Raw genomic sequence first — 143,090 nt, forward strand, 5'->3', positions numbered from 1 at the left:
CTGTTTCCTCCACAAAGAGCAGAAAGACTGTAAAGTCTGCTTTTTGTGTCCCTCCATCTAATAATCCATCTTTTCTATAAATACCAGCATGTGCTGGCAGGAAGAAGGATTACACTATTGAGACGGGTTTGGTTTCACCCCTGCCTTTGGTTTCTGAGGTCTTCAAAACTAAACTTTTGTCAGATGCAACATTTGTCCGGGTGCTTGAATTGGAAGAGGGAGAAGTCTTCAGAGCAGAAGGGAAACGTCTGTGGTGTAAACACATCTAAACCATACCTTCTTTTTTGTCATCAATCAGAATTAATGAATGTCTAGCCCAGCACACATAAACTCAGCCCCATAACACATAAATAAAAAGACCATGCTATTTAACTAATAATATGGATAATTTTATTCAAAGTGAAGCACAGATGAGAAAACAGGGTCAACCAGTCCCTGGCGCAATTGGACTTAAAGGCCTCGCTCAGGGCTCCGAAGGCGACATCACAATGCTGCGCACAGGATTTGAACTGGCAGCCTTCTTGCCTTCTTGTCACAGGCACAGAGCCCCTGACCCTCAGAGTCACACAGAACCTCATTAACATACAGAGCAGGGATTTGGAATTTAGCAAAACCTTTAAAAAAATCAGTTTTTTTATATGCATCTAAAAAAATATTCCTAATGCAATTATTTGATATTTGCAGCTTGTCTGCCTTTACAGGTGATATATTAAATTTTTCCCCATGTTCTTGTCACTGCTATGTGAACAGAGAAGATCGATAGCATTTTCATTGGTGTTTTAAGCGTAAAATGTATAAGCCATCTTTTACTGGGTGAGGTGATGCGGCGTGATGGGAGTCAGTGTGCAGTGGCGAGCCTTGGCTGGCGGGCGATGACAGACGCACAGCCGCCCTGCTGCGCCTTTACCTTCCTGCTGCGCTGCGGCCCACCCAGCTTCACACGCAGCTTCACACCCAGCTTCACACGCAGCTTCACACACAGCTTCGTCACGCTCTAGGCAAGCACTGTGCTCCAGGTAGACAAGTAGGCGGAACATACCCAGTTCGTGAGTCAAACAAAAATGACGACGGTTAATTTATGTTTTACGTCATCTGCTTCCCTCCTCCCACAGGAAATGTTCCTAGCTAATAATGGACTGTGACAATGATGCTGCTCCTTTGGAAGATATTTTCTCGATGCCTGTTTGATTGTTTTTTTTTATAGGCACTTTATATTAGTCAGCAATATCTCTCTCCTCAGATGAGCTCAGCGTCTGGGCATTTTCTATTTTCATTAGTGCACAAGACCGATGCATTGTTTCACAAAAAAGAAGCACACAGGCGCTGAAATGTTATATTTTAAGCAGAAAGCACAATCCTTGTGACTTGCTTTGTTTGGTTTATTTGTTTTAGTAAAAAAAATGAAAAAAACTGAATAAAAAATACAGGAGAGCAGCCAAACGTGACGTATATTAATTAATAAAACATTCATCTTAACCACCAACGGCCATCTCTTCCAGAGACTTATAAAATAAGCCGCCTCCACCCACCCGATCGCCCACAATGTCGTTTGTCAGTATCAAGGTTGTTTGTTTTGTACGGTTTCCTACCTTGTTTCTACCTGTCGACTTTCTATACGGTTATTTCTGTATGGTGTCACGTCCGTGGATGCATGAGATGCTTTAGGTGGCGCCACCTACAGTTCCCATACTGTCCTGTAAAGAAAATGTCTAAATGTCTGAGGAACTTTTTATTTCTTTCTAAAGTGATGTTTTCCCCATGGCCAATGGAAAATTAAATAAAGGATTCAAATGATTCTTTGTGGCTGTTTTTTTGTTTCTTTGTGTTTCCTGGGGCATCTATCTGATAGCACACAGCTGCAGCTGTCCAAACAGCCAGGAATGCCAGACCACAGAGGCACATATTCCGGCCGTTTTGCACAACCAACTCGGTTATCAGATGCAAACAGATTTCTAACCTCCATGAAAGCTGACATTCTGATGTCAAGACTCAATACTGCACTTTTCAAATTGCCAAAAATACACGCCTGTCCCTGCTACGAAATAGTTAATATATGTTGTTACTGTCACCTTCTTGGGTTAAGCCCATCTGACCTTTGGGTCATTGCTGTAATTGTACAAGATCTGCATGAGGCAGTGTAATATCTTTTCTGTTCTCTGCTGACTTTATAGCGGGCGAAGAAGCTCACTTGCAAATGGTGGCGACGCACACAGGGCTGCTCAGTTCCACAGTCTATCTCAAGCTCAGGACGTAAGGCAGGGTACAGGCTGGCGGGAAGCCAGCCCACCACACGACATTCACATAAACACGAACTCAAGGCCACACACAAAGAGCGATTTGCAGCAGAGACGGGAGCAATAATGACTCCAAAGTCACATTGCCTCACATAATCCCACGTGCTCAGCTATCTACTGCCTTATTCCACTGCTCTCTTCCATTCTTATTTGGTTAGACCAACCAAAGGTGACAGTTTAATACTGTCAGTGTCTCAGCCCTCAAGGTTTAAGGCACTGTGCTGTATGTTACATGTCAGCTAAGTGCAATGCTTCTTTGACTCATTGGCCACTATCATCATGGGTGTGTGTATATATATATATATATATATATATATATATATATATATATATATATATATATATATATATATATATATATATATATATATATATATATATATAAATGGATGGACAGGTCCTTTGAAACTCTGGACTTCAATTCCTCACACCAGCAGGGATGGATCAAGCTACTGAGAGGCGTAAGATCTACTGACACACTTCCGAATAGTTGATGCTCCCTCACAGCCCGCAACTGGAAGCACCTACAGCGTTTTTATGGACAGAGGAGACAGACAAGGACAGACAAATTCAAAATATATTTTTATAAATGATGTCAGCAGGAACAAACTATGTGAATATGCCAAATTATATAGCTCCCCATCAAACCAGAATCCAAACCTGGTAAGACATCCGTCAGTCCAGCGGCGCCACCTAGTGTCGAACTCCAACACCAACTCAAGAAATTTTCGTAACCTACCATTACATATAAATGATTTGGACTGTTTTATGTTCAACAGGGAAATGCTTTAGGTTAATATTTATATGAAAGAGTGTTCTGTAGCCATCCAATGGCCAGAGCCTGTCATAGGCATGATCATGTCAAAGGCAAAAGCTGGCACACTTCAGAAATTTAAGTGTGTGCTTATGATACAATTTAAATGTCCAATATTCTGTACGTGATACATAAATGAGCTGACTTTACATGACTTTTCTGCTCTCAGCAAGGTTTTAATGATTCATTGCTGCCTTCCAGCCCAAAAATGTCCCATTCGAGGTCTTGGCGACTCATCCTGTGCGTAGCCTGCAGATAATCTATGATCGTCTTACTGCTTAAATTATACGTTTAATGACACAGTGCGAAGTAGGTGGCCCTGCTGTGGGTCCAAACTCCACACTGAGAGTGCGCGTTTTTGGCCAAATCGACATCTCTAAGTGTTGCTGCCTTGTGACAGACTGTCATCCTCTGCCTTGTACTTCCTGTGATATTATCCAGATTCAGAAAATACAAACTGCTGTACTTATGAAAAGTACCACTAATCAGTTATTAAACCAGCGATCAGAATAATCTGTATTACTTAAATGATGCCTTTGGTTCAACATAATAATGATGACTGAAAGGAGGTGATGTTTAATGTGATTTCAATCATCTGATTTATTGAATCAATTAAGGTTAATTAATTAAGGTCTCATTTGGAATAATAGCCTTTACATGCAGTGTACAACCAGCACAGGGACTGAGATGCACTGCAATTAAAAACACCACTGGCTATTAAAAAAAGTTTCCCAGTTTACTGGGAATTAGTCCAAACCAGATCTTACCAAAAAAAAAACACAGCTATTTTTAAACCAGACCTATTGATTTGACTCATTCAGTAAAGTAAATATTCATTTGAATAAAGAATATTTTGTTGAAAAATCTGCCTGAGAATTACAGTTATCTATATTTTAGTGCTGAGCTTTTACTTCTATAACTATATGTTACTTCTGTAAAATTGTGACTAAAGGTCACTAAAACACCTAAAAATATTTTGGAAAAAAACATCTAGCCATTGGGTAATTATGTAAGAATCCAGCTGGGGCTTAATCCCTTCATGCTGCACTGCAGGGAACCGGCAAGTAAAGCAGCATTCACTTTTTTCATACCTCTGTCATCTTGTTTTCCTGTTTATTTTCAGTCTTAAACAGGAAGTTTCATAATTTAGGAGAAAGCTGTGCTATGGAGTTTCCACTTTGGCTACTTCTTTAGAGACTCAAACTAAGCAATAAGTTATGAACGTAAGACATATTATATTGTCTTTGATATTGAAATGATCATGAACGAGAGAGGGAAGGTGTCTCACAGCAGGGTAAGTGATGGGCAGGGGGGGCAGCAGTGATGGGGCCGGGGCCAGATGCCCCTCCACCCAGCCTCCAATGCTACTGGGGATGAGCTATAGATATCCTGAGAAAACAGAGAGAACCCCGACATGGAGACACTGTAAGTCATAAAAACCCCATCAAACTGCTTTACGGTAAGTTCTGGAAGAGTACTGCTACAACCCCGGCCATCATCAACCCTGGTCATCGTCTAGAAATGTTTTTAGAAATGGATTTGTTGATACTGGTGGAAAATACACCACTCGAGAATCTCCCATCCATCGAACATTCATCGTCACTCACATCCGGTTCTGCAAAACATTCAGTGACCTCTTGTACCCTATGGATGAAAACATTGTTATTCCAGAAGATTCAACAGCATTCAAGAAGGAAATGCTTCCTCTGAGCGTATCTGATCATTCTGAATTATTTGTATTCATCTTGTGCTTTCAGTGATTTGAGTGGACGTGGGTCATGTGAGAAAAATGTATCATTACCCTGAACCAAAACAAAGGCCACTGGTGGCGCCATATTATATTCAGGGGAGGGGCATGGGGGGGAGGACAACAGCAAAATGAGGGAGGGGGTGTCCTAAGAGGATTGTTTCTGCTAAGAGCACAAAACAAAAACAAACAAAAAAAAACACCATATTTTCTTAAACCACACAACAATTATTATGATTTGCATATATTCATGTAACTTTGGGAACTGGTAAAATTATATTTATTTTAAATATTTTTATGGGCACACTACCCCCCCCAGGCTCCCCATTGGCTCCATCACTAACAAATCCCCCAGTATCCACCAATATCACAAATGAGCACATGAGTCTATAAGCTTCATATAATATCTTTAACACCTACAAGGGTGTCGACTGTCATATCAATAAATTAGTGTCAGCATGGAAATAGAAAATATACATTTTACTTTATTGTTTTATTGTAGATGAGGTGGACAAAACAGGATCTGTCCAGATGTAATGGAAAAGTGCCTATATTGAATGAGAGGCTATAAATAATACATACAGTAAAGGTCATACACTGGATGTCTGCAAATTAAACCTATGACCCAAAAAGGACCACCAGTAAAACTGACAGCTCGACAGCCCTTAATATATATGCATGTACATGTATTGCAATGAAAGACCAATATAGCCATTTAGTTGAAAACAAAGAGGTGGTGATATAGTGGCGTTACAATCCATCGTTTACTTCATATCTGATACAGGCCAAATCAGTGGCAGAAACAGGGGTCTATATCATTAAGCCGGATTCCATGCTTACCCAGATAACTCTGAGGATAGGTTGTGGTAACAGGTGTTGTACTTTAAACTGCCCCCCTGCCACGGATTGCCCACTCTGACCTCATAGTTACAGTGAATAGTGAAAATTTGCTGACTTCTGATGACTTTTGGCATTTGGTTCGATGTCAGATCTTTTCCAGGTGTGACGGTGCAGAGGTTGAAGCTAATTGCCACATAGGCGTGAAAAGAAGACAGAATAGGGAAAATATTGAAGCAGAATGACATCAGCAAAGCATCAAACATGATGGATGGATGGATGGATGAATGGATGGATGGATGGATAACTTTCTTAATCCCCAGAGGAAAATTAAGTTGTCATAGCAGCCAGGTACATCTAAAGGTACATTATTCAAGTAAATTAATCGCTTCTCCTGACCGAAGGCGATTGTATTTGCACAAATGAGTGTTGTTGAAAAGAAAAGCATCACTGTTGCGTTTGAATTAAAATATTGCAATGGTGACATTTGTAACGTTTTACAGGAAGTTATTAATCTTAAAGCTTGATTATAACATACCATAACAAACAATTAATGTGAGTTTTTCTTAGTCGGCTTAAAGCAAGAAAAATGAAGTTACAACGAGCAATGGCATCTGATGCCAGTTGGAAGTGAAATGTCTTCTTTAAAAGGAGCGATTACATGAGGGGGGGGGCAAGCCAGGGCAGAGGGGCAGTGTAGAGCACAGGACTTGCTTTTCATTAGCACAACACTGGTTCGTCTCTTAGCGGGACACGTCACCATGGTAGTTCATGCTACTGAGCAAAACTGCTCCAAAGCAAGACCTGTATCACAAAGCTAGTTCAACAAAGTCATGCTTCGAAGATAAGTTCCAGCTTTACTCAACCAAATGTATACAGTCCAATATTAACGGTATCAAGAAGCTGAATAGCAGACTATCTATGGCCTTGTCCACACGACAAAGGCACACAATGTGACATTATAATCCAAAAACTCGATTTTCTCTGTATACTGAAAATGGAGTTTCTTAAAATCTTCACCCTGGATAGGATTTTACAAAAGCTCTGTTATCAGTGACGTTAAACACCATTTGCGTGTGGAGGAAGCTACGTTTTTAAAAATACCCATGTATGTGTGAACAAGGCCTATGTCAAGTGAGGTTTTCTTATTGAAACCCAGATTACTTCCTGAGTGCATGCACATAAAAGCCTGATGTGTGGAACGTTCAGCCGACCGCATGAGCATGGATCGCAGCAGGGCCACAATGCGGCGGAACAGAAAATTCTTAAGGTACAATATGAAGAATTCAATAGAACAGCGATGGTGAAGAGCAACACCGTGGCTACCATCAAAGCTAGAAAGGCACGCTGCAGCAGATCACTGACAGTGATAATGCATGCATACAGTATGACTGTCGTTAAGATAATTGTCTTAAGCCAAGTACATACTTGATGCTTTCCGCATATGCTTTCGTACACTTCACATCACATCCATATCACAGCATGGAAAGTACCCTATGGATGAACAGTCGTTCAGGCGGCTGGTTATGTTCATACTGTGGATGCAGATGGTTGCAGTCGGCACAAGCCTACTGCAACAATATTCCTCCAGATAAGCAGAAACCAGATGATGTCACCAAGTCTGAATGAAGTTTATGCAAAAGCAGGATGAGATACAGTTTATAACTGGAAGTTTCCAGTCTTCTCGGGTTTTTAAAACAAAAACGTAACTTTTTGTAAAACTAGTTGGACAATGAATATGTTTAATATTTGCCTCTGCTGGATCACGTTTCTCATTGACAGTATTATTTGATTCTTGTGATAAAACATTGTAGTATGGATGGGCCTCTATGAATAGACCTGCATGTCATTTGGGCTGTGTAATGCCCCAAGTACTTTTCAGAGAACAATGGCGGTTGTACTGCATGGACTACAATGGGAAACATTCTTGATATACCTTATGACAAAATAGTTCAAGGAAGAGGGATTTATGAAAGCCTTACTCGTCTGGAAGATGTCCTACAACATCTGAGTGTCTTCAGATTGATATTTAAACCATCTAAATGCCATCTTCTTAAAGAACAAGTCCTGTATCTTGGGCACCTTGTTAGCGGTGCAGGAATCAGCCCAAATCCAACCCTCATCAGTGATAGAACTGGCAACCTCCAAGCTCCAAACAGGAGCTCCAGACCTTTCTTGGACTGTGTAATTACTATCACAAATCTGTGCCAGATTTTGCAGAATTAGCTAGCCTCCTGGTTTCCCTACTGAAAAAAAACGACTTGCATTTTGTGGGTGAAAGACCAGCAACGTGCCTTTTCCCATCGCAAGGATAAACTTGTTTGTGCCCCAGTCCTTGCATATCCATTAGTTAAAGGTCAATACATTCTGGACACGGATACCTCGAATCACAGCATTGGAGCTGTATTATCCCAAAGAAGTGATCACGTATGATAGCAGCCACCTCACACTAACCCAGAAGAGGTACTATGTTACAAGATGTGAGTTCTTAGCCATTGTGCAGTACACTCAGCAGTTCCATCACTATCTTCTAGGCTAAAAGTTCCTTCTACACACAGACCACCGCAACAGTCTCACTTGGTTGTTTTGATTCAAACACCCTAAAGGACAGCTGGCTTGCTGGCTGGAGAAGCTAAGCCAGTATGACGTTGAAATCAAGCACAGACCAGGGAAATGATACTAATGCACAGTTAAGGTGGGATGAAGAAAACTGGGACAAATGCAACTGCTACCAGCAGGGAAAGAATTGACATACGTACCATGTTGAGGCTGGAGCTATTGCAGAAGGTCCATGATCCGTGGGAAAGATTGGAAGAAGATGTTGTGCCCCTGGCAGTAAGGTATATTAAAATGGGAGAAGGTGCATGTACCACACATGGGCAGGGATGAGCAGAAGACCAGCCAGGACATTCACAAGAGATCCCATCTGTAAACTAGTTAGAGCCATTCAGCAGTGAACAGTTAATACAGGAGAAGACATCAGATCCTGTCTTGTCAATTCTACACAGATGGACAGAAGCTGGGTCCCTTCCCACTAAGGAACGGGTGGCATTGGAGAGCCCAGCTGTGAGAATATATTGGCTGCGTTGGCCCCAAATAGAATTACGTGCAGGAGTGTTATACTTCCACTGGGAGAGACCTGGAGGTTTCGGCTCCTTGATCTGGGACAAGTGAAGTCGATCTAGAGGTGCGCCTACAAAAATTAGTGTATGACTTTGTGGCCCATTTTGGTGAAGCTCCCTCTTCAAGAATGTGTGCCAGCTCTTGCATGTCTCAAAAACATGAACGACCCCCTACCATCCTGCATCCAATGGTCAGGTTGAATGGTTCAACCATACACTGCTCCAGATGATTAGAAGTTATGTGGACTAGAGTCAGACAAACTGGGATGAACATTTACCTCTTCTGACGGCATTCTACTGGAGCTTGCCAAACATGCAGCAACTGGGTACACAATCAACAAGCTAATGCTTGGCAGAGAGGTGTATCAACCGCATGATATATAGACTAGTGTTGCTGAACTACAATCTAAACGCAAGGAAGTTTCAGAGTTTCTCCATGATCTGGAGGAGGGAATGAGGAAGGCCGACAACACTGCTAGGGAGCACCTATGAGCAACACAGCACAGGCAAAAGAAGCTGTATGATGTGAGGCCCCAGGAGAGAACTTTCAATATAGGAGACCTTGTCTATGTAAGGGATACCAACAAGCAGGAGGGGCAGAGTCCGAAGTTACAGTCACTCTGGAAAGGACCATGCGTAGTCTCTGCATGCTTTGTTCCAGTACCATATGAAGTCCAGAGATGTGACAGAGAAGAATTTTGCATCATGATCGCCTCAAGCTATACGAGATTGAGTTAATACCGAAATGAATCAGACGTCAAAGAAACCAGGTCCTACAACACCGTACATCTTCTTCAAAACAGCTTGGGACTCATCAACAAGTGGAACGCTCACAGGCCAGCAGTGACATGGTAGTTGGACAGAGGCAGCAGATGAGTCAAGCTGAATTGCAAGGAAAGAATTTGAAGAATGTGAAACACGGATAGACAGGGAACAGAGGACATGTACCTGGGATTGATGAAGACGAGGACAGTACTACAAGAGTGAGAAATGAAACACTGAGAACATGAAGAGGGTGGGAAGTTCACAAACCAACAAGATACAACAATTAGTAGTCAGAAATATGCACTGTGTATGGTTAAATTACTTCTAGAGTTTGAGAAAAACCTTATGAACCTTTAAATGGCATTGTTAGTAAATCTTTGACTATTATTTTGATAAATGTTTTGCTACTTGTACTGAAGGGATTCTGTAGTCATGTGGGGAGTAGTGTAGTATGGATGGGGTTGAGTTGCACTTTAAGTTTCTTCTTTACCCTTTTACCCCTCCTATATTCTATATGTGTATTAGTTAGTAACAAAGTATTAGTTGTCAGTGGGACTGCTTTTCTCATGAGTGATGATTGTTCTGACTTCCTGTATTATTCTGAAGAACCGCAGTAAACAAAGATTCCGGCATCTTGTCGTGTTATTTATTAAACCCATGCATGCGAACCCGATGATCAACTAACATGACAATATGATTTTGGGTAGAAATCATTAATAACTACGTTACTGTATAAGTGGAATATACGGAGCCCCTAACAGGTCAGGATGGCAAAATATTTTTTTTTATAGTTTTGCGATCCCACTACAGTTGTCTGCTTGTTATTTGCTGCAACGTGATGGGAAGGATCAATCTAAGTGATACACAGTAAAGTTATTATTAGTAACAGAAAACTATCGGAGGTGGCATGGTGGTGCAGTGGTTAGCACTGTTGCCTCACACTGCTGGGACCCGGGTTCGAGTCTCCGCCTGGGTTACATTTGTGTGGAGCTTGCATGTTCTCCCCATATCATCATGGGGTTTCCTCCGGGTACTCTGGTTTCCCCCCACAGTCCAAAAACATGCTGAGGCTAATTGGACTTGCTAAATTGCCCGTAGGTGTGCATGTGTGAGTGTACCCTGCGATGGGCTGGCCCCCCATCCTGGGTTGTTCCCTGCCTCGTGCCCATTGCTTCTGGGATAGGCTTCCGGGATACACAGTAGGATAAGTGGTTTGGAAAATGGAGGGATGGATGGAAAACTATTGTGAGGGAACATGAAAGTATATAAAAATATTTTAAACATTTCTCAACCTGACTTCTTCGGGGCTCTGTAGTAATATATCATTAATCTTGAAGAAATATAGATGTGAAAAGGTTTCCAGAGCTGCCATCTACTGGATATACCTAGTCAATTATCTTGCTCATGCGCAGTCGACCTGCAAGGTTTCCCCATGACATAAAAATTTAGACTACGCGCTCACCGACCGCTGCCGTCCCCTGATGACGATTTTTACGTCCTCTCGTCCGCAACTGAAAGCGCACGCAGTGAAGTGAGTTGCTATAATTCCAAACCGTGTGCTTTGTGGTTTTCGTAATTTTTCTTAGTCTTTTATGTATATTTATAGCCCCATTTTAAATATTCAGTGTTAAGTAAACTTATTAACCTTCAAAACCAGTTAATTTTACTTTATCCATCACATACATACACGCGCACAGACACACACACAAATATAGCGTTAGTATGTAGCCCGAAAAGGCGACGAAAGTGCTGACATATTTTAAGAGAGAGAGAGAGAGAGAGAGATCCATATTAATTAATTACGTGTGGAAAGGGGAGAATAAAATGACTAAATACTATAAAACTAATTGAGATTAGCATGTTCAGTAACAGTGTTCACCACCTGATTTTCAGATTATGTATTTCTTTATTACTTTATTAGTAATTGCATTGTGTCCATCCACCACCATTTGCTAAGAGCAAATATTAATTACAATTCCCCCGCAAAGAAATTTTACCTGCAATTTCAAAGCATAATTATGCACTACGTTTCCCATGATGCAGTTCCTCTAAAATACATGCGCAGAAATCTTGACTAACCATATAAATCGTAGTCGCCTGCGCTCGCCCCTTCTTTTCTCTTCGTCGGTCATTGTATGCTGGGTTGAGTATGGTGAGTACGCGTACTTGGTTTTTTTTGTTTGCTTTTAATAAACATATCCAGTTTTAGTTGCATAGAATCTAGCACGCTATTTCCCTTATTTAGATGTTAAGAGGATTTAGTTTTAACTTAGAAATGTGGAAATGGAAATCGGTGCTTTTTTATTCAAACAAGGAGCCTGACCACGTGTTGGATCCATGCGACCCCCCCCCCCCCCAAAAAAAATTAATAAATGTGCATTTCACGGAACGTTTTTATCTGGTTTTAGGGAAGTTTTTTCATCTGTGCGTTATACTGTTTCGTTCCTTCCGTACATGTTATTTTCTATATGCAGATCATATGGATACCTATGTAAATATAACACGATGTTCCAAATTTCTTCGTTAGGGATGCTTAAAGAGCTGCGCTATTAAAAGGACCAGAAGAACTGAAGATTTCTTGAATTTTAAGGTGAGTCTGCAATATTGTCAGTAATCCTGATTTTTATTGCTATCTATGATGACTGAATTTTTTCCCCGGCAGATCGTCCCTGGTGACTTTTTATAAATTAAGCCAATTTTGTCTGATAAGATGGCAAAACTTGAACAAGAACTGTTACCACATCTTGTCTCTCTGTCTAAGACTGCTGTGCTGTTTTACAGAAATGCCAGGTAGATGACATATTGGAGAGTTTGGCATTAAGTCTGACAGATTACTACAAAACAGTGCAATGGCTTTTCAGGTAAGTGTAATCCTGAATGGAAGATATAAGAACCACATGACTAACTGGTGTTGATGATGACTGATTTTTTCCCCGGCAGATCGACCCTGTTGACTGCCTGTGTATTTTAAGCCAAACTTCTCTGATTCACCAGCTTAAATTACAAATGGTGACTCCTAGTAGATTGCAGAAATAAGTAGTATGTCCTCCTACAGGGGTGGTGAATAGCTTGGCCAAAGCAGATGGGTGACCCATGAAAGCAGAGAGTTAAGTAAGTATGGAGAGAGTTTGCAAAACTGTTGCCGGTGGGTGGGAATTCTACATGAATGTGGACTGTGAAGTTCGAAAGTGTCTAGAATGCATCGAATACAACTTTGATCAGCTGGCTGGAGTGAGATTTTCAATTGAAGACAAATCTGCACACACATGCCCTCACTTTTACATGTGCATAAGTTTAATTACCTTGTATATAGTCTGCAGAGTTTTTAAACTACCCCAAAGCTCGTTAAAAGTATCCATGTTGGTATTTAAAGTGGGTGCTAGCAGCTCGATCATACGCAGTGTGTCCAGAGCTGTATGTACATCACTGCGCGGCCATACATCTGTAGTGCAGCAGGCATTTGTCTACGGAGGCACGAGGTGCACGGTGACGTCAAACGCGTCGTTCACGTGGACGTGTTCACTAGTACGCTTGTGGAGATGTATGGACCAGCCTTATCCCACACCTCCCCAGAAATGTTGCGGCGACACAGTGGCATAACCCTTACTCCTAAGCAAATGTTTTGTTTCCAGCTGGGGGGGGTGTGCTGCAAGTTGTTTAGCATCTTGCTAGCCTGCCGTTTTTCCCGTGGTAGCACTTCAGGCTAGGACTGCATGATATTGGCAAATTTGATATCGTGATATTTAGCTTTTTTTGAAAGATATCGTGGCATTTATACAGCAAGAGTTGAAAGTAGATTTCTCGATTCTCAATTTATCGGATTCCATGGCATCTTAATGTCAGCCGACCATGGACAAGGGTGAGATCAGAACAGAAGTTCACACTCCTGTGCCTAAACAGTGGTCACTGCTTTTACGACGCACTGTTTCTAAAACAATACTATTTATGCCAGTTTTATTTGAAATATGATGGTTGAGTTATTTCATTAAAGTTGTATTTCCATTGTATGAAGGAAGGGTTAATACTCAATTGTTGTACAAACCTACCAGTCTGGCAACGTCTTTGCTTTTGAAGGTATTAGAGACTGCAGTATTTGGGATAAGTTTTCCTGTTCCTCTTCATCTTTTGGTGTTGATGATGACTGACTTTTTTCCCCAGCAGATCGACCCTGTTGACTGCCAGTATTTTTAAGCCAAATCTGTCTGATTCACCAAAAGTGGAATTGAATGCCCAACACCCCTTTTATTTCTTGAAAGACTAATACACATTATGTTGTAGGGAGCTGTTATGCTGATCTAAAGAGAATGGAGTGCTGAGACCACACGTGAGTAGGATGAGTTTAATGCCAAAGCAAATGTATAAGAAATAAATTATTTGCCATGAATTAAGTGTATGATATTGAATGAAATGTGTGACCATGCCCCAGTCAGTGAAAGTGTGTTCCCTACCACAAGACCTCAGAGGGTTAAAGTGTGTGTGTGTGTGTGTGTGTGTGTGTGTGTATGTATATATGTATGTGTATGTATATATGTATATATATATATATATGTGTATATATATATATATATATATATATATATATATATATATATATCTTCACTTGATACATTTGTGTTCATTACCATTTTTGTTTGAGACAACTAGCCAACTCTTCCATATAGTGTTTGCAAAGCTTTAAGGCTACAATGTAATGTGATGTAAACATAGGGCAAAAGCCCATTACTATGAGCCAAAGTTCAGTATGTCTTGATATAATTTTTATTTTTAAACTATTGGTCTGTTATCAGGTCAGTAAGGTTAAGCTGCTGCTTGGTGTGTGTGTGGCATTGTGATGTGTACAGCTTCTGCTGTTTTCCTAGTCATTAAGTTATACCTGATAACTCCCCCGCCCCCCCAATAGTACATAACTAATACACAGCCAAATATATTAGAATCACATATGACATGCAGTATTTGTGATGTTTAATAAAGGAGTTTATTTTGAAGTTCATGGTGTTTGTGTGTGCTTTGTGCTTACGGCGTTGGGCACGAGTGAAGCAGGAAACACAGCTGGATGATCCTGCAACGTTATTTTTAGAGATTTGGGCTCTGATATGACTTTGGGCAGAGCGACTACTTTACCTCCCACATTGCCCTTGCCTAAAATGAACGTGACTTCACGATTTCAATCGAACTGCAACTTGCACACAACTAGAGAAGTCGCCGGTTCTTAAATATACATGATGGAAGGGAACCTTTGGTGCCTAAATTAATCCCCCGTACCAAGGCATCACTACTGCAGTAAGTTCCTTCTGAGAACAGCAAAACTCCCTCTGCTATGAAAGACCAGGGCACTGATATGTGACCCAGCTCATGGCAGTAAAAACATTCTCTGGAACCTTCTGCTCATTTAAATAACCATCCAGTCCAGCAGGCAATTTTTAAACTCCTCCAACAGTATTACCTCCTTGAGCTGATCAAAGTCAGAGATACCACTTGCGGCACTTGTGAGAGGACTTGCACAACAGTCTCACAAGTGAATTCTAAATGAGTGAAAAGCAGATTTATGAAGCTCACGAAAGGCCTCGGGCACCAGTTCATATGCTCTTAACACAGTGGCTTTCACAGCGTCATACTCCATGCTCTGTTCAAGGGACAAAGTGGAGCTGATGGCATCACGGTCCCTGTGAGATCTGTGCCCTGGTGAGGCATCACCGGTTTCCACCGCTGCAGGTGTCGGGGATGACCCGGATGCATTGTGGGAACCCCACGGTTCGGGTAGGAGCCCCAAGCAGAATTAGACTGTAGAACATCAAACTCCTAATGAATCAATAGCGTGTCTTTGAGGGGACTGATGCCGCGTTACCAATCACATGATTCTCTGAGAATGATACAAGCCTTCGATCAGGGCTTTATCTGAAACTGGCCTTCATATTTGATACATAGTTGGGATTGCAAAAGCCAATGCTCCAATTATCAAGAAACGCTGTAGTATTTTTAGTATTTTTGTGGCTTGGCTCTTGAATGACCTCCTCAGTGTGGCCTTGTCTGAGTGGGGAAAAGGGAAAGCATTTTGTAAATGCTAAAATCACACTCCACTGAAAGGCTACCAGCTATCACTGTGCCTCAGCAGCTATTAATCGCCATGGAGTTTGCCACGCTGCTATTGGACTAACAGCATACGGTGCATTCAGAAAGTATTCAGACATCCACATTTTATGTTGCAGCCTGACACTATGATCATTTACCTAGATTTTTACCTAAGCAATGTACCTTCAATGCAACAAAATGACAATGTGAAAACAGAAGTTTATTTTGGTTATTTTTAGTTGTTTTGCAAACTTATTCAAATAAAAAAAAAAACAACCATCGTAGTAACATAAATATCGTATTCAGACCCTTTCCTATCACATTTTACATTTATTTCGGGTGCATCCAAGTTTTGCATCATGGGGGGCATTTGCCTCAATTCTAAGCATCATGTCCAATCACCCGTGTAGCTCCATCCCACTGGCGAAGCTGAACTTGAAGACCTATGAAGAGTCTGTTTCTCAAACTACACACTCTAATATATTTATCTTCTCCCTCAGTTGTGCACCAGGGCCTCCCTCTCCTCGTTCTATTGTGGTTAGAGCCAGCTTGCACTGCTCTGTGACTAGTAAACAGCATTGTACAAGATCTCCAGTTTCCTGGCAATTTTCTTGCACGGAATTGCCTTCATTTCTCAGAACAAGAATAGACTGATGAGTTTCAGAAGAAAGTTCTTTGATTTTCACCATTTTGAACTTGTAATCAAACCCACAATTGCTGATGCTCCAGATCCTCAGGTAGTCCAAAGAAGACCGGTTTCATTGCTTCTTTAATCAGCAAAACAATTTTCATCTGTGCTGACATAATTGCAAAAGGGTTTCTAATGATCAGTTAACCTTTTAAAATGATAGCCTTGTGTTCCAGTGGAATGTTGGTTAATTGTTGCTGATATTGGGCCTCTGTACACCTATGTAGATATTCCGTTAAAAACAGCTATGATTTATAACATTGATAATGTCTACACAGTATTTCTGATCAATCCGATGTTATTTTGATGGTCAAAAAAAACTAAAAGAAATTTTAAGTGACCCCAAACTTTTTCAACGGTAGTGTATGCACTAAAACATAAAATTTATGTGAAGCAATGAGAAATGATGTTTTGCTGTGCAGAAGTAACATTACGGTGTGGGGATTATACTAGCTGTTGTACAAATGTTAATTGTCATTTGGAATTTAAAAAATAATAATAGAGTGGTTTAAATTTTTTCCCCAGCTGTATGCCAATGTGATGTTTGTGTTTTATTTTTAATAAATTTGAAAAAATGCCTAAAATCCTGTTTTTGCTTCGTCACTATTGACTGCTTCAGCCATTTACGATTCTCTACTGCTTTCTGCCTTTATTTCTCAGCTCTATTGAATATCTGAGCATGGTGATGGAAATGCACAGACACACACCTGACACAGGGAAATCTTCTCCATCCCATAGACAGTCTGCCAGGGGTGGCTTTGTCATACTGGGGGGGGGGGGGGATTTCCCAGACTGTGCCCAGGAAGTATGTAATATATTGAGGCCAGGCCCAGTTTGATAACAGGGTGCAAAGTAAATCTATTTTAGTATTTGGTCCACTAGATGTATTTTTCCCTGTAATACCTTACTGTGCAATATTTGCATCTTGAATAAACTGAGACACTTTGTATGTTTGTTCATTCTACTTCCAGTTTAAATGTATGCTTATGCAGTTACCAATTCTTACTGGCTAAAGTCGCATCTTCTCCATAAGTTGAACTGGGAAGGAGAATAGTGCCTATTTGAGTAGGTTACAGTAATCCATTTAAGGATAAATAAAGGCCAGAGACTGTTCACCAGTGACGTTTAAATGACACATTTAGATCCAGCCATTTGCCAAACTTTATGTAGGTTCCTGCACGTTCTCCCATTTCTCCTGCGTCCTCCATGTCCCCCCCAGCAGAGACTGGTGCTCTGGCTGCCCACCCACAATTCCTGGCAGCCTTGACTTTAGAATTTGATTTGAGCTGAACCAGTCATCAGGGAAGTGTGCCTGCATGTCAAAAACACAGAACAAGATGAGCAGGGTGTGTGTTTGCATTTGTGCCTGTCACTGATATATTGGTGGTAGCGGGTGGCATGAGGGCTGAGATGAGCTTGCTGGTCATGGAAGCAAGAGCGGGAACGCAACATGGCAAAATGTAGTCTAGAACGTAAATTTATTTTCAAAATGTTCGTACCAGTCAAACAACAAAACATTCCCACAAAGGAAAATATACAAACAAGACATAGTAACTCAGGTTACAAACATTAATTAAAATGACTGCTTTTGAGCATTTGCTCCCTCGAGGGTGAACACGCATGTAGCTTATTAAACGTTCTGTGGGTTCTGTGCCTGTCGGATGTTCAGTGTGTCTCTCAGCATCAGGTCTCGGAGTCGCCAGAGGGCATCTGCCATGGTTGTGTGGGCACCCTTGCTCTTCAGCCAATGGGATGGCAGCCGGCTCTCCTGCTCTTTGGTCAGACGGACGTCTTTCCTGCGCGCTAGAGATACATCCATAAACGGCAGGAAGATTATTAACAGTTTTGGAAAGAAGCCGCTCCCAAGGTGAAAACAGCTAAAAATCATACAGAAAAAATGAAGACAGACCAATGTAATAGTGTTTGTAACTTCTCCCATATGCTGCACAAAACAACTCCAATTCCTTGGTAACACAAAATAAATAAATAGTGCAACTGTCTATTTAACTCCTTTAATGCCAGAAGATCTCACCTGACAGAGCCTGGTCCCACCTGCTGACAGAGGGTGACTCTGCATGGAGACCCTCAATATACTTCAGGTAGGCGTCGGAATGCAGGAGGCACTGGGACCTGGGAGGTGGACTCACAAACATGGGCGTGGAAGGCTGCAGCAGGGCAGGCTGGCACATCTGGCCCTGTGTCGGATAAGGGGGAGGGGCCTGTTGACCTTGCCCTAGGACGCTCATCTGGGAAGATAAGCACAGATATCACAATCATTCATTAGGCACTTTCTTTAAGTGTTAGCATCTTATAAACACTTTTGTATAATGTATAATGGTCGGCCTAACATACAGGACATACGAGTAGATACCTTAAGCCACAAGGACCCCAGCCATCCCAACCACATTGCTGTTTTCATTGCTGTCCTCAGGGAAACAGTATCAGAGCATTGGCTCATGGACAAACAGGGTCTGTAACAGCGTCTCCTTTCAGGCACTAAGGCTACGCAATGGCTGATCAGGCAATTGGTATGAACACTGCACATTTTTTGCATTTCTATTTTTTCATATTTTAATCTTCCTTAACCTTATTTAATACTCATTTCATTGCCTGTATCTAATGCTGTCCGGTGTACCGTTGCATTTGATTAATAAACAGATTTTTTTGCCTTCAGAACTGCCTTAATTCTTTGTGACACAGATGCTTGAAACATTCCTCAGAGATGCTGTGCCATGTTCACATGACAGCATCACGCAGTTGCTGCAGATTTGTCGGCTGCATTTCCTGATGCAAATTCCCGTTCCACCACATCCTATAGGTGCTGTACTGTACTGACATCTGGCGACTGCACAGGCCATTTGATTACAGTGAACCCATTGTCATGTTCAAGAATCCAGATGGACTGAGCGTTGTGACATGGCGCGTGATCCTGCTGGAAGTAGCCATTAGAATCTGGGTCCACTGTGGTCAGAAAGGACCTAGTCTGCAGCAATACTCAGGTAGGCTGTGGCACATACACGATCCTCACCTGGTACGAAGTATACCAAGAAAATATCGCACACACCACTACACCACCAGCAGCCTGAATTGTTCATAGAAGGCAGGTTGGATACATTCTTTCATATCATTTATGCCAAATTCTGACTATAACATCTCAACGTCTCGGCTAAAAACGAGCCTCATTTGAACTGGCAATGTTTTTCCAGTCTTGTATTGTCCAATTTGGGTGAGCCTGGGCCCATTGTAACCCCAGTTTCCTGTTCTTAGCTGACAAGAATGATACCTGGTGTGGTCTTATGCTGCTATAGCCCATCTTTCAAGGTTTTATATGGTGTGCATTCAGACATTCTCATCTGCATACCTTGGTTGTAACAAATGGTTACTTGAGTTATTGTTGTCTTTCTATCAGCTTGAAGCAGCCTAGCCATTCTTTTTTGTTCTCTGCCTTAAATATGGGTGTACTAACATTAGGCAATCCATACTGTAACTGAACATGTTTGACCCCCAAAGTCTAGTTTGTTTGACTAGTGTGATCACTCTATACCTGCTTGAAGGGGCCGAACTGGGGTACGGTTCAATTGGACTTGGGCATGGTAAGCATGTAGTGTGATCGGTAACCATGCCCAAGCACGGAACACAGACATGTCAAATGATGCGACTGGCACACACATGCGCATATACAGACTACAGATGAACTGGACCCAGAAGGAACAGATCAGGAAGGCTGTACAGGTCAGGTAGGGAGAAATATTTAACAAACGTGGCAAAAAAGTGATTGCTTTGGTCTATGGCAGAGGTGCAGTGTTTGCTGGAAATTTAGGCTGGTGAGAGTATCCAGAAACAACTGGATGCAACATACAAGTAGCCAGAGATATCTGGTAAAATGCAGGACTCTCTCAGCATGATTAAATGAAAATAAGTGCGTTGCATACTCAGTAAATCTATGAGTGTCGTGCGTCATCGTACCCAAAACAACTCCAAATAAGCCACAAAATAAGAACATTAATAATGAATTTCATACTGCTGCACGATAGCACTTTTCTTTCTATGTTTTCTTAAACACAAAAGATGACAAAAGCATGCTCAGAAAGCAGCCCAGAATGTTAAATGCAATGTGTGCACAGGCCAGCGAGGAAGTGGTGAGGGGGCAACCGTGCTTGGGCACAGTACAGGACAACCGGGCCAGGTGTGAGTATGTCCCAAGGCATTTCTACCCAGAGAACCACTACTCACCGGATGTTTGATTCTAGTGTTTGATGTGAACATTAACTGAAGCTCCCCACCTGTATCTGCATGATTTCATACATTGTCCTGCTGACATATGATTAGGTGATTATCAGAGGTGGATAGTTCAGGTCCAGGTAGTAAAAATCCAGTCCAAGATTTTGTTTCAACCAAGCAGTTCAGTACTCTCTGATGGTGACTCTTTATACTCAACTGGTTGGTTGAAACAAAATCTTGGGCTGGATTTTTACTTTCCGGACTTTAACCATCCACCTCAGCTGATTATATATTTGCTTCAACGACCAACTGAACAGGTGTACCTAATAAAGTGGCCAGTGAGTGTATTTCACAATGAAATCATTGAAGCATCCCACAACCCTAAAAGGAAAAACTGAAAATAGATTTTTAAGCTAAATTAATAATAGAAAACACCTAAAGAAAACCTACATAACATTTGACCAAAACTCATTCAGAGCTTGCAGTCATGTGAAAAACATAGGACACCACATTCAGTATTTAGTTCTTTATTAAGAAATATCAACATATCAATATTATATTTTCTTTCAGATAATATCTGTAGATAAAGGTAATGTAATTAATCACCTATGCAAAAACAAGAAACAAATTCAATTATTTACCAGACAAAATAAATTATGATGCCAATTTCCACTGAGGAAAAAAAGTTAGGACACCCTCACATCCATTACCATTTAAAATGCATAGAATTAGATTCTGGTTCACCACATCAGGTGAAAACGATTAGAACATTGTTACAGAGCTTTTTGGTGGAGCCGGTCTTATTTAAACCACAGACATTTAGTCTGGTTTGCTCTTGATTGTTGAAGTGAGTGGTATCACCATGGTCAGATCCAAATAGCTCTCTGAGGCCTTCAGAAAGAAGATCGTAGATGCATATGAGTCTGGGAAATTTATAAGTAGAGAACATTTAAAATTTAAAACTGTCAACATGGCCCGGTCAAGCCATCTTAGCAAGTTCAGCCCGAGAGCAGACTGCAAGATGCTTAAAGAAGTCTCCAAAAATCCTAAAATGTCATCATGGGAAATACAAGAAGCTCTTCAGGGCAAGATTGAAGTTGACCAGAGACCACCTAGACGAAGACCAGGACTTTCGGAACAATGTGCTTTGGACGGATCGATCTAAAATTGAGTTATTTGGACACAATAACAGAGAACATACTTGGTGTAAACCAAAGACAGATTTTGAGCAAAAGAACCTCACACCAGCTGTGAAGCATGGTGTGGAAATGTCATGGTTTGGGGCTGCTTTGCTGCAGCATGTCCTGACCAGCTCACCATCATGTGATCCACTATGAATTCTTCATCGTATCAGAGAGTGCTTGAGGACAATGTGAGATCATCTGTCCACAAATTGAAGCAGAAGTGGGGGTGGACCATGCAACATGACAACGACCCAAAACATTCCAGGAAATCTACCAAGAAAAGGCTTAGAAGAAAGTAATGGAGAGTTCTGGAACAGCCAAGTCAAAGCCTGGATCTGAATCCTATTGAGATGCTGTGGGTTTAATTAAAACGAAGTGCATGTGAGATACCTTTCAAGCATCTCACAGCTTAAGGACTTCTGCACTGGAGAGTGGGGAAAACTTCCTGCCAGTGATGTCAGAGATTGATAGGTGGTATCGGAAACGTCTTATTGATGTTATTTCATGCCATGGGGGGACATACTAGCTAGTAGGGCATAGGGTGTCCTTTTCCCTCAGTAGGAACTGGCATCTTAGTTAATTTCTTTTGTTAAATAAGTGAATTTGCTTCTTGTTTTTGCATAGGTAATGCAATTACAACATCTTTATCTACAAATATAATTTGAAACAAGATTTAATATTGATATGTTGATATTTAATAAATATTTAATAGGTGTCCTAATTTTTTCACATGACTGTAGATACGTTTTCTACTTCATGGGTACTTAAAGAGGCCAAACTCTATATTCTTGAAGTCCCACAAAAGTCCCTAAAAGGAAAGGGCTGCCTCACACAGAGGACGAACCACCAGAGTCATACCTGATTTCCGTAAGCACTCCCAGCGCCCGGGGATCCTGCTAGGGTGTTCACACCCTGCCCCATAACACCTAGGAAAAGGATATTAGCAGTTCACAGAAGCATTGGCCAACTGTGCTTCTACAAGGGCACTCTAAAATTAAGCTCATCCCCATGAGTTCAATCTCCATGGTCACAGCTGGCCGAAAACCAAGCATGACATTTTATGATAAAGTTCATTTTTGGAATTATCTAAATTTTACAAAAGTGAAGATCAAACAACAGTGACGATCGAAACAACAGCTGACGATAATCTAATTGTCATTATGCAAACATGATGAGTATCTGCTTTAACACTGTGAAGAAAACTTCACAACAACCACAGTGTGAACGTTACTGAAGGTAAGTCCTTCTGGTGCTTACTGGTCATTGCCCACTGAATCCTGAACGGTGGAAACCGGTTATTGTATGCTAATATTGTTAGGTAAGAATACATTCCCATGCGATTCAGATCAGAATCTGGATTGTTGGTCAGAGAATCCGAATTAAGGGTTTGGCTGAATGAACCGCTAGGTTAGCTGGCAAAGTGACTCCACGATGTCCTTGGCGAGCACCTCGGCCTGTCGTACAGGTAGCCCCTCCGCGGGAAGCGACTGCACGAGTATGAGACACGGTGGCTGCAGAGGTGCGCTTACCCAGGTACGGCATGCCAGGGAAGGCCAGCATGCGTGATGGACAGTGCTGGGCTACGGCAGGCAACCCCGTGTGATGTGTCCACATGCTGCCCATTCCGTCTACAGGGCCCTCAAAGGGCAGCATAGGCAGACCACATGTACCAAGCATGTCTTAGAGGGGTGGGAGGAAGTGACAACAGAACAGATGCATGCATCAATCCCATGCAACTAGTCATGCACTAGCGTTCATTATCAAACAGTACAACTTCTTAGATGAAGGAGAGGACATAACATGAAGATGGTGACTGTTAGTGGTATAAACTATATAAAATGACATCATGCTCATGCAATCAGTGCTTTAACTGAAGTACTATGTCTCACATGCTTAACAAAACAAAAACATTCAAAACATGCCATCTACGCATGGATCTGGAATCTTCTTTGTAAAGTGAACTTTACAATACATGGAGTGGATATCCCAAAGACTTAATCAATTAAATGCGCAAGTAAGAATAATAATGATGGGGGGAGTTGAAAGACATGAATCGTTGAGCAGTTCTGCTTCCGATTCCCGCGCCATTGTCACCCGCAAAGAGCCGCTGTGTCCGTGAGGGGTTACCTGACACAGGCGTCATGTGCTGGTTAAGCACCCCCATTGGGGTCGGGGGGGGCACCACTCCCACGAGGGCCCCTACTGGGGTACCTGCTCTCGGGGCAGCACCCTGCTGCTGCTGGATCAGCCGCTCCTGCTGCTCCACCACTTTGGCCGCCCGCTCTGAGGGGAACAGCAAGACGCACCACCGTATGATTGGGCTGTAATCGGCATCTGACTGACCTGAAATGGCCAGCAGAGCAGCTTCCCGCATAAACTCTACAGTGTACAAATTAAGAGTAAAGAGCGGCCGACACTGGAGATTAAGTAAAAATGTCGGACGTGAGCTGCCTTCCATTTCCCGACTCATGTGGTGGGATTAGCTGTTTCACATTCATTGGATCTGAACTATGCTACTACAAGAGCTGGAATATATGATCATTTACTGTAGCTGGAATCATTTGGTAGATCACTGAAAAAATCCATTTGAGGATTTCACACTGATATTAGCTCATAGGAGTTGCGCTGTATTTTTACTGAAATATGCTGATATATGTAAATCTGAGCAGTCTCTTAATGAATGAAATTAACATTTTCTGGAGGAAGAGATAAGTAAAAATCAGCTTGAAAGTCACTCCACTGTCAACCACTAACATTAAAGTAGTCTTTCACAAGTGTAAGATGTAGCTAATGGGTCTTTTCCTTGCCTTCATACTCCGCTTTCTTGTTAGCCTCCAAATTCCTCCACTCAGTGCCCACGAGACGGCTGAGCTCCCCGAAGGAGAAGTCAGGGTGCCGGGCCTTGATGACGGCTCGCATCTCGCTGCTGAACAGGATGTAACCGCTCATGTTGATCTTCCTCTTTGAGCCCTCTTTTTTGCATAGGCCTTTCATCAGTTTTGGCGTTGACTATGGTTGAGGAACATGGGGAGGATTATACTCACTTAGCATGTAGCATTATGGGTCTACACAAGGGCGTCAGAAGCATTTTGAATGTGGGGGGGGACACACTGACATAAAACTAATATTTTATGTTAAATGTTTAGGGGTCCAAATGAATAATTATGATATGTGAGGGGGACACGTCCCCCTCAGATTTAATGGCGGAGACGCCCATGGGTCTATTTTGCAACACTTGGGTTCGCTTGCCTGCGTAGGTGTGTAAGGCATCATGTCCAGGTCGCCTGCTAGAGACGTCTGTAGCTGTGGCATTACTTGAGCGTCTACCAACTCTCCATCCTCATCTCCAAGGTCATCCAGCTCCTCATCGGTCATGTCGGCAAACTTGGCCTCTAGTTCCTGGATCTTCCTGTCCAACAGTGGAGATGGTTCCTTCTGGGGCACAATAAGCTTCCTGACAGGAAAGGAATATGCAACAAAATAAAATCAAATGCAGCTCTTGTTGAACTGCAGTTGTCATGGGCAGCCTGGAGCTTGTTTCAGCATCTTCTACATCCTGCATGTCACATGTACACGTATTAGCTGGCTTATTTTGAAAGCTCCTGATGGACACAGAAAATCAGTGTTTAACAAGGGTAACAAGCCAATGACAACCAATAGCAAAAATTGACATAAATATCTTAATTGTCTTGACAATGTTTCTCTTAAGCTTAGGACAGCTGTAAGTAACTGGTGTTGATATTAAAAATTACTGCAATATTACATCCATTTCATTTTGTGGAATTTTCTTTCTTGACAAGACTTAAAATGAGCATTTATTCCTTATTGTCTAAATTACAGGACTAGTTTGACTAACAAGTACAAATCACAAGCTTCTCTTGACCTGAAGTAGTAGATCTCATCATCAACCACTTTGGCTGATAGAGAAAAGCGCTTCAGGCCCTTAAATTTCTTCATCTGCTTCTCGCTCTCAATATAGCGGCTCTCGCAGAGCAGCACGTCGTCCTCGGGGATCTCCGTCGGTCGACAAGAGAGGTACTCCTTGAAAGAGGACACTGCACACTTCCCTGTGGGCAGACCATGTCAGACAGTGGGGGTACATCATCACTGAAAACGTTTATGATATTAAACCCTGATATGATTCTTTCAAATCTGGTCACTATCAGAGGAAAAGAGGACAGAATGGATACTCTTAGTCATATCATTGCCGGTTTTATTCTGGAATAAAAACAGTGATATTAGATCCTCTTTGAAAAAATACATGCAAAGATTTTCTCCTGTTGACATTTGTAAGGTTGAAAACATCTGATCAACGGTAACATAAGGATCATTGAAACTGAGTGGAGACTGAAAAGTGCCACTCATAAGTATGTAGGATTGACTACCTATAATGCAGGTCATGGGACAGGACTCCTCCATGTTGCTCAGGAACACCTCCTTCTTGTAGAACATCTTTGTCGGCTCATGTTCGGTCTCCTCTGGATAAATGAAGATCGGCCCAAAGAAATATGCAGCACCATCACGCACCCACATCTTCTCGATCCTGCCAGGAGCAAGATTCACGACTAAGCAGTTCAGCAAACCAACACAACTGCGCCATAATATAGCCAAACGCTTAAAACATCTTCAGAAATGAACCATATATTTAGTCAATTAGCATGAGGCATAATACGAATAGCTTGCTACAAATTGCTAAACAAAACGGAACTTTTTATATTACAAAATTTTAATAGGAATTCTATATTTAGAAAGGGTTAGGATTATTTATGCACAACATACCGTCCTACTCTGTGCCGCACAAGGCCATGTGATCGTATGTAGACATAGTCGCCTATTTTCAGCCAAACGTCATTGTAGCGAAGCTGCTCGTAGTACTGACATCCTGGCTCTCCATTGCTCACATCCAATGGCACATCCTCTCTCTCCTGGAAACCACAACGCATGCATTTAAAGTATATTTTCTTCTTGACTAAAAGCGTGCATAATATGGTCTTCCTGTAACGACCCTTACCCATTAGTTTTGGGTCGAAGGATTGTCTGAATTCTCACCTTATCAATGACGGCACTGACACCTGCTCCTCTGGCTTCATCGGCCATCTCTGCTGATTTCTCCTGCTCATTGTTCCGGGCATTGGCAAACATGGATGCAACTCTCACCACAGGTAATGGCACATCGCGCGGGGCCAACCTGACAGAGCTCGGTGGCATCGTCCACATCTTAATCTTCTTGAAGGACTTTGTCTTGGCTGAGTAACGTGACTCGCAAACGAAGACATCATCCGCCTTGAAGCCCTCTGGATGAAGCTTGAAGTACTCCTGCAGACAGCCCCACTTCCATTACTGACTAAACTCAGCTACAGATCACCCATAAACCCACAGTTGAGCCTCCTGTGAAGCTGTAACTCATAAAGTTCACCCACCCCAAACAAAGAGGAACACACACCCATCCTTCCATTGAATCTAACCAACACCAGTAGACACTGCTAGGCTTTACCTTCACAAACATGACCACACATTTGCCCAGAATTTTGCTGACAGGAACTTTACTGTAGTAATCACTCTTGAACACTTCCTTCTCCAGGAACTTGCGTGTGGCTAGATGGAAGGTTTCATTTGGCCTGTAGAACCAGCAGCCATAGAGCCACTTTTCACCTGGAATAAGTAGAAAATACCTACAATTCATCACACTGAATAAAACTTCCTGGATGAGAAGAACATTTACTAATGTCAAGAGGAAAACCGGTTCTAAAGGTGAGAACTCAAGTGTGTGACTGCAGCCAGAACATTTTCAGAATGTTTCAGTGACCGACTGGAGGCAGCACTTACCAGCATCGTCCTGCCAGAGACGCTCGATGCAGACGATGTGTGGCTGCAGGTTGGGCTCCGCTGGCTGCACGTAGACGTGGTCCCCTATGCGATAAGTGCTGTCCTCAAAGCTGCAGTCCTGGCTGAAGGTGCGCCGGAGCCCTGGAGTCAAGTCTTCGCCTTTCTCAGCCTCTGTGGGTTACCGTTAATCAGGTTACATTAACATGGGCTATCTGTTCAACATGGAGCTAGCTTAAGTACTGTGATGGGATGAACCTCTTTTCTCCTCCTCTCTCTTCAGCTTGTCTTCCTCGATCTCTTTGGGCAGCTTCTCCTTCTTCTCCCTCTCCACGTCGCCATGGAGGTGCTTTGCGGTATAGCTGAGTGCTGGTGTGAGCAGGATCTCCCCATTCTTGCAGAGCTTGTCCCGCATGTGGATGAAGAAACTCTGCAGCTCCACAGCATCCTCGAAGATCTCAGAGTCCGTCCTACGGAGGAATGGCCACAGAGTGTTTCATGAATGTTCCGTCAGACCAGTCTAATTCCTATGCCATTTTCAGCTTCTCGTCTATGTACACCACAAGCAACATCTAAGTATGGCACTTACCTTTTAACTATTAACAGAATCTCCCAGAAACAAATTTAAAACCTTAAAATAAAAAAAAGAGGATTACAATTGTCTTCAATTGAAGAAGGTATTTATCTAACCTGTGAAGTCGTCTTGCTTTCTCTAGCATCTCAAACATCTGTTCTTGGAAGACGTCTAGTCTCTTATATCTCCCGTGGTCCATGTTGTTCCTAATGATCTCAAAGCTGAGAAGTGGCTTGTTGGGATCGGCTGGATCTCTAGCGGGGATCTCTGCCAAAGAGTCACTGTAGCAGCGACCTTCATCATCCTGGTGACCCAGGACAGAGACAAAGAGGGTGCGGATGAGCTCCTGGATCAGTAGCGAAACGTTAGGGACGTGGGCATCTTCTCCACCCTCCAAGGACTGCCGGGCCTCCAGTATGACCTTGTGCAGGACCAGGGCATCCTTGTAGATAAGCGACTCTGGCTCGTTGTACGTGCAGGCATTGTTGAACATGAGCACAAAGTCCTCAACCAGGGAGTCCACGTCCAGGTACTTGTTAGCCATCACATGGTTCCAGAGTTTCTCCATATCCATGGGCTTCTTGATGGTGATATAGTAGTCGGGGAGTTCGGTGCGAGATGGCAGGCGTTGGAAGATGGCGCTAAGACGACGACCTCGTTTGTCTGTGTAGTTCTTCACGGTTTCATAGAGCTCATTCAGTTTCTGCTGTAGAGGCGTCAGGTACTTAGATTTCTTTGGAGAAATACCACTCTTCCCTGGAAGCACAGAGTTGAACATGACTATCATTGCTTGGAATATAACAAGATCATTCTTGCAGCACTTGTACCTTGTATTGGCAGCTTTGGATTGGGAAATGATTACATTTTTTATACATTTTCTTATAAATGTTCCAACATCCCTCGGACAGACAGCAGCTAAAGAGATTTTTACTGATGGGCACATACTTATTTTCAGTTTGGGAGAGGCCATGTCATCATCATCAGGCATGGGGCCTAGCTCCTTCCTCTTGTCCTTCATTATCTTCTCCAGAATGTTGGCGTCATTGTAAACCTACCAAGCAATAATGAATGTTCTTTACTAATGCAAAAATGATTGGTTGACATTAGGGATATTTTTACCTTGGGTCTGAAACAGGTTTTCTGAATAAGGCTGTTTTTGTAAATCATACTTCGTCATATTCACATTACACCATTACAACCACTACATTTATTCATTTATTTATTGTAAATTATTTAGGCAGCTTTTGCTTTCACACATTTGCTACACTTATTATTCCTACTGTTCCCTTATTAGCAAACAATTCCTGATCCTTTGGTTCGTAAAAAGACACTTTGATATTGATCTGACATGGCAGGTGCACAATGTATCAAGCCCGACGTCTTCGCCCCGAGACCCACCTGAGAACCTTCTTCGTTGTAGTGACGTGCATTACGGAACATGAGCCTCATGTCTTCCACAAGCGACTCCTCGCTTAAATACTTGTCAGAGCGGATGTTGTGCTCGATGGTCTTGAGGTCCATGGGCTCCAGAATGATCTTATAGTAGTCGGGGTAGTCCTTCTTGGAGGGCTTGACCATGAAGAGACTGCAGAGCCGACGGCCCGTGCCTTGCTCGCGGGCGTCTGCCACTGCGCGGTAGATCGCCTTCATCCAGCTCTTCTTCGTGTTCTTCTTGTGGCTGTTAGTCACAGGAGTCAAGGTGGTGGCACTTTTCATCTCATCTCTCTTCACACACACGTCTGGCCTAAAGTACTGCTAACCATAACCCTAACTCATTCACGCCACAACCACCTAAGAAGACTACACCAGTAATGGCTAAAAAGACATTCTGACAGCAGATGAAAGTCACAGATTTTCCTTGGTTCTCCATCTTATATTAATCTTGTGGATGTCAGATTTTGTCAGTTGGTTGCAAGCATGCACAATTATGCACATGCACACATGCGTACATGCAAACACAAACGCACACGCACACACACACACACGCACACGCACACGCACACACACACACACACACACACACACACACACACACACACACAATCAGTACCTCTTCCTCTTGCCGCTGCCAGTGTCTGACATGGAGGACACCACACACTCTTGGTCTTCCTCTTCTCTTTTCAACAGTTCCTTCCTCTTCAGCTAAAAGACAGCAAGACTAAGATGCACACACATTGCTTTCCATAATTAATAAGGCTCTCTCGCCTTCTCTAGCTCTCATGTGGCCAAGGGAAGGAAAGCAACTGTCCATTAAAAAATGTTAACATTAGACATATGCGAATTAACACAGTCCTTTTTGAAAGCAAAAGACTCATGTAGGGCACAGAAACGCACAAACCCAAAAATATTAATAAGCACATAAATATTAATCAGCTTCACACAATAGATGCTCTCTCTGCTACACAGATAGATAGATAGGTTGGTTCATCGGTTGGTTGGTCCGTCTGTCGGTCCTTCGTTCTGTCTGTTTGTCGGTCCAACCATTGGTCCGTCAGTCGGTCAGTGTGTCCGTCTGTCCTCTAACCACTTATCCTGGTCAGGGTTGCAGGGGGACCTGGAGCCTATATTAGGGACCACAGGGCATCCTAGACAGGATACCATTACAGAGAGCTATGGCAAATTAATAGTTAACAGGTTGAAGACAGAAGCAGTACCTTACCTGAGCAGTCAGGAAGACCGTGCTTGAACAATAACACTTCCACTATTAGCATTCGGCAATTCGACACTATTAATTATATTTACATTCTGCCGATCTTAAAGACATTAAAGGGGATGTTTAAATGCATGGCTCCAATAAACTTTATAGTCTGTTAACAAATGACATATAATGACCACATGTTCTCGAAAACAGTGGAAAAAACATCAACAGCCTCATATATCCATAGACTACACAAATGCACAGAGAGACACAAATACCTCCTGCAAAGGTCAGAACATACAGGATGGGAGAGTGACCCTCAGTGACTGGAGAACCATGTCATCAGTGTTTAAGTGTTAAGCAGACCCTTGAACATCCTCTAAAATTTAGACCCATGCTGGAAATTGCATAAGCATGAACAAAAAAAAATACTCCCGTGAGAGACTGACAAAGATTAGGAAGCATCACAATTGGGTTTAAGGCCCAAATTTACCAAGAATCTTGTGACGAAACCAACCTGAAGGATCTGCTGCAGCTTTATGACCCGCTTGTAAATGGGCGAATGTGGCAGGTTGTACTGCTTGGCATTCTCAAACATCAGAGTGAGGTCTGCACCTATCTGCTCCACATTCTCATACTCGTTGTTCATCATTTTGGTCCTGCAGATGACATCAGAACAGAAGTTCACTGTCATATTCACATTTATGGGGGTGCTTATAAATAAAATACTTAAACTCTCAGTGGGATAACAACAGGGTCCTGCCCTACTAAGGCAAAACCCCATAACTGCATATATGATCAAAGTAACTGAGTTATGACTGAAATCAAGGCCCTTGGGCTCAGTTTTGATAAAATATCTTAGTTCAACTGTGTGCAGATCTGAAGGAGACAGAGAGTGTGAAAATGGCAGTAACTTCCAAAGCTACGCTAAAACCAAGACAAGACGGCCTTTTTTCTCAGCTTCGGAGTCAGCAAAGAGATCACAGTGTTTGCCTTTGTAGAGCAGTATACAGGAACATTGCTTCCACCAGCAGAATCATTTCATCTTGGAAACTCCACACAACGACACCTCAGTTTCACTTACGGCCAATAACCGCAAATGTCATAGTTGAATTTTGCTCAAGGTGACCTACCGGATCTGCTGGAAGGAGATGGGTTGCTTGATTTGGTGGAAGTAGTCAGGGTACTCTTTCCGAGAGGGTAACTGCAGGAAGGGCTCAGCGATCAGTTGGCCCTGGCTGTTCCTGCCAGTGCGCACGGCCTCATACAGCTGGAAGATGGGGCTGCTCACGTCCAGACTGGAGCTCATGCTCTCTGCCTCAGACTCCCCCTCATCGTAGCGAACAGCCCCTGGAGAAGTCGCAAGTCAAAAGGTGAGCCATCTACCCTCTAGACCCTGGTCCTCACCCATATGTTCCATGGTTTTCTATACTGGCACACAAAGGCCAATGGCAAAAAAAAAAACACACACACACACACGGCAAGGACATACCGGCAAGCAGGGCGTCCTCATCGCTCTCGGAGCCGTACTGCAAGGCCATGGTGATTGCAGAGAGACGGTCACCCTGGACAGACCTCCGATTCCTCATGCAGAGAAACCCCACCGTCATCCATGTGAGACATTTTAAACCGAAATCTCCACAAAGCCATACCTCACATTTCAGATCAACAAGTCAATACAATAATGAGTCTCCATACCTGATGCGGAGACTGGATTTAGTGGGCTCAGCGTGTTCGATTTCCATTTTTCTCTGTGTGAAAATCTTCTTGATGGTGTTTGCATCCTTTAAATGAATGTAACAAATTACTTGTAAGTTTTAAAACTGCTGAACAAATAAAAATAAACTGATAGTAATGAAAGAGTGGTGACGTGTGTGCCTGTAATACCTTAAAAACCTGCGAGCCTGGCTCATTGTAGGTCTTGGCATTTTTCACTAGCAGATCTATGTCCTTTGCCATAGAACTGACACCTTTGTAGTAGCCCATCTAGGTCAAAAAAATTAAAAATCAAAGTCCCCAATTTATGTGTTTTACTTAGAAATAAAATTGTAATGCATGTAAAAAAAAAAAACAAATGGAATAGATCAGATAAGATATAGTTTATTAATCTCGGAGGGAAATCTATTCATCCTATAACAATGTGAATCATAAACAATTAATTTATAGTCAGCATGATGTTAGAACACACCTGTATCCTCTGCCCGATGGTTCTCAGATCGATTGGCTCCTTAATTACAGAATAATAGTCTGGGTATTGCTGAAACAAAAACATTCAGAATCTGACCACTGCTAACACTGAAAATCTTATTGAACAAGCAAGACAGACATGCTGCATTTGAGTTTACCACTTTTGAAGGGAGTTTCTGGAAGAGCTCGCTGATCAGGTGCCCTGATGGTTCGGCGAAGGTCATCACTGCCTCCAAAAGCTGTTCAAGGACTTCCTTCAGACAGCCGGTCGGAGTCTGATTTGGATATACACAGGCAGAGAGGCCCTCCTCTCTCTTAGACAGAACTTTCCAGATTCATTACAAGCAACATGCAGCAGGTCGCACTGCATTTCCTTCTACAATAACGTTATGGTACTAACTTGTAATATATCACACATTAAGAAAATAAGGATAAAATACTTCTTGATATCATCTAGATTTTCAAAGGTCTCAAAGGAATTTGCCTGTGGAGAAAAGCTCTTCCGTAAAGAGCTCTCCTGTAAATGTTTCACATAAAGAATCGTCACTAAAGCACCTGACCTCTTCTTCAGTAGAGGTCCCAGCATTTTCCTGGATATCCTCCCCTTCATCATCATCATCTTCATAACCACCTCGCTGCACAAATTCATTCTTTGTGCGCAAGTACAAGTTCCACAGCTTGTAGGCAGCCTTGAGTTCTGGGCTATCAGCCTACAGAGAAAAGGACACCCGAAATACCACGTGTGACCCTCCCCGTTTGGTCAAAAAACAACAATGGCTTTGCTGACCATTCAAGTGAATGTGATACATGCCTTGTAATAAGCCTTGGCGTTGTTGAATAAGAGCTGAAAATCACTGGTGAGCTGTTCAACGTCATCATACTCCTCCATCTTCAGCTTCTGCTGGATCTTCATCATGTCTATAGGCTGAGTCACAACTTCATAGTATTCCGGCTGGTTCCTTTGCACAAAAAAATAAGCAGGGGAACATCACTTCTTGCAAATTCATAACTACATTCTCTAGGCATGCATTGTTATACACCTGATGTTTCAAATACAGGTAAATGCAGAATTCCTACCTTCTCTTAGGCACTCTGATGAAGAGCTCGCAGAGCAATCTCCCATGGTCATCCTTGTAATCCCGGACGGTATTATACAGCTCATGACACACGGCAATCTGGGAACACGGATGTACCATGTCAGCCAGCTAACAACAGGTAACGAGTAAGAGAAATTAACATGACTGAACCTCCCTTGAGAGTATTTCTGTTTTCCGCGGTCTGCTCCTTTGTCAATCAAAGCAAACATGAGGATACAGCAGGAAAAAAATGACTCAAACAGACATTAGGCAGGGATTCTGCTGAAAGCATCACGTAAAACAGAGATTTCAGGTTCCAAGCTCTAAGTTAAACGCACAAAGAAGTGTGGGCGGCTTCACCTCCACATGGTGAGTGGGCCATAAAGAGCTGTCTTTCAGTCTTAAACTTTGTTAGTACAATGCAACTCTTCAGTCATGTGTTTATATAGACACAAAGATGTACAAGGTTTTCAAAGTAGCAAAAAAAAAAAAAACACAATCACAATTCCCTTGTATTCAAGAATAAAGCCAATAATTCATATTTATTGTGATTGATATGAAGGTACCTTAGTAAAATGCAGTTTTTTTTCCAAAAAAATTATTTTATGGCCATTTTTTTCTTAAAAACATTGTTATGTATCCATGCTCCGACTAGGAGAAACAGAACTGCACAGAAAAAAATGACAATTTTATTTTAAATGCAACAAATTTCATGTGTCACCGGTACACCTCAAAATCTGTCGAAGATCTTTAACAAAATGTTTCTGTACATATTGCAAAAATCTATGAAAATCTTTCACTTCATCCCTTGAGATGTGTTTTTGTCTGAGCGAGGTGGTTATGAGGTGGTTTGGTATTTTAATATGAAATACTGGTGTTGTACTGAATGACGGATATTGTTGCCCTGAATAACACACATCACTTCAGTCTAGAAAATATCAATTAGCAATTAAATTATTATTATTTTTTGTAGGTATTTTAAGGCATAAAACTGTGTAAAGAAAAAAAAAAAAACGATATTTGAATTATGCTGACTTCCTGAAGAAATGACTCACTAAATGACAGAACATAGGCTTTATTGTGGAACATAGTTAAACCGACATGAGGTACAATTTCATCCACATAATATTAAATCAGCATTCATTATCATAATCTGTGAATTTTCCTTTTAAGTGGTTTCACTGACAAGGAGAGGCATTCTTCTGTTGCTGTACCTGCATGTTTGGTTCTGAAACTCCTCTACTGGAGCATCGCACATGCAGGAAATGCATACTCGGTAGCAGAAGCAGGATACTTCCTGATGGTAGATTTTTCCATGTGCCTCTGAGATGATCTGGGGGATTTTTAAGGCTCCTTTGACAGCTGGCAAGTAATTTGGAACTGCTTCATCAAATTGATTAATCTCACCCTCAGCAATCCAGAAGTACTTTATGCTTGACTGTGTTTTGTCTGTGGTATAGAGCTCTCGATGGCACTCTGCTCAGACGGTAAAAATTCTTCTTCTATATTGCGGGACGGAACACAATTTCTTCTTGAGATCACAGACAATGGAAGTCAGTAACTCAGAAACGCTTGAGGTTTTCGGCAGCCCACTTTGGTTCAGTCTATCAACTAGGAGTTTCACATTCACATGATGAAGACACGGACAGGTGCTGTGGTAATGGGCCTTTGGCGCTGCAAAATGAAATGACCACAATCGCAAAAATTGTCTGTATGACAGCAATCCCAACCACCTCTGAATTGTATTCTACGTGGAGTTGTTGAAGAGATTTCATGAGTGTGCACTTCTTAAATTTCTTTTTTGGGTGACTGTCACTTCCCTGAAAGAAGGTGGCTAGTGTCATCTCTACCGAGAAACGTAATGACCCGTGTTTTCCTCACCAAAGACATTTTTGTGGCCCTGGTGGCCTGTTTTCTTTTTCAAATTTTGATTGTGTTTTAATTAGTTTGACCTTTGCATTTGTTGTTTTTTTGTTCTACAGTACAACCTCGTTAGAATGGACTCGCTTATAATGGAATATCATCTATAACGGACGAGGTCCACTGGTCCCAGCCTTGCACCTTTACGAACATGCAGAAAAGGCATCGGATATAGCGGACTTTGCGTATAATGGAATTTCGCTTATAACGGACAAACAGTTTGGTCCCCAGGGCTGCTATATGTTCTTGCAATTACTGACACAATGATGCCATTGGTATTCATTTATATTTTAAGTAAGAATTTTTATACGTCTGTCATTGCAATTTTAATCAGGACAGTTACACTGAATGACATTTTGACACTTAAGAGCTCAATAACTCCTTAATTTGATCATTTGCAACAGAAATATTTCTGAGTCAAAAAAAAGATTAAATTGAGTGATTTAATGTTATACATACATACATACTTATACACAAACACACACACATCACATGTTCAACATTTAAAATTTTTCTTATATTTTAGACTCTTCAAAGCAGCTCCCTTTTTGCTTCAATGACAGCATTGCAGGCTCTTAGCATTAGAAGGTGGTGATCAGTGGTCATTGTTGACACACCACAGCACACAACAATGAAATGTGTCCTCTGCATTTAACCCATAAGTGACATCGTGACATAGCAGGGGGCAGATAATTCAGCGCCCCGGGGAGCAGTGCCTTGCTCAGGGTATCTCAGTGGTGCCTTGCTGGTTAGCGATTCGAACCAGCAATCTTTCAATTACAAGTGCACTTCCCTTAACCATTAAGACACCACTGCCCCATTAAGATACCACTGCTCTTAACATGCTATGAAACCAGCTTCCAGATGTAACCACCTGGAATGTTTCTCCAACAGTCCTGAAGGAGTTTCCACAAGTGCTGAGAACAAGCTGGCTACCTTACTCTTAATCTTCGATCCAACTCATCCCAAACCAGCTGTATATGATTTAAGTTGGGGAGTGTGGGGGCCAGGTCATCTGTTGCAGCACACCATCTCTTTCCCTGTTCACAAGATAGTACTTACTATATAGCTTCAAAGTTCCCTTAAGGTCATTATATTATCTATATTATGTTGTTGAAAAACCAATGGGCTCACCACCTGTAGGAGGGGCCAAAGGGGTCGGGTGCAGTGTGAGTTGGGCAGTGGCCGAAGGCGGGACCTTGGCGGTCTGATCCTCGGCTGCAGAAGCTAGCTCTAGGGACATGGAATGTGACCTCTCTGGTGGGGAAGGAGCCTGAGCTTGTGTGCGCGGCTGTGAGGTTCCGACTAGATGTAGTCGGGCTCACCTCGACACACAGCTTGGGCTCTGGAACCAGTCTCCTCGAAGGGAGTTGGACCCTCTTCCACTCTGGAGTTGCTCACGGGGAGAGGCACCGAGAGGCGCCTGTACATTGGGGTTTACCGCGGTGGACGAAAGGGTAGCCTCCCTTCGCCTTCGGGTGGGGGGATGGGTTCCTTACTGTTGTTTGTGCTTATGCACCAAACAGCAGTTCAGAATACCCAGCCTTTTTGGAGTCCTTGGAAGGGGTGTTGGAGAGTGCTCCTCCCGAGGACTCTCTTGTTCTACTGGGGGACTTCAATGCTCACGTGGGCAATGACAGTGAGTCCTGGAGGGGCGTGATTGGGAGGAACGCCCCCCCCGATCTGAACCCGAGTGGTGTTTTGTTATTGGACTTCTGTGCTCGTCACGGATTGTCCATAATGAACACCATGTTCAAGCATAAGGGTGTCCATATGTGCACTTGGCACCAGGACACCCTAGGCCGCAGTTCGATGATCGACTTTGTGGTCGTGTCATAGGACTTGCGGCCGCATGTATTGGACACTCAGGTAAGAAGAGGGGCGGAGCTGTCAACTGATCACCACCTGGTGGTGGGTTGGCTCCGCTGGTGGGGGAGGAAGCCAGTCAGACCTGGTAGACCCAAGCATATAGTGAGGGTCTGCTGGGAATGCCTGGCGGAATCCCCTGTCAGGAGGAGCTTCAACTCCAACCTCCGGCAGAACTTCGCCCATGTCCCGGGGGAGGCGGGGGACATTGAGTCCGAATGGGTCATGTTCCGTGCCTCCATTGTTGAGGCGGCTGACCGGAGCTGTGGCCGTAAGGTGGCCGGTGCCTGTCGCGGCGGCAATCCCCGAACCCGCTGGTGGACACCGGCGGTGAAGGATGCTGTCAAGCTGAAGGAGTCCTATGGGGCCTTTTTGGCCTGTGGGACTCCGAAGGCAGCTGATAGGTACCGGCAGGCTAAGCGGAACGCGGCTTCGGTGGTCGCTGAGGCAAAAACTCGGGTATGGGAGGAGTTTGGCGAGGCTATGGAGAACGACTTCCGGACGGCTTCGAGGAGATTCTGGTCCACCATCCGGCGTCTCAGGGCGGGAAAGCAGTGCAGCATCAGCACTGTTTATAGTGGGGATGGTGCGCTGCTGACTTCAGCTCGGGACGTTGTGGGTCGGTGGAAGGAATACTTCGAAGACCTCCTCAATCCCACCGACACGCCTTCCAATGAGGAAGCTGAGTCTGAGGACTTGGGGACGGACTCACCTATCTCTGGGACAGAGGTTGCTGAGGTGGTTAAAAAGCTGCTCGGTGGCCGGGCCCCGGGGGTGGATGAGATCCGCCCGGAGTTCCTCAAGGCTCTGGATGTTGTGGGGCTGTCTTGGTTGACATGCATCTGCAGCATCGGGTGGACAGTGGGGGCGGTGCCTCTGGATTGGCAGACCGGGGTGGTGGTCCCCCTCTTCAAGAAGGGGGACCGGAGGGTGTGTTCCAACTATAGGGGGATCACACTACTCAGCCTCCCTGGTAAGGTCTATTCGGGGGTGCTGGAGAGGAGGGTCCGTCGGATAGTCGAACCTCGGATTCAGGAGGAGGAGTGTGGTTTTCGCCCTGGCTGTGGAACAGAGGACCAGCTCTATACTCTCGGCAGGGTCCTGGAGGGTGCGTGGGAGTTTGCCCAACCAGTTTACATGTGTTTTGTGGACTTGGAGAAGGCATTCGACCACGTCCCTCGGGGAGTCCTGTGGGGAGTGCTCCGGGAGTATGGGGTGCCGGGCTGCCTTATAAGGGCTGTTTGGTCCTAGTACGACTGGTGCCAGAGCTTGGTTCGCATTGTCGGCAGTAAGTCGGACACATTCCCGGTGAGGGTTGGACTCCGCCAGGGCTGCCCTTTGTCACCAATTCTGTTCATAACTTATGGACAGAATTTCTAGGCGCAGCCAGGGCGTTGAGGGTGTCCAGTTTGGTGACCTCAGGATTAGGTCTCTGCTTTTTGCAGATGATGTGGTTCTGTTGGCCTCATCAGACCGTGACCTTCGGCTCTCACTGGAGCAGTTCGCAGCCGAGTGTGAAGCGGCTGGGATGAAAATCGGCACCTCCAAATCCAAGACAATGGTCCTCAGCCAGAAAAGGGTGGAGTGCTCTCTCCGGGTTGGGGATCCTTCCCCAAGTGGAGGAGTTTAAGTATCTCGGGGTCTTGTTCACAAGTGAGGGAAGGATGGAGCGGGAGATCGATAGGCGGATCGGTGCGGCATCAGCAGTGATGCGGGCGCTGCATCGGTCTGTTATAGTGAAGAAAGAGCTGAGCCAAAAGGCAAAGCTCTCGATTTACCAGTCAAACTACGTTCCTACCCTCACCTATGGTCATGAGCTATGGGTAGTGACCGAAAGAACGACATCGCGAGTGCAAGCGACCGAAATGAGTTTTCTCCGCAGGGTGGCTGGGCTCTCCCTTAGAGATAGGGTAAGGAACTCAGTCATTCGGGAGGGACTCAGAGTAGAGCCGCTGCTCCTTCGCATTGAGAGGAGCCAGATGAGGTGGCTCGGGCATCTGATTAGGATGCCTCCTGGACGCCTCCCTGGTGAGGTGTTCCGAGCATGTCCCACTGGGAGAAGGCCCCGGGGAAGACCCAGGACACGCTGGAGGGACTATGTCTCTCGGCTGGCCTGGGAACGCCTTGGAATTCCCCCGGAGGAGCTAGATGAAGTGACCGGGGAGAGGGAAGTCTGGGTTTCCCTGCTGAGACTGCTGCCCCCGCAACCCGACCTCGGATTCAGTGGAAGATAATGGATGGATGGATGTTGTTGAAAAACAATTTTCAGTAAGTGCATCCGGACTTTTGACTGGTACTGTATATATAAACTGTTATACAAGTCTGTTTGTCTTACGGTCTATCATTCTGGACTAGTAGGCTGGTACAACAGCATAAGGTGGAATCTGTTAAAATTTCCATACTATCTGTTTATTGTGGTTGGAATCCAGATATGTATAAATCACATAAAGTATATGTCAGTTGTGAGAGATAATCAGGAAATACAAGAATAGTAGTTAATACTAAGATTGCTCAAATATTGCTCAAATAAAAGCCAGTCTTCAGCTGTAATTAAAATAAGGGTCATTTTTCTGAAAAGGTTTTTGAAAATGTGGGAAATTATCTGCATATTAAACAAAATATATCAAAAGGGTAATCAAAGATAAATATGGGTCCTCCACAAGTGTAATCATTCTGAAACAGCCATTGTATTAGAAATCATTAACCCAAATGGAAACAAGGCTGACACGGGAGACCAATAGGAGGGCTGAAGGAGAGACCAGCCTCACAGTTGACTCAAGTCTAATCTAAAGGGTGGACTGGTTTTGCTGCTTGTCAAGGAAAAATTAAGGTATCATCCTGTATCTTCTCATCCTGGTAACCATTCTGGCCCATATGAGAAAATGAAAATTTCCCCCTTTCTATCTTACTTAAATCAATGAACAAGACACAGCTAGTTCTACTTGCTGCTCTCACCGTTTCCACGCAAGGACTGAACAAGACTTGTAATTGCACTTACCGGATCTACAGTGGGGATGCTAGAAGCTCTCCGCTTTTTCCGGTGGCTTCCTGGTGTTGAGGAGGACGTCTGTCCATCATCAAAGTCCCCCCCACTCACACTACTGGAGGGGGAAGTCGCCCTCCTCCTCTTGGAGCCCATAGGAATGGCACCTTTAAGCGGATATCGAGTATTAAGTCAGAATCTGCAATGATTTTAACGCAGACGCTAAACAATGTGAAGTGTGACTATATGCTGATGTTTTCAATCCAAATCCTAACCTGTTATACTTGTCTAGCCACACGCGTATCCATAACGCATAGCATGCAAAATTGCGAACTAACAGACAACCAGACCCTACTCCATCCAACCTTCCATCAGTCTTAAAATTGCTTGAAATCCCACCCAATACCTCAAAACTGTTCCAAGCTGAGCTTCAGACAAAGGTTACCCGCCATCGAGCTACCATTTGACAGCAGTACATAGAAAACCATAGAAATCCTCTTTGGTACCTAAATACATTCCTATGTTTCTCTGTATATTTCCATACAAGACTGGACTACGGAAATCAGCAAAATACTATTGGAATATTGTCGTAATGGTCATTAAACCAACAATAAACATACTTGAAAACCCATGTTAACTGTCAGACAATCGGTGACAAAAGCAGCTAGACTAGAAACGGTGATAAAACTGTCAGCTGTCAATGAAGCTAGCGAACTGTTTATCGACAAATTTGGTGAAAATAACTGCACTGATAGTTTAAATAATTTCGGGAAAGTTAAAAATCCATTGCCAAATGAATGACAAACAACAAAGAGGATGCAATTTGCATGAGATCCTAAACATCGTTCCGCCGAATCAGTGTTACTCATTAGCATTTCAGCCAAAACAGGCCACCCCATTTATTCCCCACTCTTACCTGCTATCCACTTAAGTCTCGATATAAACTTAGATTGATTTGATGGGTTCAAAAATGAATCACTGCCAAAAACTTATTTCTAAAAATTAACCATTTCTATGCTGGGGCGGAACCGGAACTCCCATGCTAATTCCACAAAGGGGGCGGGTATACTAGCGGAAGTTCTTATCCTCTATTGGCTGAAATATTCCAGATCAATGACGCTTGTATGACGCTACCTGCCGCTTGCCGCGGAAGCGCTTCGTTCCTTGTGCTGGACGCGGAGGCGATCAACCCCGACAGCATGGAATGTCCAGAAAAAAAGGTGTTTTTACTGAGAACAACGTAGTGAGGTTAATAATTTGTGCAAGATGATAGATGTTTGTGATGTGGTCCGTTTTAAGTGCATTGTGTCTAAGAAAGTACTGTAAACATCTTAACCGGTTATACCAATGAATTATAATTAGTTATAAATAAATGACCAATGGATATATATTCGTGCTAATTGTTGGTTGGGTCATTGGGTATTTAATTACAATATTAAAACGAATTGTTTGATGCACGACTGACACGATATCTTGAGTAGGCCGGCATGATCCTGATTTGGTGCAGTATATGCTTGTACAGCAAACTACGATTTTTGTTAACTGAAAAGCAATTTAATTAGAAGGTAAGCTATTTCGGTAAGATATTACCAATTTGGTTTGATCAGATAGTCTTAGGGGTGTCTGAAGATGATCTGCCCCGTTTTTTAACTCGATTTGGGCAAAACTGTGATCTTGCCTGTCTTTGTACTACGATAATATCTAATTCCGAACTTGTTTTAATAGTTATACAGAGCTGCAGTTATTGGATGATAGACTAGTGTAGACCTTTTAACTACTGCATTCTCTGCATGGCGCTTTGCTATGTCTGTATTCGGCAGCTCCTACTTTAAGCATAAGCTTAGTAGTCTGCGTTAAATATGTCCATGTGTAAAATGTCATTCTATATTTTAAACGTTAAATTGATTTTTTAAGTAGTTCAGGAAGCTGCGTATACAATTGATTTTATGCAATGTTTGTTTTCTGTTTTTCTTTGATCTGCCTGGACCCATGGAATTGTTCAAGAGCACATGAAACATAAGCAATTGAAACCTTGCTGGAATGGTAAGATGGCGTCCTCTCTTGGGAGGTGGGATGCTGTGGGGAGTCTGTGTGCTGACTGAGAAATGAGGAAATCACATGTCTTGAATTCCAGTGAAGACTCTAATCCAACTCTGATCTCAATGAAGTGCCAGACTAACAGTGGTGCTCAGGTTTACATTAAATGTAGGATACTCACAGCACCACAGTGTAAATTAATGTGGCTATAGCTCTTCATTTGTTGTTGTTGGAAGGGAGCCTGTTCATTTTAAAACGTGTAATTGCTTTTTTTTTTTTTTTTAACCAGGAACAACATGAGGAACAGAACCACTTCACCCAATCAATGGATTTTCAGTCTTAAGCAAAGTTTTTATTATTGCAAAAAGGGTCACTTAAAAAGAATTCTGTACAAACATGCTAAGCATGTACCAAGACACAAAATGTTTGTCTGTATAAAAAGAATTTCATGCTGAAAGATTTCAAACTTTCTACTTCAAACGCAGATTCCCTTAAGGCAAATGTAGGCTGACATCTCGTCCTTTCAGCTTACACTGGTACTTGATGTCCCTGAGGAAACTCTAAGAAACAAGACTGCATGAGGTCATGGAGCTACTTCTCTAAGGTTTTTCACTAAAGATGTTAAAATCCCCTAATTATCCTAACTAAACACAGTGTGCACATCAACAGTGTAAGGACCTGCCACAGACGTCAAGAGTTTGATTAAAAAAAAAACTTTAATAATATTGCCAATATGATGGGTACTTGCTGTATTTTGTCCATACATACATTAATACTCAAAGTATCAAATTGAATATTTCCCTGAAGATCCACAACACCATCGGGGGAAATTTCCCAAGTGGTAAAAAATCCTGGCATCTTAGAACATAACTCATCCATCAGCAGCTACCACAACATGATTTGAAATCCTTAAGAACAGTGAGTTAGTGTGCTAAGAATCTTTTGTGCAGAAGAAAGTGAGAGGTGTAGCTAAACGGAAAAGTCATTAAGCAAAAATGACATCTTGATATGCCACATGAATATTACAGGGGTGTAAGGAATGAAATCTTCCCGAACTCTTCGCGAACCACAGTGGAAACTTGTCACGCTTGTGCTTGTTGGTTGCCCTTAATACTAAAACCTACACCACATATGTAGCAAACATGGTGGCCGTCCTGTACAAGAACGTTCCAATGGTTTCTTATGTAGTACGTTTTCCTGAGACATCAAAACAGTTCTAGGAGAAGAGAGAAACGCAGGCTTGGTCCATATAGGTGCAGCTGATTTACTTATCCTCCACATGCCTTCGAACGGGGTGAAATTTGCCTGTTGGATCTGGCACGTACCACTTGTCCCAGATGTCAGTGAAAGATGCTCTCCCCCATGGTTTATAGTGCCCATTCCAGTGTAAGAGCTTGGCTGCTTTCACAAACTGGAGAGAATAGCGATTTGCGGCACCAGTAGTTCCTGAGAAGACAGATTGGTAGGTGAACAAATGTGATGAAGGACAGATTGACTGAATGACAAGTGGCTAATCTGTCAAGATTAGGGATGTACCAAGGTGTCGAACGTGCCACATGGGGTCGATACTGGAGTGGCGTTTGTAAAAGACAATCAGCAGAGGGGGTGTGGTCACACTGTCTGCCAGAGTCCTGCTGTAGAGGTCCTCTCTGCAAATGGTACAAAACAAGCAACACCACACTTAAGCTCACTCTTCAGGGTATTAAAAATATACTTCATAAACATTCATATTCTAGACCTTCCAGATCTGTTACCTCCTCTTCGAAGCTCATCAGAACTAGTTCACTTAAGATGACTACGACAAGGGGACCAAACGCCGGTAGGGCAACATTCACTCACTCCACATTCCTTTTCATCCACATTTCCAGCTGGCCTGTGATGTTCTGCAGCCTCCACTCTGTGAGGTTGGCAACAAAGACGCCGGGATTGAACGAGCATGTGTTGGCCCGCATCCCAAGCTTTCTGATTGTGTCTTTCTTGAAGTCCAGGAAGCCAATGTAGTTGATCTATGTGGAAGGGCAGAAATCAAATCTACCAAAGGCTACAAACTCTTCTCACCCATAAACTCTTGTATGCAACATCAGAATGCTGATAATCGGATTCAGTTTCTTCCCCCCATCTGTGGCATGATGAATGTCTCTGCTGGACGACTGCAGTATTTCTGCACTTTGTGTGAATGGAAATGTGTCATTTATGTTCCTGATGGTCATGGGATTACAGCATGCCTGTTTGCCAATTTATCATGTACTGTTCCGTGCACTGAGTTAGGCTGAATGAGTATTTCAATGCACTTTCTGCAAATAAAACATGCTGAATCTACTTGATACATGGGGGGAAACATACCAAATCAATTTTAATTAAAAATGTAGGTGGTGGCAGGGTTGTGTTTGTCGTAATATTTCAAAATTTGTGAGGCAAGAATAATGTCTAAAATGTGTCATTCATGAGAAAATTACATAGCTAAGAATGCAGTAGTTTTAATAAAATCTTACTATTAAATACTAAAACTACAGTACAGTGGCTAAAAAGGTATGAATATTAATGATTCTTAAGTAAAGTAGGGTTTTATTGTCACAACAACCATATTCAGTGCACCAGATGAGATAATGTTGCCTGGACTGCTGCTACATATGTACGTAATGCGCACAGGTAAGACAGCACAAGTGTATAAAAGAAGCAAGGAAAGACATCCTTAACACACAACGTAAACTAAATTTCACAATTCCTAAAACCAAGTCTAAAAAAACAGCACTTCTAACGAGGTATCTTGGGAACTGTAATTCACCTGGGTCCCTGCCCCACGAACAATTCCTTTTGAAGAAGCGGAATCGCAGTCATCTGAGAACGCAGCTGCATGTCCTGCCCTGAGATGAGTGTCAAACAGCTCCTGGATGTCGCCTGAAGCAGTGTTCAATGCCAAGCACTATTAGTTTCAACTGAATAAATAATCCACGGAAGAAATTGTACACATAAGTTCTTGTGCAGTTACAGTGTTAAATTCCTTGTATTAATACCTGAAGGTGGAGGCTGAGTGTTCCTTTGCATTTAACCTGAACTGGTGCAGCAGAATCATCCAGCTCTTCATATTTACAAAACCTTACACTGTCTGGAATCCAGAGCTTTAATTACAGTACTAAATACATGCTCATGTATTAAATACCAATGTCCATATTCCGCTTATACTCTTGCATGCTAGTACCTTGTACAATGACATCGTCGTCCAAATAGATCGCTTTTTCTGCATGAGGCAAGAACGTGGCCACATAAAAACGCGCAAAGGCCAACTGCAAAATAACGAAAGATGTTAGACTTTTTATATACATTTTTTTTTTCTTCAGTAGACTACAGGACACGTTCTTACCGGCTTCACTGCCTCGACTTTATGTGGATCACTGGATATTTTTCCGTGTAGGATATGTGGTTCAAACGGGATAATTCTGTACTTGATTTCATTCAAGCTGGTTTGGCTTATCCAGGTTCTGCAAACGAAAAAATATATACCGCCATAAAACAGAATAAAGGTGATTTTGTTTTAAAAACTGATTAATAACTCCCACTTACTTTAAGTGATCCACGGTGTCATTTGTTGTTACAATGTAGAAAACAACATTAGCTTTACTGTTGTGGTACACACTGTTTATAGCAGCCACCAAAGCACCAAGTCTGTCTTCGACAGCCGTAATAAGCACTGGGACTTCAACCCCGCTCCGTGCAGCTTTCTGCTTCAGATGTGGCAATACATCATGCACTGTGTCTTGGGAACAAAAGAATTTTATTAAGCGTTTCTGGAGATGTACTGTCCGTATTGCATGCATTTAATAATTCATATTGCAAAAGAGTTACCCGAGACATCAGTTCTTGCAAAGTCATTCAGATTTAGTAGATTCCGATGCACAACAATTAGAAATACAATTCCGATCAGCACCACGATGATTGCATTTACTGCAGGAAAAAATACAATATAATGTGCAAATGACAAGGGGTGATCTTACAAATCAAAGCAATGCCATGCATGATTTCAGTACAAACACGACCAATGTCAGTTTAAGAAAACAGTTTTTAAAGCAGACTGACCTTTTCGCGCTGACATCTCGCTACATCTGAGAAATAAACCTGTAACATAAAACCACACATACGACACCAACTCATAAGAATTATTGCAAGAGATAAACTACTATTCAAAAACAAATAAAAAATGACTTCACATTAAATTCACGAAGTTTGGAATTAATATATAATTTATCACAATCTATGAAGAACAGCTCGACACCATCCTCAGGCAATTTTACATAGCATAAGCTGAAACACAGCCATGTGAATTTACAAGAAAGCTCTATATTTTAATTTTTCCAGAATGTCATATTGTAAAAAAAAAACGGTCAAAAACACTCACTTACTCATAATACTCCCGATAACTTCACTTCTAAGCCAAAACGCCAACTCGACATACACAGCTTCTTGCAGTAAGTTAACAGTGCAGTTAAAATAGGTGTCTTAAAATCTGCCTGTTTTTTAACGCTACGAAAATCCAACATATATATAGCACTTTCAGTTGCGTATTAATAACATAAATATTATGCCGCATTTGTGTTAAATCTGTTTCTCTATACATTTCCTATATGTTTTTCCCTATTAATTTCAACACATTAAAAAGACTACAAACGGGGCCTTTTCATATTACGTAAGTGACCGGGGCCTTCAGAAAGGTTTAGCTACGTCTCCTTATTAGTCCGGAAGGTTCATTCACTAGATCTCAAGCTAAGTACTTTATATAAACGTGTGACTTGTTTTTCTTTTTCGTTAGATTTGTTAAGATGCAGGCAATCTTCAGTTCAATTCCGACGCACATGGTGAGTCTTATATGTACAATACAATAGGCATCAGTAAGTTGAAATATACGTATGCGTCCTATAACCGACCTTTTAGCGGCCATGACATATTTGCAAATGTTTCATGTATACATTCAATCTGTGTTGTTTTGCTTAATTTATACTTCTGTCTTTAGATAAACTGGGATACTATCCATGGCATGCAGTGTTGTCTGTCCTTGCAGATCTGCCATGCTTCGCAACAGCTTCCTATTTTGTGCTTGCCTGTTTTTCATACTTGCCGTGTGTTCAGTTAAACCGACCAGCTTTCCTTTTAGGATTATAGAGGACAAAAGTTAGCGGAACAGATTTTCCAAGGAATCATACTGGTGTCTGCAGTAAGTTTTTCGTTTTTTTTCTCTCATTCAAGTATAATAATTATGCCTGTTAGCCAATCTCTTGACATTTTATTTGGTTTCAGGTAATCGGTTTTATATATGGCCTGATCATTGAACAGTTCGGCTGGACGGTTTATATTGTACTGGGTGGTTTCGCCATTTCTTGTTTGGTGAGTGATTTTGCGTAGATAGTGCATCTAACAGACATGTAGTACGTTGTTCGATGTAGCTAGATCGTATAAAGTTTATTATATTATTTTTTAAATGATTAAATATGATTGGTTCTAGCTCACTTTGCCCCCCTGGCCCATGTACCGGAGAAACCCTTTGGCCTGGCAGCCTGTGTTGGCAGAGTCGCAGGGAGACGCGCGAGAGAAGCCCCAAGAAACCCTGAAGAAGCCGAGAAAGCACAAGTAACCAGTCACTGTCTGCATGTGAACCTTATCAATTGACATCGGTTGCCCTTTTTGTTATGTTGCTGAAATTTAGATCACTGACTGTACTTTAAATATGCCCTTGAGTTTAATAAATGTTTCTAAAAAAAATGTGTTTGTGTCATTTGCTTTTTCAATGTTATTGAGTCTATTATAAATTACAACTAAAGCGGGACAAGTAGATTACTTGCTGTAGCAATATTTGGTAGTACTGTATTTTTTTTCTCCTTGCACTAATTGTAACGTATTGTATTTTGAAAACGGGGGTGGCATGATGGTGCAGTGGTTAGCACTGTTGCCTCACACCTCTGGGACCCGGGTTCGAGTGTCTGCCTGGGTTACATTTGTGTGGAGTTTGCATGTTCCCCCCATGTCGTCGTGGGGTTTCCTCTGGGTACTCCGGTTTCCCCCCACAGTTCAAAAACATGCTGACGTTAATTGGAGTTGCTAAATTGCCCGTAGGTGTGCATGTGTGAGTGCATGGTGTGTGTGTGTGTGCCTTGCGATGGGCTGGCCCCCCATCCTGGGTTGTTCCCTGCCTTGTGCCCATTCCGGGATAGGCTCCGGACCCCCCGTGACCCAGTAGGATAAGCGGTTTGGAAGATGGATGGATGGATGTATTTGAAAACCAATTATGGATTTTCTTGATAACAAAAATGCACATGAAGAATCTGTTTCAAAAACTAAATCTATAACAATACCCTGAGCATATTGTATTGTTTTTTGTTGCCAATCAGTTTGATGACAAAAAAACAATAAGGTGACAATTTGTTTGCACACTAAGCAGAGCATATTAAGACTTACAAAACCCTTTAAAGCCACAACTGTTAATGTTAAAACTCAATGCAAGAAGGAGGTGTGAATGATAACAGAAGTATCAGAATCGTGAATGTGTAGGTATACCACAGGAGCCTTTTATTGTGACCTGTTGCATCTGCAAAATAAGGCCTTATGAAGCACCCTTTGCTGTGCATTGCTGCATCCAAAACATGAGACTGCCTGTAATCGAAAGGATATGTCACGACATCATGATCAGAGAGGATTAACAACTGTATGCAGAGTATGAGGTCTAAAGTGGCAAACAACTGGGGAGATACTGAAAATGTTTGGAAATGGGTAGTTAGTTATATTTCAAGATTTAGCTTTAGTTTAACAACTAAGGAGTCACACTGCCACCTCAAGCAGAAATCTAGCAACTTACAAAATATCACAACTTTCTTAGTTTTGTATTTTATGTACACAAAAAAATGTACTTTGTGTACACTATTCAGGCTCCCTGTTTTGGTTTGCTGCTGTTATCTCGGCTCAGACACAATGTGGGGATCAGATAACCATTTGATAGTTCAATCTCTTTTTTCCTGATTGCTGATACCTGAAACTTTAATTCCTTTTCACAGAAACATAGAGGTATCATCTTACCTGCTCCTTTTCACCCTTACCAACTTATAAATACTGCTGTGCTATGGATAATTTGTTCCCTGTCTGAGAATAGTAGCATTTATATTTATTTAGCGGATGCATTATTCCGGAGTAATTTCCAAGCAAGGCAGGCAGTAGATTACCAGCATACACGCTTGTTGTACAAGTACCATTTTTAAGATTTTGGTGAAAAGTGCTAAACACCCCATGATGCCAAGGGCTGTTGACTTTTGCTTTATCTTCCCTCCAGTTATTTGGTTAGAGGTTTTATGATGGCTTATATAAATTTAAACTTGAATATACGATAATTTAATAGAGTGAATTAATATGAATTGTATCAATGCTTGTAAATGCTTGTTTTGCAACAAATGGTGTTTGCAAAGTAAATAAAATGATCTTATATATAAATTACATGGGCAAATGTACTGGGACACACCTCTCAATCATTCCATTCAGGTGTTTCATCCAGACACATTGCCACAGGTGTATAAAATCAAGCACCTAGCCATGCAGTTGGGTGAAATAATGCGTCATTCTGAAGAGCTCCATGAATTCAAGTGTGATGCTGTCATAGGGTGCCACCTTTGCAATAAGTCTGTTTCTGAAATTTCTTCTTTGTTAGATATCCTACAGTAAAGTGTAAATGGTATTATTTCAAAGTGGAAGCATTTAGGAACAGCAGAAACTCAACCACGAAGTGGTGGAACAATTCAAGTAACAGGGTGGGGTTGTGAAGAGCTGAGCATAAAAGGCGCAAGTGCTCTGCTGACTCAGTAACTTCACAGATCTAAGCTTCCTCTGGCATTAACCCCAGAACCAAAACTGTGCCAGGAGCTTCATGGAATGGGCTTCCATGGCCGAGCAGCTGCAAGTAGGCTTCACATCACCAAGCGCAATGTCAAGCATCAGATGCAGTGGTGTGAAGCATGCTATCACTGGACTCTTGGGCAGTGGAAACGTGTTCTGTGGAGTGACAAATCACACTTCTCTGTCTGGTACTCTGATGGATGAGTCTGGGTTTGGCAGATGCCAAGAGAATATTACCTGCCTCACTGCATTGTGCCAACTGTATAGTTTGGTGGAGGAGGGATAATGGTAGTGAAGAGATGTCTTATTGCTTTTTGGCAGTCCGTTGCTTCTAACTTTGTAGGAACAGTTTGGGGAAATTTCCTTTCCTGTTCACTGATTACACACTCCAAGGTCCATAAAGATATGGTTGGGTGAGTTTGGTGTGAAAGAACTTGACTGTCTCACATAGAGTCCTTTGCTGCTACCATCCAGTAACTTAAATACTGTATCCACACTGTTACCACCGTTAACTGGCACTGTATGTTGTCTTGTCAGTCTGCACTGTTATGCTGTCCTGTCTGCACTTATGATGTCGCTCTGTCTTTGTCCTGCTCTGTGTTGCACCATGGTCCTGGAGGAACGTCATCTCATTTCTCTATATACTGTGTGTATGGTTGAAATGACAATAAAACCTAGTGACTTGACTAGAGCTCTGACCTCAACCCCATTAGACACTTCTGAGATGAACTAGAATGGAGATTGCGATCCAGGCCTTTACGTCCAACATCAGTGCCTAATCTCAGAAATTGAATGTTGTAAAAGTTCCTGTATGTGAAATATATATGGGAATACAATAAAACTTGCTTTCTGTTTATTATTTTGCATCAAATATTGCATAGCATACAGTAACAAAACATGCAGTACCTACTGTGTTCAAGAAGACAGGACGAATGTGACAGAGTTCCACATCGATCTGCATATCTCCACATGTCAAACATGTCAAATCCATCAAAGTATTGTTTAAATGTATGTAAAACCATAAGATGAGAGTTTAATCATAAACTGTTAAGACTGGCATCTGTAAATTAAGGACATGCATAATTGCATCGTTACTGTGCCACCAGATGGCGCAAATTGATAAAATAAAGATAAAATGGGGAAGACGGAATTACAATTATTTTCGAAAATTCAACAATAATGAGCGACATTTTCAAAATTTCATTGTGTCATAGACAAATTTAGGGGATGGCCGAAAAGGTGGCATTATACTGACATCTTCAGATATGAAGTGGCAGTTGGTTATAGCGGAAGTCAAGCTGAAGATACGAAATGTTAAATGGCCTTACTATGAACCCAACAAATCATTACAGTGTCGTTATATAATGTATTTTCATTGAAAAAAATGCATGATGAATCTGATCGTTAATGCGAAACAGGTAAATGTCTATTTAATTCGTCAATTTAAATAATTTGGCCACCGACATCTATGTTTGAGTAATTTTGTATTTTTCTGCGATTTTAACATACTTTCTAGTCGTTTAGATCAATTTGAAATGTTACGTCCACTATACTCTAATTGTCTATAAATTCTATAGCCTTGTAAGGGATAAATAACAGCACTTCTAAGGTAGAGCGCCTCCAGAAACAGGAGCCTATCACGAACTAAGCCCTGGTCACTGGAGAACAGCGAAGAGGAGGCTGATTGGTTCAGAGCGGTCTAGACCACGCCTTTGGGCCCTGCCTCCGTCGCTGGTGGTGGTGACGTCAAGAGAATGCTGCTGGACAGGCGAAGGGTCTGACTGGCTTTTTTTGCGATCGAAAATCCTGACAGCGGCGGTGTTTTGGTGGGGAAACGCGGCGATTTCCAGGCTACTGAAATTTCAGGTAGGGTTGAATTTTAGAAATTTGCGTCGGTGCAACATCGTACTCTGCGATTACGTCTCTGTCCATTGTGTGAACGTGGAGATAAAAATGTATGTGTAATTACAGTATATATCATTTTTATCCAGGAATATGCGTGCTAGCTGGAATTGCAGAAATATATATTTATGTACAGTTATGAAAAATTCGGCTTTTTGTATTATTATTTAAAGTGAAGATGTATGCACAGACGAAACAGTTTGCAGGCAAGCGTTTTGTTATATTATGTTAAGGCAGCCCTGCGGCTAGCGAGCTAATCAACTATCAAAACGTACAGGCGAAGATGATCAAGTTCCATGAAATGCACCTAAAGAGATACACAACATTTAATATAAATTATAACGCCTTACATTTCATTACATAGATACAACTGACCGTCAGAATGACATTTGTTAGCGGCTTGACATTTCCGAATAGCTGATATCATTAACAAGATTGTTAATTGTTAAACGATCTTTATTGCTTGTTACTGTCCTAGGTATAACGTGAAAATAAAATATAGACCTGCCTTCCAAGTTGATTTAGACTCGGGGAAAATTTGCGAAGGGTGCTTAAAGTATTTGATACTCTTATTAGAGCCTTGCAAATGAAGTACTAGATGGCAAAATCTGAATCTTGACGCCTTGAATGAATGAAAGCCATTAATGAGATACATTTTATGGTCCTTTGACTTCGACATTTTACACGCCTTTCCTACCGGACCTGGCATAGCTGCCTAACAGATAAACGAAGAGTCAAGAGTGTTTAATCTATACTGCAGTATCAGTAATCCGGCATTATGCAGACACACACATATTTGTGGTGTATAATATGTTCTCGTAAGAACATGTAAAAAGGTTGTGAAAGCATGTCAGATTTAAAAAGACATTAAAGTCCAATAAAAAGCCATGCACTGCTTTCTTAAATACAATATCGACATGTAAACCATGAATGGAAAGAGGGAAAGAGCGAAATCGTACATGCTTAGAGCCTCGCTCCATGCTGCTATGCTGAAAATGACGCTGCTTATCAATTAATAAAAACGGATTTGCTTAATGTCGCCGGCAACTGGGCGGGTGGTTTAGATCAAGCTTTTTTTTTTTTTATCATAGCACCAGTCAAACGGCTTGACAGCAGAAATTAAGCTGCTCCTGGTAGGCAGATATGGTGGGTCCTCATGTAGTGGATGCCGTTTGAGGAAGCGAATATCCGTACTTTATTATTGCAGACCAGAAACGATCTTTCTTTCGTGGGCAAATGAGTGTCACAACGCAGCTAGGCATACCCAGAAACAGAATACATGGAATCCCTGTAAATGTGTTTATATGTTTGTTTATTTATTTACTAACTGATATACTAACAAAATTTCACCTAATAGGGATGACAGGACTCCAAATGACTACAGGTACCGTCACTGTGACGTTTTTCATAGGTGCATAGCTATACATATTGCTATGTTTAATTTTCATAATGTCAGTTGCTGATGGAAATTATAACGGCCAGTGAGATTTAGAATTTCCTCGACAAACCTTAAATTAAAAATATTACTTGATTCCTTTTCAGAAACAAATGGATGGTCTTCCTGGTATGTGATTTATCTTAATGCACATCTGTTGTTTTTTATTGGGTTAATTCAGGAATTCAGTTTTGGCGAAGTCCCAACACAGAATATGATGATAAGAGGGTGCACGGATCCTACACACTTGTGTTGGATAGATGCTGGTTTTTATTGTTGGAATTTTTTTCTATGAACTAGTTTGTCAGAAACCAGAACTTGGCTTTGGGAGTGTCGCAACGGGCCACCGACCACTAGGCTATCTGCAGTGTGTTGGCCTCTTGTGTGACGTGCTCCGCAGTGCCCCCACCCTGCGCTGTTGGAGAACCTCGCTGGTTATGACATTTCATATACATGTCCAGGACACGTCTAACAGGGTATCGAGATGGAAGGTGTCCCTGTAAGATCCAACTGAAACAGTTCAGTGCCATCTTGGTTTGGGCTGTGTTTTATTACTTGTACAGAGGATGGGACCTGCCCACTTATTGACGGCCTGTTTACGGAGGGCCTTGAAATCCAGATTCCCCACCCCCCTGTGTGTGTGTGGTGGTGGCGGGGGGGGGGGTTGCGATGCCGAAATCGGAACTGAGCCGCACACTGAAACGCTCGCTATGGGCCGTCTCCGTGCGTCACAACCTCTCACAGCAACAGAACGCGATTGCTGGCTGTGATGTCACAGTGTCTCTGTCTCTTCTGTCCACCGTGCAGCAATGGGAAATCAGTGAGTACAATCGTTTTAAAACGTTTTATTTTTAATATTTGCCTGGCAGGTAAATGTTGCATGAAGACATACCCATATGTGTATAAACACATGCTTTAGTTAAGCTTGATGTATGTTTATTTCCTTATTTCTCTCTTTAACATGAGATATTCAGAAAAAAATGTACACAGAACTCAACACTTTCCTTACTCTGAATCGTGCTGATATGTTGACCTGCATGCGCTAATTTTATTTTTTATATATAAAATTTTTTTAATTGCTGGTCGTCACAAATCTTGGAATTAGTGCTTTTGTTCTGTTAACGGCCCACAAGGCTCATTTACGTTCTTGTGAAAGGAATTCATCCATTATCCTGTAATGGATTTTCCTACGTATTGCTGTAATATCAGTGCAGGCATAGAGGCTTTGTAATAATCTGCTCAAACACCATAAAAAAAGCGATCTGTTGGCCATTTTCTGCATGACAGACACACATGGAAATACAGAAGATCACCTTCATACGCAGGCATGTGTATGACGATTTCTGTTTCAAGCATCAGCTTCACTTTTTTTATGTTTATATGCACTGGCATCTTCCATGCGCTTACAGATACAACCAAATTGTCATCAGTCTCAGATAAGAAGAAATGCCCACTAATATATAAAGACTGATACAATTTTGTAAATGGGACAATCTTTTTGCATTTAATTTGCCCTGAAAATGCCTTGATGTCTTTTATTAGAGGTTCGAGCACCAGCAGTGCTGGATCCCTGCTGTTCTTGTATATTATGTCTTTATATCTGACCAGTGTGGCAGCAGATATCCATGAAAAGGATGGTACTGATCTTAAGACTGCTGTTAAGGATCGACCTTTTGCACTGCAAAGCAATGGGATTCTTGTAGAATTTAATTGCATGCTTTTCAAAAGAACACTGTTTTGAGGTGACTAAAACTGAATAAATAGCAAAGAAATGGCAGACATGATGAGAAACATTCAAGCTAGAAGAAATTGTGGTATTGAAACATGAATTCCTTGCTCACCGACTGGTCACTGTTGGAGACACTGGGCACATCACTGACATTTCTCGTCCTGTATCTTAAGTATATATATATATTTTAAATGATATTCTGCATTTCATATTTGTTCAGGGTTGTTTCAGGGAGGGCATTCTCACAGCTTCTAATTTTGACTTCCTGTGTTGGTCGGTCAAATTAGAATAACTGACTTAGGGGGAACTTTTTTGTAGACATTTGACTATTTCCTCTTTCTGTTTCTCTAAAGCTCTGTAGAGTAGATGCTGAAACATATGCAAAACTCTACATGTACCTCAGATGTATTTGACTGAAATGATCCTCTGTCCTCCAACCTTTACTTGTTACATAAACTCATTCGGCATCGCTGGGCTATTTCGGCTGCCCTTGCAAACGTGCCGCCCCCTGGAGGTGTCTGCATGTATTTACGGACAGTGAGGGGCCTGAAATAAGTGCTGTTGCTGTCACCTTTTATTTTTTTGAGCCACAATTCGGTGTTCACAGCAGCCTTAATTTCTACAGCGTTTCCATGGAAACATGCACAGTGCTAACTCCAAACAAAAGGGAAGGCAGCGGTCCTCCAAGGGCATTTACCCGTCACCAGCATCGCTAGCTTTGTGTGAATGGTTGTCATGACTAGGGAGGGCTCTGCTTCAGGGACATCCAAGAGGAGCGGTCCCCATCTAGAAGGTTGTTCTCTTTGTTTCCGATTCACTGTGAAGTTCAGCGTTGGGGTTTTGTACTTAGGTAGGGGGTAAATGTGAATGGTAACAGGTAACACTCCCATTACAAAGCTGGCCCTTAGCACACCCTTAAGGGATGGCATCAGAGGTGTGTCATATTTCTTGGGAACCCGGTTGCTACTTGTTATGGCTCGTTTTGCTGAGTCGTCCAGGGTGAAACCTCTGAAGAGCAAAGTGCACCCTTCCCCGCTCAAGGAAGGCTCTCAGAGCCGTCCCACAGCATCAGTGAATCAGGCTGCTGTGGCGTGCTGACTGGGCGATGTAAGGATGCTTTTCCTCTCAGGCCTTTACACCAGGAAGTGACACGCAGGGGACATCCTGTCTCCACTGTCTGCTTCATCACCACGCCGTTAAAGATTCAGGGAAAACCTGGAATTACTGTGCTGTGCACGGGTGTCGTGCATCTTAAACCGCGACATGGCTTACTGTTTGCAGCTTGGGCTGATGCTTCCAGAAATTCAAGAAATGTAGGACCAAGACAAAGACCTTCTTTTTGTTTACTAGCTACGTAGTTCCAATTCCAATTATTAACCAATGGCTTGAGGTTGGGATGTCTGTTGCTGCATTTGATTAAAATAATTGTTTGTCTACGTAACCCCCCCCCCCCCCCACCCCCATACCCCTATCTGAATTATTAAGATCTAGCATGAGAGTTATTCAAACCTAGAAAAATAGAATTAGTGATGCGTTTGAAACGCATTTTAAATTTTTTATGATTTTTTTTATTAATTGATTAAGTACAAGCCTTTTGGGTAATAAAATAAATAAATTTTTAGAAAAACAGATTAGATCAAATGACAGCAACATATGCAAATATCTGAAGAAACTACAAAAGAACTTGTACTCTATCATATCCCAGTTAAATCATACAAGTTACAAAAGAATAAGTAAAATAAAATTTTATAATTTGTTTTCTTTCACATGCAGAGAAATACTTGTATGGCTGAAACCCAGCCACCCATCGGTCTGTCTTCCAGCCTCACAGACTGTATAGGGTCATTAAGAAACCCTTGAAAAATAATTGTTAAAATTTTGTTATTCTTCTGCTCACCGGTGAAAATGTTAGGAAGACCAGTTGCAGCTTAATTGTGTCTGTGTGGGGTCCTGAGGCTCCTATTTGGGGTCCTGAGGTGCCTGTGTGGGGTCCTGAGGCTCCTATTTGAGGTCCTGAGGCTCCTATTTGGGGTCCTGAGGTGCCCGTTTGGGGTCCTGAGGTACCCATTTGGGGTCCTGAGGTGCCTGTTTGGGGTCCTGAGGTGCCTGTTTGGGGTTCTGAGGCTCCTATTTGGGGTCCTGAGGTGCCTGTGTGGGGTCCTGAGGCTCCTATTTGGGGTCCTGAGGTGCCTGTTTGGGGTTCTGAGGCACCCATTTGGGGTCCTGAGGTGCCCATATGTAGTCCTGAGGCACCTGTGTGGGATCTTGAGGTGCCTGTGTGGGGTCCTGAGCTACCTGTTTGGGGTTCTGAGACGCCCACGTGGGGGTCCTGAGATACCCATAATGTGGTTCTGAGGCACCTGTGTGGGGTCCTGAGGTGCCCGTGTGGGGACAGTGAAGTAGTAATGACTGGGGAGAGTAAAACTTACCATTTATAGACAAGCTTGATTTTTTCTTTTTTATATTATCTAAGTACTACATTGGCTGCTGGTGAGAAACTCTGACATAATTTTCTGTAATGTGGGACACTTAACAGTTTTTTAAAATCCTCTTATGAGATTTGTAATAGTCTGAACATCTACATATAATGTATCATTAATTTTCTGACCCAAGCTGTAGTTGAAACTTGGATGACAGAAAATAAAAATATTGATACAAATCTTCCACCGAAGACACGGCTTATTTATTCAACTTGTCACAATTTCATAAATAACAGCATCATAATGCAATGACTGCGGTTATCTGTGTTCACGTTTTATTGGCTAATCTGCTCTGGAATGCAGGCAGAGTAATGATACTACTAGTGATTTTATTGTCCAGTGGCATCGATCAATGGGAGTATTTAAGGGTCAATATGCTACTTGTCTTTTCTTGAAACATACTCTACACTGTAAATGCAGTGACCCACACGTGAATGTGTGATGTGTTTCAGGACGGTGTTAACACCTAAATTACCTTTATTACCCTCCCCCACAGTAAATGGATTTCTGGCCTAGTCGTTGTTTTAAATCCGACATAGAGAATTTGCTAGTTCCTCGTAAGCATTCACACTGGCACACTGGGCTCTGTAGGGTCCTCTTCCCTGAGTCTGGATTGACATATGGCCCTTGCTCTGTGTGTGTGGAGTTCACTCCTGCACTAAAAATGTATGGCATCTGTGATGTGTCAACAAGCGTTTCAGCTGATGTAGGTTGAAGATAATTATTACAAGCCTACTTTTAAGGGATCCTGTGAAATGTTGATACCCTGAAGTGGGGCCCTCGTTTGGTGCTGCATACTGATAGGTATTAATGCTCCATACACTGTGCATTTGCTTTGCTACCAGCCTGGCAAAGGAACAAAGAGTAACTTAGCAAATGCAACCAAGCTTGAAATCATTTTCTAAACTTTCAGTCCACCTTCCACCCTTTCCTAAAAAAAGGTGAAAAACGTGTGTTTTAAAATCCAAATTACATGACGTGAAATTGGATATGTTCGAATGTAAAGGTCTGTTTTGGCCCTGTGCCCTCTGCTGCCCCCTATGATCCAGATGAGGACATGTGGATACAAGATGGGTGGATAGGTGGATGGATGGAAGGATGGATGGACGGTCTTTGTTTAAAGCATGTAAAAGACTATAAAAGCATACCATAATTCAAGATTTTTTTAGATATCTAAATTATACTTAAAATTGTATTATATATCTTTTACTGTTTTTGAAGGTGAAATTTTCTCTGCTCGCTAAACATTTACAGAATTTACCCAAAGTATGTATGTGTATTTTCAATGAATCTTTTCAATAATTTAATGAATGAACTGGTGAGATACAGTGGACACACAAGGAACAAATATGTGTATATACTGGGAATGTCCCTCATGCTCCATGTTTGCTGCATTTAATTACTGAGTGCGTAAAAGGGCAGATTAAGTAAGTGTAAGGCTTACTGTGAGTAAACACTTGGGTTGACCCTTTGACTGGTCACACTCTCCCTACAGGATTAGTGCTTTTTTTCTATTCCTTTGCTTCCTTGTTGGAACTATCTGCTAGTCTTTTGCCAGGAGAAAATACCAGTCCCCTTTCTCTACAGTTGAGCCCTTTGTCAGAGGTAAGTTTGCACTCTTCACTCAGTTCTCTCTCTCTCTCTCTCTCTCTCTCTTCTTTTTTATCACATAGCTGCGTAATTTGCTACCTCTAATTTCTTGGTTGGAAATTGATTCTATTTGGGATTTCTGGATTCCTTGCTAAGGGAAGGTGGAAGTGACTGTATGCCTGAGTCGGGCAATATGGCGGATACGATTAAGTGTGATCAGATACTGCTTTGGGCCAGGTGAACAGGAAGATGTCTGCAAAGGAGGTAGAAATGAAAGTATGCTGACTCTCTTGGGTCAGAAGAATTGTGTTAAGCAGCATCACCAACCTCAGTTATTGCATCTGTGTATGCCCTGTGTACTACAAAGAGTGATACCCCCCTCCCTGATGTATGTGTGTATGTGTGTGTATGTATATTTCACATATTTCATGAATAATATACACATCTCACTCACACAAGCACACACACAGAAACTTGATCAACTTTTATGGAAATTTTCAGTGTTGATCGCAGCCAAGTGGCCAAGTGATCTCCAGCGTCCAATCATAGATCAGTCATCTTCAGTCAGCGTTGACCTGCTCTTTGGGTGCAGGATGCTGATGTGGCCTGTCAAGCTTTTAGCAGCACATTTAAGCATTGCCCTCCTTAGGAACTTCATGGTTGTGAAATCATGTGACCATATAACACTAATGCCTCGCCTTTATCTCCCTGCAGCTAAGAAATACTTTAGTGGTTATTTTGGACTGGCAGATTAAGCGAGGTCGTTTGGAGCAGCGTGCTTTTCAAAGCCTTTGAGGTTGCTGAGTTGTCTCAAATTCTCCTTCCCAGCTTGCCCGTGTCTGACCGTAGTGACAGCAAGATGCCTTTGGGTGACGACAGCAACACCTGGAAAAAGAAAACTTCAGATATTAAGGAAAATTATGACTTCAAAGAAGTTCTGGGCACGTAAGTATTTTCAGCATTTTTGGTTTTTGAAGTACAAAATCTAATTTAAGAATAACCTTTGTGCTTGGGTTCAGCCTCTTATTAGAAAAAGCAGTGAATTTAATCAGAGGATTGAATGTGTTCTGTAACGAAGTTCTGTGGTCTGTTTCCATGGACGCTGTTGTATTCTTCAACTTTTAATGTGTATGCAAACCTGTATGGTGCTGGTATTTGCTGATTAACTGTGCAGCTAAGGATTATGGCTTTTCCTCTGCAGTGTAGTGAGCAACATCTCCGCTGGCCTGGAGGGATCCATCTGGGTGTCATTACTGGAGTGCAGGGACCTTCTCTGCTCTCTGTCATTATCGGGCTTTAGCGATGGCTCAATGCGATGGCAGCCCCGCACCTGTTTGCGGGGAGTTAAGAAAAGCAAATAGCTGATGCTGGCTGATAACGGCGGAGTGGACGATGTGTTTGCATCCCGTCGGCACGTAGTTTTATCTCTGACGTAACCCTGGGCAGCTGGTCGCGAATTTAGATGCGGAATTTATTTAGGAAGAAGGTCATGTTTTGACTTCGCCATCTTGTCATAAAAATGAGCAAAAGGGGAAAAGTTCTGTTTTTTTCCATCTTAATTCTCCAGTTATATAGAGTTTAGGGTTGATGAGTGTTATTGGAAGGTTATTCCCGGAATATTACAGAAATGTACTTATTTACAGTAAATGGTGGTCCCTGGGGAGAGCCGGACTTGTTTGGCGTTATCGCTGAGCTGTGGGTGTGCACAGGACCCCAGAAATACTGAGTACTGAGTGGATGAGGTAGTTTTCCCACAAGCCAGGCACTCTGTGATACCACATGAGAGTGACGGAGGCCAGCAGGAGGAGGCAGGCTGCTCTGGTGGCAGTGAAGGCAGGAGGGACACTCTGGGCAATGGGCACAGCCGCGTGACCAGGCAGAGTGGCTTGGCGGCGAATTGACTCAGCTCATCCTGCCAACACAGCGGGCTGGAAAAGCACAGGTTTATCCCAGCGACGGGCCGTCCACAGGCAGAATCACGCTGCAGGTTCGCCTCCCGTGCTGAGAGGCAAATAATCTTGGCTGAGATACCCAGGACCAAAATAGCAGAAAGCATCCCTTTGAGAAAAAGGATAGGGCAAATTTAAGAAACTACAGCAAAAAAAGATTTTTCATTTTAAATGGATGTTTAATGCTCAGCTGAGGGAACAGAAGAATGCGACAGAAGCTTGCCGGAGGAGGACGTGTTCCGGAAAGTTCCCGGCAGCTCACTTTGGCTTGCTTCCTTTGAGATGTTCGTGTCTTGGATGGCCTGACGGTTACCTAGGTACTTGCAGTGAGGGCTTCATGCTGTGAGCCTGGTGTGTGCAGTGCGGGCTTCATGCTGTGAGCCCGGTGCTTGCAGTGTGGACTTTATGCTGTGAGCCCGGTGCTTGCAGTGTGGGCTTCATGTTGTGTTCCCGGTGCTTACAGTGCGGGCTTCATGCTGTGAGCCCGGCACTTGCAGTACGGGCTTCATGCTGTGAGCCGGTGCTTGCAGTGCGGGCTTCATGCTGTGAGCCTGGTGCTTGCAGTGCAGGCTTCATGCTGTGTTCTTGGTGCTTGCAGTGTGGGCTTCATGCTGTGACCCTGGCGCTTGCAGTGGGGGCTTCATACTGTGAGCCTGGTGCTTGCAGTGAGGGCTTCATGCTGTGAGCCGGTGCTTGCAATGCGGGCTTCATACTGTGAGCCTGGTGCTTGCAGTGTGGGCTTTATTCTGTGAGTGGGTGCTTGCAGTGCGGGCTTCATGCTGTGAGCCTGGTGCTTGCAGTGCGGGCTTCATGCTGTGAGCCGGTGCTTGCAGTGCGGGCTTTATTCTGTGAGTGGGTGCTTGCAGTGCGGGCTTCATGCTGTGAGCCTGGTGCTTGCAGTGCGGGCTTCATGCTGTGAGCCTGGTGCTTGCAGTGCATGCTTCATGCTGTGAGCCGGTGCTTGCAGTGCGGGCTTCATGCTATGAGCCGGTGCTTGCAGTGCGGGCTTCATGCTGTGAGCCGGTGCTTGCAGTGCGGGCTTCATGCTGCGAGCCAGTGCTTGCAGTGTGGGCTTCATGCTGTGAGCCTGGTGCTGGACTAACCGCAGGATGCACATTCTCAGGGGAGGGCTTTGTATGCATGACAGTTCAAAATAAACTATGGGTGTGTGTGCGTGGAACCAAGGTTGAGCTCCTTGTACTTATAAAGGTAATACATGATATTTGAGCCCAGGTGTTGAGACAGTGTAGAGCGTCTAAACAAATGTTGTGTACAACAAAAAATTATTGGTCGTGGCTCTGTGGGTCATCAGAAGGTCGCCAGATCAAATGCCATGACTGGCAGAACGATGTCACTCTTAGGCCCACGAGTGAGACCTTTAACCCGAATTGCACCAGAGACCCTGTCTGACCTGTTCTGCTGATCTTCACTTATATGTCACTTTACCAAGAGTATTTGCTAAATAAATAAATGCAAATGAAAGCAAGAATAACATACCTTTCGATATCAGATTGGAAGTATTTATTTATTTGTCTGCCATACATAATTTTCAGTTACATATTTTGAGGTTATTTATATTCCATTGCATCAGGTAGAACATTTTGTTTCTATCTGTTTTTCGTAGAATTGGTGTGTAGGTGGTGCTTTTTTGTGAAATCTAATTACAGACGTAGAACCAGTGCTGTTGCAATTTAATCACGTTACATTTTCCAGGTAGAAAATTTTACTTCCCGTGGGAAAAGTAGGATTGGCGTCATCGTATCACATTAAACAATTTGATTTAAATATTCATGTAATGGAAGAGCTGGTTTATTTTGTTTACCAGCTGTTTACACACAGGCCTTGATGCTGGACCCATTTGTGTGCCAGTCAGTTAGGCTGTGCAAAGTCTTTTTTTAAAGAGCTGATTCTCAGAAGTGGCTTCTATCCAGTATAAACACACTGCTTGCTTTAAGGTTATAGCAATGCCCTTTCCAAAAAATTAACGAGGCCTCTTCCTCTCCCTGCCACACGCTAGCAGCCCCGCGCCCAAGGGGACGACAGTGGAATGCTCCACTTGTTTGCCACTTATTGTCTTTGGAATCTGGACTGCTCTGCTCCACCCTTTTCCACCACAGGGTTAAACCCCGGACATTTTATCTTATTGATTAGCCTGTCAGTCGCACATCTCCTTCATGCCGGAAGCTCTGCAAGACCTGTACGAATCCATGGCAGTTGGTTTGTTGAGTGAGATGGTGTACCGCAGATTATGCTTGCGTCTGTCGTAGACTCGTTGTTGAACAAATTAATGACCATAGGCATCTAAATAGCTTACATGTAACAGTCCTGTTATGAGAAGTATGGCAGGGAACCACCCACAACAGGATATTCAGGCGTAATTAGTTTTCCTTGTGTGCCCCTGTTATCATAGCATCCTGCGGGCATCTGCATGAAAGGCTTCCTCTAGCTTAGATGGGACGGCTCATGTTGTTTCTGCGCACGGAATTTTGCCATAGAAGGAAAAAACATAAAGAAAAGCGTAAGCCTGTTTTGTGGCAGCTACACGGGCTGGCAGAATGCGAGGGGCGCACCGGTACGCTCCGATTTGCCATATGCCGCGAGTGCCGGCCGCCTTGCCAAGGTCTAGGTTTACAGGGCACTGAGGTAACGGGTACGATTTCCCGTGTGGTTCCTGTACACATGTCAACGCTAAATACGGACAAGGCCAATCTGGCAGGGTGCCAATGTTTGCGGTTCCTGCAGTTTCACTCTCGTTTTCATGCTCAGTTCGTCAGTGAGTCACCCCAATACTCAGCTGGCCAAGTGGACACGGCTAACGGCCCCAACACAGCTAACAGCGCAGACACAGCTAACGTTGCTGACACAGCTATCAGCGCAGACACAGCTAACGGCGCCGACACGGCTAACAGGGCCGACACAGCTAATGTTGCTGACACGGCTAACAGCGCAGACACAGCTAACGGTGCCGACACAGCTAACAGCGCAGACACAGCTAACGGCGCCGACACAGCTAACAGCGCAGACACAGCTAACGGCACCAACACAGCTAACGTCGTTGACAGAGCAAATAGGGCCGACACAGCTAACGTCGTTGACACAGCTAACAGGGCCGACACAGCTAACTCCGCTGACACAGCTAACGTCGTTGACACAGCTAATAGCACCAACACAGCTAACGGCGCTGACTGCCTTTGCTCTATGGTTTCCTGCCCCTGAGCACACCTTTGGATGCAGTTACCTCCTTGTCACCGTCTCTTTGTGTCTGTTTTCTGTCACTCCAGCAAAAATGTCCTTCTCTGGCTCTGTGGATATAGGGTCTTGTCAAGAGAGGCATTGGGCCCCTTAGTATAGTTCCTGAACCTCTCTGGGGGTTTCCCTCTGTTTTGGGCCTTCACTGGCTAAGAAAAACAGAGTGGCGATGTTCTCCGATTTTTATCTCTCTGTGGAAAGACCCTCAGCATATGTGCCATTACCTGAAGGACCTCTTACAACAGTGAACAGCCATGTTTTCCTGCACGTGGAAGTCCCTTTGCGCACTGTTTTTTTCTAGTTCCGGAAAAGGCTATTTCAGCGCAAATGTATTTGTACAAATCTGAATGAAATCCCTCCTAGTAACATTATGGTATGGAAAGCGGACGCTACCATACATCCAGGACAAAAGCTGAGAGATTTTGTCCCTAAAGGTTTATCTTTGCTGAAATATTTGTATTTTTTTGATGGTTTACATGTAAGCAGTCCCTTTTCCTCATAAACACTGTGTGTGTTTGTATCTGCTGAGTATTCATTTTGTCAAGTGTTGTTGTGAACTGTAAGTTATAGAGAATAGTTATAATGATGACATTCAGGGGACATTCACTGCAATCGTAACAGTCTATGTGTTGTATTATTCTTATTATCAAATTGCTCCATTACGTATCTCACTCCATAGACCACTCTTATCTCGGAATATGTAATTGACACTTCTGTTTATTTGCATTTGATTCAGTCGTCCGAGCTTGTTTATGGAAAGATCAACGGCTTGAACGTTGCTCAGCTGTGTGTCTGTAGCAGGTTAGTTGTCTAGGCAACTGGAGGAGACTCTTTCCTTATGGACTGTATCGGTTGCTATGGAAACAAAGTTTTTATTTCTATATTAATAAATCCGGTTTCTGAATGTGGAGAAGCTCGTACGACACTGGAGTCCACTGCATTTCCAGGGATCGTCTGGAGGTTGCGTATTTAAACTCTGCCTTCTCTTAACCAGCGAGGAAGTTGCCATGGCAGAGAGCGCCCCCACTTTCTCCCTGTGTCATGTACCCTTTTATATATCTACCTCAGCCTTCCTGTCTTACAGCGAGCCTCTCCTGCAGCTGTGCCCTGCTGGCTGCTGGCTGCTATTCTCTCTCAGTTTACAGAATCACACAAGGCTTCTGTCGTCTGGTGCCGTATTGATCAAATGGGATATAGAAATAGACATAGAAAGAGGATGTTAAGGTAATGCTTGTGCCAGTGGGCTGTGCCTAGCCTAGTAAATGCCCGCCTACTATCTTCAAACAGGCCCTCACGGAACAGGAAACCTCAAACCGACAAAATGGTCAAGCCTTGGTGTTTTTCGCAACTCTTATTTTTTGTTCTACAGTCTTCAGTGGTGACGGCGGGTCATGTCACTGAATATTGAACATAGTGCTACACCTCTCACTAGACTTGTCATGTGTGTCACTTTTGTCTGGGGCAGGGTGCATCACGTTCTGTAATGTAACGTGAGATAAGTAGCCTCTTTTGGGAGCTGTGTGAGGTCCAGTCCATTGAGATAAATAATAAAACCTTGCCAGTCCCCCCCCCCCAACCCCCCGCTCTCCGCTTAGTGTTCCGAGTTTAGGAATTAGTAGCACCAAGCTTAACAGGATATCCGTAAACACACATGCACGGATAACGCGGGCAGAAGGGGCCACGTTTCACATGTCAGGGCTGACAAACGTGGCGCTAATGAGGACACATTTCACAGCCCTCGACTGCTTCTGTTTGCCAAGGATGTAATGAGTCAATAAAGTAAATATTTGCACGGCACGCTACCGTTTAAACTCCGGCATGTTAATCACACTTCCTGAGCGAGCGACTGGAACAGCGTTGTCGTAGAATGCCGCTGTTAAGGTCCTCAGGTACCTTTCAGTTTGTTTATGGGAATCATACCCAAGTCGAGTTCCATGGAAGTAGCCCATGCTAAGCTGCTGCTTGGAGTTCTGGTGTGTGTTGGCTGAGAGACAAGTAGATATTTGTGCAGATAATTAGGATCGTTAACCACACCATGGCTGTGAATTTGGCTGCAGTTAAAATGGAATATAAAAGAAGCATAAAACAGCTGCATGAGAACGAGAAGCACCAGAGTGACGATGCCCCCGTTATAAACTGAAAATTCATTATAGCAATACTTGCTTATCTTATGTCTTTGTTCGGAGCTACTTGGAGAACCTTTATTAGCCTGTTTGACATTTTTATCCATCTTAGTACTGACTGAATAAAACATTAATTCTTCATGTTTTTTCTAGGTTATAACAGCGGCCTGCTCCTGGTGTGATATCTGTCTGTCTGTTTAATGTTTATTTTGCTATTATTGGCTTTTTTTCACAGAAATGGTATGCCTTTGCCTTTCTGGTTTTGTACGCCTTCTTGCGTGTGCCTTTATATATTCACTAAAGCAGGAAACTGAAAATCACCTATAGCTCTGCCTCTGGTCTGCTGTATTATGGTATCAAAAAGTAAGGTAGGCAGCCAGTGAAGACACAAGTAACTCGACACTGTGGTATATCGGAGTGATGGAGTCTCCGCAGCTACTTAGTTTCATTTCAGCTTTGTTAGTATACTGGTAAAATGGCCGGTTTTTGTAGTCATTTTTAACATTGTATCAATAGGAGGGGGGACATGATCCAGGCATATAAGATTCTAACAGGTCTGGATGCTGTTCAGCCAAATGGCTATTTTAATATTAGATTAAATACTAGAACTCGTGGCCATAAGTGGAAGTTACAGTATGGAATATTCTTCCTGCTAGTGTAGCACAAGTTAAAACCCTGGGTTCCTTTAAATCAGAACTAGATAAGATTTTAACAACTCTGAGCTATTAGTTAAGTTCTCTCCAAACGAGCTTGATGGGCCGAATGGCCTCCTCTCGTTTGTAAATTTCTTATGTTCTTAAGTTCTAGGAGTAATAGATCACACAAGCATCCATGTTGGAGATTGAATATATGTGCTGGCCTGCATTTCTGTGAAATGGAAAAGATGTGAAATGGTGGGGGGTGCATGTGGTGGAAACAAGAGTGGTGTTTTGGTAAACTAAAGCATGCAAGTTCAAAGTCCTCATGCCCTTTGTCCTGTTTGCGGTCTTAAAAACAAAAGCCTCCCTGGCAAATATGAAGGTATGAATAATGTGAAGAAGCCCCTTATTCAGCACAATAAAGGCTGACCTTTGTGATGCCTCTGAAATGGGGGTGTCTAATCTGAGTGCGGTGCTAGTGGCTCTCGGCTGCTTCTCTGCCACTCTATGAGCCTTGTTTCTGCGGGGGCTTTATGCTCTATAGGCCACCTAATCTGGTGCCGGCCTGAAGCCTCTTTCCTTGCCGACTCCCTTGGCATGACAGCTGGCGGGTGTCCCTTCACTGCGGGATGCCTCTAATTATGCACGAGTTACCGTCTTGGACTTCATGCGTAGCATATATCAGAGTTCAAAAGGAAGGATAGGCCTGTGATATGTTACAAGCACGACTTTTCTTTTGCCTTCGCAGGAATGTTGGAAGTGAAACTGTTGGCTGCCTTGGTGATAGAAGCTGGAGTCAGCTTCTTGGAGGGAGGGGGAATCTCAAATTAATGGACATTATAGATGACCCTGTCTGCTGCTACTGCTTGGCACGGAGATTGCCGTGAGCAGATGAGCGCAGGGGAAGGAAACAGAAACTTCCATGATGTTCAATATCTGCTCAGCTCAGCAAACACGCCTTTCAGCCAGAGATCAGTCCATAGCACATAACATGTGCCATCGCTGTGCATTGTCAACATGCTTGCTGTCTATTAAATTGGGTTCCCAGGTCTCAATATTGAACACTGAGGGGCATCCAGACGGGGCATCTCTCATGGATGTAATGTTAGACGTAATGTATCTTCACAGTAATATAGACATGAGATTTTTATCAATCTGAATGTGAAGAACATCTGGATGCTGGGTAAATGTTCCCCGAGATGTGTCCGTGTAATATTGAACATTTTCTCGTCGTTGTTGCCATTCTAACACGGAGTCAGCAGTTTGCGTCGGATAGGGCATCTCCAAGAGGCAGCGCGCTCTGCAGCTGGTCCTGTGAGCATGACCACATTCCAGGGGGTGAGAAGGTTTGTGGGAGGCCCTGCAGAGAGTGGGCCACTGTGAGCGAGCAGGGCTAGAGCGACCCCCCCCCCCCCCCCCCCCCGGGCGTTAGGGAACCAGAACTTGTACAGCCCCATGCTATACAGACATATAGCTGAAGTATATAAGGTCAGTCAGGCAGTGTAGACTCCTAAGCCAATGGTTGCAGGTTCAAGTCCCAGGGAGGGCCCTGTGAATCAAGCCATGTGAATGCACCCTAATGTGGTCTGTTTAATTTTAACTTTATTAATTATGATTAAATGGCAACAAGCCTCAAAGCTACATGATTTTTAATAAATATAAGCATATACTGAGAGTGGGGGCGGAGTTTCTCAGGGGTGGGTGGAATCATTCTTTCACTTCACCTTTGCAAAAAGTGGGTTTCTCGACACCATGTTGTTTTTGCCCAAACTTGTCGCTGTTCCTTTTCCCAGATAAAGTCCATTTCCATTTTTCTATTTACTTCTTTAACATTTTTATCCAAAGTGTCATGCATTTGAATAAGCAGGTCAGCCAGTCCCTAGAGCAATTGGGGTTCAGGGTCTTGCTCAAAGGTGCCAACAGGGAAATCACTCTGCTGACCGTGGGATTTGAACCGCCGACCTTCTGATCACAGGCACACCTTCTTTCAATCCCAGTGTCTTATAAATGCCATTTAGAAAATTGCACAGGAATAAATTACCAGTATTAATTGCCAGAGATGTTTGAGACAGTTTCAGGTGTAAATGGGCTTCTCCACAGGATGTAAAGTCACACTGTTAAGGACTTGGTGTGGCCTGTTATTTTTAGCAGGGTTCCTGCCTGGCCTTGCTCCTCAGTGATGTATCAGATGCTGTGCTGTGTGCAGAGCGTAGGGATGTCTTACCCTTACTGACCAAGGACGACTTCCAAGGTCCGGCTCCTGAAGCCCAATTTTTATGGAGGGGGTTATGTGCATGGGGGGGGGGTGCTTTGTGAGCGGCTGTCCCCCTTGGGGGGCATCTCTCCTCATCATTTATTCAGCTTCCGCTTCCCACATCCAGCAGGCCGCATCAACCCTGCCATTCAGGACCAAACTAACTCGCATATTATTTGCTTCCCTTTGAGCAATAACTCGGTTTTGACGGGCAGATGTTTCAGGGGAGGGACCAGACTCTCTGCTGTTCAGTGGTCACTTGCAAATTTTTAAGTATAATAAATAATAATACACTGCCTGTCCATAATACACCGCCTTTAGCTTTGATTATGGCGCCCATTTGTCACTGCATTGTTTCCACAAGCTTATGCAACATCTCACCCTTTATTTTAATCCTAGATTTGCATTAATTTCTCATCGAGATCCTGTACTGACAAGTGAGTTGAACCACCCCATAAAGCCTCCTTCAGCACATCCCAAAGACCTTCAGTGAGGTTAAGGTCACAACTCTGTGGTGACCAAGTCCCACGTGAAAATGATTCCTCATGCTTCCAGAACCACTCTATGACAATTCAAACCCAATGAATCTTGGCAGGGGTGGCATGGTGGTGCAGTGGTTAGCACTGTTGCCTCACACCTCTGGGACCCCGAGTCTCCGCCTGGGTCACATGTGTGTGGAGTTTGCATGTTCTCCCCATGTCGTCGTGGGGTTTCCTACGGGTTCTCTGGTTTCCCCCCACATTCCAAAGGCATGCTGAGGTTAATTAGACTTCCTGAATTGCCCGTAGGAGTGCAAGTGTGTGTCAATGGTGTGTGAGTGTGCCCTGCGATGGGCTGGCCCCCCATCCTGGGTTGTTCCATGCCTCATGCCCATTGCTTCCGGGATAAGATGGATCGATGAATCTTGGCATTCTTGTGCTGGAATGTGCCCATGCCAACAGGGAATACAAACATTCATTGCTGATGGATGGAGGTGTAACCTGGCCAGTCAGTAGATTCAGGTCCTCAGCTGATTTCACTTTACTGCTGCATAATGTGGCTGAGCTGTAATAATGATCCAGTCATTGGCTCTTAAGTATTTGCTGATATAAATTCAAATGGCGACTTTTTTTGGCCGGGCAGTAACCTTATAAAATAAATACATAAATAAATGATGAATAAGCTAATGAAATATGTATCACCAAAAGTTTTTTCATAATTATTGCGTTGAAATTATGATAAAATTGATATGAATTGCCTTACAACTCAACAATGTAACCAAATGGCTTCCTTTGTATATGACTTTTCCAGAAGTTATCGCCTTGGTTGTTCTTCCTGATAAATTAAACCCACAATACTTCCCATAAAAAAATTCTGAAGATTTATACAATAGGACCTGCTTCTTCATTCTTGTGGAAGGTTGATCAATGTTCCTTTAAATCTCAGAGTTAGAGTCCTGTACAGGCCTGAAATGCAGCCCAAGCTTCATTTATAAGGTCAGTCAGGCAGTCAGACAGTTGGGTCAGTCAGACAGTCAGGCAGTCAAATCAGTCAGGTCAGTCAGGCAGTCAGACAGTCAGACACTCTATACGCGAGACTTTTGGCGCTTTTCACCGGGTACCATACTTTTGGTTCTTTGAGAAAGATGCAGTCATTTCACATGTACAATATAATATGATTGCACTTTTTATTAATCGACACTTAATCCATTGCATGTTATAAACTGTAAAAAAAGGCCTTTATTGTCTCTTCTTTTCTTACATTTCAACCTGACATTCCAAACTGTCATCCCCAAGCGAGCTTGATGGGCCGAATGGCCTCCTCTCATTTGTAAATTTCTTATGTGTGGGGGGCAGTAACAATGACATTCCTTTGACAGTATGCAAACCAATACAGGTGTGTTGACACCTGTCTCATCAATATTCATAGCATCGAATAAAAGCATATTCAGCGCTTTGGGACAAATGTTTTTTAGGTAGGTGAAATATTTAAAAATGTCAAGGCACGTCACACTCCCTCAAAAGTGTCCAGGAAGTCTCAGACTCCAGAGGGCCAGGGGTGTATCTGTGGATAAGGGGGGTGAAGAAGTCATCAGTCTATCCTGGCATGTCTCCTACTCTCCCTCCACCCTGTCAGCTTAATAGAAAGTGTGAAGACAGGCCAGTCAGGGTTACTGTGGGCTCATCGCTCCCCCACCATGGCCGTCAGTGCTGACTTTCGCCCCCCCCCCGGATGTTAACATCCAGTGCTGCTACTTCCTCTCTGCCTTGTTTCAGCTTAACCTGAAGCACCAAGTTCAGTCTCCCTTCCTGTGTGTCCGAACCAGTCACCTGTAGCCACAGCTGTGACGAAATAAATGCTAAAATCTCACGTTTGCCCAGCAGGTTTGCCCAGCAGGTTTAGCGTATGTGTACAGTTCCCTCACTGCGGCTTATGCTGAATTCATTATGCCAGTGTCAAAATGGAAAGCTGTTTCATATTTGAAGGTTTTTCCCTTCTGGTGTCAGTTGTGGGTTTAGAGTTTACAAACTGAATCTTCAGTGGCTGCTAAGTATGGATTTCTGGATTTGTTTTTAAGTCTGGAAAACGATCTGTCTAAGTGACACGACTAGTGAGTAATGGTAATGATGAAATAGTCAGTCTGCTGTCTTTTTCAGTAATACACGCAAGTTGAATGATAAACAGAACTGCTAGCGATCAGTCATGCTACTTGAATGTGGCTAATAAATGATTTTTATTAAAAATGACAGCTGGATATTTTTTAATTAATATATATTTTTCTTGATAATCCCTCAGGTGTGTACAGATTGGCTTGGGGCTGTGCCATGACTGAGAAAGCCAAGTTAGGATCGACTGTCCTTATGGTTTTTGAGTATCTGTGGCCTTATGGACTGCTGTAGAGTATTCTGTCTGTCTGCCTGTTTGAAGTTAGCTGTGAGAGTTTCCTCAGTGGAGCTGGAACAGGCACCGTGTGTGTCAGGACTGAGATGTTCCAGAACTGTCTACTCAGCCTCAAAAGCAGCATCCTCTGTTTTGGTTACTGCTCCGTCCTCAAGGGCTTTCCTCAGCAGGGCTTCCAGGAATGTACCAGTATACATATTGTGTGTCTATGTGTACAAGCCTTGCTACCCTTCATGCAGCACCAACCAGCCCTTCAGAGCAATCTGCAATGAGCAAGGCCTTGTGTTGGTGTAAAACTAATGACCTACTATGGTTTAAAAATAAGGTGGTTTGCGGTTTACAAATGCAGTGCCTGGTGCAAGGCTGATCGGGGAAAAAGGTTCCCTGCTTTCTAAAACTAGGTATCTTTCTCCATCCATCCGTCCATTTTCCAAACTGCTTATCCTACTGGGTCGCGGGGGGTCCGGAGCCCATCCCGGAAGCAATGGGCACGAGGCAGGGAACAACCCAGGATGGGGGGCCAGCCCATCGCAGGGCACACTCACACACCATTCACTCTCACATGCATTCCTACGGGCAATTTAGCAACTCCAATTAGCCTCAGCATGTTTTTGGACTGTGGGGGGAAACCGGAGTACCCGGAGGAAACCCCCCGACGACATGGGGAGAACATACAAACTCCACACACGTGTGACCCAGGCGGAGACTCGATCCCGGGTCCCAGAGGTGTGAGGCAACAGTGCTAACCACTGCAGCACCATGCCGCCCTGGAAGCTTTCTCAGTGAGCTGAAAAAGTGAATAGTATTCTTAATTAAGTTAAGTTACACATGGCAGACTAGTGTAGGACATAAATTGCTTCCATGTTTTGAACTTTACCTGCCATCCCTGGGAGATTCCCATGACTCAAAGTGCATCCTGTGGATTTGGCGTTTGAAAACTTACCAAAAATGCACTTTTTTCCAGTTGAGAAATCAAGAGGCCTAATGCGGCTGCAATGTTCTTCCTCAGAATCGCAGTATTCTGAGCAGGCCTTCTGCGCCAGGAGGATGCTGGTCGATGGCTCACACATGTGCTCTGGCATCCATTCACACATGCTGCTTGTGCGACACTCGTGCTGGACGGTGAAGGTAGATCCCCATGACTCGATTAGATTTTTTTCTTCTGCCCTTGCTACACTGCATAAATGTTCAGTCCCTCCATGGGAAAACCACTGCTCTGTGTCCCTCCCTGAGGGGGAAGAGGAGTGTAAAGGCCCAACTTTTCTCTTCCATTCCCTCACTGCATTGACATTCAAGTGAACTGGTCTGAACTCACTCTGGTTTTGAGCTTTTTTTTGTTGTGAGGGCGAACGGTCTTTAGGGGCTTAGAAGAGAGCTTCTGTTTTGCTGGATGTAGGCGGAGCAGCTTGACACAAACTGGCCGTCTCAGGAAGGTCATGTTGATGATACGGACGGGGGGCCTGTGCACGCAGCCCAGAGACATTTCCTTTTCCATCCGTGCAATCCCTGGACCCTCTGACTGAGAGGAAGAGTGGATTATCTGTTTTTTTGACCCTTTTCTGCAATTAGGTACGCTGGCAGTTTCTCAGAAATAAAGAGTGGCCAGTCTCGCAGGAGAGGGCTTTAATTAGGAGTTGAAGTCCCTTTGGGTGTGGCTGTAAGGAGTCAGGTGGTGGGTAGTGAGAGAGCGTATGCGTATTTTGGAAAACAGGAGATTGCAGTGCCATAAAGTGGGAGAAAGAGGCGGGGAGCGAGACGTGTTCCAGCAGAAAGTCTGTCCTGGCTTTCCATTTTACTCAAGGCCAGGTCTACTGGGGATGGGGGGAAACGGCAGCTAGAGTAAATGGCACACTTACGTAATAGCAAACGTATTCTGGCTTTGTCTCATTTCGGAAGGGCAAGAGTCATGGAATAATTTATCACCGATCTTAGTGGGTAACAGGGATTCTGGCCTCAGTAGAGATCACCTATGCTGTTTTTCATGCAGCTCTATAAATAAATTTATAAGGTAAAGTTCTGAAGTCTTGAGGTTATCACCCTGCATTCTCATGTTGTTTTCATGATACTAGTTCTGCTTTTCCAGTAATTTACCATATTGGGCCGTCAGGCTTCTAAACACGATGGCTAGAGTCTGACTTTTGTTTAGCTTTTTGTTTGGATGTTTAACCCCGTTGCCTTCTCAGTCATAGAAGTGTTTTGAACTTATGTATTTGTCAAGGTTTTTGAATTGCAGCATGAAAAAATGCCCCCCCCCCTCCCTTTTTGCAAATATTTTTGAATATCATAAGATGGAGGATGCAAATTTCCTGAAGCAGGATGAAAACATGAAGCCGTTTATTAATAATATAAAACTGTTGTGTCTCTCTCAAACCCGAGAGGCCAGACCTTACATTCCCACAGGCTTTACAGTGGCTTTGTGTCGCTGTGTGTTCCCTGTACCGAAACTGAGGACACTTGCCTTTCACCCCTATTTTTTTTTTTTTTGTAAAAGCCTTTGTCAACTAATGTCTGTGTGTCTTTATAGCTACGTGTAGTTATGGAAGTTCTATGCGTAGTTATGGAATTTCTACATATAGGTACAGAACTTGTGTCTTCCTGCCACCCCAATGAAGCAAGTCTTACAAACCTATAAGGAAATCGGATCTCCCAGCAGAATGAGAGACAGAGCTGTCCGGCTTCCCAAAAATGGCAGATTGCCAGAGGGGTGAGGAAAGCAGCACTGCGACACCACCATTAGCGGACTCCTAACCCACTTTCACAACCTGAATTTCGACATGGCCTGCAGACTGCATCAGGTGCTTCTTCTCGTAATGGAGAATTGTGACAGCGGCATCCCAGTACCGAAGACTGCAGAAGCCAGTGAGGATGCACTAGCCTGGTGACCCACTCAGTCAGCGGCAAATAGGTCCACGTGAGACTGGGTGTTCAGGGAAAACACCAAAAAGAAATAACAGCTGTTTCGTTTCATGGGGGTGGAGGCAAAGGGACAAAAGCCAGAAATGGAGTTTGGGGACCTGTCATAAGATCAGGCTTTTGGGGCAGACGAAGAAAAGACTGATTTCGACATTAGTAATGTGAATCAAGGGAGAGTCAACTGAAGAAAGGGAGTGTCACCGGTGTGACTTTTCCGTGCTCTGAGACAGCCATGCATTCCATCTGACAATAACATTCTGCTCTGACAAAAATACCCGCAGTCGAGCTGGAAGCATTTCTGTAAATTTAAGGTCCAAACTTCTTCTCTGTGTGCTGGAAGACCAGGAAGAAATTTGTGCACTAGGCATCCATATGCCAAAGTGAGACTGAACAATTTACCGAATTCAAACCATGATTTGAAAGAGCGTGATTAGCAAGTGGCAAAGGCTGCGATTTAGGATATGCATCATACAGCACGTCTAACCCAGGGTTTAACCCTGTCGTGAGAATCGTTTTACAAATTCATGTCATCCTCCTTGTGTCACGCCGACAAACAACAAAGACGTGAAACCCAAAGAAAACTCAAGGCACAGAAAATATTGAACTAAAAGTGAATCATCTACCTATTACATGGTTAGAGATTGTTTACAGATTGTATTATTATTATTGTACAGTTGTATTGTTGGGGTCCAAGCAGTGTTAGCTACAGGTTCCAAATTGTTAGTTTTTTTACTATTATTACCTCATTTAACTTACCACAGTCCCAGCTGTTGTGGTAACTGTTGTATGTCTACTAATTTAAAAAAGTAATAAATACATGTTAGAAACAATTCATATCATTAAGTTCTCATCCTCGCGCCAGTTACTATTTTGATGGTATCTCATGTGTTTTATCACTGTTACACACTGAACGTCAAACTGAAGCGAGACCTGTAAAGAACATTGCAAATCAAATTGCAATTGCAATATCTGTCTGAAAAATCACGATTAGATATTTTGCCCAAATCATTCAGCCCTATTTTTATTTTGACAACTGAATTTCCTCTTTGGTGTATTTTGCTTTTATATGAATAAGGGTTAATAATGCAAAAACTGAAGCTGTTCTGCTTTCTCTGGTGGTGTCCCATATTGCAGTACCTCAGAGACGACAAATTATTGCCATCAGCAGATTACTTGATAATATCTGAAAGATGACATTTATATATGCTATAAACTTAATAGCACGATAATCTATGTGGTGTGACCAATGAACACATAAATTACCTAATTTTCTTTTTTTTATTTTACTTGTTCAACTGCAGGACTGTTGCTCTTTCACAGTGATCTCATTTCACAGTGGGCTCATTTCACAGTGGGCTCATTTCAGCGCAGTGAAACCTTCATGTTATTGTTATCAGTTAACTTTTTAGAGCCAGTGAAGAACAGAGCAGAATACAGGGGGCACTTTGAACAAGAGGCCAGTTTGTCTCAGGGCACGCACACGCACACAGACACACACATGGGTTTGTAATTATATCTTTGTGGGGACTCCGCATTCATTTCTACAGGGAAAACTCCAATTACTACATGAAGACCTTAACCCCTACCCAGCGCTAACCTTAAGCTTAAGTAACCAAACAAAATACAGGTCCCCCCCCCCCCCCCCACAGTCACACACTATGAGAAACAGTGACGCTAATTCACATAAGTGCGTGTCATGTCTTGATGGGGGGGGAGCAAGTTACTGTGAAGTTCGACATGAAAAAAGAAAGTAATAATAATAACTGCATGCTGGCTGAGTGCGAGGCTTTGTCACATCACGCCTCTGGGTGTGGAGTCCCGTTTGTTTGTGAGGAGCTGGTGCGTTTTCCTGTTTGTTGGAATTCCTTCAGAAGTCCTAAGACATGTTCATGTTCTCCTGTTTGTTGGAATTCCTTCAGAAGTCCTAAGACATGTTCAGGTTCTCCTGTTTGTTGGAATTCCTTCAGAAGTCCTAAGACATGTTCAGGTTCTCCTGTTTGTTGGAATTCCTTCAGAAGTCCTAAGACATGTTCATGTTCTCCTATTTGTTGGAATTCCTTCAGCAGTCCTAACACATGTTCATGTTCTCCTATTTGTTGGAATTCCTTCAGCAGTCCTAAGACATGTTCATGTTCTCCTGTTTGTTGGAATTCCTTCAGCAGTCCTAAGACATGTTCATGTTCTCCTATTTGTTGGAATTCCTTCAGCAGTCCTAGCACATGTTTAGGTTCTCCTGTTTGTTGGAATTCCTTCAGCAGTCCTAAGACATGTTCAGGTTCTCCTGTTTGTTGGAATTCCTTCAGCAGTCCTAGCACATGTTTAGGTTCTCCTGTTTGTTGGAATTCCTTCAGCAGTCCTAAGACATGTTCAGGTTCTCCTGTTTGTTGGAATTCCTTCAGCAGTCCTAACACATGTTCATGTTCTCCTATTTGTTGGAATTCCTTCAGCAGTCCTAAGACATGTTCATGTTCTCCTGTTTGTTGGAATTCCTTCAGCAGTCCTAAGACATGTTCATGTTCTCCTATTTGTTGGAATTCCTTCAGCAGTCCTAGCACATGTTTAGGTTCTCCTGTTTGTTGGAATTCCTTCAGCAGTCCTAGCACATGTTTAGGTTCTCCTGTTTGTTGGAATTCCTTCAGCAGTCCTAGCACATGTTTAGGTTCTCCTGTTTGTTGGAATTCCTTCAGAAGTCCTAAGACATGTTCAGGTTCTCCTGTTTGTTGGAATTCCTTCAGAAGTCCTAAGACATGTTCATGTTCTCCTATTTGTTGGAATTCCTTCAGCAGTCCTAACACATGTTCATGTTCTCCTGTTTGTTGGAATTCCTTCAGCAGTCCTAAGACATGTTCAGGTTCTCCTGTTTGTTGGAATTCCTTCAGCAGTCCTAGCACATGTTTAGGTTCTCCTGTTTGTTGGAATTCCTTCAGCAGTCCTAAGACATGTTCAGGTTCTCCTGTTTGTTGGAATTCCTTCAGCAGTCCTAGCACATGTTTAGGTTCTCCTGTTTGTTGGAATTCCTTCAGCAGTCCTAACACACGTTCATGTCTCTGTAAAGTGACTTATGCAGTCAGCATTAAATGGCACTACAATGGCCGTTATAAACTCGCTATATGGACTCTGGGCTTTTTAGTTGGGGTTCTATATGCATTCACATAAAAGTCTCATGTGGCAATTGCAAATTAGGCTAATATGACCCCCTCCCACACACACAAAAACACATTTCACCCTGACCATCATAAACATTGATATTATTCGGTGTTGGATAGAAAATGAAATTGCCTGTCCCTACTATTTAGCCAAAGGGCAACTGAAATATGGGCTGTTTTTGGAGAGACGGTAGTTTCCATACACTTTTTGGTGACTGGGTGGTTTGTACATGCATCTCTGATGAAAAGCCAGGGCTTGATGATATTTTTAGATGGTTAGCAGGTTAGGCAGCATAAATGACCATGGCAGTGTGCCCTGTTTCAAAGTTTGTCCAAAACTCAGATGTATGCTTGAGGAAAGCTGAATAGGCCAGTAAGATTTGTAGGTCACATATGGACTGGCATGCCGTACGGGGCACCCTCTGCCCTCTGCCTTATGCCTTGTGCTTGCTGGGGTAGACTTCAGGATTTCTTGTTAATACTAAGTTGTTAATACTGTAGTGCTTTGGAGTTAAGATTTTACATACTTACCTTTTTAAAGGGAGGGGAAGATGGTGAATTTCAAGGGACTCTTTTTAGATCAGATAGTCTTTGGATCTTCAAATGTCAATCTATTTTGTTTCAATTTCAGTAAATTACCATTTTGCTGGAATTGTGAGTGCCCTCTTAGCCCAATGATCAAAGTTTGATCTGATCAGAACTGAGGGTAGGAGGGTGTGATTGAAGGTGTGGAAGTCTCTGCATCACGGCGACAAGTTGGAGTCGTGGGCAGTGGGGAGAACGGAAGACTTGCAATGTCAATACAAAATACAGTTAGTACTCGTTCATGTCTGGCCTTGCATAACTTCACGCACTGGAAATCTCAGGAAGATCAGAGAACAATCAAGCCCCTCCCCCACCCACCAGTGCATGCTCAAACATGTGTGAAACGGGTAACAGCTGTCAGATATTCAGATATGTTAAAATCTTTCTTGTGATCAACTTCGGTGAATCAGCTGGATAGGAGTCTCTACAGAGCTGCAAAATGTCAACGTGGTCTCTTATTGCTTAGGGTGAAATGATAACACCAAAGTGGAGGTGAGCCGGGAGAGGAGGGTTTTCCAGGGGTTAGAGAGGAAGCATAGGGTAAAAATAATGATGAACTTTAATAGCAAACTGAATATTATAAAAGACAGATGTTAGCTCTCCTATGGCACGTTTATTTCAACTACTGTGGAGTTACATGATCATGGGCTTCGCCAGAAAGCATTTTCCTTGTTATGTATCTGGCTGTGGCTTACTAAATATACCCATCTGCTTGGTGACTAAGTCCTGCTTATCTTTACCAAGACAGGTAGTAATTTCACATGCATACCTACTGCCAATCAGCAGATCTGCTCCGTAGCGTGTGCAGTTCAAGTCGAGCACTGCAGTTCACGGATCATTTTGCTTATGAAGATACCGGCTCAGTGCCGAAGCCAAAGATGAAAGGCGGAGGTGTGTGGCTCCCATCCGACATCCTGTGGTCGTGCAAGGGGATCAAGCATGAATCTCCAGGAGATTTGAAAGGATTTTTTTATTATTAGAAACAACCGACTTTTGAGTTAAGACATAAATGGAAGGTATATGCATAACAGTGGCAGATAAAGCTGTAGAGGAGGATGGGCATTTTGGCTGGGTCACTTAAACCGCTCCATCTAAACCCACCTTCCCCCCCCCCTTAATAAATCCAGTGCTGATTGATCTGTGTGGAGAACCTCTGCCTTAACATACAGCCTTTACCTCTGCCTAAATTCTGTATTCATTAGTGTGTGTTTTTCCCCATGTAATATTATTTGGATTGTTTTTTGATGCACGATAGAGTCGATAAAAATCAGAGGGAGGACAAGGCTCTCTGGTCACCAGGGGTTGCCATTAGCGACGGGGGCTAAGTGACGGTAAATGCCGTCCAGCAACTGAAACAGCCATCACCTGTGACGATAAAAACTTAGCAAGGAGGTGAAGTAAAAACCACGTAAAATGAAATGTTCCTCTGCCTTTGCAGTCTTTCTCACCGGCACCCAGGCTGAGAGGAGAGGAAAAACATGACGCTCTCTAATTGTTCCGGGCTTCACACGGGGGAGTCTCTCCTGTCACGAAAGGGATTGCAGGCGAGGCCGTGGCCAGTGCGGATGTGAGCGTCCCTGTGGGCCGTGATTCACGGCATCTTTTGTGGGCGCCGGATGGAGATGGGCACGGTTCAGTGCAGTGGGAGGATGCAAGGTGTGCTTTCTGAATAGTGGCCAGTGACTGATCGCCACGTGGGTCTGGCTGACGGGGGCCCCTCGATGGAAAGATTCGTATGAGCCGGACACACAATGATCCTGAATTTTCTCGACCAGGGGTACTCAATTATTTTTCCAAAGGGGCGGTGGGGGGGTGGGGTGATCACGAGGTCTGGATTCCAGTGCAGTTCAGATGCAGAGTCCGCCATTTGAGTAGCTCTCCTGTAGACGTTGTTTGGTAACTTCCTACTAGGGCTTCTACTAACGACTATGTTTCTGTGGATTAATCTACAGTATCAACTATTTTACTGGTTGGTTGATTAATCTAAAATGATAAAATCAACTTGACTGTTTAATTTAAGTTAATTTTATTTTGACAGCAACAAACCGCATGTCTTTCTAGCCCTTTAGATAATGGATGATGGCTTTTCAACACTGTATGGACATTATTTTCGCACGGAACTCGATAAGCAGATTGGCTGCCTAAAATTGTAATGAGATTCAGTAAATTATTATTGAGCATTGTGACACCCAAAACTTAGCAATCTGTATAGATTTCGCGTATCCTTATGTTTTATTAAATTCAGTTAACGGAGCACGCCATATGCTACTGTTTTGGTAAATCATGGAAGCAATAAGCACTGAGGTGCCGATGGAGAAACGAACTTTTAAAAGAGGAGATACTGTGATTGAATAAGGTAAAAGACGTTGGTTTTCGTGTTGATGCTTTTTGCAGATGAAGTCCGTTGCATTTTTTTTTTAATAACGACATATTTTCTTTTTTTTATTGTGCATTTGTTTCAGTTTTAGCTTACGATAACATCACTAATCGCAGCATGCCCGAGGCACACAAACACACACACTGGACTGTCAATCAACATAGAATAAGGCCAGATTCTCATCTAAACCTTTTCTCAAACACTCATTCTATGGAGATTCTAAGGTAGCAGGCAGACAACTTTATGGCTTTAATGATGATGTATTTAGCAGCTAGAAGGGCAATAGATATTTACATGCACTAATAATCTGTTATTTTATTATGTTTGTTATAGCTTAGTTATAGTTTTTTTATTCTTTTTTATTCTTTTTATTTTTATTCTTTTTTTAGTATTTTTTAACTTTCTACAGAGTATGAGTATTTATGTGTATTTATATAGTTACAATACAGTATCACTCATAGCTATTTTGCACTATTATTTCTTCACCTTACCTTTACTCCTATTGTTGCACTGAGCATGTAAAGGACAAAAGAATTTCCCTCGGGATAAATAAAGTTTTTCTTATCTTATCTATCTTATCTTATATTTAAAAGCCTCGTGCCTTTTCTGACGACTGTGTCTCTCCTCTTCTGCTGCTCCTGCATAGTGCTACCGAGGCTTTACAGAGGATAAAACCACCTTTTCGTTTTGTGATATCTTGAACTACCATAATTACGTAGTGAAATTAAATACAAACATTTGTTATAATGAATTGAAGCTTCTTAGACGTCATAAAGGTAATTTTATTAAAAATAATTTTAAAAAATATGCATTGATTTAAAATATCGATGTTGAACCATTTTCAGCGTTGACGCTCTTGCCTGCGTCGACTAATCACAGCATCACCCTAGCTGGTTAAAGTACCGGCAGTCTGGGCCTTGATTGGGATTTTGATCACGTGGAGGACATGCAGACTCCATGGGGAGCCCTGCAGGTGCCACATCCTTAGAAGCTGGCAATAATAATAGCAGCTACTTTGTGGTGTGTTTGCTTTTTCTCAGACGTGGTGTACATGAAATGCCTTATATCTGAGGCCATGAAAATTGAAAATCTTATAAACAACCCCATCTTGTTCTGGCTGTACCCCTGCCTTTTGTCCTGTGCTACCAAGGATGGACTCCAAGGGACTCGGCAACACTGACCAGAATAATCAGCTGGATGGAATGATAGAGGGATGAATGGATGGATGGAGTAAATGACTGCATTGCGACCTGCTCCCGGTTGTTTCCAGCGGAGCACTGCTGACTGCCTTCTGCTCTTTTTTAATGACAATACAAGCTGCCCATCCATTGGATAGCACAAGTTATTAACATTAGTTAACAGTGCCTGGTTCCACTGCTCAGTGCCTTTCCTGGGTATGTTTACTCTGGCCCACACTACTGGAAATGTAAAGTAACTTACGAGCATTTACAGTAGGCCAGGACAAGAGTTTCTGACTCAACACTGTGTATTCATGGCTGCATCGTGTGGTATTTGCTATCTGCCTGTAGATGTCTGTATTTGCTTTTTCTGGATAGAGACGGAGCTTTTCCACTCCTCTGTCCCAACAGCTGGGATTAGCTATACGGAGCAGAGGACTTTGCTCAGCCAGTTCTGGTCCTCCAGGTTCCCAGTTCCCAAATCCAAGATCAGAAAATATTCGCTGAAACATGAAATGTTTAAGGAACAAGTACCTGTTTTTTTTTGTTATTCTGTTCATAACGACTCACATCACAGGGAAATGTTTCTTGCAAGCGTCGGTTTTTGTAATCTCCTAAATGAGCCTGTTTTTGTGTCGTATACCACATATTTAATAGTGCATCACTGCCGCTGTTTGTTCCTGTGGGCTATTTTGAGCGAGTGCTTCGGCCAGTTACCATTGGCTTCTTTCCGATCATGGCTGATGACGGAGCAAACTGGGTCTTTTATTACCGACACAGCCTGGTTTTCCACAGTGGGACCAGCAGAAGCATGTGACCGTGCCCGTGACATCAGCTGTATATCAACTGGGGGGGGGGGGGGGGGGGGGGGGATTGTTTCTGTGATCCTGTCATGATTTTGGCGCAGCTCAGGTGTGCTCCTCCCTATAATAATGCTTATAATGAATTTATTATGTAATTACTGGCAGCAGAAATGGATTACTGGATTACTGGGTGGTGCACTTTTGTGCGTGTGGGTGTTTTTCTGTTTAAATTGGAAATGGGTCATAAGCTCTTCATACAAAGATTGTGATCCACTGACATTTTAATGCTTCCAGTCGTCTTTCATGATCTTCGATCCAAAAAGCACCCAGCCTTCACGGGACACACTTTGTCCTGGCAGCTGCCCATTTTTCTGTAGTAGTGTCTGCTTCTGGGTCCATCTTCTCTTTCCAGGGCTGTTCCAGGCTTACGTACCACTCAGTGCTGGCATTTTTATTCGCTTAGCAGGTACCGGCTTGCCGACGCGTGTCCATAAGCCTGGAAGTCACACACTTCCATTTCTGCCCGCGAGCACGTGGGGGGCACGTAGTGAAAAGAGCGGGGGGAATGTGGGGGGGCCATGGTGGGAATGTGGGGGCCCCTTGGGGGGCCCATGGCTCTCTCCCATTAAATGAATTACACCCAGTGTGCTTTCTTCCACTCCCCTGCCATCTGCCTCTCCAGCTCCTGGCAGGACAGGATCTCCTGACCTGTCTACCTTGTGTTATGTTGGCTTCCTTGATAAGGATAGACCTGGACACAAACTGGGACAGATTTCCTATGAATTACTAGCAAAACAGGCTAACTGTGTGGTGCGTAACTGGAGCAGAGCTTTAGCAATATTATTTATGTAATCAGTGTGGTATCTCCTCTTGGTATAATCTGCCAGCCCCCCCCCCTCACAAACAGCTTTTTCATCCTCTCTCTAGTGCTAACCCCTCTGCCCCCAAGGGAGCACTGTATCATGGTAACCCCTGGCCCTCTGAGAATTAGTCTTACCATGCCAAGCCTGTTTAATTTATCTATATTTTTTTTATTTGAAATGGGAGATGACATCACATACAAGGTAGGCATGAAGTGCTATATAAGTGCTGAAATATATGTCTAATAATAATAAGTAATATTCATCATGAGTCATCAAATATCCCCTGGCTATTTAACAAGGTGACTGATTTGGAGCAGTAATAGGGTGTTGCAGCTAAGGTTGTGCATCTCCATGACTGAGGCGATGCCATACACATCCTGATGCATTGCCAACGATCCAATACCTTAATGATACATTTGAAGCAGTATTGGGATAATGATACGATTCACCCCTATTGCGATGCAGTGTGATTCGACATGATACCATGTGATGCATCTCGCAGGGCACCCTGCATATTATTGACAGTAGTCATGGTGCATGTCTTGATGGTAACTTCGGCCTGTACCGGGAACTGAGAAGGGCAGCTGCGAGGGCTCTGAGGGCAGATAAGGAGCTGTTTGTTAGAGGAATCTGTGAGCAAGTGAAACACCATATATGGTCTAGCAACCCATGTCCTGCTTATAGATGAATTACACGCATCACGAAGCATTACACACATCTGAATCTGGTCCTTGGAGAGTCACCATCGTGACACTTTGTTTTGTGTTTCAGTATATTGGTGCTGCGATGTGATGTGGCATGGTGAAGGGGGTATAGGCCAGGCCCGGGACCCTCCTGCTGAGGCACTCTGCGTTGTGTTTCGGTATGTTGGTGATGTGACGCGTGTGGTGAGGGAGGTGCAGGCCAGGCCCGGGACCCTTCTGCTGAGGCACTCTGCACTGTGTTTTGGTATGTTGGTGATGTGACACGTGTGGTGAGGGAGGTGCAGGCCAGGCCCGGGACCCTTCTGCTGAGGCACTCTGCACTGTGTTTTGGTATGTTGGTGATGTGATGCTGTGTGGTGAGGGAGGTGCAGGCCAGGCCCGGGACCCTCCTGTTGAGGCACTCTGCATTGTGTTTTGGTATGTTGGTGATGTGACGCGTGTGGTGAGGAAGGTGCAGGCCAGGCCCGGGACCCTCCTGTTGAGGCACTCTGCATTGTGTTTTGGTATGTTGGTGATGTGACGCGTGTGGTGAGGGAGGTGCAGGCCAGGCCCGGGACCCTTCTGCTGAGGCACTCTGCGTTGTGTTTCGGTATGTTGGTGATGTGACGCGTGTGGTGAGGGAGGTGCAGGCCAGGCCCGGGACCCTTCTGCAGAGGCACTCTGCACTGTGTTTCGGTATGTTGGTGATGTGATGCTGTGTGGTGAGGGAGGTGCAGGCCAGGCCCGGGACCCTCCTGTTGAGGCACTCTGCGTTGTGTTTTGGTATGTTGGTGATGTGACGCGTGTGGTGAGGGAGGTGCAGGCCAGGCCCGGGACCCTTCTGCTGAGGCACTCTGCGTTGTGTTTTGGTATGTTGGTGATGTGATGCTGTGTGGTGAGGGAGGTGCAGGCCAGGCCCGGGACCCTCCTGTTGAGGCACTCTGCACTGTGTTTTGGTATGTTGGTGATGTGACGCGTGTGGTGAGGGAGGTGCAGGCCAGGCCCGGGACCCTCCTGCTGAGGCACTCTGCGTTGTGTTTTGGTATGTTGGTGATGTGACGCGTGTGGTGAGGGAGGTGCAGGCCAGGCCCGGGATCCTCCTGTTGAGGCACTCTGCGTTGTGTTTTGGTATGTTGGTGATGTGACGCGTGTGGTAAGGGAAGTGCAGGCCAGGCCCGGGACCCTCCTGCTGAGGCACTCTGCGTTGTGTTTCGGTATGTTGGTGATGTGACGCGTGTGGTGAGGGAGGTGCAGGCCAGGCCCGGGACCCTTCTGCTGAGGCACTCTGCACTGTGTTTCGGTATGTTGGTGATGTGACGCGTGTGGTGAGGGAGGTGCGGTTACCGCGGTGACAGTCTGACTTTAGATGATTGACCCAGTGGGGAATGTGTGCAACAGCTTACAAAGACATGATAAAAGAAACATGATACAAGAAATGTCCTACTGTGGTCTGGAAGCATAATGACCCCTGAAAACATTAATAATGCCTGTTGCTCCATAAATAAATAATAATATCAATAAAGCGAAATGATTTAACTGTATGTATGTAGCTATTCTACATTAATAATTGGATATTGCCAATGCAAAGATGTTAGAAACGATGCATCCCAAATTGTACCTGGTGCACGCAGTTTTAATCGGGGTCGTATTGTGAACTTTATGTCGGTGCACTGATGCCAATCGATGAATCTTACCTTCCCTGTTTGTAATGAATCAGGCGACATTCCACTGCCGTTTATTCACCAAAGCCGAAATAGAATCCAAAACTCAATATCGTCATTGGGTTTTAGTGTTAAGGTTTAAACTCAAACCCACTTTCTGGAATATTTCAGTGTAGATCCGCATATCCCCACATACATCATCAAGCATGAATACCAGCTAGGGAGGTTTTCCCGAAAGTGGATTCGGGTTTAAACCCTAACTATGACACCGCGGTAAAGTCAGCTTTATATTCAGATTTCCGGCTGTAATATTTTTCAACGAAAGCAATTAACAGCCTTTGCTTTTCTAGATTTCTTTATGGGCTATTTTAAATTATTATTCATATTAATATTAATATTTCAATGTTTGTATGTGCACTTCATGTTCAATAGACCAGCTGTCTTGTTTACAATTGCTGATGGTGAATAGACACTGCAATTGCTAATGAATACATTTAAAAACATAAATGAAAATAGCAATAAGCAATGTCCCCTGTAGTTTAAGGCAGTGGTTCTCAAACTCGGTCCTCAGGCCCCACAGCCCTGTTTGTTTTCCAGCTATCTCTGCCCTACACACTGCTGATTACCTGGATCAGGTGTGTTCAGTCAATCAGAAGCTGAAAGACAGCTGGGACTTGTGTGTGGGGCAGGGATAGCAGGGAAACAAGCAGGGCAGTGGGGCCCGAGGACCGATTTTGAGAATCACTTAAAAGACACACAACTGGACTATATTGTTTAGGTTATTAGTCCGATAATTCTTTCTTTTGTACTTTTAATGGACACAGTACTGTTATCATTAGCAATCGAAAAGCATTGCGAGGGAACTCAGAAATAATTAAAAAAATATCTTCCCACCCAGACCTCATAGGGGCTCCGTATACTGCAACTGACTGCAATAGAAAAATATCACAAATACATCACTATTCGGGGGCGGCATGGTGGTGCAGTGATTAGCACTGTTGCCTCACACCTCTGGGACCCGGGTTCGAGTCTCCGCCTGGGTCACATGTGTGTGGAGTTTGCATGTTCTCCCCATGTCATCGTGGGGTTTCCTCCAGGTACTCCGGTTTCCCCCCACAGTCCAAAAATATGCTGAGTCTAATTGGACTTGTTAAATTGCCCATAGGTGTGCATGTATGAGTGAATGGTGTGTGAATGTGCCCTGCAATGGGCTGGCTCCCCATCCTGGGTCGTTCCCTGCCTTGTGCCCATTGCTTCCGGGATAGGCTCCGGAACCCCTGCGACCCAGTAAGATACACGGTTTGGGAAAATAGATGGAGCAGGAGAGGATGACCAGAGCTAAGGGAGGTATGCACCTACTAGAGCAGGCGAGGATGACCAGAGCTGAGGGAGGTATGCACCCACTGGAGCAGGAGAGGATGGCCTGATTTGAGGGAGGTATGCACCCACTGGAGCAGGAGAGGATGGCCTGATTTGAGGGAGGTATGCACCCACTGGAGCAGGAGAGGATGGCCTGATTTGAGGGAGGTATGCACCCACTGGAGCAGGAGAGGATGAAACAGAGCTGGAAGTGTTAGTGTTTCCAGGGGACTGGAAATTGCATCAAACCTTGTATTCTTGGAAGCAGGTCTGTATGTAATTGTAAAGTTGAACCAGGTAACAAATAGCACTCACAAGACCAGTATGCAGTTTTGCCTCATTGCCTTTTTTATATATTTTGAGGTGTATGTGAGCCATCAGAACCATGTGGTTCAGGTGAGCAGTTCCCAGTAACCAGTACCTACATTCCATCTTTATTGAGAGTTATTCTCAATTTCCTACATCATAGTTTAGTAGGGGAGAACTGATATGAGATATAGGCACAGGGTGAAGTTTAGCAAGAATCCCCTGGTGCTGGGGAAGTGTTCCCCCTACTCTACCCTCTGATGCATCTACCTGCACTGTGAACGGTAAGTCTGTGTCTGGCTGGCAGAGAACTGGGCTAGTGGAGAACATCTATAGCTTAAATGCTGTTTAAATGGGGTGGATCTTCATTAAGATATGAAACAAGTAAAAAATATGCTTACAGCTATTGCTTTGAAAGACATAAGAAACTAAAAGACCCAGGAAGACTTTAATTTTGCACACGTCCAAGTTTTACGTGCTACTGGAGGTTCCCTATCCCACAATAAAAAGCATATGCATCAAACTAAAGGCAACGGATCGAAATAAAAGTCGATTGCAAGTTCAGTGTAAATTGATATGGCATATCAAAATAATGGTCAATTACTGCAAACAGTATACAACCTTCCTTCACCGACCCAAATAAATCAGAGAGCAGAACAAACAGAATAACATAGAAATGCAACAGTTTGGATGATAAGCCCCTTTGGAGCTTCTCCACGCCGCGACTCTCCCAGATGTGGGCAAGACAGTGAAGGTGGACTCATCAGAGGACAATACATGTTTCACATCGTCCACAACCCAAGATTTATGCTGCTGGCACCATTGAAACCAATGACTGGCATTGGCACGAGAGACCAAAGATTTGGTTATAGCTGCCCGACCATGAATATCGACCCTGTGGAGCTCCCAACGAATAGTTTTCTGCAGTGAATTGGGCAGCTGTGGTTTTAAGTTTTTTGGATAAAGTCCAGGTTAATGGTCAGAGATCCCTTTTAGACAGCTTCCTTACACCCACTGTTATTCCTGTTGGATGTGATCCATCCTTCGTCGCGGTATGCCAATATTACCCTGGATACCGTGGCTCTCGATGCACCACAAAGACTTGCTGTCCTGGTCACAGTTGCACCAGCAAGATGTGCACCAACAATTTGTCCTCTTTTAAACTGTCCCCCATTACATTGTGTGAATTGCAGGATGTCATATACTGCTGTGCTACTGCTCTGCTAATTTAACCTTCTAATCTAACCTTCTGCTCTTATATTGGAATGTGCAATCTGTGAAGATCGGCCACTGGGCTTCACATTTAGGTGTGAAACCTCAGACACTATATCGGCCAGTGTTTCGGTTTCATTTTACGTCCCCTGTATATACACGCATGCACATATTTTAAGGCAGCATGTTGAAACTATTCAACATTCAAATAAGAGGATAAAAAAACATTTCTTTAATTTTATGATATGACTTTCAAGCTGAGACATGCCTCTGCTACCTGTAAAATGGTGGGAAATTCTAAGTATTTCGATTGCTAATTCAGACAGGCAGCAATAACAGCCTTCTCATTATGTTGCTTACCGGATGAGATGGCATGTATCAGGCCGTGTGCCATCCAGGTGTGCACATGCAGGTTTGTGTGCCGCTGAGTAAAGTACCGATACACCACACTCAGAGGCCCGATCCCGAACCCGTCCCTACAAACCCTAACCTCACACTCACAAATCATTGGCTGAACGTATAAAAATTAAGTTAACAATTTGAATGCTTTTTTGTTAATTATTCTGGCTTAAATTATTGAGTAAACTATGAGTATTTTAAAGTTAGACTAACAAATATTTAAGTACAGCCAAAACAATTTGCCTTTATTTTTACAAATCTAATTAAGTTAAAATAACATATCACTACAACTGCTGTGGCATAAATCTTCTTAATTATTTAAGCTTAGATGTTTTTCTTCTTACAGCCGGTCTCCACCAAGTCAGTTACCATAGTTCTGGTACCTCAAAGTGTTGCTTTTTCTTGGTCATAAAAACAGACAGGGAGCGGAATTAAGACACTCAACTCAAGCGGAAGAGCAAAGTCTTTCTATTGAGTACTTGTGTTGGTCCTGTTAAGAACTCAATAAACCCTAAACCGCATACAATCCAGAAACACAGAGAAATTATTAACATTATTAACAGTGGTGTCTGTGGATGGTCTGAATATTAACATCATCAAACAAGGGGCTATATACAATGTCCCAGCGTACTCAATAATTAAATGTACTCAAAGTTTCTGCGCAAATGAAACTCACTTTCAGAACTTGCAGTAACAGCATTTTTCAGGTGTTAAGGGAGGGCAAAAATATTTGTTCAAAATACACATGTAACTGAGTTGAGGGAATGTTCCTTATTTTTTACTTTGACCAACAATAAGCTGTTAACTAAGATGTAACAAATGTAAAGTTTAATGCTGAGAAACATCTTTATTTTAAGTGTTACTTACTATCCCACGCAACATCACTACCACTTCAATATCCCTCAATGCTTTGTATTAATATTGAGGATGATATTTTGCCGTATAAATGTAAGAACACAATTACATAAAAAAATAAAAGTTAGTATTAAGTTAATACTATTGAATGTTTAAACACATGAATGTTATGTTTTTGAAGACAGCTAATTTTCCCGAGAGGAGTAGGCATGATATAATGCGTGCACACAATAATACACGTGAAAGTCATGGTATATGTGGTGTCGGTGGATGGTTTGCTATTATCTGTGGTTTAGGTCATCGGCAGGAGGTGTGCACACGTGTGTGTGTGTATGTGTGTGTGTGTGTGTGTGTCTAAAATGTACTCAAAACAAAAAAATTGTCAGCAGCCGTACCACCTGCAGTTCAGACGAGGTGATCCATGTTTTTATAAATTGCTAAACACATGGCCTTAAATAAAGTGTTACTGAAGCCTGAAGAGGGCGCAGTGAGGGAGAGTCTGTCTCATCTTTCTTGCTAAAATTCCCTTCAGTGTAAGTGCATAGGGCCTGTTGTGAGGGAGCGTGAATGTGACTCGTAATGGTGGCGGAGTGTCGAGGATGTAGTTTGGGACTGGGCCAGAGTCTGGATCACTGGCCTCCTTCACCGAGAGTGAGTGTGCTTCCCCTGTTATGCTTCCTGCTGATTTATTTTATTTGCCACATGTCCACTATGGAATATCCAGCGATTACGTTTTCATTGTTTTGTATGAATATGTAATATTTTATTATCGTTTGCATAATTCAGAATCTCTACTAAATACCAGAATTACCTCTAATAGGTCTTGTAAGACTTCAGCCATCCCTGATTTTCAGTGTCCGGTGATTTTGCGCAGCATTGCGATGTTTTGGCCCTTTTAAATGGGATTTTTGATGGGACGGATCTCACACAGATTCATGACCCAGCTTTTACAGCACTGATGTCTTTCTTGGGTCTCTGTGATCCCCTCATTATTTGGTATATACTGTGTTTCTTTGTATGTGCGTGTGAGTGTGACTTTCTTATGTGTGGTTATTGTTTTTTAAAAAAAATTTTCAATAAGGCATCGGTTGCCAAGGTGATCATTCACAGCACCCCTGCTGCTCCCCCCACCCCCAGCTATATCCATTTTTTGAATGCACTATATATCATAGTATTGTCTAGACATTTATTGGGTTTTCCATTGTTTATAACCATGGTTTGCTTTGGAAGGTCCTTCCAAGAATTTGTACGCCATTGACCTATGACTATTATCCCTTGACTCAGGTGGCAACCTTGACAAGCTTGTATTGGCAATGCAGGCTTCTTTCATCACTGCATTTTCTGGTAGGACCTTCCACCATTGGTGTTCCAGGACTTGCAAACATCTTGGTTCCCTGTACTTCACGTGCTCTGTGGTCCCCTGCAGTGTCTGTGTGCTACATGCATCCCTGTGCCGGTTTACTTGACCGTTCCCATCTCTTCTTCTTGCACCAGGGGAGCCTTCTCAGAAGTCGTCCTGGCAGAGGAGAAAAGGACCCAGCGGCTGGTGGCTATCAAGTGCATCCCCAAGAAGGCCCTGGAGGGGAAAGAGAACAGCATCGAGAACGAGATCGCCGTCCTTCATAAGTGAGTGAGAGCGTTATGGTTGAGGCTGTGTCACGCTGACATTGCTACACTAATTTGTGGTTGGCGAAAGATTGGCAAACATTGAAATTTGTCCGCAGAAGAACAGAAAGCAATGACGTGGCAGGCAAACACAAATATACAGAAGTTGGAGACTCAGAGATGACCAATTCATATACAGTTTGAACTGTGTCTACAGAAGGAATCTGAGCTTCTGACCTCTATTAAGCCATAATTACCACAGCATTGGCGTACTTAACATAGCTTTTGTTAAATCTCCAGAATTATATACCGGAAATGTCAGAAGTAAAGGAGCCGCTCTTCTATTTTTAGTGTCCCTGTTGCCAGGGTTACGACAGACACAGAGGAGTCTTGGCTACATGGAGTTCCCTATAATGCAGCAGCAGGAAAGGAGCGGGGAGACAGTGTTCGCCTGCCGTTCGCGACTCTGAGGGAATCGTGGTCCATTTATGGCCAAACAAGTTTCTGTTGTGGGATTCCATCAAACCACCTGCTTGGCTACCCAGCACTGATGCCTTCTCGCTTTTTATGATAGGAGTGCCGATGAATTAAGCTCATGTTGACACTCTGCTTTCTTTCTTTGCATGTGGCTGGAGTTTAATCGCCTTCCAGCCAACAATACCAAGATATCTTTGAAGGCTTGTACAGTATTGGCGTTTTTTTATCCTTAAGTCTGCCCATGTTGCATCTGATTAAGCGGAACAGCGGACGTGCAGAAGGCTTCAGCGTACTTCTGTTCCTTTTTTACCTTGATTTTTCACTGGCATTGTTCACCACACTGCACCTGTGAAGTGACATTATTGTGATGTGTTCATATGCTCCTCCAGTGTGGTTACCACAGACAGGAAGATGACACTTCCAGTTTTGGCATGAGGAAAAAAAATGTTAACCCTTCCAGTTCCCCACCCCCCCCCCCCGCCTAAAGTTTCCCTTGAGCTTTTGCCTGGTAGGTATTTTGTCTGGCAAGTTTTCACAACTTCATTACTTGCCTTTTAATTTCTTTTTCTAATGCAGCACTTATACCATGATTCAGTAATTCATTTAAATCGCTTTTAACTTTTAATATGTCCTCCATGTACTGTTCAAGTACATTATTAACAAGTACAGCCATCAAGCAGGTGATATACAAACATGCTGTGTAACGTGCTGGATTAGACTGCCGATGTGTGAATACACACACAAACACACACACGTATGTATTCATATCTTTGTAGGGACCGACATTTCTATGGGAAAAACCCTCATTTCAAACTGACAACCTTAACCTCTACCCAGCTCTAACCTTAACCATAAGTAACCAAACAAAATACTAGACTTTTGGCAGTTTTAATTTTTTGATTGCATTCACAGATTTTTGTAAAACTGAATTTCCCCTTGTGGTGCTGAAAATGTGGTCCTCACAACACCAAAATAACAGGTTTTTATCACAGTGTGGGGGACATTTGGTCCTCACAATGAAATATATACATTATCAATATATACATTTCACACACACACCAGGATTTTTCTGTTCCTCTCTCTTCCTCTTTCATTTCAGCTTAGAATCTTTGTTCCCTTTGGCTTGGCTGTTAAAATCCACAGTTTCTTTCTCACTGATCTTGGCTCCCCATTGATCAATAATGGAGTGTTTAATTAAAGAGGATTAAGTTCTTGGCTTTTGATGCTTTTCCATCAGTGCTCTCTTCCTGCCTTCCCTTTACGGCGACCACAGCAGTCAGGTGCATTGCAGTGCTTGCAGTTCATCTAATGTGGAGAAAATTCACGTACTCAGATGTGGGGAAAGTCCTGATTTTCATTTGACGGTTCACCTACTACCTCTGAGAAGATGAAACAGGGTTCTCTACATTCCCCGTGGAACAGCTGGTGCCAGCATGACGGCTCAGCAGGAATCTGTGGAGCCTCAGTCCTCCAGGGTTGTGGGTCCGACCCCCACCTCTTTCTGTTGCTATATTTCCCTTACTTGTGTGCCAGTTACTATAGGGTGCTGTTCTTTTCTCCTGCAATCAAGAAACAGTGATTGGGGAATTGATGTCTCTAAATTTTTTGCTGGACTGATGTTCCTTCCGGGGTGGCATGGTGGTGCGGTGGTTAGTACTGTTGCCTCACACCTCTGAGACCCGGGTTAGAGTCTCTGCCTGGGTCACATGTGTGTGGAGTTTGCATGTTCTCCCCATGTCATCGTGGGGTTTCCTCCAGGTACTCCGGTTTCCCCCCAAAGTCCAAAAACATGCTGAGGCTAATTGGAGTTGCTAAATTGCCCGTAGATGTGCATGTGTGAGTGAATGGTGTGTGAGTGTGCCCTGTGATGGGCTGGCCCCCCATCCAGGGTTGTTCCCTGCCTCGTACCCATTGCTTCCGGGATAGGCTCCGGACCCCCCGCCACCCAGTAGGATAAGCGGTTTGGAAAATGGATGGATGGATGGATGTTCCTTCCTGGGCGTTCCCTCCACAGCGACCCATTTAGGGCGTCCCCTCTATGGCAGGCCCTTCAGGGTGTCTCCTCCAGGGCGTCCCCTCTAAGGCAGGCCCTTCGGGGTTTCCCCTCCTGAGTGTACCCTCCAGGGTTTTCCCCTCTCGGGCATCCTCTTCAGGGTTTCCCCTGTTGGAACATGATTTCTTTTAAATGCACTCTTCTTATTCTCTCTTTTATTCTATAGTTTCTCTGATGATTTGATTAGTGGGACACTAGTGGAGGTGCAATTGCAGAAAATTTTTTAAGCATCGTTTGATGACTTTAAACTATAGTTATTCTGATTACCAATCAGAATAAATTTTAGTGCAGATGCAAAATTAAAATAGCATTTAATTCTTTGTGATTTTCTGGTAATTCTTTGTTGAAGAAATATGAACTCAACGCATGGAAAGAAGAAAACGAAGTTCTAGTTTTCTGTGGCCTATATGGAAGTACACTGACACCTGGTGGCAAATTGCAGCGCATCAATGCCAGTTTCTGCTTGTAAATGCCATGTCTTGAACAGGAAGAGCTCCTTCTTCTAGTCATTACAAATTAAAATTAGCCAGTATATTGTCACATGTTTTTTGTTGCGCTTAAAATTGTAATCACATTTTAATTTCAAATTTTAAATCCAAATCCTATAAATGTTTAAAGTCTTTATAATGTAATACATTAATATCAATGAAGTTCACATTATATGAGTGACCATTCCATACCAGCTAATTTGTTATTGTTCTTATGTAAAACCACATGATCACCCACAGGAAATCACACTTTGCTGTCCTGCTAAGAATCTCATCGTTGTATCTTCTTTTCTATACCACAGAGGTGTTGCTTTGTGAAACTTATTGTCCTTTGGGCTATTAAATGCCACCTCGCAGCATACTGGGCTTTCATACAAGGTATCTAGGTTGTAGCCAAAACATGAAGAGGTTTTGGACATGGCTGGGAGTGTTTGGGGAGAGGACAGCTTCGCCTGATCACTAAGAGGGTGCAGGTTTGCAGCAAATATTCATGGAACCCAGTGCACACCCAGTGCACACCCAGTGCACACCCAGTGCAAAGGTGAACACTCCCTGCAGTTGCTCACATGACTTTCTCACATTTCATGGAGGTATTGCGGCCTTTTTCTGATCTTAAGACTTCAGAATCTGAGATGAATAGCTTCGTAATCAGTGTAAAATTGAATGTAATGAGCACTGGGCTCGAAACACAACCTTTTTTAACCTAAAGCAAGAATGGATTTTTTCTTACTCAGAAATTTACAACACATTCCATGTCAGAATACACGAGACAGACGAGACAGAAAGAACCTCTTCCTGTACTCAGGAGTGGCAGATTTCTTTAATTTGTATAAAGATTACAAAAAAATAGTGTGTGCCCAGTTAGGCCCTTTGTCACGCGGGGTGACGACCTGGGTTTTGGCCTTATGTTTAATCTCACTTCCTGTGTGCCCAGTTAGGCCCTTTGTCACGCGGGCGACGACCAGGCTTTTGGCCTTATGTTTAATCTCACTTCCTGTGTGCCCAGTTAGGCCCTTTGTCACGCGGGTGACGACCTGGGTTTTGGCCTTATGTTTAATCTCACTTCCTGTGTGCCCAGTTAGGCCCTTTGTCACGCGGGTGACGACCTGGGTTTTGGCCTTATGTTTAATCTCATTTCCTGTGTGCCCAGTTAGGCCCTTTGTCACGCGGGTGACGACCTGGGTTTTGGCCTTATGTTTAATCTCACTTCCTGTGTGCCCAGTTAGGCCCTTTGTCACGCGGGTGACGACCTGGGTTTTGGCCTTATGTTTAATCTCATTTCCTGTGTGCCCAGTTAGGCCCTTTGTCACGCGGGTGACGACCTGGGTTTTGGCCTTATGTTTAATCTCACTTCCTGTGTGCCCAGTTAGGCCCTTTGTCACGCGGGTGACGACCTGGGTTTTGGCCTTATGTTTAATCTCACTTCCTGTGTGCCCAGTTAGGCCCTTTGTCACGCGGGTGACGACCTGGCTTTTGGCCTTATGTTTAATCTCACTTCCTGTGTGCACAGTTAGGCCCTTTGTCACGTGGGCGACGACCAGGCTTTTGGCCTTATGTTTAATCTCACTTCCTGTTCCCTTCAGTTGCCTGACCTTGCCTGAGACAGGGAAGCTCATTCTTACCATTACTGTACCGCTGCTCCCAGAACAGTTTCCCTTTCCCCCAAAAATTGATTTCTTCCAAAATGGAAGAAATAATTGTTTTGCATTTAATTACAGCCTTTGAGCCATTATATTGTAAATGTAGACAACCAGAGCCCATGGTGTTACTTTTTTGTCTTGTCCATTTAAAGAATTTCCTCCGAGTGTGACAGTGTTCACCCAACACCCTTTCAGATGTGGAATTTGGACCCACAATGCAATGCAGCCTTGCTGCGGTAGCTGTTGTTCTTCTTGTCATAATTTTGATTCATTTCTCTCTTCCAGAATAAAACACGCCAACATTGTTTCCTTGGAGGACATATTTGAAAGCAAGTCTCATCTCTACCTTGTCATGCAGCTGTAAGTGTTTGGTCCGTTCTCCTCCAGCCTGTCTTTATATCTGTCCCACCATGTCAAAATTTCCTTTGCCTATTTGGATGTATCCCTTTAAAATGCCTCCCACTGCTGATTTTAATTTATAGATAATTAAGAGCTGAGAAACAGACAATTTTGATTGTTGATGGATTGAATTGAGAATGGATTGATGTTAGTATGTAACTCCTTGTAAAGTTGTGATGCTCTTGAAAAGGTGAGAGGTCCCTCCTTTGTCCCTTAGGGCCCTTTATACCATTGGGTACCTTCCTTTGTGCTCCACATTTAATGTTTCTGGTTTCACAAGTGAAGGGACTGAGATCTCTCTGTTTATGCTACTTACCATAAAATATTAAATCAAAATGATGGCCAGGTTCAGGGTTTTTTTTGAGAGGGAGTGAAATAAGTTACACAGATCCTGACACATGTTTTCCGGGGTAAAGTTTCGTAGGACAATGGAGATCAGAATGATTCCAGGTGTCTTGGAATCTTGGATTGTTCCTGTTTTCTAGATTTTCCCTCTCATGTGCTAGACGAGCTTCTCATTATGTATCAAGCTGAATGACTAAACATCTCTAACCAGTTATCAGCAGTAATTTGGGAGAGTCGCAGCCCTAAACTCATTAAGTATGAATAATTTAACTTAAAGGAGGGTGTGAAAAACGCGACTAAATGTGCGGTGTTTGATATCTGCGAATTGCTCGTCAGTGTGGCAGCTTGAGTTTGATAGGGAGGCAGACACAGATGGCGTGAGCTTCTGGACCGGCCCGTCAGCAGGTGGTCAGCAGTGTGTCGCAGTTAATCAGGCGCAGTAGCTTAGAGTCAGGCCCAGTATTTTTATTTTGGCAGCTATGGTAATGCCAAGGATTTGCTGCATACTTTCACAGAAACACAAGTTTTTCACTTGTTTTGAGAAAACAGCACAGGCAGAACTCTACTGACAGTGTATGATTTCACTTTTAAAGTAACAGAATAAACACCCAGAGAGTGATTCATTTGCAACAGCAGGAAGCATGGGTCTGGCCTCGTTTATGGCCATCTCAGCCAAGCACAAACATAAGCACACATTGTGTTAATGTAAATACAGTTTTAAAATGGCCAAATCCACTTCTGTGTGTATATGAGTGTGGTGATAAAGGCTGTGAAGGCTGAGACACACAGGCTCTGGTCAAAAAACATCAAACGAGTGAATCCTTCATATGTTAAAAGAAGCGGGTTCCCAGAATACTTTTGCAATCAAGTCTTTGTCAGTTTTCCGGCTGTTCCTGTCAGGTATGTGCCAGTTCAGGGAGGCCAGGAAAAGAGGGACTGACACCTGAAATGCCCTACGCTTAACCTTCCTTATTCCCGGAGCGCGAGTGTTGGATTATGTTCTCTGGTGTAGATACTTGACATTTTTTTTCTCACGCAGAGTATCCGGTGGAGAACTCTTTGACAGGATTGTGGAAAAGGGATTCTACACGGAGAAAGACGCCAGTAAGCTGATCCAGCAGATTCTGGACGCCGTGAAGTACCTCCATGATATGGGAATCGTGCATCGGGACCTGAAGGTGAGGAAGGTGGAGGGAGCAGGCAGTGCAGTCTCAGCTGAGGTTTGCTTCTCATAGGTCCCGTTCTAGTTTTATAGCAGTTCCTGTAAGTCTTCGGAGCTCAGATTAATTTGCTGTAGGGGCTTGGCGAAGGGGTCTTGCTGCAGGTTCCAACCGTTTAGCTGAAGTGCACAGAGATTCGTTTTGGTCTTTCATAGTGACTGACTCTGCTGGTTTATTGACTCATTGTACAAATATAATAACTAATGTCCCTAAATATTTCATGAAGACCTGCTGCTTTGTTTTTGGTTGGTGAAATCATACAGTGTTCCACAATTGTATTTGTCCTTGATGAGCCCAGAACCCATCCCAGGAAATGCAGGACACAAGACAGGGAACACCCTACATGGAATGCTACTGTAGTCCAACACAGAGCACATGCTCACACACACAATCTCATACTACTGGCAATTTAGTGATACTTGTTCACCTAATCCAGTGGTTCTCAAACTCGGTCCTCGGGACCCACTACCCTGTTTGTTTTCCAGCTATCCCTGCCCTGCACACTGCTGATTACCTGGATCAGGTGTGTTCAGTCAATCAGAAGCTGAAAGACAGCTGGGACTTGTGTGTGGGGCAGGGATAGCTGGAAAACAAGCAGGGCAGTGGGTCCCGAGGACCGAGTTTGAGAACCACTGACCTAATCTTACATTTTTTACTGAGGAAATAAAGCAGAGTTCCAAGAAGAACCCTAAAGAAACATGGGAGGAACATGCAAGAACACCTACATACATCTAGAGAGGGTTATCGGGCCCCCAGCCATGAAGATGTGATGTTTACTGTGCTAATTATAAACCGCATTGCCATCTATGTTTTGAAAGGTATATAGGGTCTCTCATTCTAATACAGTAAAACCTTGGATTGCGAGCAGAAATCGTTCCGGAAACATGCTCGTAATCCAAAGCACTCATATATCAAAGTGAATTTTCCCATTAGAAATAATGGAAACTCAGATGATTCATTCCACAACCCAGAAATATTCATATAAAAATGATTGATACAAAATATAATGTAAAAATACATAAGACAAATTAACCTACACTTTACCTTTGAAAAGAATCATGGATGTATGAGGGAGACGAGAGAGAGAGGAGAAGAGGAGGGTTATTTTGTAGGACAACTTTCACTATAACTAACGGAATCACTGCTATCTGTTGGCTCACTGGAATCTTTTTCTTTTTGTGAGACTTTAACAAGGAGCCTATCCAGTGACAGCTGCTTTTGCCTCCTTTTCGATTTTGTGGAAATGTGGACATTGCATTGTCTTTAAACAGATTCATCGCTCGCACTGCTACACCCTTATTCAGGTGGTGTTTTTTTACTAAATTTTGACTAAACGAGTGAGGCACGCCAACTGAGACCAAGCATGGGAGACGATTACCTACAATCCCGCAGCAAGAGAGAGAGAGAGAAGAACCATCGGCTCAGTTGTGATCACTTGACCCTCGGCAGACAACGCGTATATATAATACTCATATTGCAAGACCTCGCTCATTTATCAAGTAAAAATTTATTACAAATTTTTGCTTATCTTGCAAAACACTCGCAAACTAAGTTACTTGCTATCCGAGGTGTAACTGTATATATATTTACCAGAAGAGTAAATTTCTGTATTTTGAAGAACCGTGTATTTCTGTACAAGAAAAAAACTGCAAAAATATCCATCCTTGAAACACATTGTTCACCCAAATCAAGTATGAAATCCTCCTGAAAAGTTGTTCCAGCTTCTCTCCAGACCTGGACCTTCATCTGCACAGTACCATCAGTAGAAACTCCTCATCTCTGATTTCTCAATTCACCTCTGCCAGTTTCATGTTGCCTGGTTAGACACTGCTGACATGCCTCCCGGTCATCTGCCCTTCATTCTGTTCACAGCCAGAAAACTTGCTGTATTACAGTATGGATGAGGACTCCAAGATTATGATCAGTGATTTTGGACTGTCCAAGATCGAGGGCTCTGGTAGTGTCATGTCAACTGCTTGTGGAACCCCTGGATACGTTGGTAGGTCATCGTGTCTATTTTTGTTTTATGAACATACTGTCCATCCATTTTCTGTAATAAATTGTCCTATTTAGGGTCACGGGGGACAAGCACACTAGGATATGGAAAATACAAGCAACATTAAACGGTCTGGGATTAAATGGCTGGAATTAATGGATGGATTTGTTTTTTCACAGCTCCAGAGGTTTTGGCCCAGAAGCCGTACAGCAAGGCAGTGGACTGCTGGTCCATAGGAGTCATCGCCTACATCCTGTGAGTGAGAGGAATAGCACATGTTCTCTGTGGAGATTTTGCTAGCTCCGCATCCCACAGTCAGCCCGCTCTCTCTCCCTCTCCCACACGCTGTCTGTTCTCCAGGACTCCTCTGACGTTTCCGCAGCTTGCCAAGATTTTCTGGTGTTTAAGATCCAAGCGGCCCGTGCCAGACATTCTGTCTTGCCGCTAGATTCATTCTGTCTTGCCGCTGTGTTTCATTTGACTGTTTCTCATGTAGCATTTCAAACTCCGATGTCTAGGTGTTAAAATGCACATCTTACCATATTACTGCTGTATCTGCCATACGTATGGGGAGGGGGGGGGGGGGGTCTGCAGGCATGGGCTTACAGACAGACAGTTTATTGTGACAAATATGTTTTATATATTTCAGGTTTATGAAAGGCACAAATAAACTCCAAAAAGCATAATGTTAAAAATCTTAATACTTTCAGTTTCAGTCATTTTGCTAAATTTACTATATATCATAATGGTGTTTTTTTCTATACTGTCCAACCTTAATTCAGGAAATTTTGGTTTATTGGTTGTACTGCATCTAAAAGCTACTTTCTTTGAGTATCTCATGATATCTGCTCCTGTCTTCCCCTCATTGCAGCTTATGTGGTTATCCTCCCTTCTATGATGAGAACGATGCCAAGTTGTTCGAGCAGATCCTGAAAGCGGAGTATGAGTTCGACTCTCCTTACTGGGATGACATCTCAGACTCAGGTATCTGTTACTGTCTGTGTTCACCCCAGTCCATGATGACAATGACAGCTTTAAAAAAATGTAAATGATAGACCATTCTATTTGTGTGTCATTTTTCAAGCCTCTGTCAAGAGATCATTATGTGTGAAAATGTTTGAGAATGAAAGTATGTGATTGACGTGCAGTTACAGAGAATGAAAACCTTAATGTGTGATTAACATGCAGTGACAGAGAATGAAAACCATAATGTGTGATTAACATGCAGTGACAGAGAGTGAAAACTTTAATGTGTGATTAACATGCAGTGACAGAGAATGAAAACCATAATGTGTGATTTACATGCAGTGACAGAGTGAAAACTTTAATGTGTGATTAACATGCAGTGACAGGGAATAAAAACCCCAATGTGTGATTAACATGCAGTGACCGAGAATGAAAGAACTAATGTGTGATTAACATGCAGTGACAGAGAATGAAAAGCTTAATGTGTGATTAACATGCATTGACAGAGAATGAAAAACTTAATGTGTGATTAACATGGAGTGACAGAGAATGAAAAGCTTAATGTGTGATTAACATGCAGTGACAGGGAATGAAAACCTCGATGTGTGATTAACATGCAGTGACAGAGAATGAAAACACTAATGTGTGATTAACATGCATTAATAAAGAGTGAAAACCTTAATGTGTGATTAACATGTGGTAACAGAGAATGAAAACACTAATGTGTAATTAAAACATCCGATAATGATGAAAACTCTCAGATGTAATACACAGTAGTGCAGAATGGAATCCTTAGATACAATGTTTAAACGTTTACTGGAATAGTTTAGCTTCTGCACTGAATTATGTAACATTTTTGTTTTACACATTTTGGAGGTTTAACATTTTCCCATTAATTTTTTCACATTTTCATTAAATACTATGAAGTGTTCCTTTGAGAGTAGTATGTGAAGTATTTGTTTTATATATGTATTGTACTCACTACTTGTCTTCACAGCTAAAGACTTCATTGTGCACTTGATGGAGAAAGACCCCAGAAAGCGCTACACATGTGAACAGGCTCTGCAGCACCCTTGGTACACAGTCTCCCTATTCCCTACATTCCAGCTACCCTCTTCCAGGCTTTGCAGCCCATACAGTCCATTGTCTGTCATAAAGCTGGGAAGTCAGATACGATTGCAGTATTTTCAGCCGGTGACTGAAAGTTAAGGAGAAAACCCTCTTTCCCCAAACTCTGAAGCTGTTACTGAGCCATGAACATGGATGACAGTTATGTTATGAGTGTTGTGTATCGGCCCACTGTACCATCACCCAGGATGAGCGTCCCCCTTTAGCTTTAAATATGGAGACCCCGAGGAAGGCCTCCAGTTCATCTTTCATGCACTTACTACTTTTGCTGCTTTGCAGGATTGCGGGTGACACTGCATTGGACAAGAACATTCACGAATCTGTTAGTGCTCAGATCAGGAAGAACTTTGCCAAAAGCAAGTGGAAGGTAATTGGCTTCCAATGCTGCTGCCAAATCGGACATATGGGCCCGAGATTGCATGGGGAGGTGGGGGCTATACATCAAAAACTATATTTTAATATTTTTAGCCAGAAAAGCAATACACATATATACAGGTATCCCCCACTTTATGAACATTTGCCCTCTGCCACTTCACCTTTACGTAAGACCTACGTTAGTACCTGGTTTCCTTAACCAAAAGAAATTTGAAAATTTCATGAATATAGGAGAAAAGCGAAAATAGCATTTAGCATTTGTTTATCAGCGGGCCAATTATAGATATATAGTCATGTTGTTTTGGTCACCGATGGACCACATATAAAATGGTGGTCCTGTTGGATTATAATGGAGGAGAAAAACTCCTAGATACATACATACATACTTTATCCCCTCAGGGTTAACGTCCTAGCCATGCTGGTGATGATGGTGTAAACAAACTTACTGCACTGCCAGTCATATAAAAGTATATCACACGCAATTATGTACACTATTTATTAATTGACAATGATAATAAATGACTATGTTATTTATGTATTAACTATACTGTTTTTTTAACATTATTCAGGCTATACCATATAATCTAGGTATGTAGTAGGCTATACCATATAATCTAGGTGTGTAGTAGGCTATACCATATAATCTAGGTGTGTAGTAGGCTATACCATATAATCTAGGTGTGTAGTAGGCTATACCATATAATCTAGGTATGTAGTAGGCTATACCATGTAATCTAGGTGTGTAGTAGGCTATACCATATAATCTAGGTATGTAGTAGGCTATACCATATAATCTAGGTGTGTAGTAGCCTATACCATATGGAAAAAAAAAATGGAAAAGTTACAAGAATTTCGGGTTTTTATGCTGATCTGGTACACACCATACTGGCTTCAAATTTAAATAAAAAATGGATTGAATAAAGATTTGAATTTTTGATATTGATTTTATGGTGCAAGAGAGGACAGTACTATAATTTACTTCTGCAAAATGTATATGGTCACATGACCCATGACCTTTGACCTTTGCAGCAAGCATTTAATGCCACGGCAGTGGTCAGGCACATGAGGAGGCTACAGCTGGGGACTAGCCAGGAGGGCCCCAGCCAGAACACGCCCACCAGCCCGTGCCACGGGGATCTCCTGCTTCCTGAGGGGGACGAGGAGGAGAGCAGTGAGTCTGACACTGCATGACTTCCTGTCCTGAGTATATTCCTGCTATGCTGATCTCTTAATCACTAAACAGGTTTTACTAAACATCATGATTATGCCTTCTAGTTTATTCACATTTAATATGTCTAATATACCTGTGACACCCCATTCAGGACATAGCTGCCACTTTCTAACACAACTTGCCATTTAAATATAACTTATCAACACAAAGATACCCTATGAGGCTTCCACGTTAGCCAAGCACTAATGCCGAATAAAAATAAAAGTGTTTGTCCTAGCTTCAAGCGGCATCAGCTCCCAAATTCTCTGCTTTTTAATATTTTAGATTCCATGCAGTCACAGTGACCTCAGGTGCTATTTTGAATGCCTCTGTTTTCAGCCCCACACTGCGATGGTGTGTGTGTCAGGACAGCAGAGGGCAGCGCTGAGCGAGACGGCCTTCACAACTGCACCTTTCGCTGCCATCCTGCTAGTCGAGTCTGAGCAGAACCACGCCGCAAGGGCAAAATGTTTCACTGGAGCCCAGAACCCCAGTCTGGCCAGGAATACAGAGTTATTCCAGCGGCCCCCACCAGGGAGCGCTGCTGTGTAAAGAATCCAGGGTGGGGAGGGACACTATGCCTACGAAGGGAATCACTACGTGAAAGTTAACATGAAGCGAGGTGGAGAGGAATGCCCCAGATGTATTATGGGTAACATTGCAGCCATCAGAGCATTTGTCTTTTTTATTAAGAAATAACTCGTGTTCTTTTGTTTCTTATTTCGTATATCTTTCATTTTCATTTATCTCCTAGTAAAAAGAGATAGCAGGCAGAAACACCATATGAGGCTCATCCAAAACGTTAGTCTCCAGAGAAAATTGTTGCCTCCGAATTTGAAAACTTTCTCTTCATGGGAAGGCCGCTAGTTATCTTCCCTGTTAGATATGTGGCACAGGATCAGCTAGCTGACTGCAAGGCCAGCTTACCATTGGCTAGATGCCAAGTCCACCCACAGTATAGCTGGCATCAAATGATTCACTATGTCTTGTTTTTTTCCTACTTTTGTTGTTTTAATTATATGTGTTTCATTTTCAGCTGCCATCATAATGTACAGCTAGCTGGTACATCAACATCAGGCCCCAGTTGAAATTTACCATAGAAATGCGATCTGGGAGTAGAGCTGTTAAAAGCGTGTCGAAGCAGGAATGTCCTCCAGTGTCCATTCCCTTCAGTGCCTTGGAATTACAGCATCATCTGTTTGCTAACAGTTGTCATTTTTAAGTTCCAGTCAATAGTTATGTCATTTGCATAGTCAATCCATGTAATTTCAGTAATGACTATGTGTCTCATCTATCGATTCATGTAAGACAAATGCCTTTTAATTATCAAAATATCTGCGAAGTTGTTATTAGCATTCGTATAGTGTTAGCTTCCAGGGAGCTACTGCTAGTGCTGAATGCGTCCTCTTGTCCCTTTGTTCCAATCCCCAAATAACTTACAATAATTTGTCATAATGTTCAAGTTTCTTTGTTTTTGACGACGATGATTGTCTTTTCTTTGACAGCCAGAGGTGCCCATTCCATACTGTGCTGTTCATTCTTTCATCCCATATTGACATAAAATCTTTGTAAATCCACCCACTCATTAATGCTGAAATTGAAAACTGCGCTGTTAATGTGTTTTCATAGTTTTCATTGTCTTTCTAAGGTCTGTGGTTGCTGTGAGTACTAATGCTATCAGGGCAAACCTGGTTATCAGACAGTACATTGCGTTAATTTTAAAATATTGGAGTTTTCCTCTTTTATGCTTTAGTAAAGATTTTAACATTCCTCTTTTAGAAAGAAAGCATATGCAGGTATTTCATTAATTGCAGATAATTCTGTGAAAGGTCAAAGTCTGACCATTTTAAAGTAACATTATTTTTTTAATACTCATATTAAAAACTTTTATTAAAGACATTTTACTAAAACTATAGCATTAGCATTTATCGTTTAAAATATACAGTAGTCTCCTTCCATTCATATTTTTATGTACCCTTGCATATGTACAGAATGACTTGAATTAAAGAATGTAACTAAATGATTTTTAACACTCATCTCATCATTTCACTATGGGCAAGACTATTGCAATGACTGTACAATGTAAGGAAATGACCTTTGGGGGTTAGAATCGCTCAGTCAGCATCATCGCGCCATTTCTGTTCATTTACAGTCATTTCCATGTCGCTTTGTGTTTAGAGCTATTTACGGGGCTCCACTGCCCCCCTGTAGATCTGGGGGTAGCTTGGCTTGCTTACATGTTGACAGGCATATCTCTTCAGGATCTACATTCATTTTCAGTTGCTTTACCTGTGATTGATTCAGAGTCATAGGAACTCAGACAATGTGTAACAAGACACACAGACATCCTAAAGTCAGCATCAATGCCATCTGTATCATGGTGTCATTTATGGTGATTTATCTTCGTGTAGTTTAAAGGGAAATCAGGATAAATGGCCTATCTAATTTTATATAACTAAAGATTAGAGGCAAATCTCACCAGGTACCTTAACGGCAGAATCCCTTCTGAGAATTTAGCCCCTTTTGCTGTAAACAAACGACTACCATGGAATTATCATGCACCAGTGTATACATGTGCACAAGGCATTTCGGAAAGGTCTGATTTGAGAAAAAATATCTAAATTGGATACATCCTGTCCAGCCCATTGGCTTGAGAATTTTTTTAAACACGTTCTGAAACCTTTCCTGCAAATGCGTATCAAGTTGACTGACGGGAAGCAGAGGATCGTTTCCCTTACGGAGCGGGAATCGAGGGGCACTTCTGGCATACACTCTCTATTCTGCACCAGACTGGCTTTGGCAATTGTTCTGTTTTGAGAATCTGCATGTATTTGTGGGACTGCTGTAAATTGTGGGGAGGGGAAAAAACTTTCTATTTTATTGCTGTTTATTGTATAAAATCAAAAAAGCAAGATTTCTACTGCATCACTTTCTATTATAAATATCTATGAGCCCTTGGATGTAAACCTTGCTGTTGACAAATCTGTGTGAGTTGTGATGCCGGACGATGATTGGGGGAGGGAAGGGGACGGTGCCCAAGCATTGGAGCAGGAAGGAGAAGGGACTTCGCTATAAAATGAAATCGAGCCTTCTTTGAATTTTATCTCTCCATACAATTCCCTGGCTGAGAGTTTGCTGCCTACATGTGAATTAACATACAGCAGCCAGAATATTTGCCCTTAACATATAAGCCTGGGCTCATACTACTTAATAGAATATAGGTTTACTTTTCGTTGAACAACAACTGTGTGTTTATTTTTCTTCATCGATTTGCAAACTGTCACTTGGAAAATCTGTTCAAGGCATCGACTTTGCCAATGTCATATGGATAACATCAATGAACACCATAAGGTACGGCCCCTAGCCTGCTAAGGTGGCCACCGGCACGTTCTGAAAGCAGTTTTATAGCCAGTCCCTTCCTTCCATGGGCATCAAGGAGTGGCTCCTTCTGCAAACGGTGGATAAGCGTTCTTGTGCTGTTTGTATGCTTATGCTACGTACCTCTTGTGGATGAAGTGGTGAGCAAGCGTCTGCATGGCCAGGATTATAACTGTAAATTTATTATGAAAAAACACATGCACATGATATACACTCTTCTGATCATGCTACATTGTCAAGATGCTATTGCCGTGAGGATCCATCTTAGCGGAAGATATTTTTTGTTGTTACATAGTTAACTCTTGACATGAAAATATTTTTATGAATTATCCACAGGCATCTGCACATCATAGGTCAGGGGATACTGTTCCACGCAGAAACCTTGTTTGGTCAAGATGCTTGCTTAAGGTCGTACATTGTAGTTGACTGATATTTGTGTTGTTCTACATAGCACGGCACTTGTTTCAAATCAATCAAGTCCTGCTTCTTATTCCATGGGCTGTAGTGGCAAATTTATTCTGCATATAAGGAACAGTAATGGACAGTGAGTATTTATGAACAGGCATCACCAAGCAGGGCTTTAATCGTTCCTTGAAATCTTGTCCCTTGACCGCCACTTTGGGAAAATTGCTATAAAAAATTCTGTTCAAACACTTCTCCTCCTGCTTCCCAGAATTCACCGTTGTTTGCTTGAGGGGAGTCATATGCACTTGTGAGGGTCTGAAGCTCGGTGACATTGAGTGGCTCTCTAGTGCCCCCTTTTTGTCAGACAGTGTTGTTGCCTTCATGAAGAGGAATTTCCCATGACTGTTAGATTTTGGATTTAAAGTGTATTTGTAGACAGATTTCTACTCTGTGGCTGTTTCTGCATCTAGAAGAGATTTTAATAATAATAAATAGAAAATTGTCAACTACATGCTTTATATCAAGCTGACAAAGCAATATTGATAGAATATAAGCGATAGCATGTAGTGCCTAGATCTGTTTTTTAAAGTATTTACCTGATTTAATGGTGTTACCATAATCTAGAGAGCCTATTGGTATTCTCAGAGACATGTAAATCTTGCTTAACTTTCTTCAGTCACGCTGTAATTTGTCAGCACCTTCTCAGAAGTAGTCAAAGGGATCAAATCACATCAAAGTTTTTGAAAATTTCTTTCTGCCATCTACTGTTTTCAGCGTGAAGGTAAAGAAAATGAAACATTTTTTGACTATTCGAGAACCTTGAGTCAAAGTTTTATTTATATTTAGGAACCTGCTTTGTAACCAAATTCAAGCATAAGAACTTTTTTCTGCATGTGGAAATGAGCCGGCCAGTGTGACCTCTTGTGCTTCAATGCAGTGTGCCTCTCTGGTCAGTGCCAACAAGAGAGATGCAAAGGCGCTTGGCCCCATGGTACCAGCTAACCACCTACCTCTTCTTGCTACACAGAGTTTAGCCTTCTCCACTGTACCTGCTCACAGTAGAGCTCCCGTGTGCAGTTATAAAACTGCCCTGTTTTTGAGTTCAGGGTCCTCTGCCCCTGGAAATCCCCACCATCCTCCTGTCCTCCTGACGTGAACAGTTGCTTAGCAAGGCTAATTTGCGATGATCAGAGAAAGGATGTGCTTGAGAGCCATGATATTTTCAAAGACACGCCCCAAAACACAAGCCCTATTCAATCAGGAGTCACCATTTCTTTTGTTTTTCCTGAGATTTGCACATACAAGGCAGTTTTTCTAGCCTATATGCAAAGAGTCTATGAAGGGCTGATTCCTTAAAGTTGATGGTCAGGTGTTTATTAAGAGCGGGAATAATTTTGGATTAGGCTATGTTTACTAGCAATGTAGTACAGGTTTGATTATACAGCTTAGCAGTGTGGGCTCGGATTGCTTTTCTGTGTTCTTTATGTTCATTTGGATTTACTAAGGCAAAATGAATAGGTTATTCATCAAACTACGCAAACACAAACACATGCATATTTAAATACACACACGCACACACATATATAAATATATACTTTTTGTATAAGCTGTTCCGAGCTACTAATGTATGGATGCAATGCATCGTGGGTTATCGAATATTACTCTGGAGTACTGTTCAATATAAAAGCCAATGATTTGTACTTTTGAAAATTTGTTAATGGCCAATAAAATAAATCTTCCTTGTCTATGCACTGTGCATTATCTCATCCTTTTATCTCTTTCCCTGATCACCAGTTGTGCTGACAGGCTTCTCCCATTGTTGTTCTGGAAGCGGTGGCCCCAGTGGACATGCATTTCCTCACATGGCTGCTGCTTCGGAAACTTCAGAAAAGGCACTTGAGTGACATGATGGATGGTCACCCCACTAGCCTGTGTCATTATCGGGCGGAAAAGGTGGCTAGGGATGTGAAACGTCGGCTGAACGAGGTTTGGAATGGGGTGAAATGGAGTCTGCCTGATAATCATACTGTGGTTTATCATGCCGTTGGGACAGCTCCCTCCACTGGGGGCCAAAGCCTTAGACAGGCAATGTGGGCCCACTGCAGGAGACCACAGCAGATTCTTTTCTTAATACATCTTTCTCAATGGATCCTTCCTCCATCTGTTTTCCATATTAATGACATGTTTGTAGAACTACAGTGTGTGAGCTTAACTGGGGCTTCTGTAAAATAGGAGTTTATTCCTGATGGTTTAAAATGCCACCATAACTTTCCCCCCACTTTCCCCCCTCCTCACAAGCGCCATGCTCCCCACAAAGGCTGGTGAGCTTGCTTCCTGTCTCCAACATTCCATTGCTGGCACACCGTGGGAGGCTTTCCTGTACACACTCCATTTGAATGCAATGTAACATGAGAGCGATGGCATTCTCTCAGCAGCTAAAACATATCAAAATATTTTTCATTTTTCACAATGTCTGCTTTATAGGTCTACACCCTATATGTTCCATAGACTTTCTGTTTTTTGCTGACATGAGTTAGTCCCTCCTGGAGACTCTTTATTTGACAGCCCCAGATATGTCATGTTAGCCTTTGATATGCTAGTGTAAGGAACACATTCGAATACAGAGATTTTGTGGCAAACAGACAGACGAAGGGCTAGCGAAATCAAAGTTGCACGGGCAGGGTTGGGATCCGGGAAAACAGTGGAGTGGAGATGGAGTACAGTGTCGTGGTTGGGGTGACAAGACACGGGGTTCAGTAGCCGGGGAATCTGTACAGGAAGGTTGATGGGGCAAACACAGGACTCATGAGGAGGAAGACAGAGAAGAGGAAGGGCAGGAGGGGAGTGAAACTGGGCTGGCGGGAAGATCGGGCAGGGCAAGCAGGGTGGACCAGAGCTGGATGAAAGACAGGAATCAGAATACTCAAGACGTCTCATATGCATGCAATAATACTTCACACTGAACTGGAGTTAGTGCAGGGATTAAATCCAACGCAATAGAGTGGTACTAAGTGAAGACAGCTGTATCTAAACATTCGCCCAAGGGCAGGGGGGCATGACAGCTAGCAGGAAATAAGTCGTCATGAGGCTCAATTTTGTGAATTTGCTGTGGTCTTTGTTAATGCCTTTGAAAATATCATGCATTAATGTTCAGAACTTTCACCTAAATTTACAGCTTTTATTTCTAAGGTTTATTGTCAAAAAACTACATATAGTAATTTCTTGCTAATGGTAAGTCATCAGGTGAAGGCCTTGAGGTAATAAGAATATGGATTGTTTGGCTAAATGACCTTTGTATATGGTTCAGAAAATGGCAAGAAATGGCAAAAAACTTTTTGTTTTATGGGTTGTGAAAAACACTTATGTCAGGAATGGATTATTGCAGAAAGAAATTAAGTTTATTCTGAGGACTCTAACAAATCCGACAATACAGAGACTGAGACAGACCCCAGGAAGACACCCGGCCTGTCCTCCCGTCTGTCTCTCTGCTTCTTTCTCCTCTTGCCTGCAAGTGCCGTGGTGGCTTTTGTGAGGTTCAAGTTTCTTCTCACATCCTCCGCGAGGTGCAGATCCTCAGAAGGGACCGTTTGAGGGCTCTGGCAGCTAGGTCCTCCTTTACTTCCAGCTGCTGGAGCCAGTAGATCACCTCGTACACCAAATCGAGGTACTCGTCTTTGGTGAGGCGAGGTCTTTTTTTCGGGAGTCCAGTCATTCTGTTATGGTCGAATGGCAGGGAATGGGGAAAACATGAGCGGTAGTCACCAAACAAGGGATTTAATTGAAGAAGATACACGCAGAACATATCACAACTTTAATGACCGGACTGGGACAACATACTCAAATGTGGACTTAACCCTCTGGAGTGGACAGCATTGTCGGCGATGCCACGTATCTTTCTCGTATATTTCAGTTCATAACTCTCTGAAATCTTATTATAGAAACATGGAAAAAAGTGCTGACTAAATCCGTAATCTGTCTTGTTTTCAAAACGTCAGTTGTGGGAAGTATTAAAAGTTTTTAAAATTAGGTTAAATCGGCAAAAAATTAAATGTCACCTTTCTTTGTTTTACCTGCATCGGGGGTGTGTAGTGCCGCCCATACCTGAAAATCGCTATTCGTATTCTAAATAGCCAAATTTCCGTGTATTCAAATCGCATTCGCATGGTAATTTGATGAACAATGCAACGGTGAAACACGTTACACAACTGAGCCGATGGTTCTCTCTCTCTCGCTGCAGGATTGTGGGTAATCGTCTCCCATGCTCGGTCTCAGTCAGTGTGCCTCACTGGTATAGCCAAAACTTAGTAGAAAAGCACCACCCAAATAAGGGCGTAGCAGTGCAAGCGGTGAATCTGTTTAACGTCAATGCAATGTCCACATTTCTGCGATACCGAAAAGGAGACAAAAGCGGCTGTCATTGAATAGGTTCCTTGTTAAATTCGCACAAAAAGAAAAAGATTCCAATGAGCCAACAGACAGCAGTGATTCCATTAGTTATAGTGAAGTGCCTTTAAAGATGGACACAAATGTAAGGCTGGCTTGAGTGTAACTTCCGTTTTGCCTTTCCTTCTGATCCAGACTCTTCATCTAGCCTGATCTTGTGTTGCTTTGTTATATATGACAATTGAGAAACTGCAATGTGTTAATTGCCACCTTTGGGTTTAGAAGATCCATCAGTATCGTGCTGATAGTTAGTTGTGGGGTTTGAACCTGGGGTCGGTGACGTCCCAGGGGTCTGTAGGGGGTATGTGAATGAGCTTCAGGTGACTTGCAAACATGTTTCATAAATTGTGGAGCATGTTTTATAAATAGACGAAATTCCAGCAACATTATCCAATTCAGATACAAAAATACTAGTGGGGGCCACCCACAAAGAGACGTAGTAAAGTCAGTTTCCTCATGTGTAGTTCTTAGTTATGTATTCATGCATAGAAGGTTTATTTTCATTCGGGGGTCCCTGGTTGAAAAACGGTTGAAAATCCCTGCTATAGACCATTGCTTAGGGACAGACCCCCTTCTCTCCTACTTTTTCAGTCTGAGGCTGGAGCTTTTTCCAGCAAAGATAGAGCAAAAGGCACAATATGTCATGGAAATATTTTCCTCTTAGTATCCAGGCTTTGAGATATTTTAGGCCATAATTTATTTCACAGTTCTCTGGCCTGTACCTTACTGGATAATGTCCATTTTAAATAATTAGCTCCAGTAAAACCCTTTTATTAATGGTAATGCTTATTTGCATTGTGACAGATAGCCTCATTAGGTCTGCCACCAGCATGCACCATGCGTGATATGAGGCAGCTGTGTTTAATAAGCGTTACAGGAAGTAATGTAAAGAGCAGCATTTCCCAACAAACAGGCTCTGCTGTGAACCTCAGGCAAGGGATATATGTGCATCTTTGTGCACACACATATATAAGTGTGTCTGTGACTGATGTGTATGAAGCAAAGACCATGGGGTTCGCTGACACAGCACCTGGTGGTCTGTCTGAGACTGCAGACAAATGCAGAGGCTGGAAGCACATAGGCACCCCTGCAGCAAAGGGGCTGTTATCTGAATGCGCATTGGCAGGTTTATAAAGTAAGAAACAGCGCTTTCTGTTTTCACTATAGGAGGGGGTGGTGTGTCTCTTACGTTTTTTTCATGTTTTATGGGTATAAATGCAATTCCCATCACTGTGGCGGGTGTTGGAGAATGCGCGTCATGATATGAACACTCTTCTGTGGACGTTTGTGTGTGAACACATAAAGCCTGCATGTTTATCTCACGCAGCGTATAATGGGAACCAGAGCTCAACTCCTTAGGTGAACAATATGACGAATACCAAGCTGAGTGCTCTCGCAACTTGTGGCTGTTTCAAATCCCTAGATTAAGAGAGAAGTCTGGCAGATATCGCTTTAGCAACCGGGAAAGCGACAAAGAGAGGATTTAAGATGGAATGGAAAAACAGTGTATTAATATAGAAAAAACAGCTCTTTCTTTGGCAGGAACATTTCCACAGGTCCAGATAAGTCCAAAACAAACCCATATGTATGACAAACCTATTAAAAAGTCCTGGACTGATTTTGTAAAGGAAAACATTTTGTCTGTCGAAGAGTAAAAACAAAAGATTTTGAAATTGGGGGTATCTGGCAGAAATATGGAGTGGGTGACTGACGGGGGCCTGCAGAAACAGCAGGATGCCTCCCATTTATTCAAGCTTAGTTCCTGTCTGGTTCAAACCATCCCCAATGACCAATTCCATACAAGTGAAATACAAGTCTTGTCATGCTGCTCCTCTGGGTTATAGCACCCCCTAGCAGATAGATAGTAAAATGCTCCCCAGTGAGTCTGGGAAAGGGGACTCCTTGGAGAAAATTTACGGATAAGCGGGTTTCCATGCTTGTGTTCTTCCCTTTAAGGGTGCAGCCATTCTGAGATAGTCAGTATAAAGACCTGGTGATTTTAAGCACATCAGGGGAATTGTGTCCTGTAGTAAGAGGGTCAGGCAGGGCGGAATATCACAAGAGAAATACGTTTCTACAGATGGACTCACTGTCAAACATTGTGTCCCTTGTGAGTCTTCTTTATCTGTTCCAATCTACACTTTTGTGGGAAATGTTTTTCCTTATGCCGGAGGTTAGTGGTCTTACAGAGAAGAGAAGGGTACATTTTTAAGCTGGCAACACTAAGAGATGATGGTCGAAAATTTATGCTTTCTGTTCTTTTTTCCTAATAGGTACATGCTGATTAATCACATTATGGTTGCTGGAGAGGAACTCTGGATGTACCCTTCAGTACTTCATCATTGTCCAGCAGGGATTTACTCGGGGGTGGGGGAATGTTTGGGTCAGTTCCCTCTTCAGTGCCGTTGCCAGTCTGGCTCTGAAAAGAGAATTTATTTGTGACTGATGTTCTATAAATAAAACAGGGTTTTTAGCTCACAGTGGGAAATGATGAAGAACCAACAGCCACAATAACAGGTTCTGAGTTTTCTCGAATCCTGTGTTAGATTTAGGTGACAGTTGCTATAGCCGGTCCTGACCCAGAAAGAGCCCTCTGTATCCCCAGAATCACTCAGTTCCTGTTTCCAGGCTGTAAGATGACTCAGAAGAAACCTCCATGTGTCCAGATGCAAGATAGATTTCTCTAGGGGCTCAGTGTACAAATAATCATTTTAAGATCGGCCTTCCTCATCATTTTGGACAACTGCATGAGAAGAAATCAAAAGTCCTGCCAAAAATTCATGGGTCTGGAAGTTTGTTCTCCATCTCAAAGCAGGTTTTGGGTCCTGCTCTTCCTCCAGCTTGCCAATCATTTCACTGTCTCCATGTCCACAGCTGAGTGATGTAAGCTGACTTGCTGGTAACCAAATCACATGCCGTTTTGCTCTCCAGCTGACACCCATATAATCCAAATGGACGCGAAGGTGTGAAAAATCAAATTGATTTGTGTAGCTTCACATTCTATCCAAAGCTTGCAGTAAAATTAGACCAGAGGAGTGTTCACCTTGCTACGATGAGCTTGGATGACTACATAAAATCTATCTTATAATCCTGCCAACATTCTTCCAAGATAGTGGGAAAATATCTGGTCTGTTTTACGAAAAGCACACGCATTTTTCTCAAGGTAGATGTTTCGACAAGACTGGCCTTATATTTCTCAGTTTGACAAATGCTATAACAGCCATGGAATAATGTCCATCTGTCAGTCCAAAATCACTCTTACACATGAAAGCTAATCAATCATCACTTTCATATTACCTTTTACAGTTGCGGTAATTTGTATGACTTGGCTATTTTTTCACGGTTTGACCTATAAGAAAACGATACATACTAAAAAGTTGCTTGCGTAGTGAAATGTTTTTGTAAGTACTTACAAAAACATTTCGGTTCCTCAAGCCTTCTTGCCAGTGATCCTGAGTTTTTCTCAGACTTGTTTATACTGCATATCAATCCATTTAACAGCACTTCAAAGGAATAACTGCAAACATAAAACTGGCACTGGTCACAAAACAGTTGTGAAGAACAGGTAATGATGGCCTCCAAATGCTTTCAGCACTTTTTGCTGCATTGTGCAATTTGGAAACATTGCAGAGTTACTCAACAGCACATTCACTGCCTGGCCAAAAAAAAAAGTCGTATTCTTTAATATTTTTTTGGACTGCCTTTAGTTTTGATTATTATGCACATTCAATGCATTGTTTCCATTTGCTTATGCAACGTCTGGACATTTTTTTAATCCAAATTTGCATAAATTTCTCGTCAAGATCATGTATTGATGAAAGGTTAGTTGATCCACTCTGTAAAGCCTCCTTCAGCACATATCAAAGACTTTCAATGGGGTTAAGGTCAAGACTCTGTAGTGGCCAGTTCATGTGTGAAAATGATTCGTCATGCTCCCCGAACCATTCTTTGACAATTCAAGCCCAATGAATCTTGACATTATACCCCTGCCAACAAGAAAGAGAAAATCCATTGATGGGATAACCTGGCCAATCAGTAGATTCAGGTGCTAGCTGGAAAACCTTTATTACTGCATAGCATTGCTCAGCTGTAATAATGATCCAATCATCCATCCATCGAACCCGGGTCCCAGAGATGTGAGGCAACAGTGCTAACCACTGCACCACCATGCCGCCCCATGATCCAATCATTGGTTCTTAAATACTTGCTCATTTCAATTCTAACGGTGACCTTTTATTGGCCAGGCAGTGTACATTGGAACAATTACCTGTTTGTTTTCAGTTTGTTACTCAACTTTTCCCCAGATATATCAGAAAATAAACATAGTCCACTTCTAATCAACAAATACACTGAAATATAGTCAAGCACCACTCACAAATAACAGATGAAGTAATTTTCCTGCTGTGTATGTAGCCATATATGTAACAGATAAACCCAGACCATAGAAAGTGTGAGAGGCACGGGCTGGAAAACATTAACAGTGACGTTACGCATACCAGCACACAGTTACATGATAATTATCCAAAACAGACAGAGTGATTTATTTACATGCTGAATGATTTTTCCAGTGAAGAAAAATACTTTCTCTCTGGCATATCTAATGTATAAGAACCATAAATGTGCATCACACTTGTCTGGCTGCTCTGATTCCGTGCAGTTCTATAAAAAACTCCATATATTCTTCATATGGGGATATAAATACAGCAAAGCAGTTTAATGCAGTGAATGTCAGTCCATCACTGTAAAGCAGTGGATTTGCCACAATGAGGATGCCACCATTCTCCCGATGCTCAGCCTTCACCTTTTTGTATCTAGACTCTGTCCAGAAAGTAACTGGACATATTTCACCAGGTTAATTATCCCAGGGCTAATCTTTCTCATCACTTCCATTTCCGGCACTGGAACATAAAGTGATGTATGTAAACCCAGAGGAAACAACACACTGAGTTCATATATGCAAACAGGGGCAGCACCTGAGCCCCAACCTTGGAAGCCTAAGAAAACGGTGCTGTGGTCTGGACCACCCTCTTACAACAGTGACTTTAAATCCCAGAAGAAAGTCAAAGACTCAAGTTCAGATTCCCAGAGTGGAACCTTGCAAACTCGGACCCGTGATCACATTGAACAGTCGCAGAGAGGCGTGGTAGATTAAGAGCCTCTGTAATAGCTTATTGAGGATTCCTCACCATGTACCCCTTCTTTACAGATAACTGAAGGATCCGGTGTAACATCCACAATGACTTGTCATCAGTTTCAAGTTGAGTCTTGTATGCAGGACCATCCCTAACTCTTTCTACTATGCAGTGCATTTTCTCCTAGTCGGTTTCTCCAGACCAAGGTTCCTTAGAAGGACTCTGTCTCCTGATTGGAAATAATACCACTTCCCTTCAACCAATGACATCTGGCTGTTTGTAGGCTTCTTGCATCATCCCGGCCTACTTTTGCGCAATAGCTTGACGAGCCGGAATCTCATTGTCAGGCTTGAGGCAACTGCCGCGATCTTCCATAAAACAGAACAAATGGGGAGTATCCTGTGCCTCCTGCAATTATAGGCATGAACCAACTGAGGCAAATCTTCTTTCCAATCAGCCTTCTTTTCTTCTTGTAGCATACGGAGCACTTGCAACAATTCGCGAATCAATCTTTCAACAGGATTCCCCTGTGGGTGGTTAGGTGTCGTATATGAATAAGAGGTACCTGCGCGCTACTGAAGATGCTGGGAGAGCCTGATTTCAGATTTGTGATCTGATTTGCCAGATTTTCAATGCTATATGGACGTCTATTTTCGCTCATGTAACAGTGTGAACCACGCTCCCAAACGTAACATACCCACTCTGAAGCCCAATGGATCGGCACAGCCGGAACTCCAACAATATCATTTGTTGACTGAGAAACAAAATAATTACACTTTTCTTGTTACAATCAGGTCTGTGGCAGAAGGGAAACACACATAAATGCTGCTATCGCACTTTTTTAATTACAAAGCAGCATTTATTCATCTTTTTATTGTCGTTTACACACTTGTCATTATTCAAATTTAAAAATTTCATTCAAAAATATACTGCGTCATTCACAGCGTTAGCCTACTAGACTATAAGCAAATTTACAGCTTATTTGAATTTGCAGTTATCCTATCATAAACTGATTTATTTTTATCGTATTTACTCAGTGAAAACTATCCCACATCACAAGGTTGAAGCTTCTCCGTCAGTATAAACATAGTCCAACCATGAGCATTTTCATAATGACTGCTGGATTATTGTATCGTTATCATATGAACAGTGCTCTTTGCAAATGGGAGGGTGATTATAGTGCTTATTCCTGACTCAGTGACTGTTATTCTTTATTCCCCTCAGAAATCTCTAAAATATTTAGTTGGTATCTATATATCAGAGATTTTCACGAGTCACAAAGTTAAAGTAGGCCTACAAGTAAAGTCTCACGTCTCCCTTGTGGTCACAGTTGGACATGACTATTTATCAAAAATGTTGCCATCTATTTGTTTTTTTCTATTAGTAACTGATGCAACTAAATGGAAATCGCCACTTGGACAGTACATGTTTCATAGTTCCTTAGGCTAATATATATTTTTTTCAAAGTAATAGCTATTTCAAATTCCTTTGGGCCAATAAAATTTTGAAAGAAACTTACAAATGAGGAAACCGTGGCGCTGGACCGTATATTTATGCGCAAATTGCTGCGCCAAAACACGCCAAACTGCTCTGCAGCCACGCCAAACCATGCCGAACCCCGCCCCCAACTCCGTTAAAGTGATCCGATTGGCTAATGAAGAGTATAACCCTGTTTTTCGTGATGCGGAAGTAAATGTGTGATAAACTAAGTTGCAATCAGTTTTACACATCGTTCTAAAGCAAAAACTCAATTTAATGGATAAGTCGATTTGAATCGAGCTCGCGTGTATGAGCAATTAAATGATTATGCAAGTAACACCGCAAACTCCATGTTAAGATGTTAAATTAATGTGCTGTCTTTATGGGAGAGTGGTCAATGATATTACTATTCAGTCGAATTATTTCCTGGCGTTATGTTTTAACTTGATTACAAACCGTTACTTCTAATTTAAAATAAAACTCGGAATAACAGTTGGCGATTTGTCAGATCGTGTGTGTAATTAGTATGCATGTGTAGAGTCGTAAAGACTATTATTGTTAACGAGTCGCTATCGACGAGTTTCAGCTGAGTTAAAATAAAAAAAAAAGCAAATAAATAAGTCCAGTCGGAAGTCAATTTAAGAGCGACTAAAGTGTGACCCCAGGCCTAGTCGCAAACCCGAATCCCCATTTCTGCCATATATGATGGTTTGGTGAAATTTTGTTTTTATCCTGCATGCAATATTTCCAGCTTAAGGTTAAAAAAATTTAATGTCAAAATTACAGCCTGAGCACATAAAATCAGACATCTATTGGCATCTTAAGCATCATTACCTTCAGAGTAACCTCATATCTCATCAAGATATGGAGAAAAGCACTCATCATGAAAATCCTCCAGAACTGTCTCCATGCTACTCTGGAATGCAGCTGGGGCATTAGTAAGGCTACATTGTATTCATATTCTCTCCTACAAACCCCAGGGAGTGCTGAAGGCTGTGACATGTCAAGACCTTTCATCAGCAAAGCCTGGATGATAAGCACTGCCCTGGTCTAGAATGGAGAACCAAGTGATTTCCCCCAAGTTGTCCAGTAGATCCTGTATTCAAGAGAGTTGATGCTGATCTGGAGTGGTCTTGCGATTTAAGTTGACACACAGCTATAGAGTTATTTTTCGAACATAGACAACTGATGAAGTGTTATGAGGTGGATTTATTAATTCAGCCTCTTTCGAGAAAGTTTTGGACAGTGGTTTAGGAATTCAATTGTATGGTGTTGAACTGGAATTTCATCTCTGAGATTGAAAATTTAGTATGCAACTTATATCTCCAGAAAGTGCACACCAGTCCTCTGTCTTACATTTCCTTACAAGTAAGGTACAAGTAAGACATACCTTTTCAATTCAGGATCTGCATTTTGTGAAACAGATCTATCACGTCCTCGTGAGCAGATGCTGGAGGCTCCTGCAGAACTGCAGGGTCTACAGAAGTGCCCAGTTTGTGAATTCTGACCACAGACTTGTTGTTGCTACTCTGAAGATTCAGCTTGGATCCAGAAGGCTGCCACCAGCTAGGAGAATGAGGCTGGACTTAGCCAGACTCCAAGATCAAGCTGTTTCAGTTGAGTTTTCATGCAGTTTGTATGAGGAACTTGCAGACTTGGGTGTGACTGCTGACTCTGATGTCGGAGGTCTTCTGCCATAAGACCCTGAAGGTTACCGAGGGTTGTGTTGGTGAAGAAAGATTTACTGATCTTGACTTTGCCAACGATGCTGTGATCTTAATGGAGTCAATGGAGACTCTGATCAGGGCTCTTGAGAGACTGAGTGAGGAGTCTGAGTGACTGGGATTGCGTGTGTCCTGGATAAAGACCAAGATCCAGGCATTTAATGACTTCTTAGGCACAGCCATCAGCAGTGTGTCTGTCTGCGGGGAGAATGTCGACCTTGTCAAGAGATTTACCTACATAGGAAGTGACATTCATGTCTCTGGTGACTCTTCCTATTAGATCAGCAGATGGACTGGAAGAGCATTGGGGGTCATGAGGTTGCTGGAAAGGGGTGTGTGGCTCTCCCGTCTTTAGAGTCCTGGTGCTCCCTGTCTTGCTGTATGCCTGTCAGACATGGACGCTATCTACTGGTCATCCGGCTTGCAGGATTCTCATTGCTGAGAACCCAAGTGGCTCGACCAGGCTAACGGGACACTCACGTAACACCTGGCTGTGTCAGATCGATGGCCATATCCGGAGGATGTGACTGGACCGTGTATCTGCCTGCTTCCAGACCTGAACTGGCCTAAGATCAGAGTTTTGGGAAGGTTTATAACAAACACAAAATGTTATCCTGATATAGCCATTCCAAAACCAGCTTTGATGTATGTTTAGGGTCATTGTCCTTTTGGAACATTCACATTCAAGTTTCAGCCTTCTAATAATAATAGCTAATGATTTGAAGTCATGTTGAAGAATTGGCCCATGCGGACCAAGCTCTGACACCGGTCATACAGGGACCGAACAGCACTTATAAGGAAACCCGGCACCCCATACTCCCGGAGCACTCCCCAAAGGACTCCCTGAGGGACATGGTCAAATGCCTTCTCCAAGTCCACGAAACACCTGTAGAATGGTTGGGAAAACTCCCATTAACCCTCCAAGACCCTGCTGAGAGTATAGAGCTGGTCCACTGTTCCACAGCCTGGGTGAAAACCACACTACTCCTCCTGAATCCGAGGTTCGACAATCCGGCGGACCCTCCTCTCCAGAACCCCCGAATAGACCTTACCAGGAAGGCTGAGGAGTGTGATCCCCCTATAGTTGGAGCACACCCTCTGGTCCCCCTTCTTAAAGAGGGGGACAACCACCCTTGTCTGCCAGTCTAGAAGCACTACCCCTGATGTGCACACGATGCTGCAGATGCTTGTCAACCAGGACAGTCCCACAGCATCCAGAGCCTTAAGGAACTCTGGGCAGACCTCATCCACCCCTGCGGCGTGGCCACTTAGGAGCTTTTTAACCACCTCATCGACTTACACCCCAGAGAATCCACCCCCCAGTCCCCAGACTCTCCTTCCTCATTGGAAGATGTGTTGGTGAGGAGGGATTGAGGAGGTCTCCCTCTGAAGTACTCCCCTCACCGACCCAAAATGTCCCGAGTTGAGGTCAGCAGCGCCCCATCCCCACCATAAACAGTATTGATGCTGCACCACTTTCCTGCCCTGAGCCGCCGGATGGTGGACCAGAATCTCCTCGAAGCCGTTTTCCATGGCCTCGCCAAACTCCTCCCACACCTGAGTATTTGCGTTGGTGACCGCCAAAGTCGTATTCCACTTAGCCCGCCGGTAGCTGTCACCTGCCTCTGGAGTCCCACAGGCTAAAAAGGCTTGATAGGACTCCTTCTTCAGCTTGACGGCATCCCTCACCACCGGTGTCCACCAGCACGTTCGGGGATTGCTGCTGCAATAGGCACCGACCACCTTACGGCCACAGCTCTGGTCAGCCGCCTCCACAATGGAGGCATGGAACATAGCCCTTTCGGAGTCAATGTCCCCCCCCCTCTACCCCAGGACATGGGAGAAGTTCTGCCGGAGGTATGAGCTGAACATCCTCCTGACAAGGGACTCTGCCAGACATTCCCAACAGACCCTCACTATATGCTTGGGCCTGCCAGACCTGGCCAACTTCCTCCCCCACGAGTGGAGCCAACCCACTACCCTGTGGTGACTCACCTCAAGCTTACAGGACTTTACAGCATCTGCTGTTAATATCTTGGTGTCAGACACTACAGAACACCTTCAGAGGTTGTGTGGAGTCCATGCCTTAATGGGTCCAAGCAATTTTGGTGACATGAGGGGGACCTACACAGTATTAGTGTCCCACCTAGTAGATATGCTGGTTAAAATCAGGTGTCAGAACCTCAGACATCATTTCTTCAGTAATCTGTTACATAGTTTGTTCATTATTTCTATTTTATTTAGTCACTTGCAATTTTAAATTGCTTCTTTTTCTTAGGTTTTGTTTGCTGGCAGTCATGGCAGCTAACTCCCTTTAGGTGGCGCTGTGAGAAATGTGCTCCTGTAAAGTATTACAAGCCAAACAAATACAGGGGCCTTTTCACTTGCAGACCATTTGTGGACCAGACTGAAGCTGACAAAGTACTGCGTGGTCTGGCACAGAGCCATTTCTTCATTAAAACCTTAATCAAACATGTGTTTGGCTTTGCCCACAGCCCCCTTTTAATGTATAGTGGAGCCGTTACTCTTGGCAGCTAGATCATGTGACCACCTGTTGGTAGTTGGAACAAAAGCCTCAGGGTTACAAGCTGTTTATGCAGAGACTCAAACCTAATCCCCTTCACTCTACTTTGATTGACTTTTAGCCTCCCCAGGGTCAATTCAAAATGACATCTGCAAAGCATGGGAACAAAGGAAGCTTCCGGCCCAGAAAATAACACAACACCTTAGTGATCCCGTACCAGCTGACCAGAGCACCAATCTGCAGGGCTGTAGCTCCGCAGGTCATGCCTCTGTGCCTGTAGCTCACAAGGCATAACACTGCATTACCAATGGGAAGGTTGTGGGTTCAAATGTGCGACAGCAAGTATAACTCTTTTTTTTTTTAATAATAATGTCACCTTTAAAGCTACTGAATGCCTCTTTTTTTAACCGCTGGCCATCTGACCCTCTAAAAGTCTTTGCACAACCCTGCTGACCACCTACATACACTACATGCAGGAATCCGGATGCAATACAGTATATAGACATTTATTATTTTTTTGGCAGTAAATCACAGTAACATGAAAAATTGCATGCGGGTACACAAAGTCTGAAATGGGAACCAGGTTCCGGACCCTACCACAGTCAGAGTATCTTCTGAGGCTTCCTGTTCAGCTGGTCTTGTCGGAAGCTGGGTAAGGACATTCAGCCAAGATGCGTCTCCTTTTAGAATGCGAGCGGATATGTGGCTAGAGGCAATGTGAAGCTTTTTGGGGGGTTTTAACTGTTACTGATGCCAAGCAGAGTTTGCATGAGCACTGAAAATCCCCAAAAAGCAGCCACCGTGATAAGCTGCATTCTTCAGCTTCCTGGTAAAGTGCATCTTTTTCTGGGATCTCAGCCTAGTCACTGACATATCCATCTGCAGTCATTTTGAGTTGCTTTTCATAAGGCGAGCAATGCATTATGGGCTATAATAAGCCTGGGGAGCAAAGGCTCTTGTTTAAAAAGTTGATGTTATGTTACACGATGCAACCAGCTACCCATAAATTTGTGGCAAGGTTTCAAACTAGATTTTAAATATAACAGGAAAACATGAAAAATAAACACTTCCATTAAATGTTTCTAATAAATACAACACGCAACACTGATTGTAAAATATAATCCTTGTGTAAGTAGCGAAATGGCCTAGTGGGAACGATTATTGTATTAAATGAAAATATTAGCATTCTGTAAAGCTTTGTGCCATGTGTTTCCCAGGACAAACTGCAGGCTAACTATACACGTGGTTGCTTTTGCAGTTATATATGTAGTTAAAAGTGTGTAAATGGAACAAGATTATTGTCTGTGTTCTGAACACTTGTGTGGTAAAATCAGAACAAGGGAGTTATATTTTCCGCAGACCATGATAAAAAAAGAGGTTTCTAGGTTAGAATTTTAATAAAAAAACAACTGCTGGATCCTGTATTAATGCACCATAATTATGATATTCAAATTTTTATCCATGTTTCAATAACTGAGCCAGCTGGATTTTCGGGGCAAAATATGCACCAAGGGCATGCTTGTTTTCTGGAGGATAGGTGTCAAGATTGGGAGTACAGATATTTGTATTTCTCTGAGCAAATGTATCTCCCTTATCGACCAGCTTCTGCACTAAATGGCTGAGAATGTCACTGCTATATACAGGTACTGCTGCCACGGGGATCATATCTGTCATATCTGCCATCACTCACTTTCTTGCTGCCTTTGGATTTGCACAGGACTGGGAATGGATGTAAATATCCGTGACTCACTCACAGCATTTGCAAATGGCACGTTACTACAGCAACACTAATAAAGGAAAATAGCAGTAAAAAACTGCCTTATTGTCATACATCTGCTTTAGAGGTTGTAGGTTAATACATATTAGGAAGACACTTTGCTTATGTCATCTTTGAATCGTGTCCATTCTGCTATGAGAGCCCCTCTGGCGTAGGTCATGTGATGTAATTGTTTCTGGAGTGCGAGGAAGTTGAGTGCTTAGCTGTCATCTTTGAAGGGCAAGCCAGATACATCAAAGCCACATGTGAAAAAGCTATGAATGGCTCACGCATGTGCGTGTTTGGCGCATACGTTGATTACCTTACTGTTCCACATGGAAAAGATCATCTTTTGGGTCTCTTCTTGAAACCGCTGAGAGTTTAGTTAAAATATTTAAGAATATTTAAGAACTGCGTAGCTTACACAACCCACCATAAAATAACCTTAGAATCCATAAAGTCTAACTCCTAAAATTGAAGGCTCATTTTCTTAACAGTAAATTTACATATTTATAATTAATTACAGTTCCTCAAATGCTGACCTGTAATTTACATAACAATTGAGTTTCAGTGAGTGTGGATCTTGATTCCTTTATCAAAAAATTGTTAACAAAATTTGTGTGCCTGTATGTGTGAATGCCACATAAATAGCTGAGTTATTTAATGGATATGTAATTCATCTCAGGAACAAACAATGTGGATGACTTCATGGAAATGCCCCATTTATGCAGAGAATCAATCACAAAGTCAATAGGAAAACATAGCCCAGACTTTTGCTTACCTGGTCTTCTCAAATTAACACTGAATAACTGACGACTGAGGTTCAGTTAATCATTTAGTAACATTCTTTGGCCAAACTGCTTCTTTTCAAGTAAATGATGTAGGAAAGACAGCTGTAACAGCAGTCGGCATGATGCCACCAACCGTACCAAGCTCAGTAACTTACCTATTATATACCTGCAGCCTGTAGATTATGCTGTCACATACTGTAGGTTATTAGGTTTTGTCCATTGGGCTTTTACTGTTCACATGCATGGATGGTATTTATAAAAGGAAAATTTATTTTGACCCTTAATACATGTGAAATGAGTACTGTTTACATTATAAAATGATAGCATGAAAGCATGAAAACACTGTTTAAAATATAAAACTTCCATTAAGAGGACCATGTTACTGTGTCTGAATATCATTATTTTAAATAAATCACTGCACTGCACCAAATGCTCGTTGTACTAAGCTGGTCTCATCTTAGTATCAGTCTTAAAGCTTAAAAAGCTAAAGATTATCTTTCAAGACAAGATTATCATGACAAATGGCTGCATTTCTAAAGGAGTGCACAGCACCCTGGTTTTAAAGGGAAAAACTGTTATATTTTTTCAATTCAAAATATGCATACATAAATCGACAGAACAGACAACAGAATTAGTAAGGAAGAGAAAAGACAAATTATACATTACGAAATGAAGCATTTACATTTTTTCTGAAGAACCATTTCATGTTGGTGTGTTTGTAGGCAGACAGGAAACAGAAAGGGCAAGAGTCCAGGTGACGTATGTCTCCGTGGTGAGAGCTGCACTGTCGGGGCTCGGCAGCCATAGGAGCTGTACATGTCAGCGGCCTAGACATCACTACAAACCTGACCGGCTCAGGAACCGGTGGAGCCCCCTGCTGACAGAAGCTGTACGGCTGACACTCCAGCCACGTTGATTACATGAGAGCGGTTTGCTGACTGCTAATGGGGCCAAGCCAGAAAGGTTGGTGGGGGGCAGGTGAGATTTGGCTGTTGCTCCCGGTAACAGAGACGAGGAAAATTGGTGTGGGCTGATTACAGCATTCCCATGCAACAAGACTAATAAAGGCTGCTGTAGGTTACCGCTGTGTCAAAATGAGGCATGGAGAATAGACTTTGCTTAGAAAGCAGATGGAAACTGCTTTCAGTCTGAGCTAAAGTGCCCTTAAGAATGTGTTTAAAATAATTTTTGGTTGTACTACAAAGCTGTAAGGTCTGGGCGTTTGCTCTAAAGCAGAGGATACAGAGTTTACACGTAAAGTTACACAGTCGGCTACCAAAAATCTCTAAATATATCAGCACACAAAGATGACTATCTGTAAATATTTCACAGTGGGATGGACAATGACGACTGTTTTTGCCTGGAATTTTGAGAATGTCTGTTTCAGATTCTGTACCTCAAAACTTTGTGTCAACACTTCAAAAAAGCAACTTACTTTGACTTGCTTAGAAATATGTTCCTCTCACTATGTGCCAAGCAAAAATAAGTGGGCAAACCTGATCTAGATTATGACATGGTACGTAGTTCTGTGCCCCCTGCTAATTTGTTGCTAGGTATAAACAGCATATTTTTCGATTGTTCCAACACAGCAAACTTAGTTTAGTCCTTCAGCTTTTTAGTGAGGACCTTCTTGAGGGTTTTGTCTTGGTTGTGGGTGGTTTCCTGCTGGGGGTGGTGTTGATGGCCATTGTCTGCAACCTGGGGCTCGTGAATCTGCTTGAGGAGGTGCGTCTGCTCCTTTGTCTCACGCTTGGCTTGACGCAGCAACCGTTTCATGTTTTTCACCTTGTCTCTCAGGTGGTTGTTGGTCTTTTCCAGGAAACGCACCTTTTGTGAAAGTGTCTTCACCTTCTCCTCTTCCTCAAACAAGGCTTTCTGCACTGTCGAACACATCAGCTGTAGTAGAGGACATACCATGAAAAAATGAAAGGAGAAACATCATCAGTAGGATTTGTTTACTGAATAAACATTTCACAGTTTAATTTCTCAGCTGTAATAAAAGATCTGACCATTTGGAGTAGCGATGGGATTCAAACCTATATGGAGGGTTAGTGAAACTGGAGATTTAAATTTATTTATTTAGAGGCCACTTTTGTCCAAAGCGACATACAAGAGAAAACCAGAGAGCAGGACCAGAGAATTCAAAGAAATTGGGCTCAAGGGCTCATCTGTGAAATCGCTTTGTCCCACAGATGTTATTATTAGAACAATTTTTTTTGATGAATGTTCCTTTGGTATTTTTAGCTTTTATTTTCTGTGTTATTTAGCTATTTGCTTTTGTTTTGATGAGCAATTCAGTTATGTATGCAGTGGTTCAGGGAATAACATGTTCTCTGGTTTATCAAAAAAGATGGCATGCCACGATAATTTTCTGGGTTGGGTATCAATACAGCATAAATGTGAACAAACAAATATTTACCTATAGATTGTGATACTATTTTTTGACTGTACGTGACAACATTTTTCCATGAGTGTTAAAATTTTAGAAAATTACATCGTATCACACAAGTTGTGTTAGAAACTTTAAAGCTGATGGAACTCATGTTAGAGTTGATATTAAGCTGTAGGAATTCCATGTCCACAGTCATTAGAGCTCTCAGATTTTATCCAGCCCTAAACTTCAAAAACTTGAATCAATAATTTTTCTAAATTCCCGATGACCAGATGCAGTTAGCATTTGCTCTAATGATAGTGCAGGACTCTGAAAACGTCTTCTGAGATGCTAAGGTGTAGCACAAAAACTGTGTTATAGGATGTCCAGCTGTCAGAGTAAAACACGCAGAGCAGTCCAGTCATATGAACTGTAAGCATAAGACTGTCATCACCACAGCCATCACAACAGAGAGCTTTCATTCCATGCAGAACGTGATTGAAAACAGAACTTGCTCCTGGAGAAGATCGTCAATATGTGTTCATCTATACCAATGTGAAGAATGTCACAAAAGGAACCTTGTACTTGGTACGCTGATATAATTCCAAGGCTTTTAAAAGAGAGCTGGTGAAACAATGCATTTTTATACTGATTTAAAAATAAACATATGTCTAAAGAAATTTGTATCTGTTTATTTTATTGACATTCAGAAAACTGAAAAAAGTTATGTTACGAAACTAAGTATTTTATTAAATTCTAAAAATCCACAGAAAGATGGCCACCACCTCAAATTCACCAGGAGGACAGTGACTAACAGCTGGAACTGCAGTGACCAGTGAAGCATGGGAGGGGGGTAGTGAACTTCAATAAGAAACTAACCAAAATACAGGCATAATTCATTGGTTTGATGAGCTGTGAGTTACAGATTATTTATGATATCCACGAGGAATTTTTGATTCCGTAATTTAAAAAGGCTTATAACTTATAAACTTATATAACTTATAAATATGTCTTTCCCAAATCTTGTCCTAGGTGAAACCATTGGCAATATGCTGTGAGAAGATGTTGTCTGGGAAAATGTTTTACATTCCAGGTCTGCCGTGCATTGAAAATTCACGTCTCGGGGAATGGAGACCACACAACATGCCTGTCCAACTCTTTGGACCCACTGGATGCTGAACCTATGTCAGCTGCTTCCCATTAGCAATGGAATGGTCCAAATTATTCTGCTAAGCGGGAAGTTCAATTAACTTAATTTAAAGGTGAGAGAACTGAAACATGACTGTTGGAATGAAGATGTCTTTACGCATCAAGTGCAGACTGAGTAGTGAAAATGAACCCACCAGAAGATTCAACGCTCGAAACTTTCTTACAGTGCATTAGGGTTGGGTTGGGGCAGTCCCCAAGCAGATGCAGATACAGGGCTTGGCTGTGCGTAATCCAGTTTCACTGTAGCTTAACATTCAGCCTTTCAAATCGAGGCAATAATCCCACATGTTGGACAATGTGGCCATTAATAATAATTGAAATTGGGGAGGGCACCTTACCCGGCTGTCCTCCTGAGCCTCCCATTCGGGGGTATAGGTGTGAACCTGGGTGCCGGCAGTACAGTTAGCAAACTGGAAGAGGCTTGCGAAAATGCGGTGGTTCTCCGGTGTGTCTGGGAAGATGGGATCTTGGAAGTTCACGCCATGGGGCATGATGCTGAAGTTCTCATCCATTCTGAGAAGAGGGCAGACAGGAGATTTCTCATGACCATCATTCAAATACTCAAATACTCATATTTCATTGTACTAAACGGCCGACCCAACCAGTTTTGGGGTCCTAAGCAAAATGATTTATGCTATTTGTCATCTTCCTGCCTGTTCTGACAAGCTGGTCAGATGGGAGCGTCTCCTGGTGGCCTGGCCCTAAGCAGCTACTCAGCTGGCTTATGCCTCAGGCCGGCCCTGTTGTACGACAAAAACGTAATTCATAAGCAATCATGCAGGTTATACGTCATCAGCAATGTGAATAATTATCTCTGACCATTTATCTATGAATCCCTGAAATTATTTAATATACACCTTTAAGACCCAATTAAGCCCCCCCCCCCCCCCCCCCCCGATGTGATCAAAGAAAAAAACACTGTATCTTGCTATTTGAACAATCTGATAATTGAAAAATTGCCATGCTACCTTGGGTATTACTTTTAAACCATATTTTTTCATCTATCCACTTTCTGTATCTGCTGATCCTGTTCAGGGTTGCAGAGGGTCCAGAGTCTACAGGCGCAAGGCAGGGAACAACCCAGGATGGGGCACCAACCCATCACAGGGCACAAGGCAGGGAACAACCCAGGATGGGGCACCAACCCATCACAGGGCACAAGGCAGGGAACAACCCATGATGGGGCACCAACCCATCACAGGGCACAAGGCAGGGAACAACCCAGGATGGGGCACCAACCCATCACAGGGCACAAGGCAGGGAACAACCCAGGATGGGGCACCAACCCATCACAGGGCACAAGGCAGGGAACAACCCAGGATGGGGCACCAACCCATCACAGGGCACAAGGCAGGGAACAACCCAGGATGGGGCACCATCCCATCACAGGGCACAAGGCAGGGAACAACCCAGGATGGGGCACCAACCCATCACAGGGCACAAGGCAGGGAACAACCCAGGATGGGGCACCAACCCATCACAGGGCACAAAGCAGGGAACAACCCAGGATGGGGCACCAACCCATCACAGGGCACAAGGCAGGGAACAACCCAGGATGGGGCACCAACCCATCACAGGGCACAAGGCAGGGAACAACCCAGGATGGGGCACCAACCCATCACAGGGCACAAGGCAGGGAACAACCCAGGATGGGGCACCAACCCATCACAGGGCACAAGGCAGGGAACAACCCAGGATGGGGCACCAACCCATCACAGGGCACAAGGCAGGGAACAACCCAAGATGGGGCACCAACCCATCACAGGGCACAAGGCAGTATCTACCGTACCATACTCTACCATACCGTACTCTACCATACCGTATGCTACCATACCGTACGTATATCATACTCTACCATACCGTACTCTACCATACCATACTCTACCATACTGTACTCCTTTGCCTTACAAAATTATGCCTATATGCTACCATTATCCAATATCCATTTCAAAATCAGTCAACTGGAGATTTTCGTGTTGTTTGTCCTTTATGAGTTCCCAGGCAAAGAGTTAAGAAACATATCAGGTCCATCACTCACAACCTTCTTCATGTTGGCTTTAGATGCTTGGGTACGTGTGAAAACCTTCAATGCAGAATTAAATGAAGGAGGTCACTTATGGAAGTTGGGGTGGGGCGTTGCAGAGCAGAAGAAATATTGATGTAAATCATAAGCTTTGCCAGTTCAGTTTTGATCTTGTAAGACAGCAATTAGATATCGGGCTACGTTATAACCAGATTTTAGTGGAATTTCATTGAATTGACAATGTTTTGAATTGACTTAGCAATAAATGTATAATTTTCCATTTTGAAAACAGAATATGTTGAAGGAAAACTATAGAAAGTGCTTTAAATAAGCCTGAAAAATACAAATATGTCTGCACAACAAACATTGTGTCTTGTATTTATACTTCTGGACATGTATAGCTTACTCTCTGAAACTGCAGGAGCAGAACACTCTACTAAGTCTCTGAAGTCTCAAAATTTTTTGTATATGAGAGATTTTTTCGCAAATTTTTTTTTCAGCAGCATTTTGGTGTATTGTCATAGTTATAATTTAAGGATATGAATCAATATTTATTAGCTTTTATATTTTTATTTAAGTCGATTAAATTGTATCATGGCCTTAACAATTGATGCATGGATTTGAATTCATGAATTGTTTCACGTAAATAATAATGGAACAACCATGGCAGCGATCAAACCAAGCCCTGTAGATTGGGCTCTTTCAGTGCCTGTTGCAGGCTTCCCTGTGGAATCTGTGATACCTCAGTTTTTCCCCATTTTGCTCCATCAGAATGCTGAAGTGGTCAGTCTGTTTTGTTTGCTTAAAATCTCCAGTCACGGAAGGTGGAGGAAGGGCTCTGTCGGCTAACAATGGCAAAACCTTTACTTGTCACTAATTATCTTCTGTGAAATATCCAGATTTTCCGATGACGGATTAGTGGGTTGGGTGATGCTCTCTGCATATGACAGGCTGTTGCAGTGAGATCATGTAGGTAAGGAAAATACCCTTGAGATATGCACTAGGGAAGATATTTCAGGTCACCCGGATGTCCTTTGTCACAATTGTGCCAGCAAGAGATGTGTGGCTTTTGGAAGTCGGGGGAGCGCAGCGATGGGTGTTGCGTGTAAAGCACATGTTTATCCCCCTGCTATCCAGAGTCGCGCTCCCACAGCATTTTCTGCCAGAGGCTTAACACACGATTATGTTCTTTTCATGGAAAAACAATGAAAAGCAACATCAACAGAGCCTCATCTGACCGAGTACGTTCAAGGCAGTCAACTACGGTGCTGGAATGCAAACAGGAGCGTTTAAGGGTGCTGAGGAATAAGCGTGTGAGCAAAGAGGGAGGTACTGCATAACTGGGTTCTTCGTTTACAATGGTGACATGTTGCTGACACCAGCAATAATGTATTTTTTATCATCCATCCATCTTCAGTACCACTTCAATGCTTGCTTAATTATTTGTGGTGGTTACTTTGCAGGTCCAGTGAACATGCAGACAGAAGGAAGCCATTATCATTAACTATCATTTATTAGATGCCTTGTGCTAAACTGTGCACACATGAACATGTGAGTCATTCTGTGGCTTTCGGCTCCAGCTATGGTCCCTGTTATTCAGTGCAGACCGGTCCCTCCAAAAGTAATACATAGAAAACTCAAGCCAAACTGCTAATTAGATGCAGATGCTGAGCGCAGAGAGAAAATGTTGCGTCCCCGCATGCACTGCTTTTATTTCAGTATGTTCAAGCAGCCTCCTTAGATCCTACTGTGTCCTACAGTTTTTATGTTTTGTAACTAAAATCCAAAGCATATCTTCCCCAAGTATGAGCAAAATTTTAATTTCTGCAAAACAGAAACCAGTCAAGTAAGAAAAAATTGAATGACATCAATTTGAATTTATAAATCAATTTTTATAAACAAAATCCTGACATATCTTCTCAAATATGTGATTTTACATTTATAGTTTTACATTAGTCACTAAATAAGCTTATCTCAATTTTATTTCAATATTGTTGAAGATGTGATTTTGGGTTTCACTTTCCTAAGATTGTTGCCACTTCTCCCAGTAACTCATGTGATGTACCAGTATACGTGGTACTGCAGAGAACATTCAAAGGCGAAGCATACTGGGGACTTCTTCTTTGTTCTGAGCACTGACTGGTTTCCAGAGTGTTCTCAGATCTTGCTCAATCAGAATTCCCAGCTTTCTAATCAGAATTAGTTCCAAAACTCTTGCCCCGTCTGTGATGAAAACGCAAGAACTCCCCAGGCAAACTTAAGTGTTGACACAAACGTTGTTTGGACAAAGACATATTGTTTCACTTAACGTCTAAATTCAGCTTTTTATATCTGAGGATTTCACTCAAACTGGAACCAGCTGCCCGATTGGTTCATCGTTCCATAGTATGTGCGCAAGCCTCAACCTGAACCATCCTAAAGACTTGCCAGTTTAAGCGTGCAGACTTCAGACTGGATTACTACTCCATGACCTTAGTGTTCTGACTACATGAGAAGTATGTGTGTGTCTGTATCCCCAGGACCAGAACGAGTGAAAGAAGATGAATGGATGATGTAGGTGTACCAGCTGAGTAACATTGATTCTGTCTTAAAAGTCACGTTGAGACTACTGGACTGCAGAATAATCAGTTATCAATCAATTAAAGCAATTAGACCTAGAATCTGTGAAAATCACACATGTGATTGTACTATAGTAATGTTTATCTTGCAATAAAAATACTTAATGGAAGAAAATAATTGTCTTTTGTACAAGAAATCTCTTGGCTTTTTCCCCAGGGAAAACATCTACACATTCGCACATTTTCAAAGAATATATCAAAATAATTCTTTAATAAACTATTGACAAATGGTGAATAATGGCATCTTCTCACACTGTGGCTGTGCTCTTTGGCAAGCACACTGCCACAGGAAACCGTAACTGCCAGTTCTTCTGCTTCTTACTCAGTAAGTTACGAGAGATATCAGTACATTCTTCCCTAACACATTCATCAGCACTCAGTAAATTCTCTAGAGTATTCTGCAGGACAGTGTTTCTCAACCTAGTCTTCAGGGAGCCAGGGAGTCCAAATTCTTGCTCCCTCCCAGCTCCTATCACAACCGAACCGAACAGTTTACAAGACTGAGTATCTGGTGCAGGTACGAGCGAGAAGGGAGCAAAAGTGTGGACTGTCTGGGGTCCCCAAGGACCGGGTGGAGAAACCCCGGTGTGAGAGAATGTTCTATGTTATCTACAGTCAGGAAACCCATGGTTACTCCTAGGCTGCCCCTTGCACCATCTTGTTCCATGCCTTGATTTTTCCTGAGCACCCTCAGCAAATTTAAGACAAATTAAAGACATTGTCACATGTTCTTTGCCTCCCCCGTCAGACATCCTTGTCAGGACAGACATACAGAATACAGTCTCTAACAACATGCGTCCAGCGAAACGAGAGACCTCGCAAGCATCTGCCCACTGCTACAGAAAACTCCCCTGACAGTCTGTACATACAGACATTATTGCTCTTGGCTCTGCGGCACCTTGTCGAGTTCTGTGAGGAAATGGATATTAATGACGAAGAACAATGCCTGTGAAAGGCCAACATGAAACCAGGCGTTTATATTTGCATTGTGAAACAGTGAAAATCTGAGAAAACCTACTTTCTCAAACGCAGTGCTCTGCATGCAGGATTTTAAAAGGAGCTCATTAGTGATTCAGCCATAGATGCTGCCTGTTACTGCCCTCCAAGCTCAAAGGACTGGGCTTTCCTACTGATGGAGTGATGGGCACACTGATCTAACAGTGGACTCCTACCCTGAAGTTTTCCCTTTGTCAAGCTAAATTGCTTTTTTTGCATGCTTGTGTTTGCATCGCCCTGCTGCAAATCATGCATGATTATAAGGAAAGATCTAGAGGTGTAAACCTGTCTTCTGAAACATTCCACAATGCAAGCAACACCTGCTTCAGAAACAGATTTTTCATGTCCTACTAACATGTCACACCACTACATACAGTATTTGCCTCCTAAAGGTTGCTGCACAAACTCTTAGTAGCAGTTAGTCTGTCCAGATGTTACTTTAATATTAGCAGTACAAAGGGAATCTAATCTTCTTAAGCCTTTGCTTTAAAAGCTGCTCCAATTTTATAATAGGCTCAGTAACAGCACCTGGTTCAGGGGACTGCATAACTTTCCAAAATTACATCTACTATAAAACTGAGGCAGTATATCACTGTTTATCACCTAAGTACTCTATCTGAAAGCAAACTTGTTTTAAAATTGTAGATTGTACATTGTAGAAGCATATGCATATACTACAGGTAACGTGTAAAATATGGTATTACAGTTTTGGAGCTTCAATGGCGAATTAAGAGTGTGGGGTGCAGAGTAGCTAAGAGGGGCAGGTCGTCACGTTCGAATCCTTTTTGACAATGGTGAACTGCCGATGTAGACAATTAAGCTACGGTATGAACCGCAAAGCTGAAATAAACGGAACAGGAACAAGAACAATAGAAGCCCTTAATATGTGCTAAATAATTTAATCTGACACTAAAATAAGATTCTAAATCTTCAAGACAAAACCGTTCTGGTTACATCTGACCTTTTCTGTACACTTCTGGTTCCAGAAAAGAAGATGGACTTTCTATTTGACTAAATATATCCAGCTGGCCATATAAGTGAAATAAAAATGATATTTGACACAAACATGCAATCTGTCATCCTCAATCGCCCAGTAATAAACTGCACATAATTGCTGAGTCTGCTAAAATACACGTTCGCGAGGCGGTGGGGGAGGGAACAGCTAAAACATTACATTCTGGCGCAGTTGCCATGGAACACAAAACCTGAGCACCCTGGAAACATGAGCCATCTACCCCCCGATCCCTTCCAGAAAGCTCCACTTAGCGCACACATACTCAGAGGCACGCACGTCCCACCTGATGCAGGATGCACGTCCACTCACAGCTGGGCTAAACTTGGTCTTATAAACAGCTTAAGAAATCTAATAAATAAATATATAAATGAATGAATTAATGAATAGGCTACATAAATAAACAGAACAAATGGCTAATGAATCACTCAAGTATTCCTCTGTCCTCAGGTATCGGACCAACTACAGAAATCAATATCAATGTTGATGAATGATCGATGACGTTCATGCCTGGGCTCCGCATTACTGCGAATCACACCCCAGCTCAAATATTTCAGCCACATACAACCACATAATATCTACTGAATGCTGAAGCGTCCGTCAATGACACCATCAAAAAGCTTAACTTTTAAAAGAAATTCTTTGAAGGAAAGATAAATCAACGCGACAGAATATTACGATATCCCACTGGAATATAATGGCAAATTCTATCAATATAAATAAATCTACTGCGCCGTACAGAAAGTTCAGCCACACCTTAAGAAGAAATAGTAGGCATTGTTTTCCGTGACGCTGTATGAATAGCAGGGAAAGTATCCGAGTCCGGTGACATTGAACCTGGATCCAGCGGGGACTTCCAGCATGCTGCCCCATGCTTGATCGCACAGAAGCTCGATCTCGGCGGAGAAGAATAGTTCCGTGTCGTACTGCCAGGGCAAGTAGTTATAAACGCTGTATGAGTCCCTGTGCAGTGCGAGTACCCTGGCATAGACGATGATCTCCGCCAGCTCTGCGCGGCATGCTTCAGTCTGGGGTCTCCAGTCATGGGGAAGCTGGCATCCTAAAATGCCCCCCGCACAGGTGATCAATAGTAATGCAAAGGTGCCGAGCATCGCAAGCAAAAACAAAAAATAAATAAATAAATAAATGTATAAATATTAAAGTAAAATTTAAAAAAAAGAAAAATATATATGGGTCTTGAGCGGGACTTAGTGATACTTTCCTGATACTGGGTCAATTGAAGAAAAATTTCAAAATCCTAAAGCATTTTAATATCGAAGAATGCGCAAACTTAACTAGTCGACACAGTACTCAAAAGTCGCCGTGAGTTCCCTTTGTTCAGTCTGCAGATCAAATAATGATGGGTTACTAGTCCCACAGTCGTCGACTACTGTATGTGCGCATTTAGTTTGCTGTGTCTGAGTGAGTTTCCACCCGACCCTCAGATCCCCTCCTTGCTCCGTTCGGCTTCTCTGCGACGCAAAATGTCAATCGGAGGGTACTATGATCTTTCTTGTACAGAAAACGGCGATAATTTTTCACAACTACTGGACTGAAGTTGCGCCGCATTTTATTCTCCGAATTTTGCGTCCATCCATCTATAAAAAGATTAGTCTTGAGTATGAAGTAATAAAATAAGTTAATTTTGAAGAATGTTTTACTTATCGAGCAAGCTTCTCCGTCTCATACAGAAGGCAAATGTCTGATTGCCATATTACAGCCGTTCAGCATATGGCCATTAGATTAAATTATGATTAGATATTTTATCGATATATCTAAAAGCTTTAGTTCTCTTCACAGCTACAATCATGGGAAAAAAGAAAGTATACCCTCCTTAGAATGTGTATTTTCATTTAATAACAATTGTGTGGTCTTCATTTGTCTATCCATCCATTTGTCCATCCATCCATTTGTCCTATTCAGGGTTGCAGGGAGTCTGGAGTCTATCGTACCAAAGCGGGGAACACACCGTTCACTCACACATGCACACATATTGGAAATTTTGGTATCTCCAATCAACCACAGCATGTTTTAGACTGTGGGGGAAAACATGTGGGAGTACCCAGAGGAAACCTCATGACAACACGGGGAGAACATGCAAACTCCACATACATGGAGGTATGACGGAGACCCAAACACCAGACCCGAGAGTGGGAAGCAACAGTGCTAACTACTGTGTCATGTGCTACCATGTGTGCTAACTACTGTGTCAATGTGCTACCATGTGTGCTAACTACTGTGTCAATGTGCTACCATGTGTGGTCTTCACCAACTTAATAAACAAATCAGATGGGCTCGTTCCTGCTCTTGTGTTACTCCCACCCTCGCACCCTTGTGATCGAGTTGTTTTCCAATCTGTTCCCTTTTTTGTAATAAAACCCGTTTTGTTTGCCCTGACTCCTGCGTTCTATGTCCTTCGTCCCACATAGTGTAACAGAATGACAGGACTCCCAAACATTCTCCCCACAGTTCGCTGCCGTTCCATCATCCTCGAAGCTCTCCGCAAGGTCCCGCCACAGGAGGCAGATACTGAAGCAGTGGACTGAACCTACGCCTGATACTATTCTTGCCGCTGCTGCGTCTGGCCCCAGAGAGGCTGCTGCCACGCCCTGCGCAGGAGTAGCTGCATTGCCTGCATTCCAGTCTCCCGGCCCAGAGAGGCCCACTTTGACAGTCCTTCAGGTGTCCAAGCTCAGTCATATCTGCCTTCAGGTATCCTGGCTCAGTCTGGTCTGCGTCCAGGCATCCCAGTTTATCCCACTCAACACCAGCTGTCCCAGCTTTGCCCTGCTTGCCTTCAGGTGTCCTGACTTTGCCCTGCTTGCCTCCAGGTATTCCTTCAGATCCAGCCTCCTTCCCTGATGTCTCGTCGGATCCAGCCCCATTGTTCCTTGAAGCCCACCTTGCTGTTCCCCAATGTCCAGCCAGCTCCAGCCTCTTTCTTCCCTGATGTCTAGTCAGTCCCCTGATGTTTAGTCAGTGCACACCTCCTCTTTTCCTGATGTCCTGTCAGTGCCCGCATCATCAAAGTCAAAGTCAAAGTAAACTTTATTGTCATCTCTGCTATATACTGTACAGGTACATAGAGAGACGAGATGCCGTGGCTCCAGTTTTTTTCAGTGCATCTTCTCTTGATGTCCCATCGGTGCCCCCTTCACTGTCCATGAGGTTCCATCGGCGCTTACCTAGTCACCTGACTACCTGGCCAATGCCTGCCTGGGTTGGGTTGACCCTAATGATGCCTGGTTGGAGGATTTGGAGTGGGACCCTCTAGGCTTTGTCCTATATCCTGCTCTGTAGGTCCCCACCTCAGCCACTCTTGCACACGAGGACCCAGAAGAGGGGCAGATACCCACACCCAGCTCCCTCGGGACCCTACAGTTCTTGACTCTGCTTTTGTTCTGCACTCCCCTCATCGTCCTTCTGCTGCAGTCTTGCAATCCCCTTATCATTCTTCTGCTCCATTCCTATGTTCCCTTCAATGTCACGCAGCCCTGCTGTCCCCTTGGTGACGTTCGGTCCCAGCCCTGCTATCTCCTTGGCACCACCTGGTTCCAGCTCTGCTGTCCCCTTGGCACTATCCAGTCCCACTAGCCCTCCGAAGCCCAGAAGAACCCTGTTCCTATCTATGTCCCAATTCTGGTTCACTCGCCCTGTCTAATCTTTATTTGTCCCTGGCCTGTGTCCCCTGCCATCCTCAATTATGTCTCTGTTCCTGTTCTTGTAGTCCCTCCGCCTGCCCACCCTGTCATGCCCTGGCCATACTGCCCTTCTGTTTTCTTCATAGTGTGGCTTAATGAGCCATGTATGTTCTGCATTTGATTCAATGAAACCAGGGTGCTGGATCCATCTCCTCCACCCCCTAGGTCTGGCCACTGCTCAGCGATGAACTTCTTACAGCATGGACCTCTGATCCCAAGGACTCCCAGACTTCTCTAGAATGACTGTCCTTCAAAACCCCTATACTTACCCTCTACTGGGAGATTCCAGAGTCTCCATCCCCTCTGCTGGCTCTCCTGGACAGTGGACTTTTATTTTCTAAACTTATGGTCATAATCTTCCTCAAGTATTTCCTCCTAGGATAGAGTAAACTCCAGCAGAGCCAACTGTTTTGTTGCTCTTGACCACAGAACTAGATCAGGCTGGGAGCTTATGTTGTGATCTCTTCTGGGATTTTTAGTTGCCTACCAAGGTCACCCCTCATTTCCCAGTTGTTTTCTGTAGCCAGGATGCCTGTAGCCCCAGCTTCCTTGCCTTCCTTCTCCCCTTCCTTGAGGAAGTGGATGAATCGGGGGCCTCTGGCCTAGGGCTTGGTGGGGCCTCTTCTTCTTCTCCAGACTCTAAGTCAGCTGGGCCAGTACCAGGTCATGGCATCCTGTAAACTTGCCATCCATCAGACTTGCTTGGCATGATGACAAGGTGGACTCCAGGTTTGTAGGTCTTTCACACAGCAGCAGTTCTCTGCCAGTCTTACCACCTCCGCAGACTCAGGACAGCTTTCCGTCCAACAGCTGGAATGGCCTCATCTTCTGTTTTAAATTGGCACCAGTCCTGGATGTGGGCTCATGTCAGGAAAAGGCTTCTGGATTTAACTAGTAGAGATCACAAAACAGCAATAAATTCCTTCATTGCTGTTTTGTGATCTTTACTAGATCTTTTAAAATCCATCTGCCTTCTGGGATTAACCTTGCTGTTATTGTCAGGTCATCCATGATTGGAGCCAAAACCGCATTGACTAGAAGGTTTATTGCTGTTGCACTGGACCACAATGATAGTACAACTGGTAACAATACCAATAACAATATCTCCAGTCATTGCCAGTTGGTGGTAAAGATGCCAGACGTTAAGTACATCTTCACATGACTAGAGCAGCTGTCTGAATTTCCCAGGGACTTGTTATCCCTTCAACATAGTTTCACCTAACTTGTGTGGGACTGTTATGTAGGCATTTGTTAAATCCAGCCACAGGACTGTCTCCCTGGTTCCATTTTGCATCCTCAATGATCTTTGAGGTAACGCCATTGTGTTTGATGCAGTTGGCCACTCCAGGGACTCAACATTTATGTATTGAGGTGTCCATATTTTTAACCATGGGCTCTCTGTCTCCAGGAAAACACATCTGGGCCCCTATACAGGTTAAAATAATATTTCTCTTGCACTCTGCAATGGTGACAGAGGTCGTCAGTGTTTTTTAATATGAACATAATTTGGTTACACCTCCAAACAATGTAATTTTTAAATATCTCAAACAAGGTTTCACTCGACTATGTCCACCATTACTCTTTGTTTCTCAGTTTATGATTCTGCTCTCAAAACAGGAGGTGAATGTTTATGAACAAAAAATGACCTAAATCTGAAACATTAGCATGACAACCATTAAATGTGCTCAACATCCGAAAAGACCCTCATTTTAAGGTATTAGCCTGCAACAGAATAAAACAACTGCAAATGATGATATTTTTAACAATGTATAAAAATGAACCTCATATGAACCTCAATGATTCCCCTGCCTTTCTCCTCCATCAATTACCCTGTGAGATGCCACTCTTGAAATGGTTTGATTTTAACTGTGGATTCTGGGAGTCTGTACAAAGTTGCAACCAAAGCTCTCACAATGTTTACATCCAGGAAGGAATACTATTGGCTTCCATTAAAAATCTTTCATGAAATCCTAATATTAAAACACAATAAAATTATATTGATATACATGGTATTGTGTTATCATCTTGTTTTGAAAATATACCGATACACAGTAAAAAATGGATACAGGCTACCACCCAGCACTAGCTTTAGCAACGCTGTAATGTTTTCTACGCTTCTCAAATAAATTGCGTGGCCTCCCTCAGTCCATGCGGACGCCCCCTAGTGGGATGTAGCCCCACAGTTGATAACCACTACAGTGCAGAATGTATGCTCAGATATGCCACGTGCAGTGTGCTGGTTGCCCATGTCTGAAGTGGTGTACGGGTTGAGGTGGGAGAGGGTGGCAGTTGTTCCTTCTGGTGGCCTGGGGGGTATAGACTGTTCCGGAGCTTGGACGCTCTGGT

General features: G+C 42.9%; 6 protein-coding genes, 3 long non-coding RNA genes and 4 other non-coding genes across 34 annotated transcripts; 10 read left to right on the top strand and 3 right to left on the bottom strand.

Moving 5' to 3' along the window:
* Positions 1 to 11,116: 11,116 nt before the first annotated feature.
* LOC125747015 (uncharacterized) lies at positions 11,117 to 13,963 on the top strand. Its single transcript, XR_007399132.1, has 5 exons — positions 11,117 to 11,731; positions 12,107 to 12,169; positions 12,361 to 12,440; positions 12,635 to 12,690; positions 13,858 to 13,963. It is a non-coding gene; the product is annotated as an uncharacterized LOC125747015 (long non-coding RNA).
* LOC125748211 (small nucleolar SNORD12/SNORD106) lies at positions 12,208 to 12,294 on the top strand. The gene has a single exon (XR_007399491.1). It is a non-coding gene; the product is annotated as a small nucleolar SNORD12/SNORD106 (small nucleolar RNA).
* Positions 12,484 to 12,574, top strand: LOC125748212 (small nucleolar SNORD12/SNORD106). Its single transcript, XR_007399492.1, has one exon. It is a non-coding gene; the product is annotated as a small nucleolar SNORD12/SNORD106 (small nucleolar RNA).
* LOC125748210 (small nucleolar SNORD12/SNORD106) lies at positions 13,704 to 13,794 on the top strand. The gene has a single exon (XR_007399490.1). It is a non-coding gene; the product is annotated as a small nucleolar SNORD12/SNORD106 (small nucleolar RNA).
* Positions 13,964 to 14,164: 201 nt separating the features above from the next.
* On the top strand, positions 14,165 to 16,920 carry LOC125747016 (uncharacterized). The gene is made up of 2 exons (XR_007399133.1): positions 14,165 to 15,336; positions 16,149 to 16,920. It is a non-coding gene; the product is annotated as an uncharacterized LOC125747016 (long non-coding RNA).
* Positions 16,921 to 17,795: 875 nt separating this feature from the next.
* On the bottom strand, positions 17,796 to 41,858 carry LOC125746974 (protein polybromo-1-like). Its single transcript, XM_049021579.1, has 30 exons — positions 41,725 to 41,858; positions 40,824 to 40,975; positions 34,041 to 34,138; positions 33,775 to 33,922; positions 33,524 to 33,673; positions 33,122 to 33,238; positions 32,965 to 33,033; positions 32,664 to 32,762; positions 32,475 to 32,560; positions 32,269 to 32,360; positions 31,910 to 32,126; positions 31,294 to 31,435; positions 30,189 to 30,280; positions 29,537 to 29,816; positions 29,084 to 29,189; positions 28,255 to 28,894; positions 27,823 to 28,034; positions 27,568 to 27,738; positions 27,236 to 27,393; positions 26,791 to 27,057; positions 26,521 to 26,666; positions 26,127 to 26,284; positions 25,625 to 25,808; positions 24,991 to 25,195; positions 24,549 to 24,750; positions 23,869 to 24,024; positions 23,271 to 23,420; positions 22,600 to 22,667; positions 18,369 to 18,582; positions 17,796 to 18,139 (listed from the first exon to the last, which is right to left on the bottom strand). Exons 2-30 carry the CDS (start codon positions 40,962 to 40,964, stop codon positions 17,967 to 17,969), a joined length of 4,941 nt encoding a protein of 1,646 aa, XP_048877536.1. The 5' UTR covers positions 40,965 to 40,975; positions 41,725 to 41,858; the 3' UTR covers positions 17,796 to 17,966.
* A 42-nt stretch (positions 41,859 to 41,900) lies between these two features.
* LOC125747014 (uncharacterized) lies at positions 41,901 to 43,577 on the top strand. The gene is made up of 4 exons (XR_007399131.1): positions 41,901 to 42,028; positions 42,290 to 42,373; positions 42,813 to 42,851; positions 43,135 to 43,577. It is a non-coding gene; the product is annotated as an uncharacterized LOC125747014 (long non-coding RNA).
* LOC125748209 (small nucleolar RNA SNORD19) lies at positions 42,909 to 42,978 on the top strand. Its single transcript, XR_007399489.1, has one exon. It is a non-coding gene; the product is annotated as a small nucleolar RNA SNORD19 (small nucleolar RNA).
* Positions 43,172 to 47,365, bottom strand: glt8d1 (glycosyltransferase 8 domain containing 1). Of its 5 annotated transcripts, none has more exons than XM_049021646.1 (10): positions 47,243 to 47,365; positions 46,920 to 46,958; positions 46,689 to 46,787; positions 46,407 to 46,593; positions 46,207 to 46,324; positions 46,045 to 46,129; positions 45,631 to 45,743; positions 44,685 to 44,851; positions 44,382 to 44,494; positions 43,172 to 44,291 (listed from the first exon to the last, which is right to left on the bottom strand). In XM_049021646.1, exons 1-10 carry the CDS (start codon positions 47,244 to 47,246, stop codon positions 44,110 to 44,112), a joined length of 1,107 nt encoding a protein of 368 aa, XP_048877603.1. In that variant the 5' UTR covers positions 47,247 to 47,365; the 3' UTR covers positions 43,172 to 44,109. The 5 variants fall into 5 exon arrangements, with proteins under 5 accessions (XP_048877603.1, XP_048877601.1, XP_048877604.1 ...); XM_049021644.1 differs by having other exon boundaries at positions 46,407 to 46,599; positions 47,243 to 47,364; XM_049021647.1 differs by having other exon boundaries at positions 46,407 to 46,599; positions 47,239 to 47,337.
* A 162-nt stretch (positions 47,366 to 47,527) lies between these two features.
* On the top strand, positions 47,528 to 48,601 carry spcs1 (signal peptidase complex subunit 1). The gene is made up of 4 exons (XM_049021677.1): positions 47,528 to 47,695; positions 47,992 to 48,051; positions 48,135 to 48,221; positions 48,340 to 48,601. The coding sequence occupies exons 1-4, from the start codon at positions 47,660 to 47,662 to the stop codon at positions 48,466 to 48,468; spliced, it is 312 nt and encodes a 103-aa protein (XP_048877634.1). The 5' UTR covers positions 47,528 to 47,659; the 3' UTR covers positions 48,469 to 48,601.
* Positions 48,602 to 52,432: 3,831 nt separating this feature from the next.
* Positions 52,433 to 107,205, top strand: LOC125746995 (calcium/calmodulin-dependent protein kinase type 1-like). Of its 2 annotated transcripts, XM_049021641.1 has the most exons (13): positions 52,452 to 52,577; positions 54,856 to 54,868; positions 60,676 to 60,792; positions 92,775 to 92,906; positions 97,829 to 97,903; positions 99,327 to 99,465; positions 101,380 to 101,506; positions 101,683 to 101,758; positions 102,375 to 102,487; positions 103,467 to 103,545; positions 103,877 to 103,964; positions 105,002 to 105,143; positions 105,522 to 107,205. In XM_049021641.1, the coding sequence occupies exons 2-13, from the start codon at positions 54,858 to 54,860 to the stop codon at positions 105,623 to 105,625; spliced, it is 1,203 nt and encodes a 400-aa protein (XP_048877598.1). In that variant the 5' UTR covers positions 52,452 to 52,577; positions 54,856 to 54,857; the 3' UTR covers positions 105,626 to 107,205. The 2 variants fall into 2 exon arrangements, with proteins under 2 accessions (XP_048877599.1, XP_048877598.1); XM_049021642.1 differs by lacking the exon at positions 54,856 to 54,868 and having other exon boundaries at positions 52,433 to 52,577.
* LOC125746993 (keratin-associated protein 10-2-like) lies at positions 77,542 to 79,623 on the top strand. Of its 17 annotated transcripts, none has more exons than XM_049021617.1 (2): positions 77,542 to 78,752; positions 78,801 to 79,623. In XM_049021617.1, the coding sequence occupies exons 1-2, from the start codon at positions 77,558 to 77,560 to the stop codon at positions 79,007 to 79,009; spliced, it is 1,404 nt and encodes a 467-aa protein (XP_048877574.1). In that variant the 5' UTR covers positions 77,542 to 77,557; the 3' UTR covers positions 79,010 to 79,623. The 17 variants fall into 17 exon arrangements, with proteins under 17 accessions (XP_048877574.1, XP_048877581.1, XP_048877586.1 ...); XM_049021624.1 differs by having other exon boundaries at positions 77,542 to 78,512; positions 78,705 to 79,623; XM_049021629.1 differs by having other exon boundaries at positions 77,542 to 78,512.
* A 19,856-nt stretch (positions 107,206 to 127,061) lies between the features above and the next one.
* Positions 127,062 to 138,522, bottom strand: ccdc3b (coiled-coil domain containing 3b). Its single transcript, XM_049023320.1, has 3 exons — positions 137,800 to 138,522; positions 130,733 to 130,907; positions 127,062 to 128,710 (listed from the first exon to the last, which is right to left on the bottom strand). The coding sequence occupies exons 1-3, from the start codon at positions 138,153 to 138,155 to the stop codon at positions 128,414 to 128,416; spliced, it is 828 nt and encodes a 275-aa protein (XP_048879277.1). The 5' UTR covers positions 138,156 to 138,522; the 3' UTR covers positions 127,062 to 128,413.
* Between the last annotated feature and the right edge of the window lie 4,568 nt (positions 138,523 to 143,090).

This window comes from Brienomyrus brachyistius, chromosome 8, assembly GCF_023856365.1.
Source record: "Brienomyrus brachyistius isolate T26 chromosome 8, BBRACH_0.4, whole genome shotgun sequence".
NCBI lineage: Eukaryota > Metazoa > Chordata > Actinopteri > Osteoglossiformes > Mormyridae > Brienomyrus > Brienomyrus brachyistius.

Excerpts from the sequence above, each read along its gene's own strand:
- LOC125746974 (XM_049021579.1), bottom strand. The coding sequence starts at position 40,964 with ATGGGCTCCAAGAGGAGGAGGGCGACTTCCCCCTCCAGTAGTGTGAGT. Across the intron at positions 27,739-27,822 it reads GAGAGAGGAGGAGAAAAGAG|AGGCTGAGAAAGGCGAAGAC; the intron begins GTTCATCCCATC and ends GGTAACCCACAG. Across the intron at positions 24,025-24,548 it reads CAAGAAAGCGGAGTATGAAG|AGCGGGCGGCCAAAGTGGTG; the intron begins GCAAGGAAAAGA and ends TGTTCCCCTCAG.
- ccdc3b (XM_049023320.1), bottom strand. The coding sequence starts at position 138,155 with ATGCTCGGCACCTTTGCATTACTATTGATCACCTGTGCGGGGGGCATT. Across the intron at positions 130,908-137,799 it reads GCCTACTATTTCTTCTTAAG|AATGGATGAGAACTTCAGCA; the intron begins GTGTGGCTGAAC and ends CCCTCTTCTCAG. Across the intron at positions 128,711-130,732 it reads AGGCTCAGGAGGACAGCCGG|CTGATGTGTTCGACAGTGCA; the intron begins GTAAGGTGCCCT and ends CCTCTACTACAG.
- LOC125746993 (XM_049021617.1), top strand. The coding sequence starts at position 77,558 with ATGGGGGGGGAGCAAGTTACTGTGAAGTTCGACATGAAAAAAGAAAGT. Across the intron at positions 78,753-78,800 it reads CAGTCCTAGCACATGTTTAG|GTTCTCCTGTTTGTTGGAAT; the intron begins GTTCTCCTGTTT and ends AGACATGTTCAG.
- LOC125746995 (XM_049021641.1), top strand. Across the intron at positions 60,793-92,774 it reads TTCAAAGAAGTTCTGGGCAC|GGGAGCCTTCTCAGAAGTCG; the intron begins GTAAGTATTTTC and ends TTCTTGCACCAG. Across the intron at positions 102,488-103,466 it reads GGATGACATCTCAGACTCAG|CTAAAGACTTCATTGTGCAC; the intron begins GTATCTGTTACT and ends TTGTCTTCACAG.
- glt8d1 (XM_049021644.1), bottom strand. Across the intron at positions 46,130-46,206 it reads AAGTCGAGGCAGTGAAGCCG|TTGGCCTTTGCGCGTTTTTA; the intron begins GTAAGAACGTGT and ends GTTATTTTGCAG. Across the intron at positions 44,292-44,381 it reads GTGGCACGTTCGACACCTTG|GAACTACTGGTGCCGCAAAT; the intron begins GTACATCCCTAA and ends CTGTCTTCTCAG.
- spcs1 (XM_049021677.1), top strand. The coding sequence starts at position 47,660 with ATGCAGGCAATCTTCAGTTCAATTCCGACGCACATG. Across the intron at positions 48,052-48,134 it reads GAATCATACTGGTGTCTGCA|GTAATCGGTTTTATATATGG; the intron begins GTAAGTTTTTCG and ends ATTTGGTTTCAG. Across the intron at positions 48,222-48,339 it reads GTTTCGCCATTTCTTGTTTG|CTCACTTTGCCCCCCTGGCC; the intron begins GTGAGTGATTTT and ends GATTGGTTCTAG.